Consider the following 135219-nt stretch of genomic DNA (forward strand, 5'->3'; position numbering starts at 1 on the left):
GTGTTGTTCTATTTGTATTTGATTTACACACTTTTACAAGTGAATCTTGGTAATCAACCTACAAGACTTTGATCAAAGCCCTTGGCAGGCACTGGCAGCACAAATATTGCCACTGGAAAGCCAGCAAAGAAATAATTAAGCAATTTCAACAGGAAACAAGGCCCCACTCTCTTTTTTTTTGGTAAATAAGAATAACAAAACACTGTAACAGGGCAAAAGCCTCAGCCACCTAAATTTTAGGCTGGTTGTGGAAAATGTTGATCAAAACCCTAAACCCAGGCAGAGGGGACGTGGGACAGCTGGATACCTCTGCCAGGGCTGGGCCGGGCAGGGGGGGAGGTGGGGCCCAGCTCAGGGTGATGACCCCCTGAGGGGCTTTGGAGCCTTTGGGGGATGGAGGAAGCAGCACTGCATTGCACCAGGTGATTGATCCGATTAGGGTGATGGAGATTCTCTCTGGAAGAAGATTGTTGCCTGAGGACTTTAACCCCACTGAGCATTCACTGCTCAGCTACTTGGATAAAATCTGCATTCTTCATTCCAAGAGCAGGAAGACAGAGGCCCTTTCGCCCTGCACAACCCCTTCCATGTCTTGCAGGTGGCTTTGCACACCCAGATGCGATTAAATCCCATCATTTCAAAAAACAGCATTTCCTTTAAAGCATTCCCTTTTGGGACAGCAAATAAAATGTTTCTCACCAGGATGGTTTTCTACCCACTTGGAGCAGCCCACGTGCCCTGCAAACCAGATCCCAGCGAGCATCCTCCAGAACATCTCCCCACCTTTAGCACGGAGGCCCCTGGCCAGGAAGCTCTTCAGGGATCTCTCCCTCCCTCCTTAGGACTGTTTGTTTCTGCAGCCAGAGATTAGGATCAAAAGGTTTGTTCCATGGAGGGAAAACGATTCTTCCCACTCATCAGAGTCAGAGGGAACAGCACAATCAGAAACACTTCAGATGCTTGACCCACGCTCAAGCCTCCAAGCAAAAGTTGCAAGGAGCGGTTGATGTTTTCCAGGCCCAATTAGCATAATGTTGTAATTCCCGAGCTCTCCGGCTGCCTGCATCCCTTCGCCCTGGCCGCCCAGCGAGCGCAGCCGGCACCGGCTCCCTCCTTCTGATCCATCACCATATGCCCGTCTTTTACAGTTCTTTGGTGCGTGATGCTCAGAGAGTGGATAATTAGCTAAATGAATTAATTGACATTCATACTTGTAATTAGCAACCGGTTACAAGCAGCTACTCTCCTTGGGACAGCTAAAATTTCTCAGGGATCGGTGTTAAAACACTGGAAAATCGTCGGGGGTAACTCCCGAGGGCCGCTGGCGGCCGGGCTCTGCCGGGGCTGTAAGAGCCGCCGCTCGGTGAACGAGCCCGGGCGAAAGCAGAGCGGGCTGGGTTGGATCCGTGTCGGATCCGCCGCTGCCGCTCGGGAGGAGGAGAATTTCGCAGTTTTGGAGGAGATCCGGGCCAGATGGGCGGCTCCCGGCAGCTCCCGGCTAACCCTTTCTACCCCCACTTACCCGAGAGTTCGCAGCGAAGCCCCGGCAGAGGAGGCTGCTCATGCAAAGCAGTGGGAATTGGATGTCGTGAGTGTTAATTAAACCATTAATTACTGCTGAGCGAGGGGGAAAAAAAAGTGACCTATTGGTTTTATGGCTTCTTGGAGTAGTTGGGAGGATGAATGGCTCTGAGGCTCGGCAGTGAGCAAAAAGGGGCTGCGGCATGAGGTAGGTCTTTGTTGAAATGTAGGTTTTCTCAGATTTTAAGGGGATGCTGGCTGTGAGCACCCTGTGAGGCCAGGAGTGGGATCCACACTAGGGACAGGGTTAGTGGAGACTGACACCCCAGCTGTCACAACACCAGGGGCTTGGACAGGCTTTCAGGGTGACCCCAGCTGCCTTAGCAGGGATCCCACTCCCAGCCCTGGGGTGCAGTCATCACCCACAAGCCCCAACAATCTGCACCCACAGCCCCTGAGAGGAGACGTGCAGGGACCCCACACCCCCAGAATGTAGCAGGGGTGGGTGAGCTGAAGGTCTCTTCTTCCTGGAAAAGGCCCCCCAGAACCTGGGTGCCGATGGGAAGAAGGGAGGGCAGCCCATACAAATGGCTCCTTATGGAAAAGAGGAGAAAAAGTGATACTAATGCACTTCATAAATCACAGTCTCCTGTCTTGCTGCATCAGGAGCTCTGCACCATCAGGGAGGAGAGCCTGGGCTGGGGGTACAAAGGATGCCAGGGAGGATGAGCCCTCCAACACTCAGGGATTGGGATGCCCTGCTCTGCACCACCCTCTCATCCTGCCAGGCTCTGCTGCCCACGGCGGCTGCAGCAGCTCTGGCTGGCACAGAGGCAATGGCACAGGGTGATAGGACAGGGTGATAAACTGGCACCCCACGAGCCTGGGTCTCCCTCTGAGAAGGGCTCTCCCACGGCTCCTGGCACAGGATCAGGGCTGCATCACTCTGCCAGGAATCCTGTTCCTGGCTCCTTCAAGCTATCAAAGCTTTAGATTTCCCTGGCAGCGCCTGGAGTTTAAAGGCTGGGGAAAGGGACAAAAAAAAAAGAAAAAAAAAGAAGAAGCCAGTCTCAGAAGAGAGACAGTGGGAAAGGCCGGGCCAAGGAGCTGTCATGCCACCCCTTCAGCTACTACACACCCCAGTACGTTCTCAGACACACTGCACAAGATAGCAGGGAGGCTAATTTTTCTTTAGCTGCAGGCAAAAAAAAAAAAAAAATCAATTCCAAGGTAACCTATTTTTCAACTCCTGTATTGGTATTTACTTAATTTCCAGGCCGGCTTGCCCAGCCTGCCAGGGAGAGGATGAGGGAGGCCGTGTGCCATGGGGCTGAGCCAGGCTCTGGCTCGCTGTGGGGTTTAGTTTGTGTTTAATTGAGACACCAGAGCTCAGGGCAATGAGGGTGTGTTTGAATGACAGCACGGGACATGGGGCACCAGGCAGAGCCCAGCCCTGATGGGATGGGCAGCACCAGGGGTTCACTGGTACTTGCAGGGCATCAGGAAAAGCCCGGCGGGAAGCACGACTTTCTGGAGAAGGTTTGGGAGGTGCTGGTGGTGCATGTGGAAAGGGAAAATGGACTGCAAGGGGGTCCATGGGGACAGGAATAGCTCCAGGTGACCACAAGAGCAGGCAGAGTCCTGGGGAATCTGTGGGGACAGGAGCACTCAGGGTGTCCATGAGGACAGGGCCATCCCAGGACAGTCCACAAACGCTTGGACATCTGGAGGGGTTACACAGACACAGCACACCCATGGGCACATGGGGACAGGACACTGGGGGTGCACAGGGACAGGGACAGTCACATGGGGAGGGGTGGGCACAGGACATCCATGGACACAGGGACACAGGATCCCGGAGGTACACAGGGACAGGGACCCCCAGGGGACACACGGACACAGCACCACGGGAGACACAGACACCCCCAGGGGATACACAGTCACAGGACACAGAGGGATACACGGACACAGGGGGGACACACGGACACGGGGGGGACACAGGGACACGGGGGAACACTCAGTTACAGGGGGATACACGGACACAGGGGGACACAGGGGGACACAGGGGAACACACGGACACAGGGGAACACACAGACACAGGGGAACACACGGACACAGGGGAACACAGGGACACGGGGGAACACAGGGACACGGGGGAACACTCGGTCACAGGGGGATACGTGGACACAGGACACAGGGGTACACTCGGACACAGAGGGACACACGGACACGGGGGACACACGGACACAGAGGGACACACGGACACAGGGGAACACACGGACACAGGGGAACACACGGACACAGAGGGACACACGGACACAGAGGGACACACGGACACAGGGGGACACACGCACACAGGACCCCCGCGGGTCCGCGCGGTACCGGCGCGCCGCGCGCCGCCAGGGGGCGCTGTTGCTCCGAGCGGCGGCGCGCACCGCGCGCTCCCCCCGCTCCCCCCCCGCCGCAGCCGCGGCCGCCCCGGCCCAGAGCCGCGACCCGCCCCGCCCGTCCCCGCCCGTCCCCGCGGCCGAGGGCGGGCACGGCGGGGGGACGGCGCCCTCCGGCACCCCCGGGCCCTCACGGTGAGGGGAGGGCGGGGGGGCCGCGGGGAGGAGGGGGCGGGGCGCAGCGCGGCTCCGCCAATCAGCGCGCGGCGGTTTCAAGAAGCCCCTTCCGCGCCCCGCCCCGCCCGCGCGGCGCCGCGCGGCCCCCGGGGGGGACACGGACCGAGGGGGGAGGGACGGGGACCGGGAGAGGACCGGGGCACGGCCCCGCTGTCCCCCCCGCTGTCCCCCCTCCTGTCCCTCCTCCTGTCCCCCCTGCTGTCCCCCCTCCCGCTGGCGTGGGGGAGGGGGCAGCGGGAAGGCAGCGCACCCACGCGTGCCCGTGCCCGCGGGGGCTCGGGTGCTGCCGGCTCAGGGCTGCTCCTCCGCGTCCCGAGCTGCCCGGCCAGGGTGGCACTCGCCCCCTGGTTGTGGTGGGGACGCCCCCCCAGGCCTTTATAAATAATGCAGGGTTATTAATTATGCAATTTAATTAATTATGCGCATGCAGCATCTACCGGCGGCTCGCTGCTGAGTTCATAAAAAGCCTTTTGCTGGTTGGGGTGCTGCTCGCAGGCCTTGGAGCCCGCAGCCGCTCGGGGCACCGGCGATGTTTTGGCACTGGTGATGCTCGGCCAGCGCCGGCCTCCCTCCAACCGCCGGCACAGCTGCGCGGGTAAACAGGAAACCCCGGCACCGCAGCTCCAGCCAGAGCCAGAAACCCCAACCCCACGGCAGGCAAAGGACTCCTTCCCAAAAATACCGGCGGCTCCGCGGGGATGGGCGGCAGCCCCCCGGTACCGCCGCCCGCCCACCCGCCTGCCTGCGCCCGGTTCATTTGAATGCGAGCCATGCAGAGCGCTCGCCACCGCCACTGAGGTGTGGAAATCTCGCCCAGACGAGGAGGGGGCTCTTCCTGCTCACAGGTTTAGAGGGGAGAAAAGAGACAGGGAATTTTAGAGACCAAATCCAGCCTCTCTCCATGGCTGCTCGGCATTCCAGGGAGGCTGTGGAATGAAGGGGTTCGTTTTGGAGGGGTGCAGGGAGTGTGTTGGAGGGGAGCCGCTCTCCGGTCCTCCCCATTAGCATCCCCAACAGTCACCATGCCCTGGAGTTTTGGTTTTCCCATGGGAAAAGGGAATATCAGGCTGGCAGCAGCATGAAAACGAAACAGCCTATAGGCTGGTCAAAATTAAAATTCAAAATCCAAACGGCCAGCAGCGGTGCTTGGTGCGAGGACAGTCCTGCAACAGGCTGGGGTGCAGCATGCCAGGCTGCAGGAATGGCTGTGTCCAGCTGGGATGGCAGTGGTGCCCATCTGCAAGAGCACACTGCCCACGCACCCACTGTGGATAAGGGCCATGTCACTTTGGAGGCTCACAGAGCCATTAGAGCTACTGAATAGACACCAGCACCTTTGTAAGTGCAGGGCACGATTAAGGATGGAAAATTTAAAAATGTGTTTATTTTTAAAGGTGATGTTCCAGCAGAATATTCCCAGTGAATTGACAAGCACAGGTTTTCTCCCCAGCAATGGGCACCCTCAAGAGCCCCGGGTAGAAGCTGCCAGGCAGTGATGGACCAGCAGTTCAAGGAAGGGGCCAGGAGAAGGGAAGCTGCTCTGAGAGGTCAGGAAAGGCCAGCTAACCACCAAAACTTGGGAGCATTATGATATCCTGATGAGCCCTGGCGGCAGGGGCTTGAGGGCTCCTTTCTGCTGCCAGGAAGTCAGGGATGGGTGCAGGGATGTCGCCAGCCCAGGCCAGAGGCAATAAAACGCCTGGAGTGATGCAGCAAAACAGGATGGAATCGCGTGTCGAAATAAATCATCCATGGAGGCAAGGCAGGGAGGAGGAGGTGGAGGAGGTTTGCTGCTCTCAAACCTCTCTGTATGTAACAAAGCCTCAGAAACCCCAGGTGGGCAGCAGCAGCCGGGGCAGGATCCAGCCGGCCGTGGCCCCAGCTGTCCCAGAGTGGAGCTGGTCCTGGGCAGGCTCCCCGCTGCTCCAGCTCTCCCAGGAGCTGCTTTTCCCATCCCTTCCCAGCTCCTGCGGCTTCACCTTGTGGCAGGCAATGCACAGAGCTGCCAGGAGTGATAAAATGGCTGTCCCCCAAATTTATAGAGTTTATCTGTGAATAACTCTTGGAGGTGAAGCGGCCCTTGAGCCGCGGAGGATGAAGGTTTTACTTCGGGAAAAACTCTCCCAGGGGCAATATAGAGCAGGCAGGAGCCCAGAGCCAGTTCCAGGGACCATCAGAGATGTGTCCTGTGTCCCCCAGGCCCCCCAGCTTGTAGGGCTGGAGCATCACTGGGGTGAGCTCGCCACTCACCCACGCCGGGGGAAGCCGAAGGCTCGTTTCCCATCTGCAGCGTGTTTATTAGGAGCTAAGTCATGAAGAGGCTTTGGCACATCTCCGTGGCTCCCGTGGAGCGTGTTTAGCACAGCAGAGATCGCTGCTTCTTCCAACAGCACGTGCATGCCTGGGATTTCCATGCCGGCCAGGCATTGTGCCCCATGCTCTCTTCCCATGCCAATCTTTTCTCCTCCCCCCCAGAAAAGGTTGTATCAATGAGCTGTGGAGCAGTATCCTGATTCCTGGGGAAGCACAGCTGAGGCTGAGCCGGCTGGAGCCTCCCCCTCATACCCCCTCCCCACTCTGCTGCAGTAACATCCATCCTAAGTTTCTGAGCCTCTTCTAATTTTGGAGGCCGTTAGCAAAGCAGTCGCTGTTGCAGCCAAACGAGGCTGCCAATGTTTCCTTTAAAAGCTGCTTTCACTCTGAAGGACTCTTCTAGATGGTTTGCTTTTAATAGCAGGCTGCAGGGTGCAACGCCCAGCTCGTGGCCAGGGCTCTCTTTGGAGCAGGAAGGGACTGGATGGCACTGGGAGCAGAACTGGGGACGTGCAGGGAGCCACACACATCCATCGTGGGCCATGGCACGCGTGCATCCCTTTCCTGCTTCAGACCAGCAAAGATCCTCACCCCCTCACAGAGCTGATCCCACTGCAGCCCATTTCCTCCTTTCCCTCGCCAGCTTGTGGGGAAACCTTTCTAGCAGAGGGGGACAGGCACAGCTCCTAACCATGGTGGTGTCTCAGAGGAGAAGGAAAGGCCAGAGGAGCCATGGAGAAGCAGGAGGCAGTGAGGTCAGCACACTGGTAGGTGTGAGTGCTTTGAAAAACCCAATTGCTGCTTCAGTATAACCAGATTCAGGAAAATGAAGCTGAAGTGTGAAAAATGAAAGTGAAAAGATAGGAACCAACCCACGGCTATTTATTCTAAAAATACTGACCTAAATACTTAAGCGCACATATAAAAGTAGTTGTCTTTGCTGATTTCCTTTATGAGAGTCTCCTGGTTTGGTTATTACTTCACTCAGAAACCAGAAGATGAGGATTTTTGGAGACATGGAGACTCTGCTCTAGCCTGCCACTCCAGAAGCCTTTTGCCCAAAGCTGTATGCCCAAATGTCATCCGAAAGCCCAGCTTTGAAATTCATTCATCAAGCTAACGAGGCCCTGTGGTGAGCAGTCCTTGGATCAGAGTAGGAAAGGCTTTGGCTGGGTCTTGTGCAATGGCTCTCGTGTTTCTCCATGAGTGGAATGATGGCAGTGGCCATGGGCATGCTGTGGGCATGACAAAGCCCCCATCTCAAAGAAGAGATTTGGGAGCAGAGGGAGGCACTGGGGCAGTGGCCTTGGCACAAAGCATCCCTCAGCTTGTGGCATTGGCAGAGCTGGGCTGTTGTACACATCTGGGCTGGGGTTCACATCTGGGCTGTTGTTGCAGGCAGTCACCAGCCTCTGCCCACTCCCCACTCATCTGGCAGCAGCCAGGCTGGGATTTAGGGAGGCTGTGGGCACCCTAAGTGCTGAGCCTGGCTTAGTGCACAACTCCCTGGGACCAGTGACACCACATGGCTGGCACAGCGGGACCATCGCAGAGGAGCACCTGCCCTGCAGGCAGCCCTCTACCTAGGCATTTTGGGGTTTCCAAAAATACATCCCTGGAGGTGTCTGGGCCAAACAGGGGGGTGGATGGCAAGGGAAGCCCATGTGCAGGGGCTCAGGCAGTGCACGGGGACCCCTGCACGGTCACAGCCCCTGATGCGGCACCGTGACCTGCTCTGCACGACCTTCCCAGGGAAGATTATGGAAGTGCATTACGTGTGGAGGCAAAACGGATGGAGGAGCGGGCAGGAGTGCTGGGTCAGCAAGTCGTGCAGGCTGGATGAGCCCTGAGTGCTCAGAGGCAGAAGGAGGAGACCGTGCTGAAATCAGTAAAGGTAAAAGCTGGGCGGGGGGGAAGTGGCTGCCTGCCCAAAGGTCCCAGAGGGCAGAGCCAGTTTCCATATGACAAAGTGGAGGTGCAAGCCAGGAGAACATGGGCTGCATAAAATGGGTTGGTTTGGGGTTTTTTTTTCAGTTAGAAAAAGGGGTGCTCAGTGCTGTGTGGGAGCAGGAAAGGGCTGCTTTTGGAGTGTGGTCTCTGGCCTGGGGGGTGAGTCTGTTCCATACAGCATTCTGCAGACCAGGGAATGGATGAGCACCAGCCAGGTCTCCTGACTGCCTGCTGGGATGCGAGGTGGCCATGCATGGCTGGATGTGTGAGCAGAGCCAGAGCAAGCCCTCCAAGCAGCACGAGCTGGGTTTGAAACCTTGGAGGAGTTGCAGAGGTGAGTGTCCCTAAGGACACTGGCTCCAATGGGAGGCTGCTGACTGGAAAGGACTGCTTTCCTATAGCCCTGAGGTCTCCCTTCCTCCCACAAAACTCCCAGGAGCAATGGAGGAAACCCGCGTGGGCAGCAGAGCCCAGTTGGACCACAGCTCACCCTGCAGCAGCTTTTTACCTAAAATAAGGTTGCTAAAATAAGTCCCCAAACTGTCACCGCACTCGCAGCAGATTTACAGCTCCCTGCACGCACCTGGCACTGGTCCACCCTGCTGTGGGAGCACCCACGGGGCCAGTGGCAGCAGGGGCAAGGTCTGCTCCAAACCCAAGGTCACCCTCTGTCAGAGGTGCTCTGGCTGCGTTGCAGGGTGCTGGAGGGGGTGGCTGGCCCAGGGCACTGCTGGCGGCGCGTATCAGGCGGAGACAGATGGAAGAGGTGACAGATAAGGGACTCAGCCTGGAGAAGAAACAAGAGAGATAGGACCCAAAGGCTCTGCCCCGGCAGAGAGAGGAGGCTCAAAACCAGACCCAGCAGAGCTGGATTTAGATCCCGTAACGCCGGCTGGGCGCCTGTTCCCTGCCTGAACCCCTCCTTGCTGAGGGCAGGGGGTGAGAAAACCACTGATGTTGAGCTGCAGATACTTAGGTGGTACAGAGGCTTCTGCCTGGCTCCCAAGGCAGCTGAAAACTGCTGCTGCTGTGGAGAGGCTGTGACCCTTCACTTGAGAATGGCTGGTAAGGGGCACAGCTTGCAGGCTGTTCTGTGGGATGACTGAGAAAACTCCAAGACAGGTACCAGCCCATTGTCTGTAGGGTCTGCAGGCACACACAGCTCAGCTGGGATGTCCTGGGAGGGTCCCTGCTATGCCATTGCCATAGGAGACCAACAGGCAGCACTGATATGTAACCCCTTGAGGCATCCTCACTTCATGCCAGTGCCCTGTCTGGCCCCACAGAGCAGCCACCAGAGCTCAGCCACAGGGGAGGGGCAGGGTCAGACACAGCACCACATGGGAATGTCAGCAGCACTGCTGGGAGCCAGGCTGGGGTTGTCACCGTGCAGGACCACAGCTCCTGCATGCTGGTTTGCTTGGGGAGAGGATATTTCACTGCAAACCGTCCCTTGCAGGGAGATGCAGGCTAGTGGCAAAGGAGGTGGGAACAAGGAGAACCAGATTCACCCAGAGCAGCTGGCACTGGCAGGAGGTGAGCAGAGGTGACTCTTTGTCAGGGTGACAGGGTAACTAGGGTCTGACATTTTGGGTTTTGCCTCTGCCCCATTCCTCAGAAGTCAAATCACGAGCGTGAGTTTGGGGCTTGCAAGTTGTCTGTGCTCCTCAGACAGGGAAATCCTGCTCCTCAGCTTTCCCTCTGTTGCTTTCTCCCTTTGTGCCTCCTGCCTCTGTTTGTCTCCTCTGCAACGACAGGAACCCACAGAGTTACAATCCCAAGAACACCAGCTGTGGGACTGCAGCATGGTTCCCCAGCTTTCCCTGGGGAAAGCCTGGGAGCCGTGTCCCACACGGGTGCTCCTGCACTTTGCAGTGCCTGTCTGCAGCCGAGGTTAGCGCAGGAACTGCGGGTGAGGAATTGGAGCTGCCACGCAGGGAGCTGCTGGGGAATAGCTGCCACGCTTTACATTCACAGCCCATCTATTTTGCAATAACTTCACCATGATGTTCCCACATAGACAAGCCTAAGCTAGCATAGATAATGAAATGGGTTAAAGGAGACAGGCGGAGGGAGAGGAGAGGAGCCAGCAACTGGTAGTAAATCAGAGAGAGAACAGGGTTACTTTAAATTCAAAGTCTTGGTGGCAGGGCAAGTTTGGTTTGTGCCAAGAGGCACGGGGTTCAGAGGATGAGACGCTGTTGGGAACACAATAATGTCTCCTTGGTGGGGCCACCAACTTGTGTCCCCCATCAAACCCCACCCTGCTCCTGTCATTCCCCTGTGCCTGCCCCATGGGCATCACTGGGATTAAGCACAGCCAAGGGCACCCACCCTGGGTGGTAAAGGGTGGTCAGAGGATCCTGAAGGAGGATCCTGGCAGGCAGTGGGCTCTGCTCTTCATGGGGAAGGTCCTGCAGGCCCGCATCAGCTCTTGGTCAGGGCCTGGGGAGACCCAACTGCTGAGACTCCCCCACCTTTGGCACGGGCTTCGAGGCAGTCCAAACAAGCTAATTAAATCCTGCTCTTCCTAATCAGAGCCATTGAGCACCAGTCAGAAGAAATTAATCCCGTGTTTTATTAGATGCTGTTTGAAGTCGTGTTTGGCACCTCATCCTCGGTTCTCATCTCCTTCTGGGGAAGGAAGAAGGACATCTGCGGGGAAGAGCGAGGGTGCAGCAGATGGCAGCGGGGATGATTCAGGGGCTCGAGGAAGGAGCTGCGACTCCAGCGGCATCCCTGGGGGGGTGGTGGGGTGGGGGGGACGAGACTCCTCTCCCTGCATCCCACAGCCTACCCCCTCCCCACAGCTGAGAGTCTTCGAGGCAGGCAGGCATCCCAAAAATACATGTTCCTCCGCATTGCATGCTAATGGCTCTGCAGGAGAGGTCCCACCGCAATTAAAGCACAAGGAGCATTAATATGCAACATGGAGAGGCCACTCTTCCCACAGCTACTCCCTCCCAAACCTGTCCTTCCTGCTGCACATCCCTGCCCACTGGGAGCCTGCCCACGGGGATCCCACAGCAGTCCCAGCAGAGCTGCTGGCAGTGTGCAGTAAATTTGAGCCTTCCCTTTGCTGTGCCCAGGGGATGCTGCCTTTTCCCCCTGGCACCTTCTCCTGCCTTCAGGCTCAGCAGAGCAGGATCTGTTGGGCACCCACCAGGTGGGTGCCATGCAACGCAGCCCTGGCATGGGAGACACCTGACAGCTGGGAGAAATCCACAGGCAGGTGTTTAAAACAACCAGCTGGGCAATGGTTTGGGGTTTTTAATGACTTCTGGTGCTTTAATTGCTGCAACCCAAGAAAAACTCCTGACAAAGAGAAAGTCTGGCCAAGTAAGGTAGCCCACAGGTTGCCCTCCACGCCTTGGGAGCACTTGGTAGCCTTGGTACATCCTCCTGCCACTTGGCTAGATGAAGCTGCTGGCTTTGGGTGTGGGGATTTATTTTTTCCTAAATTTCCTGTCACAACTTGCGTTAAAACTTTGCAGAGCCACTTAATTGCGTTCTGCGGTGGTGATGATATGAAATTAGTCTCCTTTCTGATCTTTAGCTACGTTGGTCCAAAGCACCAGCTTATAATTTGCTCTAATCATCAGGTCTTGGAAGATGCGGAGGCAGGGCTGGTGCCCGGTGAATTCACACAGGCTGGGAGTTTCCACCCTGGCTGTGCCAGCGTTTGGCAGCTGGCAGCTCAGGCTCTGCCACCCTGGGATGGCAATAGCGAGAATTTCTTTTGGTGCCACTTTGGGAAGTTTTTCACCAACTGCTCTTGGCCATTTCCTCTAGAAAAAGCCAGGAACTGCTGCTGTCCAGGGGAGAGCAGGGAAAGCCGAGGTGGTTTCCTGTCTCCCTTCTCCAGCTGCTCCCTCCTCTGAGCATCTCGGAAACATCCCCCACTCCTGTCGGGAGACCTGGAACCAGACTGCTGAAGGCACCTGGAGAGGAGGGGATCCTGTCTCCCATCTCCCTTCTCCAGGCTTGCTTCATGTCCCAAACTACTCCAGCGGCTGGGGAGAGGAAGTGCCTGGGTTTTAACTACTCACCTATCCCAGAAAACCAAAGAGTTAGAAAAAACGAGCTCCCGATGAACAGGAGCAGGGCAGGGCGATATTCTGGGCACAGAGAGGCCCTTTTCCTGCCGAGGGCACAGCGCCCATCATTCCAGTGGCATTAGTGCTTTCCACCTCCACACAGGAGGTACAGGATATCGAGGTATTATTTTTAACCAGGGATATTTAGTGAACTTCTCACGTGCTGCTCGAGGGTCAGATTTATCCCATAGCCTCAGTCCCAGGGGACACTCCCAGTTATTTTTGAACCCATCAGAGCAGCAGAGGAGCAGAGGGATGCAAAGGCTGGGGAGACATAAAGTCTGGGGTTTGTCTGGCCTGTCCCTCCGGTCTGTGGAGCAGAGTCCCCCACACCTGCCGTCATTGCTGCCGTCACCCCGGCCCCCACCATAAACCCCAAATCTCAGGCGAATCCCCAGGTTTTCCTTTTCTGCTGAGATGATCTCGGACGCCTGCAAGTTGTGATCCTTTTCGACCTACCGCATCGCAAAACTTTTTTTTTTTTCTCCCCCCTCCCACCCCCCAGCTCCATTTAAAGCTCCGTTTAAGCGGTGAAGCGAGTTTGGCCCTGCTCGGGCAGGTCCCGGTGGCCGTGAACGTTCCCACGGGCGCCGCCGTCGCCGCGGGAGTCCCTCCCCGCCCGGCGGCTCCCCCGCCGCCGCCCCGGGCGCACGGCCCCGCTCACGGCCGGCATCCCCCGTGGTTCGGGGGTCACCTCCCGGTGTCAGCAGCGGGGAGCTCATCACACAGCCCCAGCCGAGCGCGCAGCCGCCGGCCCGGCGGGTTTTTGTTCAGCCAGGCACTTCGGAGGCAGAGGTGAGGCCAGGGCAGGGGGAACGAGCTCTTTGAAGCCCTGATTTTTGTGCTGCTCCGACATCTGTCCCCACGGGCAATGCCACCCGAGGCCGGCACTGATAGTTAGTTTGGTGGGCTCCTGTAAAAACAGATGTTGGTGGGGCAAGGGATGCAAAGCTCTGACTTTCAAATTAGAGGTGCCCAGGGACACAAGCGTGGCCTCGCCCAAGCCTCCGGAGAGCGGCAGAAGCGCTCCCCACAGCCCACCGTGCGCGACCCCCACCCAGCCCGTAGGGGGTGGCTTTCCCCGCGTTTTTTAGGGCAGCGAAGCGAACAAGACCCGTGACTGAAGGTGGCAGCCAGCACAGGCTGGCCCCGGGTTCCACTCCGGGCTCCGCGCAGCCGGGCGCGCTTGGCCCCGAGGTGACCACCGGCAGCGCGGGGCTGGGGTGCGCGGCGCCGGGCGGGACCCCGGAGGAGAAGGCGAAGTGCCGGGCCCCCGGCCACCTCCCTTCTTCCTTCTCTCTGTCCCTGCCTCCCGCCGGGTCCGTCCCGCCCGGCCCCGGCGGGTCCCGCCCGGCGCCGCGGAGCGGCAGCGCCCGCCCGGCCGCACCGCCGCTCCCCCCGCCCGGGCGGTTTCAAGTCCCCCCTTCCGAGGTCTCCGCGGCGCCGGCCAATCAGCGCGCGCTGCGCGCCGCGGCCCGCCGCCTTAAAGGGCCCGCGCGCCGCGCGGCGCCGGGGAAGCGGCGCCGCCCGCGGGCCGAGCCGGGCGCGCTCTAGGACCGCGCGCCGCCGCCGCCCGCCCTGCCTGCCCGCCGCGGGAGGCCGCCCGCCGCCTCCGGAGCGGGGCGTGGCGCGGGGAGGCCCCGCCCCCGCCGGGCGGTGATTGGCGGGAGCGGGCGCCCGTCGGCGGCGGGGGCGGCGCCCGGCGCGGCCACGTTCGGGTGCGCGGCCAGCGGCGCGTTGGGCGCAGCGAGCGGCGGCGGGCGCGGGGCGATGGGGGCGCGGCGGCGGCCGGCGCTCTGACAGCCCCCGGCGCTCCCTCGGCGGCGGGCGCAGCGGCTCCGGCGGCAGCGGCGGGTCTGGGCGGCCGCCCCCCTCCTCCTCGGCGCGGACCATGTTCGCCAAAGGGAAGGGCTCGGCGGTGCCCTCGGACGGGCAGGCGCGGGAGAAGTAAGAGCGGCGGCGGCGGCGGCGGGGGGAGCGGGGCGGCGGTGGCGGCGGGCGGCTTTGTGCGGGGCGGGAGCGGGGCGCCTCCTCCTCCTCCGACCCGCCGCTCGGCTGTTGCAGGCTGGCGCTGTACGTCTACGAGTACCTGCTGCACGTCGGCGCCCAGAAGTCTGCGCAGACCTTCCTGTCCGAGGTGAGCCCCGCCGCCCCCCGCGCCCTTTGTGCGCCGCCGCACGCCCGCCCTCCATCTTGCGCGGGGCGGCGGCGGCGCCGGGGGGTCGCCGCGCGTGGGGGCCCACGCCCACCCGCGACCACCCCCCACCCACACCGCCCCCCCTCCCAACCCACCCCCCTCCGCCTTCCTCTTGCCCGCAGATCCGGTGGGAGAAGAACATCACGCTGGGCGAGCCCCCCGGCTTCCTGCACTCCTGGTGGTGGTAAGTGCGGGGGTGTCCCGTCGCGGGTGGGAGCGGCCCCCGGGGCTGGGGGGGTGCGCGCCGGCGGCGCGGGGCCCCGCGGGGTGCAGCCCCGGTAGCGGCGTGAGTCAGCAGCGGCGGCGAGCCCCGAACCGCCCCGGCTCCCGCTCCCCGCGGGGCGTCGAGGCGCGGCGGAGCCACCCCCGGCCCCGCGGGAGCGGCGGGCAGGGCTCCCGCTGGAGAGCTGCCGGGTCAGCCGCAGGCACCGGGCTGTGCCGGTGCCACTGGGGCGCCCAGGGGAGCAGGGCTGGGCGGCTGCGCTGCTGGGAGAAGTCCCTGAAGTCTCACGGGGTTATCCCTTCAAGGTGTTGCCTCTTGAAGGCTACTTTTGCTTCCTTAAGCACCCGGCATCCCCGCTCCTCGGTGAGGTGCGGGCGGTGCGAAGCTGGGATGCACAGCTGGATCCAGCTGAGGTCCCATCCCAGCCTGGGCCCCTTGGGTGGGAAGCCGCTCACCTGCGCCGACCTGGGTGCCCCATCCCTGAGGAGTAACTGCTCTTGTCCCGTCTCTCCCTGCCGTGCAGCGTGTTTTGGGACCTGTACTGCGCTGCTCCCGAAAGGCGAGACACTTGTGAACATTCGAGTGAAGCCAAAGCCTTTCATGACTACGTGAGTAACAAGTTTCTAATCCTCGCGGTAATTACGGCGTTGGGGAGCTCCGGCGCACCAAGAGCCAACCTAACGTAACCGACTGGCAAAAAGCGTGGGGTTTTTTTAACCAGCAATGTTCTGATTTGACTGAACAGTATTTCGTAGTGTTGCAATTATGTAAATGAGCTCAGATGCTTATCTTGAGCACTTCAAGGCATTCGGGCTAGTGGTAGAATTAAGAAGTTTTGCATAGTAATGGACAACAAAGCGTTTATAGAGGGTCGATGGCGAGATACTTCATGCTGAGGGCACTGTGATTGTGAGATGTTTCATGCTGAGGACACCTCGAAGGGTGGGTGGGGATTGGGTTTTGGTGGGGAGGAGAAGGGGGAATTCCCCAAACCGCTGTTGAATGCCCCAGTTAATATCTCCCTGCCTTTGGCAAGGCTGGGGGCTTCCTTGCTTTCCTGAGTCCTCCCTTGATCCCAGCAAGGGAGAGGTGTTGTTGCCTTGTTGAAGCTGGTGTTGCACACCCCTGTTGGTTGGTCGTTGTGCGTCTTGGCTCTCCGTGGCTTGGGTTGCTCTCTGCAGAGGTGGCAGCACGACCCAGGGACGGATGATGCTTTCTGGGGTGGCGTGCTTGAGTCTGAGGTGCCTCCCAGAGAACCCCCCTTGGCAAGGGTGCGTGTTGTGTCTGCCCCGGCGGGCGATGGGTGCGCTGCCCACTCGGTGCCCGCATCCGCAGCGCTGGGAGGAATTTGCATCAAAGGATTAGTCACCTGGCTGCGGGCTTGGACCCCAGTCAAGTGCCTTTAAACCTTGTAGCAGGAGCTGGTTTTGTCTGCTCCGGGGAGACTATGGTATGGAAACCATTTTTCCTCCCTTCCTAAGTTTCTCGTTGCCCTGACATGCCTGGCTTGGGATGTGTGAGGGTTTGCTGGTGAGCAGTGCCGGGCGAGCGTCTCGGGGCCCTCCGTGGCGCTCTCACATGCTGGCACTGGACACAGCAGTCGCCCTGGGGCATGGGCAGTGCCACAGAGACTTGGCTGGCTGCTGAGCTGCCTCTTGTCCCTTCCCACCCCGCTGGGTCATGGGAGAAGTGTGTCTGGGTATTTGCTAGGTGGAGTTTGTCTGTCCATCCCTGTGGCCGCTGTCTGCATTGCTTGTTTTCACTGGGTCGGATTAAGATGGTGAACTTCTGAACCGAGGGTCAGAGCTGACAGCCAGCAGCACATCTACCAGTTGTTGGCTTCTGCTCGCTTCCTGGATGTTTTGGGGCAAATTGTGGGGGTTTGGGGAGCACAGATGGGACAGCAGGCTCATCAGCAGCAAAGGCGAGGGTAGATCTTTGGACAGCAGAGCCACAGGTGAAGATGACATTAGCAAGCAAGACATGGTAATGCTCCATCCACAGCAGCCTCCTCATCTTGTCTGAGGATTTAGTGTATTTAGAGAAATTAATCTTTTTTTAGCTTGGTAATAATTCTAACAATAGGCCTGAGTGCATTAGATGATTCGCATAAACTTCTTTAATACACGTTGCTTTAAGCTTACAGTAAATAGACACAATCCCGATTGTTTTTAATTCTCGGGGTAATGCAGTTTTGTAACAGTCCCAAGTGCTTTACCTTTTGGGTAACTCCTAAGAAGATTTCACTCCCCTGTGCCTTGGCTTGGTGGCACTGGGTTGGTTTCCCTAGGCACATTTTGGCCCCAGGACAGGGCTCGTGCTTCTCCCTGGCGTGGTTGGTGACGGATGCTGACGGTCCAGTCCCCCTGTGAGGAGTGGTGTTTTCCTGGCACAGCGTGTACTTTACAGGGCGAGGGACCTGCCTGGCCAAAACTTAAATATTGACCAAAGAACCGAATGATAACTGTGGGAGTGTGAATAGAGCCTTGTTTCTCTCCAGCTTCCGAGGCAGGCTGCTGGTACCGGGGAGCGCGGTGGGCAGTGTCCAACACCAAACCCAGCGACCCATGAGCAGTGTGTGGCAGCTAAAATGGGATATGAGCCCCAAATGGGGCTGGATCAGTGAGTCATGAATTGCTTCATGTGGTAGTTGTGGTTAAAAATATCCCAACCTAAGTCTTGCCCCAGGTTGCTGGAGCACTGTATTTACACTTGGCCAGCAACGGGCAAACTTTGTGTCTCCTGCTCGGTGTTTGCCCAAAAATGTGGTGTGTGTTAACCCAGATATTGTGCAACTGTAAGGACAGAAAGAGGGGATGCTTTGGGGGCCTGGCATGTCACCTTCCCAGAGCCAGCACCAGAGGGGCTCTTGCCTGGGAGACAAGTCTTTGGGAACAGGGAGTGGTTCTCCTCATTAGTGGGGTGTCATTTACACTTCATTTTCTAGCATAACTGTATGGACTGTATGTTCATAACTAACATGAAAACTATTAGGAGCAGCAGGACAAACTGCCAATTTCCCCCTCCAGTTTTGAGTATTTAAATCTTCAGCGAGAAATTAAGTAAGAAGAAATCCCATTGCTCATTTTTTTGATGGGACCCTTGAAAACTGTGGGGTCATGTGAGCACTTGGAAACACTGCTTTTTACCTTTCCCATAAGGTTTTTCTCCCAAGCTGGGACAAAAGCCTGCTGGGACTTTGTAGAAAGCTGCTTGTTGGGAAAAGAGTTGATGGGAGTGGGGGATTCACCTGGCACAGGCAGGAGGAATGCTGCTCTGCTCTACCCTTCCACCTCTGCGTGTCTGGTAACACAACTATTGAGTTGTATTGGTTGGAGGGCTGTCAGTCATCCTCTTCCAGCACTATCCAAAGAGTTTATCCAAGGTAATAACAAGCACTTGCCAACTCCTAAAACTCAACCATTAACGGGTTTGGGCTCCTCCAAGCCCCGTGGCGACCATGCCGGCGTTCCGGCACGCTCCTGGAGCCGGCCGGCTTGCAAGGGGATCGCTCTCATGACAGGGGATTTCAGCCGCCGCCTTATCTGGGAATTGGCTGATGGCTGGTCGCAGTTGAGCATTTCAACGCCGTGAAAGCCAATACAATTTGAGTTAGCAGTGATGACTGCCAGTTTAAATACCGCAGTGAATTTCTGTCAAAGAGCTAATACATAGAAAGGGGAATTGCAGAAAACTTGATCACCAGAACCACTTCAGTCGATTTTGGCCTCGAGCTACAGAAAATGAACTTAAATCTAGTTGACTGTTGCTACATACTTTTTTTTGTGGTATTGCTCAGCCTGCACAGCCAGCTCGTGTCAACAGGCAGGAGAGAAAACTTGGAGTAGCCTTTAGCTGATGAAGAGTTTGACTTCATCATTCTCTTCCTCTGTTCCCCCGGTTTCCTCCTGAGAAGGACCTGCACTTGGGAGCATTTGAAATGCTGTTTTCTTTGCAGCACAAGATCTGCGGAGCTGTGGCTTCAACTTGCCATTAACGCAAAGCATTGATTTATTTGTTTTTGTTTTTAACTTTGGAAAGCTGCTGCAGTTCTTTCTAACTTGGGTCTGCAAGGATGCTCTGCAGCAGCAGGGCTGGTTGCTGCTGGAAGTGTGGTGTTTGGTCTGGGAAAAGATGGTGTGTCTGGGGCTCCTCTCCTCCTGTCTTGGTTTGGGGCAACCAGGGTTCCTCCTTTTTTTTCCCATCTGAAGCAATTCCCCTTAGATTGAGATCTCAGGGGTTTCTGAAGCTCGGATGGATGGATGGATGGATGGATGGATGGATGGATGCAGAATTCAGGCTTGCTGGACTTGGTGTGCTTGGTGGGAACAAGGTGAACCCCAAGAGGCTGGAAGGACTTCAGCCTGCTGGCTGTACAGACTGGGGGTGTCCCAGGGATGGTTCTTTTGTGCTGGATCTGCCAATCACACCCCATCCAGGTGTGGGACAGGCACCCCATCCCAGCATCACTGCCTGGGTATTGTTGGGCTGCAGGGGAGCATTTCCTTGTCACATCTGCTCCCTAGGGTCGGTGTGGCCAGGATGTGGTGCACTGGCAGGTGACGTGGCCTTGTGGGACCCCTGGGAAGGGATGCTCTTCATGCATGAAGGGTTTGGTGTGACTGTCTCCTCTCCCATGCCAGGCTCTCTTCTTGTTCCAGGACCAGTGAAGGTTGTAAGACCTTGTTCAAGGCATCCATGGCTGTGAGGGTGGGATCAGCAGGCGTGAGAGTGTTGATCCAAGAGTACCTCTGTGGTGGTGGTGATGGTCCATGAGAGCTTCTCCTGTTGTGTGCAGCCAGTGTATTAAAATCATGTGTAGGAGAAGAGGTGTTTTGGGGCAGGTTTAGTGCAACGCAGGGTCGGGGATTGGAAACAGCTTTGTGTGGCCCCTGTGAGCCCCCACAGGCATTGCCTGAGCCCTGGGCACGTGGCTCAGCAGTGGCACACACAGCTCTGTCCTGTTTCCATGCTCCATCTGGGCTCCATCCAGCCCCGCTCTGCAGGGACAGGGTTCCCTGGTAGGTAACCAGAGAGAGGAGTTTCCTTCAGGAGTGGCAGGCTGCCAAGAGCAGCTGCAAAACTCCACATCACTTCAAAAAAAAAGCAGCAAAAATAAATAAATCCAGATATTCCCTCTCCTGGCAGCGCTGGGCTCAGCCTTCCCTCCCAGTTGAGGGTACTGGCGAGCCTGGGTGTGCTTTAAAGCCTGCTCTTGCTGGAGTACCATGCAAAGACGGATTAGTTTAATATTATATTTTAAACAACGCTGGCTGTCATGACAGAGCAACCTCTGCTGCCACACTTCCTGCTGCCCAGCAGCAGGACCAGGCCATTGCAGAGCAGCACCTTTCCACGGGTGATGCTCATGGAGAAGGCTCCATTGTGAAACCGGAGGTCAGAGCCCAGAGCTTATGTCTTAGTCTTTGACTGGGGAGCCTAAATATTTATCCTGTTCTGTCCCTAATGAAAACAAATTGTCAACAGTTGTTCAGTAACTGACTAAATTAAAATCTGTAATTAGTCAATTAGATTAAAGAGTTGGCACAACCTGATTGTATCATGCTGGTTAGGTTATTAAGAGAAAGGGTGTGATTTTTAATTACTGAATGCTAATTTTGACGGTTTCAAATAGAAACAGACGTTCCCCCCCTCCACCCCACCCCGAGTGCCTCTGCAAAAGTAAGGCAGGGGATGGGTTTTATATCAACAAATGGTGTGAACGTGCAAAGTTTCTCTGGCTCCAGTCCGGGAGGGGGTTCTCCAAAAAAGCCGGGAGCGGGAGGAGAGGACGATTTGTTCATTGCTGCCTGAGGATGGGAGGGCAGGTGGGGGTTTGTGCCACGGGTAGGTACCCCCGGCACTGCTGGGTGCTGGCCACTGCCCATGGAGGTCCTGCCCTGCTGCCCCATTGCCCATCCCGGCGTGTGCAGGTCAGCGAGCCCTCTCCTTGTGCAGCAGCGAGCCAGATTGGAGTGTTTTTCCTTTTCCCTGCGTTTTTTGTTGCTTTTTTTTTTTTTTATAGTATCTTTTTAATCCCCCTCCCCCCGGTGCTTGAGAGGGGCCAGCTTCCAGTGGCAGGCAAAGCCCGCAGCGGGGAGGAGGAGGAGGAGGAGGAGGAGGAAGGCCTTGCGTGGCGAGCGCGGCAGCCCAGCGCCATCCCATTGTTTGCCCCGGCGGCCACGTGGGCGAGCGCGGTGAGGCCGGCGAGGGGACCCGCTGCTGCTGCTGCTGGGGGGAGCGCCCGCCCCCGGCAGATGCTGGGCTCCGGGCGAGCACAAAGCTCACAGCCCTGCCCTCCCCAGCCCTCGGGGGTCCCTTCTCAGGAACAAAGAGGGCGAGGGGCCACCGTGCTGTGCCAAGCCGTGCCGGGGAAGCCGCGGCCGGCACGGGCGCTCCTGTCCGGCGGCGGGCGGTGGGGAGGTGTTAGGTCAGGACGCCGTCTGTTGGGTACGAGTGGGACTTTCCTGTTCTCCTGATCATTTCCTTCCTTACCTTGGAAACTTGGATTTTCTCCTACCTTTTGTTCCCTATTTTTCTCTTGTAAAGCTGTCCGTGGTTCTATTGGAAACAGCTGCCGGAGCTGGTCCTGGGGAGTGGGCGGGGGGCTCCGGCTGCTTCTCCCCTCTTGCTGCTCACGCCCCCGCGGCAGAGCTGGCACTGCCGAAATGGCACCGGCTGTGCCGAGCCCTGGCTGCCAGAGGTGCTCCCGGGGGAGCTGCTGCAGCCACATTTGTTCCTGGTGTTCCCTAGGAGCAGAGGGAGAGCAGTGCAGCACCCAGAGCAGTTTGTGTGCAGCCTGGCTGGGGCTGGGATCTGCCCTGCCCTGCCCACAGGACACAGGATGGGCTGTGTCCCCATGAGCATCACACGCCTGCCTTGCCAGCATCCCTCCTGTGGGTCAGGGAGGCTCACTGACTTCTGCTGAGGTTTCTACTCAGCCCACGAGCACGTTCCTCCTTATTTCCCATCATCTTCCCTCTCTGAGTCCTCACCCTGCACATCCCTGGGGAACACCCAGGTCTCAGTGGAGCAGAAACAGTGCTTTCCTCCAGGCTGGCAGGGAGCAAAAATGTCTCTGCAAGTAAACAAATACCTCAGCTCTTCCTCAGTTTGGGGTTTAGGGTGTTTTTTTCTTCTCTCAAAACTCCTGGTCGTGGACACAAGTGCCAGGACCTGAATTCAAAGCTACAGCTTGTGCAGTCAAGGCAGGATTTCCAAAATATGGGATAGCTTCTGGGTGCTGGTTCCTGTGTGTGATGGGACCCCGCTGCCCACCCACCCACTGCCACCTCCTGTTATCCCCAGAGCAGTGACACCGGTCTCCTGTGCCAGTCAGGGCAAGGAGGGCACTTTGGGTGGCTTGGGTAAGATTTGGGTTTGGATGGGGGCACAGCTCTGTGTGGTAAGACCAGCTTTTCTTTTGTGTTAGGTTTGTGCATTTAATGAACATATATTTTTTTTATAAGAGAAGAAATGCTCACTCTCATGCCTGAGCTTGATATGGCATGCATGGTGACTGTTAGTATCAAAATTAAGCAGAAAAATGTATACATATGCAATTATATCTGTGGAATATACACAATTAAGATGTACATATGGATAAAGATAGAGGGGCATGTGCTTGTGTATTTTGGAGTGGTGGGACAGAGCAGTGCTTTGTGCCCAGCCATTCAACACCCTCCCACTTGCCTTGCTCTGCCTCCTCCATGGCCTTTGCCACCATCACCAGTGGTTTTTAGCAAGGTGATTTCCACCTCTGTGTTCCCTGGCCTGGGTGGGAGGCTGTGCGGTCAGTCTGTCTGTCTGTCTGTCTGTCCGTGTGCAAGGCTGCGCCTGCTGCCTTAAGATAAAGTCCAAAGGAAGACCTCTGGCTGTGTCTTGAGCTAACATTTTCTTTTTAATTTTTTTTCCCTTAATGTTTCTGCATCAACCCTTGAACATTTGATCTGGTGCCTCTCCTCCTGGGGTGCGGCAGCTTTCTGTAGTGAAAATGAGCTCTCACCACCCCTCCTGCCTGCCTCAAACAGGGGCTGGAGTGAGGGGGGTTTCCTTCCCATTTTCCGTGGAATTGGGCTGGGTTTTTTTTACAATCTCTCTCAAGGCTGAGCTCGCACCTATAATTGGAATTTTTTGGCTACAAACTGAAGCGGGGGGATGCCCTGCAGCAGCTCTGACTTGCTGGTGAGCACGACCTGCCCAACACAGCTGGGGTGCTGGCATCCCATGGCATTCCCAGCAGGTACAACAGCCAGTCCCTCCTACCTGAGGTGGATTTCCTTGTGTGCCCCACTCCTCTCCCAGCTCCCACCCACACAGCTGTCACTGTACCTGGGTCACCTGGTGCCCACCATACCAAGTGGCCAGCTGGCATCTCCTTCCTTCCAGAACAGCCTTGCTGCTGGGGTGTCCCAAGCCTTGGCTTCACTTGTTTACCCATTTCTAGTAACTGTAAGCTGGGAAATGCCCCTCTGTCACCCTGTGGGTTGCTGGCATTGCCCAGCCGTGTCCCCAGCCAGGTGGCTGCTTCCTGCCTCGAGCAGTGTTTTTAGCTCAGCCTTGAGGCCGGCTGTTTATGGTTGTGTTTTTTGCCTTCTTGGTTGTTTTTTTTTTTTAAAGTGAAAAAAAGGCAGGGCACTCTGAGGAAGGGGGCAGGGCGCTTCCCTGAAGCACCCTGGTTTGGGGTGGGCAGATAAGGGTGCTGCGTCACGCTTGGCTCCTCTGCCCTGCCCAAGCCCAGCAGAGCATCCTCCTTGCCCTCCTGCTCTCCAGCCCTCCCTGGGCACTCATCCTGTTTTTTTGGGGGAAGCCCCATTGGGATAAGGCAGCCTCTAGTGCAGAAGCTGTTTGAACCCCCACATCTCCCTGCCCACGAGCAGTGCTCACAGCAAGCAGGAGGGAGAGGTGCTTTCCCCCCACCCTTGGCTCCTTTCTGCCACAGAGCTGTGCAGCTGATGGGGTGTAAATCACACCCAGCCTCCCTATGCCCATCTGCCAGCAGAATGTTAGAGGGGGGTCACGGCTGGTGGCAGCTTGGGGTGACCCCATCACAGCTTCAGCCCTGCTTCTGTGGCTCTGGTGGTGCCTGCTCCTCCCTGAGGAACAGAACCTGGGTCTGTCTGTTGGTGCTGGAAATACTTTGGGTGTTGGGATGTTTCTGTGGAAGGTGTGAACCAGGAGTGGGTCTGGTTTTGTGAGACCCTGTTGGGGTCTTGTTTGGGGCAGGGACAGCCACGCTTTGAAATGCTTGGTCTCATTAAAGGGACTTTAGGCAGAGATGGGCTTTGTGGGATGTGATTGGGGGTGGAGGTGGGAGCTCACAAGGAAGCAAATGTTGCTTCACATTGCATATGGGTCCCTTTAGCCCAGCTCAAGCGTAGTTTTCCATGGAAACCCCCAAACAGATGCTTTTGTTTTATGCTGGGTATTACAGCACCAATAACACCCAGGTGCTTCACACCTTTGCCAGTCTCCTCTGGAGAGAAGGTCCAGGCTGAGGCTTCCAGGGCTCATTTCATCATTAAAAGCAGATTTACTTGCTTGTCCCGGAGCCCTTCAGGGTGTTGTGGCACGTCCTGACAGCTTGTCCGTCCTTACCTGCAGTCATCAAGGAGTTTTCAACATGACTTATATAAAGCCTTTGTACTTGGATTGCTCCACCATGCTGCACAATGGCTTCTTTGTCATCCTGCCAGCTAATTAATTTTAACTTTTACCGTTGCTCCAGCGCGGTGCATCGTCCGCCTGGTCCATTTGAAGCTTCCCCCCCCCAGCCTTAAGTGTTTTCCAAGCAGTTGGACTTGTTGCTGCTGAGCACTGGAGAAACGAGCTGGCCCCGCTGGTGCTCATCTTCTGGAGAAGGAGCTGCCCTCACAGTGCTGCAGGAGCCGAGGCTGGTGGAGGAAAAGCCATTAGGAGGCTCAGGTTTTCTCCAGTGGCTTGTTTCTCCTGGCTGGCAGCTGAAGATCCCCACAGAGAACACCCTCTGATGAAAATAACAGGCTCTGGCTCCCTGGCTGGTGATTGGCACCACCAGGATCTCGCAGCCAGAGGTGAAACCTTGGCTGCATCTTCAGGACAAAACCCTTCATGCCTGGGGATGTGTAAGCATAAAGGGATGTGACGATGGTGATTTCTGGAGGGTTGTGCTCTGGAAACTGAGTGCTTTTCACTTGTGTCCTGTGAGCATGGAGCTTACCCCTGCTACCTCCAGAATGTTCACAGAGGAGCTGAGCATCTCCTTAGAGCTGCCTGCAGGAGAGGACCAGGAGAGGAGTGACCCCAACTGGGTGTCCCAGCCCTTGAGGTGGGATGAGGCAGGGTATTGTCTTTTCTGGGCAGGAGGGATGGAGATGGCCACATGCATAAACATCAGCTGAACGTGCAGCTGTGGGGTTTGTGTGAGCTGTGCTGTGGCAGGGGGAGTTCCCCTCTGCTCGGGATGGGGACGGTGGCAGGTCAGGGAATATGGAATTGCTGCCTTTGTGTTTAATCTGGTTATAAGGATGGCTATTAGAGATAATGAATTTTGCCTGTCCCCACTGTTGTAATACAAGAACCCAACTGTCTTTCAACACCGCGAAGGTCACTCCTCTTTATTTCTGGTTGTAAATATTGCTGGTTACAGATGTTTGGGGTTGATGGACATGGCTAATTAAGTTCCTCCTGTCAGCTGGTTGGCAGGGTGCAGGGGTGCTGGCATGGAGGTGAGGTCAGAGGACAGGATCACAGCCGGGCAGCAACACCAGCAGCTGCTTAGCCTGGTGTAAACCCATGTCACTGCAGCCCCTCAGAGCAAAGCTGGGTTTGCCCTGAGCCTTGTCCCTCTCTTTATTACAAATTTGGAGCAAGCTGGTGGGAAGACTGTGCCTTTTGGGAGCAAGTTTCCATTTTGCTGCTCTCCTTTGAGGGGAATTCAGCAGGAATTGTCACACCTTCTGTCCCCAACCTGACCTGAGGGTGGGAAGAGGGGTGCAAAAACCCTTCCAATTTTTGCCATCGAGTATCTTCTCCACCAGCACCAGCAGAGGCTTTTTCTGTCTCAAAGAGACTTCAACATGGAAATGAGGGTGTGCTGGCCAGCAGAGCCAATACCCCACATCAAATTAGCACCAGGAGGGGCTGGGGGTCCCTTTCTGGGGGGGGTGAGGCCGGTGGCTTCCCGGTGCTGTCCCTGGCAGGCAGGAGCCGTCCGCGTGCGCTGCTGTGCGCCTGGAACGCAGCACGTGCTGCTGTGCTCCCCAGCTCCCCCCGCGCGCCTGATTTATGCCGCTCCACATTTTCTCCTCCTTTCCATGCCTCTTTCTCCTCTCCCTCCTTTTTTTTTTTTTTTTTCTCCTCCTCCCTTGTGCTGCCTGTGCGTTGCCTTGCTTCTTTTTTTTTCTCTTTCTTCCCCCCTTATTGCTCACAGGCCTCCCTGTTAACCCAGCGAGCTGCAAGATTTAGGGCTCCCTGCCTGGTGTGCATTCTGAGTGGGGCTTTATTTTCCCAGAGGAGGGAACCGTGATCCCTGTCGCCCCACTGGGACGCGATCCTTGCACGTAGAAGGGGCTGTTTTTATTATCCTATTTTATGGCTGCAGAGCACAAGTGGTGTATCCCTGTTCTGGATGCTCCTGGCCATGGCTTGCAGCAGAACTGGTGGGGTGGCCACGGGTGCCAATCACCTCCATCCCGCCGTCGCTGCGCCGGCCATCTGTCCCCTCCTGTGCGGCGCCGGGCTGCCGGCTGCTCGCCGAGGCATCAGGGCTTGCCCAGCGTCTGCGAGGCCACCAGAGGAGAAAAAAAAAAATACAAAGGAAAAAAAAGTTCCATTTTTGCTTTGTTTGCCCTCATTTCATCTGCATAACCTGACTTTTTGTTGCCTTTTGGGGGTGGGAGGGGGCTTTTCTTTTCTTTTTTTTTTTTTTTTTTTCTCCACACTCCCCTGCTGCTGTGCCAGGCGCATCAAAAGTTTGCTGGGTCTTGCGTGCGTGTGCGGATGCCGAATAATTTTATTAGCTGCCTGGAAGGGAGCCAGCACGGCGTGCACCGCGCGGGAGGTGGCTGCTGGGGCGCCTTCCCTTTGCTTCCCCTTCCCAGCTGCCCCCACTTTGCCTCTGCTGGTCTCCTGTGGGTTACATCATCAGCGTTACCCCTTCATTTTATTTTTATATGTATTTCTTAGGGAGATTTTTTTTTTCTTTTTTTTTTTTTTTTGCTCCTTAAAGGGTTAAAACCGATGGGGAAGTTCAGCTAGCACTTGCAAGATATGGTTGCCTTAGCAACAGGCCTCCTAATCTGGTAGGTGACCTGAGAGACTGTGGAAGATGCAGGGGTTGGTTTGGCATTTCATTATTTCATGAGGCTGCGGCTCTCCAGCTGGTTCCCTTCCCAGCACCGCCACCGCCGCTGCTCCCCCCGCTGCCGCCCCCGGCATTCCTTGGCAAAGCCCCGGAGGGTCCAGCAGCACAGCCCCCTCCCTGGGTGCTGCTGGGTCCTGGGAGCTCGTGCTCAGAGAGGGGGAGAGGGCTTCCTGCTGCCCAGGTGATAATTATTCAACTTGAGGATTGTAAAGATGGTTTCCAAGCTTGCCTTTCCTCCTTTGAAAGGATTTGCCGTGGTGGCCTCAGAGGAAATAATCCATGTGGCCTCAGAGCTAAAGGTGGTGTGCGCATTGGCACTTCCAGACCCTGTGTTTTGGGGTCTGTGGGACTTTAGTAACAAACAGATGGGGCATGAACAGGGAAGCACAGTGGTTGGAAAAGGTGATGGAGTTGAGATGCAGCATCCAACTGCTTTGGTGGGCTTTGGGAGGAGCGTGGCAGCATTATTCCAGCTGCTTTAGGCTCCTCTGGGCTCACTGGGCACAACCACCACATACCCACGGATGGATAGACCAAGACTTGAGCATTTCAGTGCCACAGCCATGGCTGCCTTCTAGTTTTTCTCTTGGAAACATCCTCAAGTTGACGTTTCCCAGCGCTGTCCCTTCTCCCTTGCTGTAGCGACCACATCATGCAAAGCACTGGTGATCACCCACTCATCCTTGCCAGTGGTGGAGCCATCTAAATTGAGAAACTGCATCACAAAACTTCCCGGCCTGATTTGGCCTCGCTAAATCTCTGTGCACTGTTGGATGGGGGGCTCAAACTTCTGCCTGTGCAGTCCCGCATGGGATTCAAATGGATGTTGGTCACACCCGACAGTGCCTGTCAGCACAGAACTGTTGAATCCTCATCCAAACCACCATTGAGCTCTTTGCCAGGATGGCCAAGCCACTCTGTGTGCCCAAACCCTGGATGTTTACCCCCTTTCTGAATGCTGAGTGGTTGTGGAGTGTGGCTCTGCCCTTGGCACCCAGCTGGGATGGCTGGGCAAGGAGACCCTGAGGGAAGGAAGATGTCCAAAGGTCTGGAGCCAAGCTCCCTCTGGGTACGCATGGAATAAAAGGTCCAGAATAGTGCCAGGGGCATCCCATTCCCGCAGATCCCAGCGTGCAGACCTCTTTTGTTTTTTCCCCCTCCCACTACTCCACAGCATCGGTGGCAGCTGCCTGCGGACGCCGGGGAGAGCCGCCTTTGTTTACCCGCCTCTCCGGCAGAGCGAGGGCGGGGATGCTCTTGGATCGAGGTGCTGATCTGTCATCTCCAGGTTTTATGCATCCCCAGACAAGAAATCAGCGGTGCAAGGCACAGACTTTTTGTTACTTATCGCCGAGCTCTGTGCAGAGCGCGGCTGCTGAAAGCAATCTGGTGTCTGCGATGCCCAGATTTATGGTTTCCCAGCCTCATTCGAGGTGTTGGCTTCCACTGGGAAGTAGAAAACCTGGTTTGAGCCATCGGAGTGGGATGAGAGGACCATGGCATGCAGTGACACTGGATCCCAGGTCTGATCCCCAAGCTGGCAAATGGTCCCAGAGCCTGTCATCACCCTGGGTGGGACAGCATCTCCCTTGCTCCATCTTATCTGGTGGAGACAGGAGGACCAATGTCCCAGGGAGCTGAAACAGCTCAGCTTTCCCTCTGGGTCTTCTCCACTCAGGGCTGGGATGGCAGAGGCAAAGGCTGTAGGGAGGCAAAGGGAGGAAATCCAGGCGAGCCAGCAGAATCCCTAGAAAGCCCTTTTTTTGATCACTTCATCCCTTTTTTTTTCCCCCCTATCTGTGCTTTGTGAGGCTTTCCAGGATTTGTCCCTCTCGGCGGGGATTTGGGGCGGTCAGCAGGGTCCCCAGGCACAGACAGACGGACAGGCTGCCAATCAGCCAGCACGCCCCGTCCTTCCGTGGAGCGCTCTGCGCTGCTGCCAGGGGCTCCTGGGGCTTGAGCACAGGATTATACATGGGGGTTTTGGTTTTTTTTCTTTTTTTAAAAGAAAATCAAAATTCCCAGGGAAAATATATTTAAAAAAATAAAAAAAAGCCGTCTCCCCCTCCCGCCTCCGCCCTGCTGAGAAGCAGCTCTGCGATGGCGGCTGGAAAGCGAAGCCGTAAGTGTTGCGCGTGCCATCTGCTCCGCTTGGATCGCGGCAGCGCCTGGAGCCTCGCGGGAAACGGGGGGGCAGCGCCTCGCAGGGGTAAAGAGAGGGTCCCCCTGCCCCGAATTCCTCCCATTTGGGGGCCTCTGGGTCGGATTGAAGCCCACGCTGGCGTGGTTGAGCCCCAGCTCAAGCTGTGCCGTGGATGCAGGTCTCCAGGGGGGTTACACCTCTCCCTCTGTGGGTCATCCGAGGGTGAGGATGGTCCTGGGGTGGGATGAGTGGTGTGGAAGGGAATGGGCAGGGTTTGGTGGGGTTGGGCATCTGCAGCTTTGCTGGCTGCATGAGTTGGAAGCACCTGGCACAGGGAGTTCTATAGTGTAGAGTGCATCTCACAGGGTGTTTGCTGTCTTGAGAGCAGCTCAGCAGGACACATCTGGTCCTCCCAAGGGGGATACCAAGGGAAAACTCCTTCTCCAGTAAGGAAAAAGTATATGCTGTCTCTAAAAAGAAAGAAATGTGTCTATTTGTGAGTTTGCTATGGGAGCATCTCTGGGTTCCCACACGAGTTTCTCTGCTGGCTCTTCAGCTGGAGCCACCAGAGCAGTTGGGTTTCTCTCTACTTTACCACTTTTTACAAAACCTCTGGTTTTTTGAGACTTCCCGGTGGGTCAAGCCAACAGGCAGAGATGGGATGTAGAGAGAACCCAGGCTTTCTCCCTCAAAAGGCACCCATGGGTGCTTGGGGCTCATGCTGGGCTGTGGATGGTTGGCTTGTCTAGGGGGTAGCCAAGAGATGAATATTCCCAGGATTTGTGATACCCAACCTGATCAGTTTTGACTGCAAGGATGGCAACTGTGTAGCCTTGAACTACCCTTAGCTTGGCTCCACCACCAACAGTTTTGGTCTGTGGATGTTTGTTGCACATGCCATATATATGGGGTGTGTGTATATATATATATATATATATGATTTGCTGGTTGGGATTAAACCACATTAAGTGCCATATATCTTGCTCACACCTCTGCCCCAGTGGGATGAGGAGGAGAATGGGGGGCAGGAAATGTAAAACCCACAGATTGCAATGAGTAGTTTATTAATTGAAATAAAATATAATAATAGGAATGAAAAGGACATGATAGAAAGAGAGAACTAAAACATCAAAGAGATAACTGATGCACTGTATAATTCCTCACCACCCACTGACTAATGTCCAGCGTGTCTCCGAGCAGCAATCGTACTTCTTGGCTAAACTCCCCCAGTTTACATACTGGATGTGACATCCTGTGGTGTGGAATATCCCTTTGGTCAGTTAGTGTCAGCTCTCCTGGCCATTCTCCCTCCTGGTTTCTTGTGCACCTACTCACTGGCAGAACATGGGAAGCTGAAAAGTCCTTGACTTGGAGTAAGCACTACTTAGCAACAGCAAAAACACCGGTGTGTTATCAACGTTGTTCTCATGCTGAATCCGTAACACAGCACTGTACCAGCTACTAGGAAAAAAATTAACTCTATCCCAGCCAAAACCAGGAGGATGTAATATTTTCCTTTATATTAGAGAAGGTTTGCTTGCAGAGCTTGGCAACTTGGGGAGGATGGTTGGTGCTTTTCCCCTCCTCTTTTCCCATGCAAATGCAGTTGTTCCTCTTCTCCTGGTGATAGAAAAGGCAGCAGTGGCGTGAGTGGGTTGAGCTTGTAGAGGAGGAATAACACTCTCCAAACAAAACCAGAGGGCTTGTGAGGAGAGAAGCTGAGGGAGGGCAGAAATGTCTGAGGAGGGGGCTGCAGAAGGCTTTTGGTCTTGCTGGGCTTTGGGACAGGGTGGAAGGATTCCAACTCAGTGTTTTCCAACACTTGTTCCCAGCTGGTGACCATGGTCAGACCTTCACAGGGGTTTCTGGGGTTCAGCACTGGCTGTAGTAAAACCTTGTTAGAGCCCAGCCCTTTACTGGGGAGCCTCTTGGGAGCTCCAGTTCAACCCCGTGGTGGAGATTGGAGTGTAAGACACATCCTCCTCCCCAGACCCTGGCATCCAGGAAGCGCTGCCATGCCCGTGGTGTGTCGGCTCTCCAGAGATCTCTTTAGCCATCCCACCTCACCAGCTGCCTCTTGCAGGGGCTGGGCTGACCCTGCCTGTGTGCCAGGTGTCCCCAAAGTCACTCCTCAGCTGGACAGGGGAGAGAAAATACCATGAGAGGCCCATGGGTCGGGTAAGGACGGGGAAACATCACTCACCAGCTACTGTCACAAAACTGACTCAACTTGAGTAAAAATTAATTTAATTTATTGCCAATCAAATCAGAAAATGATAATGAGCAATACAAAATAAATCTTAAAACACCTTGACCGTACTCCTCCCTTCTTTCTGAGCCCAACTTTACTCATGGTTTTCTCTCCCTCTTTCCCGCCAGCAGCTCCAGGGGACAGGGAATGGGGGCTGTGGTCAGTTCATCACAATTGCCTCTGCTGCTCCATCCTGCTCAGGGGAAAGATTCCTCCCACTCTTCCCCTGCTCCAGCATGAGGTTTTTCCCGTGGGAGACAGTCTTCCATAAAGTTCTCCAACATGGGACCTTCCCTGAGGCTGTAGTTATTCCCAGCCTGCTCCAGCGTGGGTCCCTTCCATGGGGTCACAGCCTCCTTGGGCATCCCGCTGCTCCAGCGTGGGTCCCTTCCATGGGGTCACAGCCTCCTTGGGCATCCCCCTGCTCCAGCGTGGGTCCCTTCCATGGGGTCACAGCCTCCTTGGGCATCCCCCTGCTCCAGCGTGGGTCCCTTCCATGGGGTCACAGCCTCCTTGGGCATCCCCCTGCTCCAGCGTGGGTCCCTTCCATGGGGTCACAGCCTCCTTGGGCATCCCCCTGCTCCAGTGGGGTTCACCACGTGCTGCAGGTGGATCTCAGCTCCACTGTGGAGCTCATGGGCTGCAGGGGCACAGCTGCCTCACCATGGTCTGCACTGCAGGCTGCAGGGGAATCTCTGCTCCAGTGCCTGGAGCACCTCCTCCCCCTTCTTCCCCACTGACCTTGGGGTCTGCAGGGCTGCTGCTTTCATGTTCTCATCCTCTCTTCTCTGGCTGCAGTTGCTCCTGCACAATAAGTTTTCTCCCTTCTTAAATACATTATTCTAGAGCCCAGTACATTGCAAGTAGCTCAGAGTGCAGCACTTCGGTGGCTACTCCTGAGCCCAGCATTCAGAAATTCATTAATTGGGCTGGAACAATTATTTTTGGCTTTTGCAGAGGGAAAGGCTATAAATAATCACCCTGTGAGCTTGTGCAGTGACTTTGCAGCCTCTCTGTGGGGGGGGGGTTGTGTTGGGGTTTTTTTTTTGCTTTGCCACTGTCCGACTGGCTTTTTCTTGGCGGCCGAGAGTGGGAGACTTATCTACAGAAAATGCCATTTGAGTTGATTAAAGAAACTCCTGCCATTGGCCAGAACTGCCAAACTTTCTGCAGAAACAGTTGCAGCTTTCTGAGAAACCGCCCCAGGGACTTGCTGGGTGCAGCAGCCTGGCCCCGGGGCTGCAGTGCTGGGCATGGGGAGGAGGATGAGGAGGATGAGGAGAAGGCTTCCCCCAGCTCAGGGAAGGGAAACAAAGCACAAGACAAAGGATGCTGGGGGTGTCTTAGGAGTCATACCAAGGAGGGCTTGCCAGGCAGAGGGGCAGTGGTGGTGGGCATGCTTCTGTGCTTGCACTGCCCTCACATTGAGAGGTTTAGGTCCTTGGGGAGCTGGGTTTCAACCAGAGACTGATCCAGAGTTGAAAGCCTCTGCATCCCAGCTCCTACCCCTCAAGCTCACCCATCCAATACCTTTGGGAGCTGAAACCACAACAGCCTTAGCAGAAGCAAACAGCACCTAGTACACCTTCTTTTGTAAGCCCTCTGTCGCATCTAAAATAAATTTGCATGTAAATTGACAGGCTGATTTTAATGTCTCCTGGCTGTAGAGCACTGAAGGCCCAGGCTTCCCTTGGAGGTGGGCATGTGGCATCCTCCCCACACTTGCTGGGTGCTGGCATGGTGGCACAGGGCCATGCCAGGGCAGAGGTGACTGCTTGTGGGGAAGCAGACATTTAGTGTTTCCTTTTAAAAAAAAAAAAGACTAACAGATTTTTGAAAGGGTTGAGACCTACTGACAGGCTGGTGGCTGAGAATGGCCAACACAGGAGAGCAAGCTGGGTTTTCCCATAGGGATGCTGCTCTGTGCCAGGCTGCTGGACTCCCAGGGCCCACGCAATGCCCTGGGTTTGCAGGAGCACATCCCACATCTCTTTCCCTTGCCTGTCAGCAATTAAAACATATTCCCATCGTTGGTACAGGTTGCCAGAGACAACAGCCATGAGTCACTGATGTCTTGGAGACTGTCACTTTGGCCAGAGCACCCTTTGGTGCCTGAGTTTTGGGGAGCAGTGCTGGAGCTGGAGCCAGTGTGAGGATCTGTTAGGAGCGTTTCGGGAAAGGCTGCCTAGAGCAGAGCATCTCCCGAGCAGTCTCGCCGTGGCAGCTTTCCTTCGTCATCCATTATTTATTTGATCCTCTGCAAAACAAATTCGCTCCTCGGCACTGATTCTGATGACGGTGCTCATTTTACAAAAGAGGTAAAAGGAGCTGGTTTTGTTCCCAGTCTGAAAGACTTGAACAAAAAGGTGTTTCCTGCTGCCTTCTCTCCTGTATCAGTGAGATAAATCTGCAGAGTTTTAGAGAGGCGATGAAAATTTTGGAATTTCAAGTAGCGAAACGTCGAGCAGTGCTTTCCCTGTTGATCCCCATCTTTCCTGGACCTCCGAGGGTGTTTGCTGAGGCAGGGCTGGGGGAACCAAGATGCTCAACTCACCTGGTAGCCCACAGCTGAAGGTTTCTTGAGGGCATGGCAGTGTGTCCAGGGACAAGGGGCTTCACGGGTGCATCTCCTCCCTGTGTGTGCTGTTGGAGGGCAGCTCTGCCCTATGGGTGCACAGAAGAATGTTTGCTTGGGGCTTGGAGCCAGTGGTGTGGTTCAGAGGGTGTTTGGGGCTGTCCTCAGTCACACCAGTGGCCAAGCCAGCTCCACATTGCTTGCACCAAACAAGGTGGAGCAGTGGGCTGAGCGCCGGGCCGGGAAGTTTGGAGGGAGGAGACGGCGCGTCGGAGCCGCGTTCGTCAGGATGGAAATAACTGTCAGCCCCATTCAATCTGTCGCCTTGTTCCCGGGGGACAATTGCAAAACAGGATTACTGGTACTTAAAAATTCATAGAAAACGTTTCTTATCACAACGTCATAATTGTTATGACTCAGAAGAGTAGAATTGCCATTTTCCTGCGCCTTTTTTCCCCCCTTCACTTTTGTTGCGTACCGAGTCCCTTGCTGCAGCTGCCGGATCGTTAGGAAGGAGGGGGGAAAAAAAAGGAAGAAAAAAACCAAACCAGGGCGATGCTTTATTTTATGCTAACTGCTGCATTTGACTTGAAAATGATGTCCCACTGGGTCTCGTGGTCAGCGTATTACGGCGTGATGGATGGCTGTCAGAGCGCGGTGGCTGGCAGATTGCGATGGGTGGAGGAGAACAGATGCCCGGTGACTTCAGGGGCTTTAGCAGAGCCCAGGACTGAGGAGTGGAAAACAAAAGCAGATGGGAGAGCTCTGCTCGGGCTAACTATTCTTCTCCGGCCACGTGTCGGGGAGGGAAGCTCGTGGGGCGGCCGTGTCCCTTCTGTGCTGTTCCTCTGTGCCGAGCTGGGCTGCCTGGTGAAGGCCAGGGTGAACCCCACTTGACCTGAGGCCTGAGCCTACATGCAGACCATGGCTGCAGATCTCGAAAGGGCAGCCTTTTCCCCCTGTGAAAGAACAGCTTGCACTCCGTTTGATGGTTGTTGTTAACCCCTGGCCCTGCTGATGGATCCGAGGCAGGGCCTGGGCAGGCTCCAGGGGTTGCCCCTCTCAGGGGGTGTCTCCAGTGTGTTTTGTGCTCTGCATGGCGTTTGTCTTTGGAGTTGGGCAGCACCCAGGGAGTTTGAGTGGTGCCGATGGAAGGAGGTGAAAGGAGAAGAGTGAGCCTTCCTTGCCAGAGCCTGTTCTCAATGAAACCCTTTGCAAATGCTGCTCTGCAACACCTCATCTGCTCCCTGTTCTGTAAACTTTGCTATGCTTTCTACCCCTTCAGAGGGTTTAGAAAAGAACCTGCTTTGCCCCATTTTGCTTCTCACATCTGTATTTCCTCATCTTTTACCCCTTCACTTTCTTCCTGCCCCTCCTGGCCATCCAAACTTGGGCAAGTGGCTGCTGCCTTCCCAGCTGGCATTTACTGGGGATTGCAGGGTTAATGGTGAAATTAAATTTCACTGTTGTTTTTAAATTAATTGAATCATCAGCGTGGGTAACGGGAAACAGTGGTATCATAATGTATTTGATATGGGTCTTTAAGTCAGCATTTGCTGTGAGATCTGAGCACTAGATCTTGGTAGAAGCGATGGCTAACTGATATATTGCAGTTATGTCCACAGTACACAGGCTCCTGCTATGTCTTAGGACGCTCAGGTCATGAAGTTGAGTTGGTTTATGATATGGCTGTTTTCCGTGTGTGCTTCCCACAGTGCTCCTCCATCATACTGGGAAAAACCCTGCAGCTGGCAGGAGCCAGCAGTGCTCCCAGTTTGTGCCTCTGGGCAGGCACCTCACGTCTATAAAGCTGCCCTTTTGAGTGACAAAAGAGCATTGGGGGTTTGCTCCTAGGAGTCTCTGAAGTTTTTTCTGCTGAAGGAAGCAGACACAGGGGAAAACATGCTTTTTCCTCAGAGAAAGCAGTGGAAGGACTTTAACTGATTTGCAGCATCATCTGGCCTTTTCTTGGTGGCCCTGGGGTGGCTTCAGAACCTGCCTTGGAGAGCAGAAGCTGTCCAGGCTGAGGGCCAGCATCCTCATGAGATGTCCCCACTGTGCTGGGGACAAAACTCCTAGCAGGCCATTGTATGGGCTCCTCTTTTCTTGTCCTTTTCCTGGTCCATCACAGTGTGGTGCCTGGGTGGATGGTGGCACACCCCTTCACCAGGGCTAACAGAGGGCTGGTGTTAATTAAAAAGTGGAAAAAAGCAAAGTTTTAGTGTATGTGTTGCAGAGCTGCTTGCAGGTTTCCACCCAGGAGGGGTTCCTGCATCCTATCCCAGCAGCCTGGGACTGCTGGAACAGGCAGGATGAGAGGAAATGACCTCAAGTTGCACCAGAGGAGGTTTAGATTGGCTATTAGGAAAAAACTTTTCGCTGAAAAGCTTGTCAGGCCTTGGAACAGGCTGCCCAGGGCAGTGATGGAGTCACCATCCCTGGATGGGTTTAAAAGCTGTGTAGATGTGGCCCTTGGGGACGTGGTTTAGTGGTGGGCTTGGCAGTTCTGGGGAAGGGTTGGACTCGATGTTCTTAGAGGTCTTTTCTGACATAAATGATTCTATGATTCCCTCTCGTCAGCAACTTCCTCCGGAGATCACAATTGTATAGATGACCCCAGAGTGCACCTACGGCCACGTCAGCAGCACTGCCTTTCACAGCCAAAATCTCAAGGCTGCTTAACCAACTGAAACCTCTCAGAAGCTGCCTTGATATGAATATTGATCTCCACATTTAACTCTGCTTTGCCCAGTTGATATTGCCCAGGCTGGCGGCGTGGAGGACGAGCAGGCTGCAGGATGCACAGCTGGGTTTTGGAGCAGGGTTTGGTGGGACACACCAAAAACCTCAGTGCTGAAGAGCCTGTTCTAGTGCACTAGTTCAGATTTTGTGTAAAGACTTGCTTATTATTTCTGCTAGTTATGTCTCTAATGAGGTGAGACATGCCATATGTTGTCCATAGGGAGGGAGTGCCGCAGGTGGGGCGGGGGCTAGCCTGGTGGGCAGAGCCTGAAACTGCCTCAAACTCAGAGCTGGTGAGCCAAGATTCCAGCTGATCCATCTGTGCCATGGGCATTGGTGCCATGTCACGTCTCAGAGCCATCTACAAACTTCTTGCTCTTCATCCTCTGTCATGTTCTCCAGCTCCCATCAGTTTTATCCTTCTGTTCCTTCTTCCCTTCTCTTACCCGCAACAGGTTGTTTGCTTCAAAATCAAGTGGTTTTGGGGCTGGGCCCAACCACACAGCTCCTTTGCCTGCTCACGGGAGTAGCAGCCCTGATCTGGGCAGCCCAGGCTGCTCTCTGAGCAGAAGTTTGAAACTAAACCATAGCAGGGTAAAGAAATATTAATTGCTGAGCCCTGAACTTAATTTGAACAGGGCTCTGCTGTTTAAACAATTTTTGGAGCCATAAACCAGAAGCCCTTAATTATGGCTAATTATTTTCTGCACTGAATCTATATGGGAGCTCCTCAACATGAGGGCTCCTCTGAAATGCACCAGTTGCATCATCCAGCCTGCATGTCCCTAATAAAATCAGAGACACAAGTGTTGCCTCCAGCCTGGCTGCCTGACCAGGCAGGAGCAGTTTCCTTAAACCCGAGGGTTGGGGCAGGGTGCAGGGGCTTGGAGGCTCCCAGGGCAGGCAGCTGGGGACCCGAGGGCAGGCAAGAGCAAGACAGGAGCTGTTTAGGACATGGACTTTAAACTCTCTGGCATTTGGGGTTTGTTTAGAAACCAGCTAGGTAAATATTTGTGAAGCGGTTGGGATCCGGCTGCGGGGTCAGGCACTGTGCGCAGCCCTGTGGGCTGGGCTGGATCCCGTCCTTCCCACGGCAGGAGGAATGTCCATCCTCAGCCCTGCCGAGGAGATGGTGGAGAAACACTTGGCATCATCCCTTGGGCCGTGTTTCTTTAGGGTTTGGGATAAGAATGGGTGCTTAGAGGTCTCTCTCCTGGGGTGTACCGGTGTGATGCTTCAGTGGGACATATTTAGAGCTGGTCTCCTGGAGAGCCTGCCCTGTGCATCCCAGAGATGTCCCCTCTGTGCCATCCAGGCTGCTCTTGGGGGTTGGTGGTGCCTTTTCCTGATGAACCTGGAGCTCCTGCCCTGTGCACCCCTGCAGGAGGGAGGCTGCTGGGGGGGATCTTGCTGGGGACCCACAGGTACATGCTGGGGCAGGTAGGACCTGTGGCTTGCTAGGGAGGATGGCACAACACGGATGGCAGGGCAGGGATGGCAAGGCAAGGATGGCAGGGCAGGGATGGCAGGGCAGGGATGGCATGACAAGGATGGCACGACAAGGATGGCACAACAAGGATGGCAGGGCAAGGATGGCAAGGCAAGGATGGCAGGGCAGGAATGGCATGACAAGGATGGCAGGGCAGGGATGGCAGGGCAGGGATGGCACATCAAGGATGGCAGGGCAGGAAGACAGCGTGACAGGGATGGCACAGCAGGAACGGCAGGGTGGGAGGATGGCATGACAAGGATGGCAGGGCAAGGATGGCAGGGTGGGAGGATGTCACAGCAAGGATGGCAGGGCAGGAGGATGGCAGGGCACGGTGCGGCGCCGGGGGAGCGGTCCAGGCTGCCTGTACACAGCAGCTGTCAGCGCTGCTGCCTTCACCCGCCCAGCCCCAGCCTCTTCCTCATGGCACAGATGGTTTTAACACTTTCCTGGGCCTTTTTTTCTATAATTAACTCTTGTTTGCAAGTGGGAAGACACTTCTTTCCTTTTGGCAGAGCCATCAAACTCTCCTCGGCGGTGTGCTTTTTTAAAGCCATCGTGTATCTATCCCCCAACTGCAGTCTGTTGTTTTTACCAGGCTCTTTTAAGGCACTGGGCTGCCCCCCTTTTTCTCCCCCCCTCGCTCTTGCCCGGAGGTAAAATCCGCAGGGATTGCAGGCGGAGGAGGCCCCAGCCAGCTCCGGCAGGGGAGTTAACGAATCCGGCCAAGGCGATACAAAAGCCGGTGCCCGGGGAGGGGGGAAGATGGAGGGGCCCCTTCCCTGCACCAGGAGCTTTGAACCCCCCTGCTCCCAGCTTTGTGCAGCTTAGCAGGGTGCTGCCTGCACAAAGGCCCCTCGTCCCTCGTGTCATTTCCATGCTGCAGCTGGGAAGAGATTTCCCAGGAGAGGCTGCTGCCCACTGAAAGCCTGGTGGGTGCTGGGGGCTGCTGGGGTAGGTGCTCTGTCCCACCGGGATAAGGGGAGGGAGAAACCCCGAAGAGCCCTGGAGCTTCACCAGTACTTGGGAATCTGCAGGGAAGGGGGATTCTCTCCAGCTTTTACAAAGACCTAGAAAAACTAAGTGGAATGCTGTGTGCCATCCTCTGCCTTTTGGGGAGCTCGGGGTCTGCCTCCCTGTGGAGTTTAGGGGGGTTTTGCTCTATGAGAATTGAGGGGCTGCAGCTCCCAAAGCTGGAAGGTTTTGGGATGCTCAGCTTTGGAGACTGAGGATGGTCAGCATCACAAGCTGGTGCTCGTAGGAATGTCACCGTGGACAGGAGGGTGCTGTGTTGACCTGCCAGCCGTGCCTGGCTTTGTGTCAGAGTGTTGCAAGAGCACCTCTGCCTGTGGGGAGTGAAGGAGCTGTTCTTACCTATGCATATCAAATGGTGGATGTGAAAAAAAAAAAAAAAAACCAGAAAAAGCCTGTCAGGACATTTCCACCAGCAATTCGTGGCCGTGACCACCATGCCTGTGCTCCCTCCACTCCTCATCCTGGTCCATCCCTTGAACTCCACTCATGGGCTCTGGAGCCAGGTGTTTCCCAGCACTGCCAGTCTAAACAAGACCTTGCAGTGATGCTCAGTGCTCTCACAGCGCTCCCTCCCCCTCTCTGCTGTCTGAAAGCCTGGGGCTCTTTTTTTTTTATTTTTTTTTTTTTTCTCCTTGCTCTCCAGACTTGAAGTTTTCCTGCCTCACGTACCAGTTTATTGCTGGGTCAGGGGGCAGGGGTTTGCACGCTGGTTTTACAGGGTCCCTCCAGAGCCAGCTTCAAAAAGCTCCCAGTTCATAAATGGGGGGTTTGTATTAACCACTGTGTTTTGACAGGGAGAGGTGCTCTTAGTAGAGAAATAGTTAATGTTTTGTAAGCTTTAAAGGTGATGTGGCTTGGAGTTGCATCTTACAAAACCACTGTGTGCAGACAACAGTGATTTTTTAAAAACACATATTTTTATCAGAAATCCTCCCCCTTATCCCAGTGTGCACCTTGTCAGTTGTGCAACCCCAGGGGGACTTTTCCGTGGGGAAGTCCTGTGGCTCAGCTGTGCCTGGATCACCAGTGCCAGCGACACCAAAGCAATGCAGAGAGCTGGTGTGAAGGTAAATAAAACATGGGCCGCTTCAGAGCCGTGTTTCCGATCCCCAGGTTAAGGCAGCAGAGCAGGAGGGGAAGGTGGTGTGGTGAATTCCCTCTTATCCCATGGATGTGCACCTCTTCTCCTCCAGAACATGCTGAAATGGTTAAAATGCCTCTTCCATTCACCCTCCCCCTCCCAAGAAATCCCAGCCTACCAGGGGAGATCTGCACCCCCTCCAAGCTAGCTTAGCCCCTGGCTTTTTTTGGCAGTGGAGAAAGCCACCAGTTCTTGGGAACAACACTGAATTACACAGTGGCTTACGTCAGATTTACTCCTCCTGTCCTTTGCTCTAGCTGCTCTATTAATTTTGAAATGCCTTGAGCAATTATCAAACCTGGGAAACACTATTTTTGGGGGAGCAGCACCCACAAATAACTGCAATAAACCCTACTGTTGTAAAAGGGGAGGGAACACCAGACATAGAGCTGTGCTTGCCTGGATGTCGAGTGCTTTAATGTGAATTTTCATCAGAAACCATGTGTGTAGAGTGGCTGGGGGATCTCTCAGGGGTCTGGAGGGGGGATCACACCCTTTCCCCACCCATACACCACTTTTGAGGTCCAAAGTATTATTCCCAGGGGCACAGAGGGTGCGAAGGGGCAGCCCAGGAGCAGGTTTGGGATGTGAGGGCTCCATATGGCTGGAAGGGATTAGCCTGGAGGATTAGATGAGTGGAGAGGAGGGGAAAGTTGCTGCAATCCCCCCTCCCCAAAAACCCTCATCTCTGACCCCTGGCAGATGCACAAAGATGATTTCTGGGGACGATTAGCACTGCTGTGGGTTTGTCTGTGCCCCTGCAGTCACAGCTCGGTCTCGGTGCTGCCAGGGTAAAGCGATGCCCACGGCCTGGGCTGGGATCCTGTGCTGGGATCCTGTGCTGGCAGGTGGTGAGGAAAGCTGGGATTTTCCTCCTGCCACCGCCTCACAGCCACATCTTGCACCTTCCCTTGTGCTTGTTTCCAACCTGAGCTGCCTGCTCAAGCTTCCAGTCTTGCCTGGAAAGAGTATCAGTGGTGCCCAGTCCCTGCTGCGTGGACAGACCTGCTCCCCAGGGATGGATGAGCCTGGGGCACAGCACTGGGGAAGTCGTGTGTGTTGTGACCTTGTTGGTGGCCATCCACTGCTCAGGGAGGGTCCCCATGGCTGCTGTGGGATGTGGGGTGCAGGGAGTTCTGCAGCTCCAAACTGGGCAGAACTGGGCAGTGAAACCCTGCAGGGATCCAGGATGCATCACAGCCCCGTTGCTCCCCAGCAGAACACTGCAGGGATGCCAGGGTGCAAGATGTTCTGTGGCTCTTTTCCTAAGGCAGGATGTCAGTGAAAAGGTCTGCATGGAGGGCAGAATATTTTCACCATTTTTCAAACATCGCCCTGGAAATCACGGGAATCTTGCCAAGGCATGATGGCTTTTCTCCATCATCACTCAGTCACAGAACCCATCTTGGGTTTTGCTTGGGATTGGGGTTTGCCAGCAGCTTTCCTCGTGGTGCTCCAGTGTTGCTGTCCCAGCCATGGCTCATCGAGAGCTGGGTTGGCTCTTGGTGTACAACTGCAGCCTCCTGAGGGATTTCTAAGCCCTGGGGTGAATCAAGGGTGCAGAAATATGGGGGGTTAGTCATGGCAGTGCTCCCAGGAGGGTGGGTCCTATAGGATGGGTGTTACTTGGGTGGTGGCAAGGACAAAAGCCCATAGCTATCACTGTTACTGAGCACAGCAGTCCCCAAATCTGCTCTGAGTCCCTCCATCCCACTTCATTTAGGGCTCTGAAGGGCTGCCCCAGGTCTGGCCACAGCAGTGCTGGCTGCTCCCGTGCAAAGTCCACCGCCTTCCTCCCCATCTGCCTTGCCAGGGTTTATAGGATGTGCTGGACTTTGTCCCCATGCAGCAAGTCACAGCCCTTAGCTAAGTTCAGCTGCCACCTCCGCCCCAATTTAATGCATTTCCACTCTTTCAGCAGCATTTTTCACGGAAGATGCTGCACAGAGAAAGTGCCACAAAGCACCATCAGACATCAACAGAGCCACCTTTTTCAAAAAACCTGATTTTCTTTTTTTTTTAGCCTGCTGCTTTGTTAGAGAAGGCGATTTTTTTTTAAAATTTTTTTTTTTTTTAAAGGCTTGCTGTGGTAAAACTTCACAGATCAGCAGGCAAATCCATCAGGGGCTGCTGTGAGCGGGGCTGGGACGCTTGGCCGCCTCCGTGGGTACACAAAACCCGCCCGAGCGCCCGCGAAAGGTTACGGCACCGCTCGGAACGCGCCGCCGTAACCTTTCACAGCCGCTCACACGGGCTTTGTGTTATTACACGAAGATGGTGGCCACGAGCATCTTGTCAGGGACGGGCAGATGGTGTTCACCTGCTCCAGACCAACTTCTTTTGCCCTTTGCCTTTGGTGTCGGGGAATAATACTGGGGCAGCTGCTCGCAGTAAAATAGGCTTAAGCAAATGGGATATTTTGGCATTCAAGTGTGCGACAAGAATGGGAGTATTTGCATTAATTCTCTCCTCTCTTTCCCTGCGGCGGGAGAGGATGGAGAGAACTGGGATGTTTTCCCCTGGGGTGAAGCCGGGGCCTGGTCTTCTCTGGCTGGGTTGGGGGGTGGGAAGTGCAGGATGCTGTGCTGGGGTGCCAGTGCTCCATCCCACAGCATCCAGCCACCCAGACAATGGAAAAAGATATTTTTCCAGGGAGGTCACAGTGTTTCCCGCTGCACTGCAAAGGCAGTTGCTGGGAAAGGAGGTCTCACCCTCTTCCCTGGATTCACATGAAGGTTAGTTACCGGGCATCACTGACTCCCCGTGCAAACTCACAGCTTGTTTTGTGTTATTTGTGATTGCAAAGAACAAATGATGAGATCAACTGGCAGAAACACAAGGTGTGTTTCCAAATTTGGGGAAAAAAAAAAAAAAAAAAGAAAAATAAATTTGTAATCTGTGCCCATCTTTAACGGGAAAATCGCTGCCGGACTCCGGATGCCTTTGGGGTGTTTTGCCAATGGGATTGGCAATATCCTCGTTAGTTGTCAGTAAATCCTTAGGACAAGTTAAAACTAGTTTTCTTCAAATGCACATGGTGCAGCGGCGTGGCATTTTTCTAAAGTCACGGGTTATTATTATTTTTCCTTCCTGAATTGGATTACCAATTTAAATCTAGCTTTTCTTACAACCCCTTCCAAAATGCACTTGGCAGTTTCGGTCTGGAAGAAGGCAGAGGAGCAGAGAGCAGCAGGCACTGGGAAGCAGAAGTCCAGCTGCCAACACCAGCAGCCTCCCCTGCACCTCACCACCACATTATTGCTGGTTTTTTGAGAGGGTGGGCTGTATTTTCCTTAATGCAAGCTTTTCAAAGGCTGGTAACAGAGAGGATTTGCTTTTAGCTGTGATGGAAGGTGAGCTGGTGCACATGGCAGTGAGCATCCAGCCATGCAATCCCACATAGTTACACCCCAGAAACTACAGCATAGAGCAAGGGACATCACTGGGAGTAAAGTCTTGTGGAACTTGAAACCATCACAGCTTTGTAGGGAATTCCAGGAAATTACCTCTCCCAGCAGCTTTGCTCGCTGGGAACATTTCCCTTTTGGTTTTAAGAATTGTGATGGTTTTTAAAATCTGGACTTAATCTGTGAGCTTTTCATAAAGTCTTGTGTTGGGTCCATCAGGAGCATTTAGGTGGAAAGACCGAGTGTCCAGTGCAGAAGGGAATGCAGGTTGTTGGTGCAAGGAGCTGCTGGGTGGCCCTCACAGAGCTGAGCATCCCACACTGATAGATGAGCAGTAGATTAATAGTCTAAGCAATTGCATTATCTAATGAAAATTTTATATAATTATTTTATATAACTTTTTTGGCAGGTAGACCCTGAAATGGATGGTATTGATTGCTGGAAAAGAGCCTGGCCTGTCAGTTGCTGGAATTATTAGGGGAGAATTGATAGTAATTAATACCTGTGTATTTACAGCATTTTCCAGGGTGCTAATTGCATGGGATCCATTTAAGCTGTTTGGCAGTGGGGAGGGTTCATACACTGGTTCTCATACACTGGTTTTAAGGTGTAGCTGGAGGTGGATCTTTTGCTGGGGAATATGCTGGCAGTGGGAAAGCTGGGAGCATCAGCTTCACCTTCACTCCAAGCCAGGGACAGGGCCACTCCTTGGGCAAAGCATCCCTAAATACCAGGGCTGGGGTGAATCTGTCCACCCAGCCACATGGTGCGAAGCCCTTCCTGAGTCAGGAGAAGCACTTCCAGCAAGCCTGACTTCACTTCCCACAAGTTTCCCTCTGTAAACCTCCCTGTACACACGCGTGTGCAAAACGGAGCCTAATTGCATTTAGTCTGTTTTACACCTCCCATGCTTATCCCCCCCTTGGCTCTCCACCCCCTTTCAATTCGGTCGCTGTGAAATTTTTGCAGCCCTGCCAAGTTATTTCCTTGGGATATATTTAGAGAAAGCCAGCTCAGCAGAGCGCGCTGGGTGTTTGTGGAAGGATGTTTGTAAATGTTAGCAGGAACGCTGGCGGGCTGGCGGAGCAGATGTCCGCGAGATGCTACCAAGAGCCTTATTTACAAACTTGTAAATGACTGAAAGGGGTTTCCTTCCCGGGGATAAGGGGGACGCCGACTTAAGAGATTAAAATCCTATTGTTTCGTGGCCAGAGCTGCTGTCTCAGATTATCCTTTACAAGGGAGGGGAAAAAAAAACCAACAAAAAAACCCGTATTAGCTCGAAACACCATTCGACTGTTGTGCTTTTTTTTTTTTTTTTTTAATGGTTTGGGGGTTTTTTAAGGCTCAAGGAAAATACGGGGCTGGGGGTTGTTTCTTTCTCCATAAAGGAGAGGGAAAAAGTTGCCGAGCGTGGCTGTTCCTGACCAGGGTGTGTGCTGGAGCTTTGTGTGCCGGGCAGCTTGCAGGTGATGGATTTAAAATAAGCACAAAAAGCTTGTGCTGTTGTAGAAGTATAATTAAGCTTAACTTGTATGCATAGCGTGGTGTCCTATGGGAGCACAGCAATGGCTTTTGGGTGGTTTGGTGATACTGCTATGAGCCCGTTTAATCTGTTTTGGAGGTTTTTTTTATATCTTGGGAATACACAAAGCTTCAACCCAGTGTTCTTTTACCTTCTCTTACCCTAAAATAAACCAAAACTGGTTTGTTTTGTCTTCTGGAGCATCCAGCCAAGTGGATGCTCCAGATGGACTCTGCCTGGAGAGCATGACATGCCCAAGAAAATGCTGAGCCCACCTGAGAGGCTCTGCAGGCTTTGAAGTGGGTGCCACGGTGGGTGCCCGCTGCTGGCACGTGGGCTGGCAGTCACACTCTCAGAACCTGCAGCAGGCTGGTGTTCTATTTATTTTGGTTCACGTTGATAGAACACAGGTGCTGGCACCGGCCCGTGGAGGGGACTGATGTGGGAGAGGATCTGAGGGCTCGGTCCAGAGGAAGCGGTCGCCGTGTCGTCCTCCGTGGTGTTAATCGGGTTACTGTGAGGTGTGGGAGGGTTCTATTATTAAATTTAAAACCTGGCTATATAAGATGAAGGCAGCTTTAACGAGATGAAAAGGCTTAACTGGAGTCCAATTAAATTCCGTGTTACCTGTTTACGCAGCCTGCTTAAGTCCTGACCCACACACTGGTTTCTTCTTTAGGCTCCAAAGCCTGTGCTCTAGGCAAAAAAAAATAAAATCAAAGGAGACAGATAGATACCAGATCACCAGCATGTCCTGAGCACCCCTGCGTCCTCCTACCAGAGGCAGCTGCCCTTAAGTCTTGTGTTGTTCCCACAGTGGCTGCAAGGTGTGAGATGCAGCCCAAAATCCTCTGGTGCACTCTTCTGGAGAGGAGACAGGGCAAAAACAGCTGGAGCTTAAAAAGGAAATACTCAGCCATCCTTAGTTTGGTTTTAGGTCTGTGCCATGAAAATACTTTTGCTCTCCCCGTCTCACTGCTGGGTTGATGCAGGCTGTGCCTGGCCGAGCAGCCAGTGCTGGTGGTGCTTCCCACAAATGGAGCATCCTCTCTGCAGCTTGTCAGCACCTTGCACCACTCTTGGCATGTTATTTTTATTAAAAGTAAGTGTTTGGTGAAAGCCAGTGTGGGGTGCAAGTTGCTCAAATTGTGCAGTGGGGGCACCAGCTTGCATTTAATGGCAGAGTTACTGCCACCAGTTGGAACCTGTTTTTCATAGATGGTTGAGAGGAACCAGTGCTTGCGTTGGTGAAGCATGGGAGGTTTGGGTGGGTGGTGAGCTGGGGCTTGGCTGGTGCCCTGCCACCGTTGTCTTACCAGGACACTGAGAGCCTTGCAGGATGGGGTGCAGTGCCTTAGCCCACCTTAGGCTGCTCTTCAAGGCCCACACGTGTGGATGAGGAGGAAGAATCCCTTGCAGCAGCCCCATGTGTGGCCAACACATCCAGCAAGCTCCTTGGCTTCTCAAGCCCTCTCTTGTAGGGTGCTGCCTTTTACTAGGTAGGTAGCTGGGAGCAGCAGCAGCGTTCTGGCAGTGAGGGATGGTTTCAACCCACCTGCTCTGGTTTCTAAATTCAGCCCCCAAAGCCCCAGCGGGGCCTCGGCGGTGCCTCACGGCCGCTCCGGGGCCGAGCGCGCGGCGGGGCGGGGGGCAGGAAACGGCTCGCCGCACCCTGCTCGCAGCAAACCCTCACGCCCAGCACAGACCTCAACCCTGCAGCAAAGACAGTAAATAAATAAAAGCACCGGACCGCAGCTCCTCCCAGGGCTGTGGGACGGCGGAGGTGAGCCGTGTTCCCAGCTCAGCCAGCCTGGGAAAGCACCAGAGTGCTGGCGGGGGATGCGCCAGGGGCCGGGGGCTGTGCGGGGCAGCCACGCCAGCGCTCCTTCCCTGCTGCTCTTCAGCACAGTTAATACAGCAGAGTAACCTGGTTTCTCCTGAAGGATTAGGTTAAGAAAACAAGATGGTTTTAATAGCCCTTTTACATCCTGCATGGATTGTAGCTGGAGACCCTAACCAGCTTTGTAGCACAGCCAGACAGCACATCTTTTCCTTTTTTCCCTTTTTTTCCCCTCCATAACCTGATGCCAGCGGTCCTGAGCAAGTGGGCTCCTATTGATAATTCAAGTGCCCAGCTCCTGGCTGTGCTGTTTTGTCCGATTTCCATTGCCTCCTGACCTCCATCCTTCTTTATTTGCAAAGCTATACTCGCAGGCAGCGGTAATAAATCAATTAATGACTCTGATGAATCGTTTAATGGCTGACAAAATAACACTACAGTCAACAGCTTGGATCTCTACAGCAGTACCAGAAGATGCTGGTTGACTCAGGGTAGGGAGACGAAACAGAGACTGTTAGCTCAATTAGTGCAATTAGTGTGCGATTTAAAGGCTTAGACGGCATCTGCTGGCGTACCAGGCCGGTGTGTTAACTGAGAGCTTCGGTTTGGAAGCGAAACACGGTGATCCAGATTGTCATTCCACTGGCTTCCACCAAAAAAAAAGAGGAAAAATATCAACGTATGTGGCAGGAAACTAAAAATACATATGTGTGTTTGTGTATATAGCTGTACATGTGCGCCCCAGGAACACATATATATTGATTTCCCATGTGGGGAAAATTTGCCATCTTATAAAAGGCAAATAAGCTGGCGTGCCAGGATTGCCAGAGCTGTCCTGGCTCATTTCTGGCAGTGGTTTCCATGTGTTTCGGTGGAAGGAAATTTGGGTGTCACATGCCAGTGGGGACCTTCGTGTGGTTGATGTGCTTCTGGTCCAGCTGCAGCTTGGATGTGGTGACACAGCAGTTCCATGCCCACTTTCTGCCAGCTTCCATGGCAACTGCACATTGTCTGTACCTTCACCAGGAAGATTCGATGGGTTTTAGATATTCACCTAAGGAAAGGGCTTTGGAAAGCAAACTGCAACCAGGAGTCCCTAAAAAGAGTTTCTGGGACAAAATGTTGAGAATAAACCACGTGGAAGGAGCTGTGTGGCCAAAAAAGTCCTGGAAATGGGTGCTGGAAAGCCCTTGGGTTTGGGTGCTCACCCTTAGGGTTTGGGTGCTCACCCTTAAGGTTTGGAAAAGTTGTTCCTGCTGTCTTTTTCTGCCTTTTTCCTTTCATTTCTGGCACGCTCAAGTGTTTTACAGAGCTGCTCCAGCCACGGCTGCGCTCCCATCGCTTCGCCTGGGCTAAAGGTGCCTCGGTGTTTACCTTAGCAGCGGTGATGGGGAGGGAAATAAAAAAAGAAATAAAATGTCACTTCGCAGCCTTGTAAATCATTCATCAAGGGCTGACCAATTTGGCTCCCATCCTACAATATGCTCAGGGCACTTGCGGGTTTTTAATTACCAAGTTCTGCCAAGCGCCACATGTGCAAGGAACTTCAAATCCCCGTTTACGCTGCGCAGGCATAGGTGAGGTTTCAGGGTGTTTAACACGGAAAAATACTCTGTGGTTTTGTGGAAAAATGGGTATTTGCTTCAAGATTTTCTTTGGCTCCTCTGCCCTTCTCCCTCTGCTCCCTGTTGCAGAGGGGAGGGGAAGAGCAGCGTCCTTTCCCCCCAGATCCCCAAATCCATGTTCCTCCTCACTCCCCTCTACTTTGGGATCCATTTTGCTTTGGGAGATTCCCCAAGCAAAGGATTATAGTGTGCTGGAAATCTCTTGAAACCATAAAATATCACCTTGGCAGCTTTATTGCAGCGCTTGCCGCCTTGGGAGAGAAGCGTTTTGCGTGATAGAGGGTTTAATAAAGGAAATTCCAAATGGGCTCGCTGCAGTTTGGGGCTCAGTCTTATATATTTTTGCATTAAGAGCCGTCATCTGCTTTGCAGAGAAACTGCAATATGTTCATGGCCTTGGATTAAGATTTGGTTTTACTTTTATAGCTGACCCACTTGGGGGGATGGAGGGAGGGAGAGAAGTGGGTTCACTCCCTCTCCCATCTATTTTTGCTGCCGTCTGATGTATAAAAAGAGCCTGGAATGGGCAGGCTTATTTTTCCTGCCAGGACTTTTTTTTTCTTTTTTTTTATTAACTGTAAAAACACTCAGATCTGGCCTTTGCTGCTGATGGGGGGAAGGCTGTTTGGGATGCCTTGTTCAGGGGCACGGGGGGAGCGTGGCGTGGGCTGTGCCTGCGGCTGCAGGACCCTGTAGCCTCAGGGGGAATTGGTTATTTCATGAAGGGAGGCTCTTAGTGGGGAATCAGCCTCCACTGTTGTCTGTGACACTTGCAGCTCTGAGATGCTGGGGTGGGAAAACCAACCACTCATCCAGCGTGGTCCTGGCCTTCATCCCACATCCTGCACGCCAGCTCCTGCTGGAGAGCATGGTGAGGGGCACAAGGGATGCCCTGGGAAGGCACAAGGCAATGATTAATCTGGTGCTCCCCTGCCTCTGCAAGGCTTTCTGAACAGGAATAGCAAGGTTGCCAACCAAACATGGGGATCCTATCTTGGCAATCCTCAGTCTTTAGTAATAATCCTTAATTTTCCAGGCTGCTCTGACAGCCTGGCTTCCCCCTCTGCTCACATCTTGTGGTTGTTGCTGCATCGGATGTGGTCGGGAGATGGGGCTGGCTCGGCTGCTGTCGGGACATGGGGTTTGTTGGGTAAAACCAAGCCTGAGCAGGCTCACATGTGCCCCATCTGTTCGTGGGATTTCCTCAGTGGAAAATTCTTCCACTATGGTTTTAGGTGGGTCCATCATAAAATTTGGTAGAGGGAGTAGTTCAGTGATCCAAATCCAATTAGCACCACTGAGGTGCCTTTATAACCGCCCTATAACTGGAATGGGGGTCACTTGGTGATGGGCAAACTGGGGTGCACAGGATGGCACAGGTACTGTTCCTAGTCTCACAGGGATGTGTCACCAGCACATCTTCCTTTAGAGGAAGATCTTCTTATCTTTTTCTTCAGAGTAGGTACTTCCCATCACACTGGTGCTTTCCCAGAGAAGTGAATAACTGCAAATAGGGATACTGAGAGGAGCGAGTGGGGTGTCCAGGTACCCCATGTCTGTTCCCATCCCTCCTTTTTGGGGCTGGAGCTCTGCTGGTGGCTCATTCTGGGGAGGCTCAAGGGGGAATGTGACTCCACAGGTTGAATGCAATGAATTTGGAAATGAATAATAGAGCCGTGGCGTGCTGGTCAGGTCAGGAAGCATAATTTTCAAAGGACAGGGCTAAGCCAGCGAGCACGGTGGGGAGGTGGGAGAGAAGCATTTTAAAAGCTTTCAAACAGCTTCTGCCTAAAATTACAAGTTGGATGAAGCTCCTTGGTGGATTAACAAGACCTCAATGCCTGGGTAAACGAATAAACAAGCCCCAGAATCATCTCCAGGTTCTGTGTGGCCATCTCCTCCGTGGGTGAGTCACAGAGGCGAGCATCCTCCGCCGTCCCTGCACGGGGGAAGATGCTCAGGGCTCCGGAGACACGAGGCAGACGAGGTGGCAGGAGAGGTGGCGTTTCTAACATGCTTTTGTCATAACTCTGACCACGCTTGCCCTGGTTTTGTTCCCTGCAGAGCGCAGCTGCTGCCCCGAGTCCCGTGCTTGGAAACATTCCCCCGAATGACGGGATGCCCGGGGGCCCCATCCCACCCGGGTTCTTCCAGGTAGGCTCCCGCCGCTCCCAGCGCTCCCTCCGCACGTGTTCGCTTCCGCTCTGGGTGTCAGCGCTGTCCTGCCTGTGTTGTTTTTTGGTTTTTTTGGTTTTATTTTTCCTTCCCAAGAGGATGCTAGGGAAGCAGCATGCCTGCACAGCTGACCTGTCTAGGAATAACTTGTGTTCTGCTGTCCTTCCACGTTTTGCTTTCTATTTTTTGTGGCCTTAAAGCAAATTCCTTGCTCGGAGAGGTTACTGTGTATTTACAACCAATGTTTTTTTTCCAAAGCTGCTTGGTTTGTGTTTGGGTTGGGATTGTATTTGTTCTCCAGTCCGAACAGACGTGTGTAATTGAAAACATTCTGGATTTTGATTCCTGAAACTTTTTCCCCCTCCTCTGGTTAACCACTTGATTTTTTCCAAATGCAATCACTGAATGCATTAACAAACCCTGGCTGCGGCTGCAGGCGGGAGTGGGCTCCAGCCAAATCCCTGAATGCCGTGGAGGCACCTTGTAAGCAAATACCCAGCAAAGTCCCCTTGCTCCTTCCTTATCCCACAACAAGCTCTGACAGAGGAGGGGGTAATGTGTTTGGAGTGATGCTGACGGAAAGGATATCAACAAGCACAAAGAAAAGGAGTTTTCAAATCTTGAACCTTGAGGGGAATCTCTTTGCCCGGAGTGAGCTGCACTGGTTTGCAGCAACATAAGCTTTCAGTGCTTTAAAATCCTCCTGCTTGAGGATGAAACACTTGTTCATATAAAAAACGGGATAAGAGTTGGAAGGAATATTTGTTTTGGCAAGCTGGGCTTTTTTTAATCTGGGCTTGTGATTTGTATATGGGAGAACTTCTCGGGCAGTAGACAGGCGAGCTCGATAAGGAGCTTGTGATTTATTGTGGCGATATCTGAGCCCGATATCGGCGATTGCGTTTGTGTGGGAAGGGGGAAGGAGGGTCCTGTCTTTTTTAGAGAAAGAGAGATCCCATTTCCTGAACATGCTTCTGACAGAGGAGGAATACCCGATACTGATCAAAACCCTAAAACAGGCGAGTCCTGCAGCAGCGCTCGGCGGCAGGGGGTGAAGCCGACGGCGGAGATGCGATCTCGCAGGTCATAGCTGCTGCCAGCAATCCGAGTGCCAAGCTGCTGCTTCCAACAAATGTGTCTCCAAAACGTCCTGATCTCGCCCCGCGGTGAAGCTGACTGTCCTCTGGGGCTTCTGCTTCGCGCCGAGCTGCGAGGGCTGCAGAGCTGGCACGAATTTAGGGCAAGGCAGAGAGAGTATGGGTTGGCTTTCCCAGAGTGGGAAAGGTGAGGAAGAGGAGTCACATCTCTCCAGACTTACTGTTCATGCTGCTGTCTCGACTCTTGCTGTTGACAGCCTCCAAGCTGTCCCCCCTCTTTCCTTCCTGCCCTCCTGTAGCACTTTTGAGGGTCTGATTCAGGAGCAGACAGCCCATCCCAGCTCCCTGCCTCCCGTGCAGCTGGCCCAGGAGCCGCTGGGGAAGGGGGTGGCTCAGGCAGGAGTGGATCCTGAAACCCCAGACAATGTAATAGCAGCAGTACAGGTTATGCTGCCCATTCCCAGCACTGCCAGAGGGAAGAGAGGATGGGTGCCGGTGCATATGGCTCACATGTGACATCTCAAGAGCCTGCCTTTCCTGAAAGCCCTCCAACATCTGGTTTCTCCTCCCAGCCCTCGGGATGGAAAGCAGAAGAAAAATCCCACCTTTTAACACAGTCAGAACATCGCCTCCATGAAAGCCTGTCTGATTTATTGCGGGTGCTGGAGCTCATTCCAGCTTCAGGAGATGCTGGAGAGCAGCTCTTGCAGAGGTGGGCTGGAGGCTCAGTGTCGAGCCAGTCACAGCACAGGGATAATTTCCTATCTGTAGGAGATTAAAGTGCCTAAATTCAGAGGGCAAAAACAAAAAGGTCACAAAAGATAGAAAGGACTTCTCCCCAAGGCTTGGTATGGCAGCCCTGGGAGTGACTGAGGTGGTACCACCTCAGCCAGTGCCATCCTCATGCCAGGAGAGCACTGGAGAAGCTCAGGGGTTTTCAGCATCTCACCAGGAGCCTGCAAGGGATACCCTAAGGGTATCAGGCATGGGCAGATAGTTTTTGAGAGGATTTAGAGAGCCTGATCATGTCCAGGCATGGTGGGGAGTCACACAGGGAGCTGAGGAATGAGTCACCAGCAAAGTTCAGGTAGCAGAAACTCCACACTGCCACCCTGGGGGTGCATGAACCCCCCTGGCCCTGCATGTGAGGATGTCCACGGCAGGTTGGAAAAGGGAAAAAATGATGTGGACCATTCCTGGGGCTTCGTAGCCCAAACACATGTGAGTGAGCTTGGTGGAGAAGGAGTGCTCAGGAAAGGGAGAAGCAAGGAGGACTCCAGGCTGCAGCGCCCATCCACAGCCACTGCCTTGCAGTGAGATTCCCTTCCCAGTGCCAGGGCTCAGCAGCGACCTTCAGGCCAGGGGCCAAGGGAAGTGCAGCCTGCAGAATCTCCCAAAATTACGGGAAAGGAGAAGCCCATGGCACTCTGGGGTTGCTGGGGCATTTCATGGTGCCAGCCAGCAGCACAGCATTGGCTGTGTTCTGGACAAAAGGTTGGCTGGGTTGACGGCCAGCATGGGTAGATGCTTTTATTTAAATCTCTCTCTTTGTCCCGTTGAGATGAGCAAACAAACCCTCTGCTCATCCTCCTAAAGGTCATCAGAGGCGTTCCTGCTTTTGTTTTGAAAGCTGGATTGATGCCGGGGTGCAGATCCCTCGCAAGAGGGACGGTGGGGGGGTGCCAGGGAAATACAGGAAGGAAAACGAAAAACTGAAAGCACTTAATACCACACCTTTATATACCACTAAATAAAGAGGGGGGGCGAGTCAGCAGCTCCCCCAGCCATGCCTGCCCTCCCCAGCGCAGAGCCCCCGTACCCCGCGCTGATGAAATGGAAAGTTGACCATAAATCAATGTCGGCGCTGCGTTAGCTATGCATCAGCGGCTCGGCGCCGAGATGCACCAAAACAAAGCACTGGCTGCTGCGTGTTCCCACACTGCCCCCTAATGCAGGCAGGCCTCGGGAGCTGGGCAGCACAGGGGGCTCCGGAGCCCGGGGGGCTCCCCCCACTACATCCCCTGCCCTCCCTGCCTTCCCTCCCTGCATCCTGGGGACCCCCCTCTTTGGGTGAGGCTGCCCGTGGGGTGAGGATGAGGAATCCAGGGACAATAGGAAGGGGTCCATGTTGTCCTGCTCCCTCCTTGGATGCCACCATTTTCCCCTGCTGTCCTGATGCCTCAGTGGGATCTCCCACTGCTCGGTGGGTGCCGCCAGCTCTGGTCATCCAGCTCCGGTGAGAGCCATAAAACCAGACTGCTCTTCCCAAAATCCTGGGGTAGAGCTTGGTACCAGCCTGCACTGGGCAGGGTTTGAAGGAAGGTAGCCTGCGAGCTGGAGGAGAGGAAAAGCAAGCATCAGAGAAAGTTTTTTTCTGGAACTTTAGTAGGATGCCCGAGGCTTTTGTACCGAGCGTCTGGAGCATATGGTGGGATTTGCAGTCAACTTTCTCTCGGGTGCTCCAGCCAGATGGAGGTGACTGTTCTTGGCTCCGGCTGACACGGGTTTGTTTCCTGAAGAGCTTGTGTTAAACATATTCCTTAAAACCAGGCTTCTGCAGTTGGGAGCCCCAGCTGCAGGCGAGGCAGAGCTCCTACCCACGACTGCCTTTCGCTGTCTGTGGGGGAACTTGCCTCGCCTCGCCTCGCCTCGCCTTGCTGCCTTGCCTTGCCTTGCCTAACCTCGCCTGGCTTTGCCTTGCCTTGCTTTGCCTTGCCTTGCCTTGTCTAACCTCTCCTGGCCTTGCTTTGCCCTGTCTTGGGAAGGTCCTCACCCAGCACCACATGCTGGAAGTCAACCGGGGTCTTTCTCTTTGAAGGCAACTGGAGCATCTCTCCTAAAGGCTCCTTCAGAGATGCCTCTTTTTTTTTCTTGACAACTTGCAAAACATCTCTCTCCTTCAGCAGAAATAAATCTCCTCTCCATTAAACTCAGGCATGGCTTTAATTAATATCCATCTAATTTATTTTAATATTTTCTAACGTCAAAACTGGCAGGCAGGGGCAGGTTTTTTAAACACAAGATGCCTCCCTATTGCTAACTTGAAGCCATTGGTGTCTCGTGGCAGTGATGCTTTGCCTTCTCGTACCATCCTGCCTTGTTCTGCCACCCCCAGAGGTGCTTGAAAATGTTTTTAAATAGCAAAACTCCCCCATTAGCTGAAAGTATGTAGCCCATAAAACATGATCCATTTGTGGTGAATTACGCTGGAAACATAAATTGACACACACAGAGCTATGATCGCTCGTGCCATTTTCCATCTTTAATATTTTACAAGAAGTTTGAGGAGTCGAGCTCATGAAAGACAGAGTGGAAATAACCTGATCTCCTGGAAACTCCCTGTAGGAAGCAGCTGTGGCAGCAAACTTTGCCTGTCCAGCGGGCCAGGTTGAGCTTTTAAAGTCCCTGGAGTGTAGAGGGGAGAAAAAAATGAAGAAGAGGGGAGGTTGGGCCACCAAAAGCTGTTGGAAGCAGTTTCCTCTAACACCTTTATAGCTGTTGGAGTTGTTTCTTGAGGAGCTACAGGAAGATGAAGAATAACCCCACACAAAGAGTGTCCAGTTTGGAGGGAAAGAAGAAAAACTTGAGAGATGATGGGGTTTCTCTGGCTGGGGAGAGTGCAGGTCTGGAGATCAGAGTGAAGCAACTGTAGAGCAGCTCAGAAGGAGCTGTGCCACAGGGATGTGACTCCAGGGCTGGATGGAGGGATGTGGAGGAAGCAGGACAGCATGTGTTCAGCCTCCTCCCTTAACAAGAGTACTTAATAACTGCTAAACACATGGGGTTTTTTAAGAAAAAGGGGATGTTCTGTTGGTTGGAGCCCACATGTCATCCCTGCAAAACACTCGTCTGGACTGCCACGATCCATCGGGATCATCTGCTGCTCCCTCTGCAGCGAGGCAATCCCGTGCAAAAAGACAACGACCCCAGCAGGCGTTCCCAGCCCGACACGGGTCCCAGCCCTGAAACATCTGCAAACATTTATGGAGATAACACTATCCAGAGGGGCTGCCTTTCTGACAGAGCAGGGCAGCCGTGCCGAGGGGGCCGTGGCGGTCGCAGCTCGGAGCGAACATTTTGGATGCTGCCGCACAGAAAAAGCCAAGAAAAGAAGGAAAAATAAAGAAGCTGCTTTCAGCTCCTCCCTGCCTGCCAAAACGCCTGCATGAGCTGGGCGTCACCTTATCCAGCAGTGTCCTCTGGGAGCGGTACCACACGGGATAATGCAAGGACAAGGATGCTGCTGGAGCATCCCGGAGCAACCTTGGTGTCGGGGCAGGAGCACGCTCCGGGGGATGCACTCAGCAGCACAAACAGCAGATGCACTCTGGGTCCAGCTGCCACAGGGGGTTTTTCTCTGGTGGAAATGCTGCCAGGTCTCATAGATGCTTTTTCTCCAATAATCAAACAGTGTTTGCTCTCCAGCTCGAAACGCAGACCGCAGGCATCACCTCCAGGCCAAGCCAGGGTGCCTTCAGGTGGCTGTGTCCCCCGTGTGCTTGATACTGTTCACCCCATGCCCTCACCTGCTGTGGGTTACGAGGGGAAGGACATCAGTACCTGGACAGCAATGACCCCCTCCTGCAGCACAAGGCAGGCATCATGAGGGACACTGGCTCTTGCACTGATGGGGCTTGAGGTTTGGCCTCTGCCAGCCCTGGTTTTTACCTTCTGCTTGGTTTCATCACTCATTCACCTCTTCTGATCTTCCCTGCCCCAAATCCTGCAGCTCAGATACGTAGGAAGGGCTTTGGGGGTGGCCAGACCTTGCTAGGGGATGGTGGGAGGTGTCTGCTGCCCCTGCTGCACTTTGCATTCACAGACAGAATTAGCAACTCAGAAGCAAAAATAAATCAACTTCCATGCCTGGAGAGGACTTCTGCTAAAGGAGGTGGATGCTGCAGTTGGACCTCAGAGGTTTGTCTTCTCCGCTCTGGTGGGACATGGATGGAGAAGGCAATGGGGAGGGTTGTCCTGAGGTGCTGTGACCTCGTCCAGATGATGTTGGCTAGGAAATAAGGGCAGGGGCTGGTTCCTTTTGGCTCCTGGAGAATAAATGGTGGTGTAAGTGGTGGGATTTCAGCAGCTCGAGCAGAGGGGCTGGCAGGAGGCTGTTGGTTTAAATCTGCTTGGCTCCATCTCGCCGCCGAACCATTCAAAAAAAAAAAAAATTAAAAAAGAAAAAAGAAGAGAAAACCCACCCTCTTACTTTATTTACATTGCACTCAAGTTTCCGCTGTACAAAAGATTTGCAGGTGCAAATATGTCCTGCCTTCATTAACTTCCCCTCCCTTTTTAATTTATGTGATTTCAATTTTCCTTCCCTGTACTGTTAATTAGGGGACCCTCTAATCAGTACCATTATCACAGTGGTATTCATGTTTAGGAAAGCTGCTAAACAAACGCTTGCAAAATTGCTAAATGGCTAATTAATGTCTGTTAATTAAGAAAATTGCTCATGGTAACAAACCATGCCATTGCTGGCAGCAGCTAGAAGGCGAACACTTGTTGAAATTAGTAACGAGGCAGGTAGAGAACATCTGCTCCGGCGCCGGTCCTGGAGCCTGCCGTCGCTTCCCATCACCTACTGACAGAGCTCCTGTGCTTGCTCTACCAATTACACCTCCTTTGACTCAAAAAATACTTTTTTTCTTGGTTTTTTTTCTTCTTTTTTGGTTTTTTTTTTCCCCCTTTTCCTCACGTTAACACGCACCGGTATATTTCTTGCACCAAGCTCGCGGTTTTTCCAAGCAAATTTTCATTTCGTGCTTTTAAGGGAAATCTAAAAAAAAAAAAAAAAAATTAAAGTGGGCGTTCGAGCCCAAAATGTCAGCGACTGCTGCATTGCAGCCTTAAACCTGCACCAACTAATCTCTCCTTTTTTCCCCTAGACATCCTTTCTTTGCTCGCAAGCCATTTTGCTGGCATCCTTAGGGAATCCACCTCGAGGAAGGATGTTGCATCCCTTCAGTGTGGCGGTGCAGCCCCAGTTGTGCTGCCCAGGCGTGAGCTGGGATGTGCTCCTCGTCCTCCACGCCCGCTCCAGCACCTCCAGTGAACCACGGCCAAAACACGAACCCAGAGGTGTTTCCAGCCTTTGGGATGAGAGAGGAAAATAAAAAGATTTTTATTTTTATTTTTTTAGAATTTTTTTTTTCTTTTTTTTTGGTTTGGGGGTGGTTTTTCTATTTCCCCCCAACCTCTCTGGCCCTCTCCTGAATATTTTTTTTCCTCGTTGCACGCCCCTGCAAAGTGTTTCCCTGTGTGTTTATCATTGCAGACTTGGTTGAACCACTGGACCGTTTACTCTCAATGTGGCCACTGTATTTTGACAGATGTTCTGATTTTGAATATATATATTTTTTTGCATATATCATAACTCATTGTTCAGCTGCAAATGAATAGAAACTCAATTTAAAAAAAAAAAGGAAAAATAATTTGATTTGAAACCGGGAGGACTGACTCCCCAACTGAACAGGTCCACCCGTGAATCCTTTTTTTAGCTCTTTCTGCGCTTTCATGTGCTAATCCATAACCTCCTTCTACTGTCTGACCTCACAGGGACCGCCTGGGTCACAGCCCTCGCCACACGCACAGCCTCCACCCCACAATCCTAACAGCATGATGGGACCCCACAGTCAGGTAAAGACACTAGTGCTGGGTAGGGCTGTGGACCGGGACGTGCGCTCAATTTATCTCTTTTTTCCCCCTCTGTAAGCATGCTGGGCAGCGGGTACCCGCTCCCCGGGGAGCATCCCCCCGGGCACCCCAGCTCCAGAGCAAAATGTTGGTTTTTTCCTTTTTTTTTTTTCTTTTTTTTTTGGTTTTTCCTTTCTCTTTTTTTTTTTTTTTTTGTGTTTTTTGGATATGCAGTTGTCAGTGGACTGAGAAGTCAATCGTGGGTATCAGACTGTTTTACCTTCCCAAGGTAGCCTGAGAAATTTAACTTGATGTGGGTTTTTAAGCTTCTGTTAGTAGCAGCAGTTGTAGAAAGAAGTAACGTTAAGCCTTTCTTCCTTTTTTTTTTCAGTACTTAGCACTGGGGTTTTTTGTGTGTGCGTGTCTGTATGTGCTTATTTGCCACTTTTTTTTTTTTAAATATATCTCTATATATTTAAACTTGAACATTATCTAACACTCAGAGTTTTCCATGCACTAATTTTAACAGCCTCACCTAGTATTACCAATGTCAAACACGCTCTCAAACAATAAACCTACAGAGAAAATGTCTAAAAAACGGACTCCAGGCACCTTTCTCTTTTTTTTTTTTTTTCCTTTTGAAACATAACTTTTTTAAAAAAGGATGTCTCCAGAAAAAAAAAAAACCACACAAAAAAGCCAAAAGCAGTGTGTACAGGCTGAGCAGCGTGCGTGGGGAGCGTGCTGCCTCCCCACGGCTCAGCCCTGACCCCCTTTTGTGTCCCCGCAGCCGTTCATGTCGCCGCGCTACGCCGGAGGTCCCCGGCCCCCCATCAGGATGGGCAACCAGGTACTGCGCTCCCGGGGTGCTGCATTTCCTGGGGAAAGCTGTCACTTGGGAAAGGGGAGGAGGGCCACGAGTCCTGCAGGTGCTCCCTGGGTTTGGGTGGCAAGCATCACCTCCTTGGTCACCCTCCTTTTCCCTAGCACTGGAGCATCGGGTGTCACTTAACGATGACAGCTTAATTTTATTTTGAGCTTTGGGCCTGTCCAGGGTGGGGATTGTGCTGCTCTCCAGTCACGGTGTTCCCAGCAGGGCTGTGCCATGCTGTGTGCTCGCTGCCCATGCTGGATTTTCCCCGCAATCGCAGAAAATTAAAGAGATGGAGATAATCCTGCTGCTGGGTTGACCGAGCGTTTAGATCAGCGGCGAGGTCAAGCGGGGCAGGGCGCTGCTGAATTTTTTGGGTTGGGTTTATCCTCTTATCCCAGCTTATATGAGGGCAGTTTGTTTCTGGCTTGCACCCCTGGACGCATGCGTGGCCTTTGGTTAAGGAATTCATCTCCTTGCCATGCAGATCCATAGGGTAATGACCAAGCCAAAGGTTGTTTGTCACTAAAGGGAAATTAAAGGAAACCTGTAATTCCTTTGAGCAGCAAAAGTGTCTGTTCAAAAATTACCTTTGGGGAGCTTGTTTTTTGACTATCAGCATTATTTTTCTGTAGGTCTAATTAGCAGAAAGAGCAGGATAGTCAAGGAAGTAGCAGCTTGTTCTGGGTTTGTGCTTGCTGGATTTGAGATTTGAGTCTTTGGAACTTGCTAACTGATGCTGAGACAGCTGAGATGTAGCTGAGAAAAACCCAGAAGGGGCTAATGGAGGGCCCCCATGCCTGGATGGCTGGAAGAGCCTTCCACCCAGGGCACTGATGGATGATCTAATGAGGTATTAATTCACTGCACCTCCTCATGGGTCAGTTTGAACAGGACCCCATCCTGCAGTGGTTCTTGGCTCATTCCAAGCTCTGCTGGAGGTGAGCACAGTGAGCTGGGCTGGCAGGAGAGGCTGGGGGGACTGGTTTGAAGAGGCTGTTCCCACAGCAGGATCATGCATTCAGGAGTGGGTAAAGTTAATTAGAAGGATTTCATTTTTTCCCCCAAACACCACATATGAAACACATGTTTGTACCTAGGCAGAGCTCAGCGAGGTTATGGTCACATCCTGAGGGACAAGAGGAATAAATAGGCAGGCAGGAAGGTCAGGCAGCAGAAGTGTAAATATTCACCTCTGCAACCCTCCTGGTTTATCTTCCTCCTGCTGCCAGCTTCCAGCCTGCAAAAAACTTGGGATTGGGCTGATTCTGCCTTGGCACAGCCATGTGCACCCAGGGCTTGTTCCCTGCTCCAGCACTGGGATCCTCAGTGTTGGCATCCAAGTAAAAGGCAGTGCCCGTAGCAAAGCTGTTTACAGTTTGCTTCCCTCAGGCAGACAATATCTGCATTTTTCTTCCCCTTTATCTGTTTGGAGTAGCCTTTGAAGCTTAAATAGCAGCACTGCCCGAGTGGAATGTGAGTTTGGGGAGGGGGAACATCCACCTTCCTCTCAGGCTGTGCGGGGATGGGTCCCAGCGCTGCTCTGCTGCACATGGAGCATCTCCCCTCCACTGCCTGCTTTGGCCCTGGTGCTGTGTGTTACCAGGGTGCCTGCTGCTCTTCACCTTTCCCTGCTGGATTTGACAGCGCTGCCCCACTCAGCCCGAGTTTTCCCCTGCTTTCCTAAAATACAACAGCATTTGGCCTGGGGGGAGGGGGAGACGCCTTGTTTGGGGTTTAGAAGGGATTTGCAGAAGGATGAGGGAGGCAAACACCTGGAGGCTGTAGCAGTGGGGTGTGGGATGGCAGCAGGATGCAGAGGGATGCGGGATTTATTTTTTTTAATCTTGCTCCCTTGCCTCCACAGCCCCCGGGCGCTGTTCCCGGTACACAGCCATTGCTGCCCAATTCGATGGATCCCACGCGACAGCAAGGTAAACCCAGCGGGGCAGGGTCGTGCACTGATGTTCCTAATTAGCTGTTAATTCAGGACCCAGAATGGCTTTGGTGCTGTGTAACAGCCCTGCTTTCCTCCCAACAGGGCACCCCAACATGGGCGGCCCCATGCAGAGGATGAATCCTCCGCGAGGGATGGGCCCCATGGGTCCCGGTCCGCAGGTAAGCCCCGTGCCAAAGCACATCCTCCCAACCATGGGAGCAACCTCCCGGAGCTCAGAGGGCTGGGAGCTCCCCCCTCCACACACCCTCGCCCCCCATTAGTGTTAATGCATTTTACATTAGTCTTGCATCTGGAAATCCCTCCTTTTAACAGGAGTGAGGTCTTCAGAGCTCATTAAGGGTATTGCAGCCTCCCTCCTGCCCTTATGTCAGAGGGGATGGCACTTAGCTCCGCGCCGGAGCAGCCTTTGAGTGCATTATACTGCCTGCCTGGGAAACTGTTACGACCCTAACTGCAGGAAAGGGAAAGGAGGCTTGCATTTGAAATTAATAAATAAAAAGAAATGGCAAAGATCCCTTTAGCAAAGGGAATAAGGCTTTCCCCTGCGAGGTTCCCCTCCACCTGCCCCTCCTGCTGCCTGCTTGGGCTCTCCATTTCAGGAAAGGGGAGTAAACTCTTGAAATTAAGCAGATCTGGGTTAATATATGCTGTCGTTCCATTGATTCACTTAGTGGAGTGGCTTGTTGTTGACTCACTCCTGTTTGTTCCTTCTACGAGACTTCAAAACCAGATTACCATATTTTGGTTGGAGGTTTATCCTCTCTGCATCGTCGCCTACGTGGAGTTTGTAGCGCGAGGATCAGAGTCTGTCAGGAGACAAGCGGGCGCGCCCGAGTTTTGTTTTGTTTTTCCCCTGGAGACTGTTGAGATAAGTGAATGTCGTGTAAAGAGGGAGATGTGTCACATCTTCAGCACCAACCTGAGGATGCTGCTCAGGGGTGCCCGGCCGTGTCCGCGGGCACCCGGATCCATCCTAGGGCAGGGGACAAAAAACCTGCGCCAGCACCGTTCCGCAGGCAGGCCCTCCCATAGCGCTGCTGCTGTGCTCGAAATCCTCCTTTCCTGGAGGATTACACCCAAAAAGAGAAGAAGCCAAAGGCATTTGCAAGCGTGGCCTGCGCCAAGGCGAGCGGCGGCGGCTTGCCCGGGGGAGGCAGCTTCCCACTTGCAGAGCTCGCCGCGGATCTTGGAAGCGCTGAGCGCGCGCCGAGCGCCGCGTGGGATGGCGGCGGCTCCGGGAGCCGGCAGGAGTTGTGAAATGTTCAGAGCTTTATTTTTGACTCCGCCGCTCCCTGTGTGTGTACACGAGGGAGAGGTTTCTTAAGAGGCAGCCTTTCCCTGGAGAAGCGCTGGGCTTCCCAATCTGGCACCCGCAGGCTCTGCCTCCCTGCAGCCATCCAGGAATCGGCGCCTGCGCAGGCAGCCGCCAAAAATACCGACCCAGGGCCAGCAGCCCCTCGCACCTTGTGTGCCCAGGGCTTGTTTGCCTTTAAGCTTTGCATGGAGACCTTCCTAAATACTTCTCAAACGATTCCAGAGGGCTGCAGAACATCCAGCCAGGACATCCCAGCATCCTGACAGCAGCTCCCTGTTACCCAGCAGTGATGAATCATTCCTTTCAGCTGATTGCCGCTGCCTTTTTCCCTTCAAGAGTCCCATTTGTAGCTCTGCAGAAGCCAGGACAGGGTTTGCCAGTGCCAATATGAAGAGGGTTTGTAGCTCTCAGGGTTTTGGTGGTGCCTTGCCCAGGTCTCTCAGCACAGCTGCGTTCCCTCCTCACCCTCCTTGAGCATCTTTCAGCTGGCTTCGTTTTCCAGCCTTTCAGCTCCAATTAAAAACGCCGAGCCCTTTTTTTTTTTTTTTTTTTTTTTTTTTAAAAAAAAAAAAAGGGGCTTGATGCTGCTATTCAGTATAAATGGCTGAAATTTCAATCAATTAAGGACTTGCTGGTAATTTGTTTGAGGAAAACCCTTTTCTGCCTCTTCAAAACAAACTTTGGTGATGCCCTCAGCAGTGCACCATGCACTGATGCATCCATAAATCCAGGTAAAAACGGTCAGCACTGAAGTATTGTACTTAAAATGCAGTTCGGAGCGCTCCGAGGGGCTGTGCTGTGGGAAGTGGCCAGACATCCCTCCTCCTGCTGTAGCAGTTTTTTCTTTAAATGGCAGAAATACAGTCCAAAAAAGATGCATTACAGAAGAGAGGGAGGTGGGAGGGGAAGAGCAGCAACGCGACCTAAATCTGGCTGCACGTCGCCTGGAGGGCACACGGAGCAAAGCTCCGACCAAATGGAGCGCGGCATTCGGGGGATTCCTCTTCCTCCACTGCCTTGGGCTTGGCTTTGTACTAGAGCCGGTTTTAGGAGATGAGGGATGCAGATCTGAGGCTCCCTGTCCCAGCTGGAGGCTAAGCCAGGGAGGAATGAGGCAGGAGAGGAGGCCCAGGGGGCTGCCTGCCCTCGCCCACTCCCCACGGCTGCAGATCCGCTCCGGGGATGGAGCAGAGAGCTCAGGAGCCACAGAAAAACAAGCCTGGCTTGGTATTCCCTACTCCAGCAGTTATCCAGGGAGCAAAGAGTGCTCCATCTCGGGGGGAGCTCATGCAGCCTTTCCTCATCCTTGTGCTGCAGCAGGAACCTTCCAAGTGGTGCCTTTTCTCCTCCTCCTCCTGCCCCTGTTTTCTCCTGCACAAAGGGAAAAATCCAGAAGGTTTTGGCTCTGGGGGCTGTGAACAGAATTGTCTCGTGGAGCTGGGAGGGGGATGTTTTCCCTCCACTGAGAGTAGGGAGGGGGAACTTTGGGGCTCAGCCTGGCTCCCATCCATATTCAGCTGCCTGGTTTTTTTTTATAAACACAATTGCCTCTTATGTTCATCGTCATTAATTTTTTTTTTTAAAGCTCATTTTTGCACACAGGCCCACTTGGTTTTTTGTTTGTTTATTGGCTTTTTTCCCCCTCTCTCTTGTCTCCCTGGTGTCCCTTCCCGTTACGGTCGACTGACCCTTGGTTATCGTTGCAGAACTACGGCAGCGGCATGAGACCTCCACCCAACTCCCTAGGCCCTGGCATGCCTGGAATTAACATGTAAGGCAATCCCCACGCCGGGAGGTTTCACCACTGGCTCGGGACTGTCTGCAGAAAAACACAACATTTATTTTTTCCCCTGTTTAATTTTGTCCCCAGGGGGCCGGGCGCTGGTAGACCGTGGCCGAACCCCAGCAGTGCTAACTCAGTGAGTATCTTGGAGCAAGAGCAGGGTTGGCTGGGAAGTGTCCTGCAAAAGGAATCATTCCCCATTAGCTGAGCCCTGCTAATGATTTGGGGTTCCCCAGCCCACGGCTCAACCTGTTTCTCTTGTCCCTACAGATCCCATACTCTTCTTCATCGCCTGGTACATACGTGGTGAGTCCTCCTGCCCCAGCTGTCTGTCCCTTGCTCAGGAGTTCCTGTGGTTTGGGGGGGAATCAGTGCCATGGGAGGTGACTGGGCTGGGTTTGGGGGTTGGGAGTTGGGGGTGGTGTCTGAAACCATGGAAAGGTGGGCAATGCTCATGTTTGCACATCTGACACCGGCTTTGTTCCCGCAGGGTCCGCCCGGCGGCGGTGGCCCTCCAGGGACACCCATCATGCCCAGTCCTGCAGGTACGAGCCCCCTGAGACCTCTCTCTCCCCAGGGCCATCCCTGCCCTATTGGTAATGACCAATTTTAGTGGCTTTTGGCTTTCTGGGAAGTGAGTGGCATGGGCTTTTTGACTTCTGGATTGCATTTGGGGTTGTTTCTACATCCCCCTGTGGATTTGGATGCTGTGGGGCTCAGGAAGGTGAGGAATTACCTCCCCACCCTTCCCAGCCAGGAGCTGAATTATTTTTCACAGTTGAATTTCTGTGATTAAAAACTTTGTGGATCTTCATTAAATACAAATTAGCCAGAAAATGGTGGTAGTTAGAGGGAATTTTGGGTGATAAAATACAAAAGAATGAGTTCAAGTGGCATGAGTTTGTTTTAATTAAGAAATGAATTAATCACCCGACTTACTGGGCTTCACTGTTCCACAGATTCAACAAATTCAAGTGACAACATCTACACAATGATTAATCCAGTACCGCCCGCAGGCAGTCGATCGAATGTAAGTCTGCTTTCTAATAATTTACATATCAGATACCATAACAAATCATAATTAACTTCATCAGTTGAGAGTAAAGCAGTTTAATTGATTTCAGCCATTTGTTACAAAACAGAAATAAAACAAACCATCAAAAAGCGATTAACTCTTGGGCGACTTTGTTAATTTTTTATGCTTATTAAGAGAGCAGCAGTCCTGCTGCTCCGGCCGAGGTGCTGGGTTTCGTGGGATGTGGGCAGCCTGAAATGCTGTGGAATGCTGGTTGGAATGCTGTGCTGCAGCTCTGGGTCTGCCATCCAGCCAGATTTTATAGGTGAACCCACAGGACCATAAGCCCCGCAGCCTCAGGGAGTGATACGGCCCCAGGTTGTGCCAGGGGGTGTTGAGATTGGATATTCAGGAAATTCTTTTCGTGGAAGGGGTTGCCAAGCATTGGAATGTGCTGCTCAGGGCAGTGGTGGAGTCACCATCCCTGGAAGTGTCCAGGCTGTGCGTGGATCTGGCACTTCAGGGTATGGTTTAGTGGTGGTGCTGCATTGACTGTTGGACTTGGTGATCTCAAAGGACTTTTGCAGCCTCAGCAATTCAGGGATTCTAGGATACCTCCCTCCTTGCCCTGCTCCAGAGGGATGGCTGGGGTAGGGACAGCCCTCAGGAGCTGCCGTGGCAGCTGCTTGGGGTTGTTTTGTGGCTGATTTTGGGTTTGTCACCTTTTTCTTCCGCAGTTCCCGATGGGCCCCGGCTCTGACGGCCCCATGGGCGGCATGGGCGGGATGGAGCCCCATCACATGAACGGATCATTAGGTGAGCCATGAGGGTCCTGCATTCCCTGGGGACACTGGCAGAGCATCCCAGGGCCTGCTCCCATCCTGGGGTCAGCCCCCAGTTCACACCAGTGCTCAAAGCAGAGCCTTTGGGTGGAAATCAGCGGAGCTGTGGGGGGCACGGGGCCATGGCTGCAGGCCCAGTAAGGCTCTTCTCCTTTCTCTCCCCTCTCTGCAGGGTCAGGAGACATAGATGGACTTCCAAAAGTAAGTGGGGTTGGTTGCAGGGTGGGTGTGTGACCCTGGGGGATGGGGACACGGGGAATGGCACTGGGCTATGTCCTGCCCCACGGCATTGCCCTCCCCCTGAGGCGTTTTTTGGGGGAGCACTTGCTCACCACCTGCTCTCCCGTCTCCCACAGAATTCTCCAAACAACATAAGTGGCATTAGCAATCCCCCGGGCACTCCAAGAGACGACGGGGAGCTGGGAGGCAACTTTCTCCATTCCTTCCAAAATGACAATGTGAGTGAGCGCCTGCCTGGGGGTGAGGGACGGTCCCCAAGGTGTCCCAGCACTGGGGTGGGCGGGCCTGGCACGGTGGGTGCCTTTTGGACTTGGCTTGTGCCGTGTGTGAGCTGCTCCAGGACAGAAAAGAGGGCAGGAGGAAATAAGAGAGTGGGTGGAAGCTTGGGGTCTGTGCTGGGATGGGAGTGCAGGGGTGGAGAGGAGCTGGTGCAGAGGTGGCTGCGCTGGCCTGGCTGATGGGAAGCTCCGTGGGTGGCTGCAGACATCCCTCCTCTTCCCCCTCTATGAGCAGCATATACACATCTGCATGTTAATTATTTGTTTGAAATTGCATCTCGCCCCATACTGGCCTGCTGATTTTCTTCCCGGAAAAGCAAGTTACAGCGCAGATTGGGCCCTGATAAATTGGAGTCTCCAGCATATCCTCCCTTCCTGGTTTATTAGATCCAATTAGGTTGCTGTGCAGTTGTCATCAGCCTCCTTTTGCATCCCTCTCCTCGATGTCCGGGGCTCTGACCCAGCTGGTTTCTCACCGTGGCTCTGTCTCTCTTGCAGTATTCCCCCAGCATGACGATGAGTGTGTGATTTCCCTCCCCCTCCTCCTCTCCAGGATCAAGAGAGTCAGCTGCCGTTCGGAGGATCTCAACGAATTATGCAAGAAGAAGAAGAAGAAGAAGCTAGGTGTATGGGCAGGGACACGCGTGGCGGGGGCCAAAACCCCAGGTTTAGTTTCATGCAATAAAAAGGCTGAACTTTTTATTCCATAAAACATGAAGGACAAAACTTAAAATATTTCAAGACATGACAAGACCCTTCTTTGTGCAGAAGGGTTTATATATGTACATGACACTTCTTTTTGGAAACAAACGGAAGCCTCTAGCACCCAACTCCGATCTCTTTGCTTTGTTCTTTTAAATAAAGACAGAAACCGAACCTGTTGTATGTTTGTGCCGTGCGACACCAGGAAGCTAGTCTAGATATGAAATCATGTTGTCTCTGTTGTAGTCATTTTTTTAAAATAAACTGGACAGTTTACAATGGTGGTTTTCGTTCAGAAGGCCTGTTTTTCTTTTTGTTTTTCTTTTTTTTTGGTTTTGGGGGTTTTTTTCCCTTGTATTTTTTGGGTTGTTGGTTTTTTTTGTTGTTGTTCGTTTGCAGCACAACGCTTCCTCCTCCAGTTAACAAGATCTGCTTTGGGGAAGAGACTCCACCACCTCGTTATAAACTTGTTAACGCAGGTGACCCCTTCTAGGATCACATCCTCGAATGAATCGTGATCTTGCTCTCTGTGACTGTGGCATGCACTGTGTTAGTCTTTCCCCCCTCTCTGAGTACAAGAAGAAATCTCTTGTCCCTCCCTTCCCCAGAGTCCTTCAGCTGGTTCACTGCAAAAATTGATTTTTTTAATAATTTTTTTTTTTTAAATCCACCGGGAAAAAAAAAGGTTAATCTGACCTAGGACTTTAAAACTGTGATCTCCAGCTAACTTTGGGATTTTCTGGGGGTTTTATTTGCTTTGGGGGTATTTTGCAGGGGGGTTTCTTTTCTTTAGAGATGTGCTCTTGTCAGGATTTCACTTATCTATGATTTGGAACTGGATGGAGATATTTTTTAAGGAATTCTTGTTGTTAAAATGTAACCTTGCTATTCTGTAGGCTCGCTCTGTAATAAGAAAATAAAAATTAATGGCAAGCATCGAAGGCCCTTCCTTCTGGTGGGAGAGGAAGGGACGAGCCAAGGCGGCGGGTTGGGATCTCTGTACATGACACTACCCTGTAGTTTGGTCTTGGTTTTTCTCCAGCTCCCATTTCTGCTCCATGTATATCATATTCTGTAAAATATTCTCTCTCCCTTGGATTTGACCTTTGTGCGGATTATTGAAAGCATTGTATCTTGTTTCAGTGTTTTTTCTTACCTTGTAGTCTGGTTCGAAAATTACCGAGAGGGAAAAAAAAAATAATTATTATACATTGTAGTTTGTGTACGATATTTGTTGATAATGTTTTATTAAAGGGATGTCTTTTTTCCGCACCCCTTCATTGAAATGTTTTTGGGGGACATTTGGCTTGTTTTTATTATTCTGACTGCAAGACATGAGATGACAAATTATTTTTTAGTGTGTAATACGAATAATTTTTTTTTTAATGTTTGCCTTCTTTTTCCTAGGCATTTTCATTCTGCTTTACCTGTAGAAAGTCAGGAGGGAGGGAGGGGCGGGTGGGATGGGGGGTCTGAGGGTCTCAGTCTCATAGTTACAGTCAGGTTAATATTTTCTAAGTAATGCAGATTGATTGCATTGCATACCCAGGGGCTCCCCAAGGGGTCAAATTTTTACCTTTTCCACTTCACATCTTGTTCAGGTTTTGGGGGTTTTTCCTTTTTTTTTTTTTTTTTTTTTTTTTTCTTTATTAATTTTTTTGTTCTGATGTGAGGAAATGAAAGGACCGGTTTTAATGTATTTTAAAATGAATAGCTAAATTATTGTCTTCATTGGTATGGGATGGTTTTTTGAATGAAAACGGTTTCCCCTCCTTCTCCCCCTCCCCCTGCTGTAATAAATATCAACATAAACATTTGATTTCAGTGCTCTGCAGTTTTTTCCTGGTGTTTGCTGCCAGAACCAGGGTGGGAGTTGGGTATTTTTTTCCAACTTTTATTGAAGACCAAACCTCAGATTTGGGGTGTGGGAGCAGAGGTGATGCAGAGCAGAGAAGGTGGCATTTTAGAGGGGCTTGCTGAGTCTGGGAATTCAAAATTCCAAAGGGATTTGGCTGCAGTTCAGGACCTAGGGGAGGGTTAATGATGCTTGCTTGTTTCTTGGAATCTTTTTTTTTTTTTTTTTTTTTTTTAACATTTGGAAAATTTAGCCTAGAAAATTGTCAGTGTTGTCTGCACTGGGCTGAGGATGTGCTGGCCAGACTCTTGCCCTCCCCACACCCAGCCCATCAGACTGCAGGCACTGAGGGGTGTTTTAGGGGCTAAAAAGGGATTTTTTTGGTACACTGCCCCCCAGGCTTTGCTGGTTAGAACCCTGAGGAGTTCCCCAGGCTTTGCTCGTTAAAAGCTGGAGGAGTTGGGATGCCAACGTGGTGATGGAGGCTGGTGTGCCCTGCAGCAGCTCCCTGGGCCAGGAGCTGGGTGCTGCTACTTCCCTTTGCCAGAGCCCTGCACTGCTGGGAGGTAAGAAAGGGAGGGGAATACACGAGTGTTTTTGTCAAATATATAAATACTGAACTTGCAGTGGGGTCTGTGAGCCCCTCCTTGAGCAAGAGCTGCAGTGCTGGGTGGGTGTGTGCACCATTGCAGGAACAAACAGCTCCAGGAGCTACTGGGGATGGAGAAACAGGCAACCCAACCTGGTTCCCCAATGGGCACCACCAGAGGCTGGGGGAAAGACTGGGAATTTTTAGGCCTTGGAACGGGTGGTTGCAAGTTCCAGATGCCTGAAATGCTCCCAGGAGCTGCTATGTGAGACTTGTTCTGTACCTTTGACTAGTTGGGGCAGGATGTGGCTGGCTGTGAGCTCTCTCCCTCCTTGTGGGAATGTTCAGGCGTGGGCTGTGGGGGCTGTGGGCCATCCTGGAGCTCTGCTGCCCCTGGGGAATGCTCCCAGCTGGCACTGGCACCCACACCCACGTCACTGCTGGAATTCCAGCAGCAAGTGCCATGGGGTTGTGGATGCTCCTGGAACAGAAGGGCAAGGGGATGATGCATTGGATGGCTGCTGGGTTTGGGAACCACCATTGTGCCTGCACAGCCCACCAGCAGAGGAGCAGGGTGTGTTTGCACCCTTTGCTGCCAGGGTAATGCCACAGAGGCCGTGCCCCAGTGTGGATTTTGGTCCAGGCAATCATGTCCCCTGGTGCTTTGCAGAAAGTAGAGTGAGCATTGTCCATCCCTTGGTTTTGTGACCCCTGAGGGATTGAGGCTGATGAGGAAATCCTGCCCTCCCAGACCTCTGGGGCCACCCCTGCCCACCCAGGCCCTGCTCTGCTGCCCAGAGCAGCAGGCTCCTGCACTGCTGCCTGTTGTGTTTTTATTGAGGGGCAAAGTCCTTCCAGTTGGTTCTTAAGGGTTACAGGCTGGTACTATTAAATATCACTATGAAACTGCCAAGTTCAAAACGTCTCCTGAGCCCAGCCTCAGGGATAATTGTCTCCCCCATTAGTTTTCATTAAATTAAATGCAGGAGGAGGATCAGAACAACCAGGGGCTCCAGGCTGAGCACGGTGTGTACTTGTTGGCATGATGTGTGCAGCCCGTGGAGCTGCAGTGGATTTTGCAGTGGGAGCGGTTCAGGGGAAGGGGGTGTGGAGTGGTGGAGAGCTCTCCTGTGGGCAGGCAGGCTCCTCTGGGTCCTGCAGAGCTCTCCTGCGGGCAGCCAGGCGCCTCTGCCTCCTCATCTCGGGCTCCTGCCACCCCATTCTTGCATGTTCTGCCTCCCTGGCTGCTGTTCATGAAAAGTTAATGCCTGGCCCTGTCCGTGCTGAGGTAACGCCGTTCATCTGCTGACGAGCCTTTATAACTTATTGATGCCAACCCAGATGTGCCCTGTGCCCCATTGTTGGGCTCCCCATCCCACCTCCCTCAGCTGGGCCGGTTCCAGCAGGCCACTCTGCAGGAACGGGGAGAGCTGAGCCGTGCACAGAGTGCTTGGGAAGTGCAGCACACCAGGGACAGGTGGTGGGGGCTGCCTGCTTCAAGGATGGGCCAACCTGAGTATCCGTGCCAGGCTGGGAGCTCCACTCACCCCACCCTGAGCTCCTCTCCAGGCTCCCAGAGGAGCATTCCCTGCACAAGGATCAGCTGCTCCTTCCCCTGACACACGAGTACAGCTTCTCCCCGGCATCAGGTGAGAGTGGCTGTGCCTCAGCAAAGCAGGGACATGGCCTCATATGATCGTGTATGATCCCCTCACCTCCAGTGGCTTCCTGATGTCTCACACAACCGCTGAAGCCTCATTTTCCTGCTGACCATCCCATGTCTCCCTGGGATGATTTTCAAAATTCCCTTTGCTCTGCCTTTGCCCATCCCTCCCTGTGCTTGTGCTTTGTCTCAGCTCAGCTTGGACACAGCAGGGTTCCAGCTTCCCTCAGTCTCTCTCCCCTTCAACTGCCTGCCCTGACAGAGATGTCTTTGTTGAGAGGTGAAAGCAGCTGAAGGGACTCTGCCTCTTCCAGACAGACCATCCCCACAAATTCCCACATCTACTAAAAGCACATGAGGTGTTTCACCTCTACACAACCCCTCCCCACCACAGCTGCTCTTCCAGCAGCTTCCTCAGGGAAATTCTCTCCTCAGGAATGCTAAGGGGCAGCTGGCTGCCCTACAGGGCTTCCTCCCTAGGACGGGTAATGACCCGGAGCTGGAACAGCCAGAGATGTCAAGCAGGGTCCGTGTGACACAGCAGGGAGGCAACAGCCCGAGAAAGAAACACCCACTGCGTGTGACAGGCTCCAGAGAGCACAGCTCTGTTAAAATGTATTCCCAGACACCTGGGTGCAAGTCTCAGACCTGAGCAGATTCACTCTGATGAGCTGAATTAGGCACCCCTCGAGCAGGCAGGATTAAGATGATGCACAGCAATGCAACACTTCTGAGGTTATTTCTCTTTCAAGCACTTCTCTGAACGATGGAGGGATTTGTTAATTTAGCCTGCAGCCACTGCACCCCAATTTACGGGGTGCAATTGTTGATCTCAAATGTGACTGGTGAATGTTCCCAGAATCTGCAGAGCGGAGCTGCCTGATGGACTGGGGCTGGAACACACAACTGGGGCGTTCATCCAGATGGCCAGGGATCACTGAGCACAGACCAGCCCCTGACACAGACACTGAAGTGAGATGAATTTCTTGGAAATGTGCTCTTCCACACCTTAAAATAGCGCAGGCTGTCCTCTCCCTTCCCATGTGCTGGAGGGTACCAGAACTGCAAAACATTCTACATTTGGCTGCAGCTAATTTAGCTTTCATTTTACAAAACCCACACTAATCCCCCCATGTTAAAAAGAATATGCTTCCTGCTCAGTTAACTCTGTGTGGCAGGAAGAAATTCTTCCTTTGTATTTTTAGCAGCAAATACCAGCTACAGGCACCAAAGTTTCCCGCTCCATTCTACACCACTTTCCCCAAATGCACAGGTCTCTTCATCCAGGATTGGGGGATAAAAGGACTGTGGTTCTACAGATCCAACAAAGCAATCCCTCCGATTAAGTGCTTTGGGAACTAAGCACAGGGCAGCACGACACATACCACAGCAGCCAGGAGTAAAACAAAGTCAAAGGCAGGCAGAATGAAAAAGGCTCGTGGCTCAGGCTTTCCCCTTGAAGCTTTGTAAGTCTCTTCTGCATTCAGAGGGACTCAAAGCAGCCTCGGGAATAGGTTTGAGTCTGGCTCTGTGCAGAAGCACACTGAGAGCAGAGCCTGCGCACAGGAATAATGACTGGCTTATGTTCTTCCCAGGCAATGGAGGAAGAGTGCAGGAGGATGCATCTGATGACTTCTCTAACCCAAATCCAGAGGTGAGCCCCTAAAATGAAAGAGTTTCTTCATGCACTATTTAGTTTAAAAAAATTACTTTCAGTAACAATATAATTTATTTTTTAAAGTAAATTAATCCACCTTTCTTTAATTATATGACGGTTCTGGCAAAGAGAAGCAGCAGGTACAGTTGGTGAAGTATTTCCATTTGAGCTGAATTTCACACAGTTCCATGCAGATACAGTGCCAGAAACTTCTTGAATGTGTCTGGCTGAAAGCCAGAAATTCCAGCGGGCTTCTGCAGAGAAAAAGACACGGATGCTCAGTTTGCAGTGAAGTGATTAATGTAGACAAACAACGGCTTTAAACATGCTTGAATAAGACTTTCAGGCATGGCAGCTTCCAAATTGTGCTCTCCCTCCCCAGAAGGGTTTGGGTGGGGGTGCTTCCACTGGTGTCAGTCTCAGAGGGCAGAAGCCCTTTGCTGTGAGTGAGATGCCCCTCCCAGTATAACCAGTACTGGCTACCCTGTGCTCTATTTACTCCCCAGAGAGGCTGATTGTGAGCTCTCCCCTCCTCAGAGCTGGTTTTAAACAAGCACATTACGAGATGGTGGATTACAGCTGGGGGTATCTGTAAAAGGAGTTCATGTTAGCTTGGCATGTTGCACATCAGCGCTACAAATACTCAGGAACTGGTCCCCTCAGGAACACCTGCTTGGGTAAAAATGAGGCCAGTGTCCCCTTCAGGTCCCTCCAGCTGGTGTGAAACCTGCTGCAGCTCTGTGCCAGCTCCCAGACCCCCAGCTGTGGTGAAAGGGCAGCACTTCCACGAGCATTTCCCAAGTTCTCCTTACCACAACAACTTTCTTCTTGACTTCTGGGACACACTGGGCTCTCTCATACAGGTTCTGATCAGAGTCGATCCAGACTAGATTTTTTACACCATCATTAGAGACAAGGTCTGTTGTATTTAACTGGAACACCATGAATTGGAAGAGCTGTCCATCTGTGCCAATGCTTTGCACCACTACTGGCTGCTCCAAAACCTTGGGATCATCCTAGGGAAAGAAGGGGCATGTGGGCAAGAATGTTTCAGAAGCTAGTTACAACAGAAATTGCATGAGTACTTGCTGATTCTGCATCTTTGGGTTGGTTTAAAGCCAAGATTTTAATAAATATATTGTTACCTTGCCCAGAAAATTACTCTAGTCAAACAAGTTTTGAATGTAGATTTTGTATTTTAATTAAAATTCCTCCTTCAGCCAGCAATGAAGCGTCAATTTACATACTGAGCTGTGGGATGGGTTAGAGTTTTACAGCTGAACTTACTCCCTGGTTCCTGCCCATGCCACCCCACTGCATCACAAACACGCTCACTGCTGAGCAGAGGATTTCTGGATTTCTGAAGGTTGGGGTTTCATCTCTGGACAGGGAAGCTTAGATGTGAAAAATACTGTAAGGGGAAATACTGTAAGAGGAAATACTGTAAGGGGTTTTCAGGCCTCCCTGCTCTGGCTGCAGCAGCAGGCTCCCATACGTACCCCGTGCAGCGCCTTGGCCTTGGCGAGAGCGTTGCCAAAAGCAAACATCAGCATTTTAGCACGGAGCTGCTCTGGTCTGAACCTGTCCGTGCGAACGTTGGCAGACTCCAGGAAGAACAGGGTGTGAGGATGGGAGTAGGGATAACCATCTCTGAAACCTAAAGGGCACATAATCATGTCAGGAACCGCTCAAGAAGACACTAGGCAGCCAAGGTTTTCTCCCATTATCTTCAGGAATTGTTCAAGTCGTTTGCTGGGGTTTAAGTTCTTGTCCTCAGTCCTGCTTAGGCAACAATACACTCACCACAGGTTCTGGAGCACTTGCACTGCAAACCTGTGCCCCTTCCTCTGTCCCCTCATTCCCACATGCTCCCTACTCTCAGCTGCCCCCAGAAGGACAAGGACTCCCAAGCCAACCCAAACACAGATAATTATCATCAACACCAACCTGTATCATTGAGCTCTTTGTACACATTCACCTCCTGCAGATCAATTGTAGGCGCAATGGGATAGAAGGTCTCCAGGACATGATCTTTGGTGGCCAGGATCTGCTCCTTGGAGGCTACTGGTGGTATTGGGGTCATAGAGTTCATGAGTATTCCACTCAGGCCACGGACCTGGAGGAGGATGGATTCTGGGGAGGGAAATGAGGCTACAGTCAAACACTGGTGAAATAACACCAAGGGAAGATGTACATTTCCTTCTGCTGGCCTGTTCTGGAAGGTTCACTCTCTCCCCTTCACCTCCAAACTAATCTTAAATAGGAACTCAGCTATAGGTTCTTCTTCTAAAATGCCAATGTTAATTGCTAGGGTTAAGTTCTTAACTAAACATCCTTAGAAAAACAACAGCACTGATTTAGGACACAAGAAAATAAACAATCAGGCCTAAGACAGTGGTTCCCTTCTCCCACCATCTTGACAGTGTTGATTAACACCTAATAATCTCCTCAGGGAGAGCATCCTGCCATCATCCAAGGTTACCCATGCCAACAGCACTATTTAAACCAGAAAGAATTACCTGGTTCCAGAAATTGTTTAATTTTCTCCAAGTCCTCAGCCTTAAAGCCAGGAGCTTTACTACCCTTCTTATCTTACAGATCTAAATGTTTCCACCACAGCAGCAACTGACCTCTTTCCCACGTTGCTGCTATCCTGCAGTTTCTAGCCAACATCCTTTTACTCAGAGAAGGATACTTCCCAGACATTAACCTGCATATATGTATCAGGTTTTCAAATAGCACCGGGCTGTAAAACAAGAAAAGAAACAGTTACATAAAAATGAGATCATACTAGCAGGCAGATGCTTCTGGGGCACAAATGCTGTAAAATTACTGTGTGTAAAACATATAATGGCATAACACTCCCAAACAGTTAACAGAGATTGCAGACTGGTATCACACACCAGGCCTGTTTCAAGTTGGCAGAGGCAATGCTTACAATTATTTTAAAAATTGATACTCTGCATCAGTTAGATGCAGATCTTGAGTTGGAACAGAGACATTGGCCTGAAAGAAGCTTTGATCTAGCGCAGTATTTATGTCAGTGCTACTGTCAATATTCAGAATTGTGTTTTATTTGTTGCTTGGGTTGTTGGGGGTTTTTTTTGTTTGACAATCTGATGCAAAGGGCCTTGAACAGCAGACTCTCTTTCCACAGAAGAGCTGCGTATGAATTTTCTCTGTAGCGTTTCAGCTGAGGACTCACCAATACTGTTCCCTCCTGGGAGCCACCTCTGCCGTGTTCCAGAGCCGCGCATGGGACACCACGCGTTTGGCCCTCTCCTCGAGCTCCTGGAGCCCAAGGGCCGGGTTATCCACGATGCCCTGCACGGCTGGGGGCAAACCTTCCACGAGCTTCGTCTTGGTGAGCCACTGCGCCTGCCGCACTCCTGGAAACACAACCCAACGCGACCTGTCACCGGCGATCCCCACAGCCCCCTCCAACCCAAACCATTGTGTATGTGACCGAGGCTGCCTGGCAGCTCATGGGGCTGGGCAGGCTCTTCCCAGCCCGTGTTTTATGCTCTGTGCGAGGAGAACCCTTGGCAGGCGGAGAAGGGCGAGTGCTTGGCAAGGGGGCAGCGCGGGGTGTCTGGTACCTTCCAGCATGCGGACACCCTGATGGCAGATGTAGCACCCGCGCTCCTTGTACAGCGGCATTTCCTCGTAGCGCGTCCCCGGCGAGTGCCAGGGGTCGCGCCAGCCGCGGTCCCAGGGCGGGAAGCGCGGCCGGGCCAGGCCGGGCACGTAGTGCAGCCGCTCCGCGTACGTGACGGTGTCCAGCTCCACCTGCTCCCGCACCGGCCGCGGCTCCACCATCTCCGCCAGCACCTCCGGCGGCGGCCCGCGCACGGTCCAGGGCGTGCGCGGGAGCGGCGAGCGGTGGCGGGGCCGCCCCGCGCGGGTGACCATACCGCGGGTGAGGCCCCGCGCCGCCGCCCCCGCCCGCCTCAGCGCCATCGGCCCCGCCGCCATCGCCGCCATCCTCCTCCTCCTCCCGCCGCCGCCTCAGCGCCCGCCCGCCGCCATCTTGCGAGGGCTCTTCCCACACCGTCACCCCCGGTGAGTGACGGCAGCGGCGGCCAATGGCGGGCAGGCGCGCCCCGCGGTAAGGGAGGGTCGGCAAATTGCCTGGCGGGTGAGGGCAGGCGCTGGGTTGGTGCGCTGGGTTGGTGCGCGGGGAGGCGGGCGGGGAGAGGCGTCTCCTCGCCTGTGGGGCGGTGGGGGGGACACTTGAGAGACCGTCCCTGGGTGGGACCCGGCGGGGCCGTCAGTCGAGTCCCCGGGCCGCGGCCGCTCTGACCCGGGCCGGTCTGTCCGGGCGCGCACAGTAAGTGCTGGAAACTCTGGAAATCTGCGCAGACCTGCGCCCGGGCGTCTCGGACTCACCCGCGGCCACGCCGGCTTACCCCCCGTTCACAGCCCGTGTGTGCTCCGGGCCCCAGAGCAGGCGCGGTGGGAAGCCGGGCCAGTCGCCTTTGATTGTCTCTTCCGTTCCCCGCCCCCCTCCTTCAAATAAGTGTGTTTCTGTCACAGGGGTGAAGGTTACTTAATTAATTGACCTTGACAATTAAACTGCTGGAAGCGCTAAATGTTCGCTTCCTCCACTTCGTCACCCGTGGCTTCATAATTTCCTGCGGGCCGCTTTGTGTCCAGGGGATGCGGACACCGGTGCCTTGTGAACAGCCTCACCTCAGCCCGTGTGTAAAAACAGCGGGGGCCCCGAGGTGGTTTTGACCTGAGGAGTGTTCGGGAGCAAGGGATAAAACCCTGTGCTTCTCGGCCTGCCCTACCTCTGCGTTTAAAGCCGTATATTCAAAGCCTGTAACAAAAGTGGTTGTTTGCCTGAGACTTTGCCCTCTTTGCCGCAAGTCTCTTGGCTCTGAACTTTCTGCTTTCTCTGCCTTCAGCTCGCTGCCCTCCCCCGTTCCAAAGCTGCCCAAAGCCGCATCTGGTGGCTGGGTTTGTTACCCATTGTCCTGGTGGTTGGGTTTGTCACCCTTTCTCCTGGACCGAGCAGCAGATTTTTAAGCTGTTTCTGCTGCGGGTGACCAAGCTGCTCTTTTGTAGGAAATCAGCACGGCGGAACGAGCAGGATTAAAGGGTGTAGCTTTGGCTGGGCAGCCTGTCTGGGGAGGAGGGCCCGGGGCTGGGCTGAGGCTCTGCTCTGGGCTGGTGGCTGCGAGGTCTGGCATTTGTGCAGAGGCACTGAGCACTCGAGCTAAAATGGGCTGTTGCAGACACAGATCAGCTCCAGGTTTTCAGTTTGATACACTTGCAAGATGCTCGAGAGAGGTTTTCTCAGTCCTTCCCCGAAAACACCCAGCTGATGAGCACCCACTGCTTTTCATCCTGCTGGGTTTGATGCAGGGCTTGTGTTTTGCAGGCAATGAGTGACAACGAGCAGGACTGGCTGGCTCTGAAGCCCCAGGAACCTTCTCCATCCCAGTGCTGCGGCAGCGGCTGCAAGCCCTGCATCTACGATGTTTACGAGAAGGAGCTTGCACAGTGGGAGAGAGCCAAAGCAATGCAAGACAAAAGCCTTCTCATGGGAAAGAAGGAGCAGGTCGATTTATCTTCATCGCATCCTGGAGCCTGTGCTTTGATCACACTTGTTCGGGTGTGGGGTTGTGGTGATGGGTGAGGGATGCAGGGATAAATTCAAGTCGTGCCTGAAGAGCGGGCTGTAAATGCAATTCCCCAAACTCAGCCTTCACCCTCCCCCTTGGCCACTCTCTCCCTGCTGTAATGTGATTTTCCAAGTGTAGAGTTCTCCCTGGTGTCGCATTACAGCCGTGGCTCTGCAGCTTCTCCTCTCCGAGTTTCCTCGGAGAAGCTTTGTTTTCCTCACCTTTCTCATCTTTGCCTGATTTTTAGACTCGTATTTTGATGCTGAGAAAAAGCTGTGTTGTGTGTGGTGGAGCAGTTTGTCTTCAGAGTGTAATTTTTAAGCCTGTCAGTGCCCTTTTACATAAGATTAACTATTCTGGGTCAAGCAAAAAAAATCAGCTGAAACAACTGACTATATTTTCTGTTCACTGTGGCCATCAGCAGGTTGCAAAGTTGCCCCCAAAGCAGCGCTTGCCTCTTTGAGCAGAATTATTTCTGTTTGTTCCCAGACATGAGAAAATGATCGCAGTGAGTCATAACAGGATGACCTTGCTGTAAGGTGTACAAAAATGTAATTTAAAAAGGTGGTGGTGGGGAGAAATGCAAGATCCCAAAGTGCATGCTGCAGAACATGATAATGAATCAGCAGAGAGCTGGAATTTGTGCCGGGCCTCAGTGTTCCATACACGTCCTGAGTATCTCTGGCAAGAAATTAGCACACAACGTTTGCTTCCAGAGAAAAATGAAATAATAAAAGACACCATCTAACCAAGTAATTACTTATTGTTGTTCTTGCAGAGCAATAATTCAGAGCTGAATCCAGATACATTCACTGCATTCAGTGTGAGCTCGGTGGAGCAGCTGACAGAGGACACCTACCAGTACAAATTTGAATTACCAGGAAATAGCAGCCTGCGATTGAGTTTAGGACAACATATCGTGTTAAGGTATTGTTCTCTGTGCTAGTTAAACACTCTGCATTATGTAACCTAACACATAGGGTTTTGTCCATAGACAAAGGCTTCATAGCAGGCAAATCATGATTTCTGTACCTCCACAATGACACAGATCAAAGAGCTCGTGAGCTCGCTGCCTCTACTAATTCTATGGCAAAAGCTGTAGTTTTCTTCAGCATTGTCCCTGCGTTGGTGGCTCAGAAAGAACTACGAGTGATTAAGAAAATGCATTTGCAGAAAGAAAGATTTAAAAGAATAGATGTTACAACAGATTATTTACTCCAGCACGTTGGAATGAAGACGATGAGCTGCACTTGCCCCAGAGCTCAGTGTTTTAGGCCCTGTATCTTGGGGTAACTCAGCACCCCAGTGCCCAGGCACTGCCTGACTGATTTCTAGCAAAACAACCCTCCTATGTAGTTTGCTGCTTGCCAGAAAGGGGCCACTTGGGGAAAGTTTCTGTCTCTCAGCCATCTGTGGTGATCATTGCCAGAGAAAGTCCTCTTAGGATGCCACTGATGTGCATCTGTTGACGTCTCTGGTACGTTCAGGGCTGGTGTGTGTAGCTGGCTCTGCTGACAGCACACGCTCCTCCCTCCAGCCCTGCTCATCACACAGCACAGAAAAAGGTTTGGTCACTTCAATCAGCTCCCGTGGTCAGTGGCAAAGAGCAGGGTGGATAATTCCATGAAAAGGGAACACTTACAGGAAAATACAGCCTGTATTGACAAGGCCCGGGGTCAAGGCTGTGCCTTGGCTTTTGTTATTTGATTACCAGATGCTGACTGGATGCAGAAAGTGACCCCAGCTCAAAACGAACAGCAAACTTAAGTGTTTTCTCTCCCCTTTGCCACTCATGCATGTTCTTACAAAATCCCTTTCAGGGGTGTGTCCAGGAGCTGGATGTGGTACAGCTGAGGCCACCACAGGGAAAACAAAAGGTGCTGATAGCCATTATGTTCCCCCTGGACTTCTGCCTTTGGAAGGGAAATGTTTTGCATCTGTGCACAGAGGACCTGTCTCCCAGGGAGCTGCAGGAGCCCCCCAAGTCACAGGGGTTTCCTGTTTCTCTTCTCAGAGGAGTGGTGAATGGTTTGGAGGTCCAGAGAGCCTACACTCCAATTAGCCCCAGGAATGCAGAAGGTTACTTTGAAGTTCTAATTAAAGTAAGTAAGCCTGCACAATGTGGGTTAGAGTATAAGGTGTTTTCTTTAGGAACCAAGGGTGTTGTCAGTGCTTCAAGTAAGACTCTCCCAAATCCCTCATGGACGGTTTCTCTGTTGTTTTGAAGCATTTGTGCTTTGCTGGTAAGAATTGCAGTTTTTCCCACAAAACTGAAAGCAGAATAAGTTGACACACAAATAAGTGATTTGCAGCAGTAGCCCTGGGATCACTTGGGAGAGCCCTTCAGATGGAAAGATGTGTCCATTCCATTTCTCTCCTTTCATTTTGCTTTTTCAAGCTGTCTTTGAAATCGCACCCATTTGTCAGCCCAGCTGAACCACTGATTTTGGGAAATGTTTGCCCTTATCCTCCCCTCTGTATTTTACTTGAAGAGCACCCCTCTGTAAGTGGGCAGCTGCTCTGGTGTGCAGACAGGGCTCTGGAGCTGCAATGTGAGAGGGACTTTGTTGCCACAGGGCAGAGGGGTGCCCCATAGGCACAGGCTGCACCTCTTGAGGTGGACATGGTGGCAGAACCCATTTTGGACAAGTGTCCTTACCTTTATGGAGTCAACCACAAAATGCCAGCTGAGTTCAAAAGGATTTTATAGGAGATGTGGCTAGAAATTTGTCTCGTGTAAGTCTTCAGGGTGCTGATAAATGATTATTTTGTGTGGCAAATACTGACTTGAACATTTTTCCAATACTGCATCTGTATGTCACCAGGGACTCCTCAGGGCAGACACAGACTTGAGTACAGGTGTGAAATTCAGAGTGCTGGGTATCCCAGGTGGCTTGCAGAGAAGGGCCTCTTGTCCCCTGCCTGTCTTCCAGGATTTCAGGTTTCTGGGGTTTATTATGCATTGTATGTTCGAACACAAACCCAGCTCTTTAGAAAAGTGAACAGCTCCTCTAGGACACCTGTGGGAGGGTCATTTCCCCATTCTTGTGGCAATTGGTGTGTGGTAGGGGAGAGAAATGTTGCATTTGAGTTGCATTAATAGGATACATTCACAGGATGGCTGTGAAATTTCATGTATAGCGGCTCATTACTCACAGGTTTTGCATTTCAATAATAATAGTAATGATTGTAATGATACCTTTCCTTTATATAGAACCTTTCATCCCAAAAGGAGCTATAGTTATTCTCTGGCAGTGACAAAAGAGGTTGGTAACACCCAGTGTAAAGCAGCCATTTTTATAACTCACTCTGTAGGTTGTGTATATTTTACACTATTGAGGCAATTTTGGAAAGTAGTATATTATTATTACTATGCAATCCAAGCACTGTTCAAACCCTTCTTTCTCCTGTTATTACAGCATTGCATTTGTGATACTACAGTTAAGAGTGAGGGAGTTGCCATTTACAGAGCATAACCCTCTTTTTGAGTGATTTTATAATGTTAGGGTTTCTCTCCATGTAAGATGGGGTATGGAAGTTTTCCCCTAGGAGATAGGGGTTTTTTTCTTTTTATTTAGAAAAAACTCATTTTAAACCCACTCAATCACTTTTCACTTCAATTTTTTGGAAATAATTTTGATGAAAGAAGAATTGTTTTAGTTTCCATTACCCCAGTCCTTTGGGAATAGGCAGTAAGTGGACTTTTCTGGTTTTGCCTTGGGTTTCTGGATGTATTTGAAGAAGAGGGGTATAAAATTTGCTTCTTTGAAGCAAGTGCACACTCTTTGCATGAGACTTAGCACCTGCCCAAAGCCCTCTGAACATAAAAGAATTCTGACAATAACTCAGAGCCTGGATGTGCGTGTGATTCACCTTTTGAATGTAACAACTAGTGCTAGTACTTCTTAATATTTCAGGTTTAAGTGAGAGGCTGGGAGGGGAGGAGCATCTGTGTTCTTTCTTAGCTAACACTGCTTGCAAGCACACGCACAGGATCTCTCACTCGCGTTTTCTGAGCTGCTTTGTGGTTCACCAATTTTGTTTGCCTGCAGTGCAGCTTGGTGGCCAGCCAAGGCACTGGGGTGTGGAGCCGGGCTTCTCTCCAATGCCTGTGCAGGAAATACCCCCAAATCCACTTCTTTTGTGTGGGCTGGAGCTGCCAAAGGCTTGTATCACATCCCATCTTCTGACCCCTGCTTGTGTTGCTCTTCCCCAGGCTTATCCATGTGAGACCCATTGTGTGCTGCAGCTTTGGGCTTTTCAGCTCTTGCTGCTTGGGCCAGTCCTGGTCCTCTGGCCTCATCCCGGGCCATGGCTGCTCTTTTGCTCACATTTTTCTCTTAAAACATTCAGTGGTCACACATTTAGGGCAGGGATGGCAACATGACTGCTTGGACAAGCCTTTCATTTTCCAGCCTCTCGTCCTTTCTCTGTTTCCAGCAAGCACTGAGCCCTTCTCCTCAGTCATGACTGAGATCAGCATTCCTGCAGGCAACAGCCTGGATAATGTTGTTTGTGCCTGGTAGAAAATGAGGCAGGTTTTTTGCTCGTGTTTTTCTTCCATGGGGCCAACATAATATATTACTTTGGAACTGTGGAGGCATCCCTCAGCATCCAGATGATATTTCCTGGAAACAAAGAGTTTTACAAATGAGAAACCTGACTTTGGGTCACTAATTGTATCAGTGCAGCATCTGAGAGACTGAAACAAAGCAAGAGCTGTGTGGTGTTTATATAACTAACAGTACCCAGAGGGCATTTCCAGACCCCATACCCTGAGATTTGAGAGAGAACATTTGAAGGCCTGCACTGTGCTTTGCATTCAAGACGCTCTTCTCTGTGTGCTTTATAAGCAAAAACTCTGATAAGCTTTTTCCAGTTTTGGAAATTCAGGCTGCGTGAGAGGGGGTTTGTGTTTACGTTATAGTCAAGCTGGAGTGGTTCCAATATGATTTATTTTAAATGTCTTTGTTTTGAGTATAACTCTGAGTTATTTTTCAAACAGAAAGATCTTTCTTTCTTTTTTAAATACGCAAAATGTTTTTTTGTCCCCTTTTCGTAGATAACTTTATAATCGACTTTAAGCTGGGAAACTTTCCAATGGAGTATAATTATTCTTTTCTTTTGTGCAATGTTTTTTTATTAGTGCTATGAAGCTGGGCTAATGTCACAATACATAAAAACATGGAAAAAAGGAGACGTGGTCTTTTGGCGTGGGCCGTTTGGAGGGTTCCCGTATCAGCCTAATAAGGTTAGTTCCTAAAAGCCGTAGGATGCCTGAGCTTTGTTCAATACTCTGAAAGGAAGACATCAATTTGATTACTGTTTTCATGATTATTTTAGAGCCTTCCTGGGTTGCTGTGCAGTGTGACAGCATTAGCAGTCAGTTGGAGCACCTTCTCGAACCGCAGAATATTTAAGAGGGAAGAGGAGGTGGATGTGAGACAGGAAAATACTAGCAAGTCTCTGTGTTCATCACTTGCTTTAGGAGTTCCTGATGTGCCTAACAAAGGGAACTTTCTTTGCCCCAGCAATGGGTGTGGATGGGTTTTTGCCTGATTTGACCCACATCTCTGTGTTGTGACTGAGTAGGGGAGGTGTTAATCTTCTCCTCTCTCGGGTATTCCCTGAGCTGCTGAGGTGTCAGGTCGCTCCCCAGATGCTGATCCCACCTGCCAATACCAGGCTGGCTGCAGGGAAAGGCAGATCTGGTTTCAGGGGGAGGCTTCTCACACACACTAATTCAGTTACTTAATTCTGACCTTTCAAATGAGGAGCAAATTTGAAACACTAGTCATTAAGATCCCAAAACCTTTTGGGGTTTTTGGTGGATTTGGTTTTGAGTTTGGGTTCTTTTTCCCCCAACGCAAATAAGGAAAATCTGAGTGGCCAAGCTCTATACCGAGCAATTGTGTCCTGCTTCCTGACACACTCGTTTCTCCCACAGAACAAAGTAAAATCTTCAGGATTTTACTTTGCAGCAACCAAGAGAAACCCAGGGAGCATTTCCAGTGGAAGAAAACACACAGTGGGTCAGCAAAACATACTACAGAATTGAAACTGAAAGATGAATTAATTGAAATCAAGGCTAAAGTTAGGATAAATTATTATATTTGGGTAAAATCCAGTTTTGTTAGATTTGATAGGTAAACCCTTCAAGTGCAATCTGTAATCCTTTGCAAAAGAACATTTTGGGTTCTGAATTTACCAGTTCATGACCTTCTGGTATGTTGTTTCTCAAGAGACCTTTTACCAGGGTGGCAGCAAGAGGAACTGACCATGAGCACACCCATTTCCAGCCACCACAGCTCATTCCAAATTCTCTGTTTTGTTGTTAGCACGGAGAACTCCTCATGCTGGCCTCTGGCACTGGCCTTGCACCAATGATCCCCATCCTCCAGTCCATAACAGATGATGAAGAGGATGAAACCTTTGTAACTCTTGTTGGCTGCTTCTCTACCTTTGACAAAATTTATTTAAAACCTCTTCTGCAGGATTTGGCTCGCTACTGGAATATTAGAATATATTATGTCCTCAGCCAGGTAAATAAATGGATATGAAGTGTGTGTGTGTGTGTGCTGGATGAGCCTCTGCCTCCTCCACTTTTCCATAAGCATGATCTTAATTCTTTCCCAGTCATCCAGCCTAATTTGTGATCCAGTAGCTGCTGTTCTTAAATCTGCTACATGTACTCACCCTGCTGCTAGTCTGGAGAATTTTGGGGAAGTGGCCATCCTGTTACTCTCTGCCTTCCTGTTCTGTTGGGATGGACCTGCTATTCCATAGTCACTGTTGGTTATTCCCCCCATTTCAGACAGTTGTTGCCACACCTAAACAGCAAATAAGCTGGTTTTTTCTTCCTAATACCAGTGCCTTAATCTGTCCTTCTATTCTTTGCTCATGACTAGAGCTCTCCTCTGGTGTGCCAGCACCAGCTTCCCAGCAATTATTTTTCCTTGCTGACCCATTTTTAAACTTCTAAAAGTTGTTTCCCCCTCTGTAAAATTACTTTTCTTCCACGTTCATGGGATGAGGGCATACATCTCAATGGTTTTACATTTGAGCAGTCTTTTTCATTTCCATTTGGTCCCAAAGTTGCCTGTGTTCTGCATGGATTTGGTGGTTAAAAATTATTTCCGTCAGAAATGAGGATTCATTGCTGGGAGGATATAGAAAGAATTATTTATGCTAAGGGAATGAATCCCATTGCATTTTTAGTTTCTCAGATGAATCATTTCTTGTATCTCTCACAGTGGAACTGTCTCATACATTCTGTTCCATGTATGGCCTCGGCAAGATGAGAGTTGGTAGAGGGAAAAGTGCTGGTGACTTGGGCACCCCCTCAGCTGCTCTGTAAGAGCATAACCATAATTGTCTCTGGTGACATGGCTTAAATACCCTTTTCAGGGGGTTTAAACTCTTTGACTGCTGTCTCAAGAGCATGAGGAGGTCTTGAAATTCAATCAGCGAAGGGCACGAAACCCACCTGACCCCTGTCAACACTGTCTGCCCCTCCTCTCTCCCTTTTTCCTCCTCTCCCAGCAGGTTTGTGGTAGTCCAAGGCTGGCTCGTGCATCCTCCCTCTTGGGGTTATGTATCTGTCTGTATTTCATTGTGCTGCCTGTCACCACCACATCTGAGCACCTTCTGCTCCTGATTAATTGCAGCAGGGGAGTCCCTGCTGGATCCAGCACCACAGGATCTGACACTTCTCATGGGATCAGAGCTGCATTTGGAGCAGAGCTGGCTTCTTTCAGTTTTGGTCAAGGGAGATGGGACTGAAAGAGATTTGGGAATGGGAGAGGCAATAGAGAGGAATAGACTTGGGACTTGGGAATAGGAAAGGTGCTCTGGGAGATGGTTCTCGATGGAGAAGGTTCTGCAGCATTTATTAGTGATAGTTACACTCTGGTTTTGTTCAGTCCCCCCTGAGCGAGTGGCCAGGTCCTGTGGCAGGGCAAAATTTCATCTGGGCTTGGGAAGAGGAATGCAGCTCTCAGGAAGGGTCAGTGTCACCCACATGGTGTCACAAAGGTGAAAATCATCCTGTGCACCACTCTGAGGGGAGGAGGGATACTCAGCTCTGAGCAATGATGTCCTTTTTAATGTCACACACAGCAAACCTTTTACCTTTCCAGGAAACTTCACTGGAAAAACTTCCTTGGAGCTATCAGGAAAACACCTACACTGGCCGTCTCAATGAGGACTTGATGAAGACAATAGTAAATTCCTGTCGAAGAAAGCCATTTGTATTAATTTGTGGCTCTTCTGCTTTCAATGAAGATATGAGTAGATACTTGAAAGCTGCAGGAATTGAAGAAGATTCCTGTTTTGTCTTTTAGCAGGACATTCCTGACCTGAGGAACCTTAGGCTGAGCCTTGGATGTCCTTGTTTCTTTGCAGACATTGCACAAAATGAGCCTGCTCAGAAGTCTGAGCTCCTTGGGGCAACTCTATGTTGATCCTCACTCTGGGGTGAGGAACAGGGGCCATTCCAGAGTGGCTGGCACCTGGTGTGCCACCTCAGGGACCAGCATGGCAACTTTAATGGACGTCTTCAAGTGCAATTTTAAGAGAGAGATCTCCTAAGGGGGTACTAGAAAGCATCCATGCACACAGCTCTGCTGTAGTATGACAATTGGTGACTTGCTTTGCAATCTGTGTTATTCTGCAGTGGTGTTGTGCCCTGTTAGGTGTCCAGAGGAGAGACAGAATCCTCAGGGATCCTTTCCAGGCCATGGGGACAGCAGAGTCGGGATCATTTTAGTTCTGTCATGTGCAGGCTAATGTCAGGCAAGTCCCTTCAACCTCACTGTGCCTCAGTTGCCCCACTGTACACTAATGCAGAGAAGGTGGCACTGATCTCTGAAAACAGCCATTCCAAAACATTTCAATTTCCAGTATGGAAAAAGTATCCATAAGGATGGAATGATACATTCTGTCTAGTGAGAACTTAGGCAGGCTAAGCTCCTGCCCTGTGCTTAGCCCTGGAATTGCTACCTGGGGAGACAAAGAGCATGTCCTAAAACTGGGAGAGTGTGGCTGGGTTGTTCCTGCTCTCTGTCAGGGAGGATGCTTGTTTGCTTTCCATGTCCCCTAAGTGTTGTGTCATAGCCCTGGCTCATTAAATGGAACCTCTTTACAAATTAACAGCTGTTTGGTGTTGTCACAGGACTCTCTCAGGTGCCTGAGGAGGTTCCCTAAGCATGCAGGAGCACCACCTGAGGAGGGAAAGCTGCATGGGGTCTGCAGGGACAGGGAGCAGAGGTAGGGAGCTGCCTCAGGGATGGCAGCCTGGCACCTAGCCTGGGCACCTGGTCCCCTTCCTCTTTTCTCAGTCCAAAATGCTGCTGCTTTTCCTCTGAGGTATCTGCTGTCCACTCTTTCACCTTCTTAGACTGCTGTGTTTCCTATCTGCACCTGGAAATACAAATTTCCTGCACACCTTGTGTTTTTCTGTTCATTCCCAGTTGGTCCTGTGTTGGGGTTTTCCAGGCTGTGTCAGATGATTATTGCATTATCATTCATGCTTCTTTTGTACCTGTGTCTAACACTGCACCTTACACAAAGGAAATGTAGTTTGTTACACAGAAAACACAGTGTGCACTGAAGTGGTGGCTTGATTCACACATTTGGGAGGGAGTGTAAGTTCCCTTTGCACTGCTGAGATTTGTCTGCAGTTACCAAATGCCTGGAATTAATCAAGTGTAGCTGCAGCTTTTATGTTAACTTCCTTGGAGAAAGGGCTGACAAGAAAGCCATCTTCCTAACCCCAGCTGGGTTCTGGCTTTAAAGGCATGGAGATCCAGGGAATTTGTCCATGGTCAGTCCAAGGAAAGCTCTCATCTCCAATTCACACTGTACTTTAGCCTCCCTAAGTCACAGTGTAGTGAAGGTGCTTCTTTGCATACAGGCTGATAAAATAATGAGATGCTTTCTCCAGTTGCTCTCCCTGCTTTGGCCTTAGCTAGGAATATGGTTAAAATATTTTTTGTCAGCTATTAAGTATTTAAAAACCTTACTTCTAATCCTCTAGCTTTAAATATTATGTCTTTTTGAGATTTTGCTAAAACCACACCCCACCTTTTTGCACAGGCCCAAGGTAAAAAACTTCACGCTCGCCTTGGAAAAGCGCCGGCTTTCAGCGTGAAAGCTGGGACTGTTCCTTTAAACACAACCCCAATATGTCTGGGTATTTCAGCACATATGGGCCACGATGGTTAAACCCTTCCCAGCTGGTCCGGCCGTTCTGCCGCGCAGCTCCGTCTTTGTTCGTGGCTCAAAGGGAGGGTGGTGAGAGACGGAGCAAGCTGTGAGTGCTGCGGGTTGCCATCCTGCAAGGGCGGGCTGCGGCCGAGCGGGAGGAGCGGGCCGTGTCCCGCCCGAGGGGACAGGGGCTTTGCGAGACATTCTCCACGGGGGAGATGATGTCCTTGGAAGCAGGAACTCGAAGGAGCCTTTAAACCGCCCGCAGGCACTTTGTTCTCTATTTTCTGCCCTTCTCTCCCTTCCCCCTCCCGCCTTTTGTTGTTTCTCAGGCTGGCTCTAACACGAGTCCCCTCATCCCAACCATCCCCCATGGGGACAGCCCCTTTCAGAGGATGGCGTGGATTCTTGCAAACGCAGGGATGTGGAGTGGAAGGGCTCTGCTGCAGAATATTCCTTGCCAGGGGAAGACGGGAGGTTTCCTTCCCTGTGGAGGCACAGAACCACCCCGTGGTGGCAGTTTCGTGTGGAATCGGTGTCGGTGCTGTTGGTGCCTGGAGCATGTGTGGAGCTGGAGGTGTGTGAGTGTGGGTGGGGGCAATGCCCAGCCAGGGCAGGGGCGCACATCCTGCCTCTCCTGCCAGGCAGGGGGGTGCTGGTGGGATGCTCCTGATCTCTGGCTGCCCCCAGGAAGCCCCTGCCACCTGTGCAGCACTGTGCAAGGGAGAGGGACTTTGCTTCACTTCCTTTCTCCTTTCTCCTGTGCAGCCTAAATGCCTTCTTAATTTCATCTCATTATTTCCTGCCTAAATAATTCCCGTTTCTCCTGGGGACCGTTTTCAAACCTTTGATCTTCTCTGAAGTCTCACAGTCCTGATCACATCCTTTCTGTTTAAATGAATCAAATGCCTTTTCAACTCATGATTTATAAATTTCCCCACAGAGGAACAGAGGCACACCTTGAAATCACCCACCATGTCTGTGGCTGGAGCAAGAGTACCCTGGGCTGATCCAGAGCACCTTCCAGCCAGTGCCTGGCTCCTCTGCTTCCCTGCTGCGTGTCTCTCTCCCCCTGCCTCCCTCTGCCCTCCCACCCCACTCTTCAGCTGACAGCCGGGCTGCCTGGGCTCAGGCCCAGCCTGGGATGGCCATCCCCGGGTCAGGAGAAGGGTGAATGTGCCGGTGCTTGATGGATGCCGTCCCCTGGGAGCGGGGCACAGCTGCTGTGCCGCACAGCCCTGGCCCCCTCTCCTGGGGATTGCCAATGCAGAGCACAGCCAAGGGGAGGGAGGGGAGCAGCTGTGCAGGTATCGGTGTCCCAGGCACTGCCTTGGTGCTGAGGCTGTGGTGGACAGGCTGCAAGACAGTGGGTGTTGCCCAGGATGGATGTGATGAGGATAAACGTGTTGCTCCATGGTGCAGTGAGGTAGAAGTGGGGAGCACTTTGTTCCTGAGCCATGGGGATGGTGGCTGGGAGAGCTGAGCATTCCTCCTGGATGAACCGGGGTTGTGGCAATGGAAAATACCCAGGAGATGCCCCTGTGCTGTGGCCAGACCTCACCTGCATCTTTGCTGTGTGGGCCCACACGTGTTGACAAGGACAGACCTCCTCTCCAAGCCATTAGGGAAGCAGCTAATTAAGCTCTGTAATGTCCCTGGGAGGTCATCAGGAGATGCACCAGCATTGCAGCATCTCCCAGAGCCTGCATTGGGGCAGGATCTTCACACAGTGCCCAGGGACACGGGGAGCTGCCCTGCTCCTCCTCATTCCATTGTGCTCCAAGTCCTGGTGCTGATGGGGTGATGCAGTGTTCAATGGCTTGGGACAGAACCCAATGTTCCCTGCCTAAGCCGGGCTTAGGAGAGAGGGCTCCTGGCTGGGATGTCCCAATGCTCCCAGCAGCCCTCGGCATGGCTCCAGCAAGGCTGGGCAGTGGGGAGGGAGCCTGTACAAATATTATTGTTGTTGTTATTCCCCATAAATATATGCAGGCACTTAACGACCTTGGCATGGAGCATTTCCTGGGGATTCATGACCAGTTGGCGTTAATGGTCTTTAGCTGCACCTCAGGCCATCAGCTCCTCCCAGCCCATCATTAATCCACAGGAAATGTCTCCAGCATCGATCCTCATTGCTTAATTAATAAATGCAACTTGTCTCCTGCCTGTGATTTAGAGATACTCACTGCTTCTCTCCCTGCTGCTTTGAAGGTGACTTTTTTAGTACAGGTCCTTCACGCTGGGAGGCCCTCGTGGGATTTTGTTTCCTGGCATTCATGTGGGTGTGGGCTATGGCAGCAGGAAAGTCTTTTCTCTCCTGGGCGGGAGGGAAGGAACTGAGCCACTGTTGGGTTTGGGGTTTCTCCAGCTAATGTGGCACAGCACAAGGAGCACATCTTTCCCACCAAACCCAAAGGCTTGCTCACCTTCAGCTGAGTGCATCCAAGAGCCTGGGCGAGAAGTAGCGTGAGCCAGCATGGAAGAACGTGGCAATTCTCCAAGGCCTTAGCAGGTTCTATAATAATCGATGTTTTTTGCCCATGAGTCACAATTCATCTCTAATCTTCCTCGGGGGAGGTGGGATTTGCTATCTTTAGTGCTCACGACTGCCGCTTTCCCGGGCTGAGCATCCCGCTGAGCCCGGACTCCTGCTGCAGGGATGCTGACCTGGCAGGCAGCTCCGCATTTCCATCCTGCTCCCCGTTCCTCCAGCCTTCACCACCAGCTGGCTTTGTGCACTGGGTGCCGCAGTATAAATCATGTTAATTCCTGAGATGCTTTTCCGCGGTAAGTCTGAAATTCCCATTTTGGTTCGCTGGCTTGCCTGGCGAACTAAATTATTTTCATAGCCCCTTAAGGGCATATTGTCAGCCCAGACTTATTGCCGTTATACACCATTTCTGAAACATTAATATCTCTTCTAAATATAGTGTATTGACAAGGTATCTGGTATAGTGTAAATCCTTGGGACATTTGATCCAGATCATTAAAACTGAGTGAAGGAAGGGAGGAATAGATCAAGTTACCTTGCTGCTCTTAATTCAAACAAGCGATGAATTATTCATTCCGCTATTAATTCTACAGTCCTCCTGCTTTTTATTTATTTCTCTCTTTATTTATTTTTTTCCTCCCAGACAGACAGCTCCAAAAGGATGCTCGGTGAGGGGAGATTTGCCTGCTGGAGGATGGGGTGCACAGGGCTGGGCTGTCTGGCAGCGCTGGCCGTGCTCTGCAGGGCTCTCGGGGATGCTCCCAGCAGAGGTAAGAGCCTGCTCCCAGCTCCTGGTGGGCTGGATGGGCATCCATGGTTGCTGAGGAGGGGAGGGCCATTTGCAGGTGCCACAGTGGCTCTGGGGTGCGAGTGGGTTGCAGCTCTCCTGCAGGGAGAGGGGCTGGCTCAGGCCAGGGGCAAGGAGCTGGGATCTGGAGTCACTGTTGTGGTGGCAGCAAGTGTGGGACACTGCTCCATGCTTGGGTTTCTGCTTCATGCTTGCCTTACTGAGGACTGCAGGTAGGGGTTGTCCTGTTGGGGTGTACAGGTGCTTTGGTGAAGGTTTTGTTAGTTTCTGGAGTTGCACTTGCCTATATAAATTTATATGCACGTACACATTTATATGTGAATGTATGGATGTACGTGTATGTGGCAGGTGTGCAATAAACCTCTCACCCAGATAAAAAGTCCCCAGGATGCAGGGCAGGGTTAGCAGATGACGCACTAATTCAGGGGATAGGGTGGCCCAAGCAATTCCCCATCCCAAAATGGCAGGGCCTTTCTCACAGAAGGGCTGAGCCAGAAATCAGAACCTATCCCTGGCCCTGGGCAGGTGCTCCTGAGGCCACACCACTGCCCTGTGGTGCCTGCTCATCCCCCACGTACACCCACCTGGGCTTCCCAGAGCACCCCAAGTCTCCCAGCCCTTAATCCATCCATCTTCACTGTGGTTACTCACCTCTTCCACAGGCTCCCCTCCTGGGTATTTATTTCAACAGCGTTATTCCTTTAGTACCAGCCCCATATTACTTCACTGCCTATCCCCAGTAATCCCAAGGTGATTTTAGATCTGGCCAGACACACACTCGTGGTGCTGCATCCCACACATCCCAGGACCCCCCCTTGCTGGGAGGTCACTGTGCCAGTGAGCACGATGAAAAGCAATGTGCACAGGCTGACTATTGATTTGCAATATACTTGGCCCAGATTGATGGCAGTGAGCGCCCAGCCTTGTTTGGGAACCCACACATGTCTCCTGGGGGCTGTGCAGGGTCTGCATCCCTCCCAGACATGATGTATGTTCCCCCTGTATCAGCCTCTTCACCCCAGCCCTAATCAGACCCAGGGGCAGGTGACAGCCGGCCCCCTCTCAGCCTTATTTTATAATAACCATGTCTCAGTATAAAGATTTCATTAGGAAATCGATCCCTACATGCATAACTCATTGTTCAGCATATCGAGCCCTTCACCCCTGTTTCTCCCAGCTCAAATTCTCTGATACCACCATTATATGGAGAGAGTGTGGTCAGTGGGAGGAGGCACAAAGCTGAAGGGCTGAGCAGCTGGGGCACCCGTGAGCCTGGTACCACTGAGTCTTTAAAACTCGCTCCCAACTTCCTTTTTCCCACCATAAAAAGGTGGGGATTCTGTGCTGTTGCTGGCAGGACAAGCTCAAGGGCACAGATGAGCTCTGCTGCAGCCCCCACAGGGAGCAGGGGGAAAAGGGGCTACACGAAGGGATGAAAAGTGATGGGGGCACACATCCTCCAGGGAGAGTGGGTGGACAAGCCCAGTGGAGTTCTGCAGGATGCTGGTGTTTTGGTACTGTGGTGGTGGGATGGAGCTGGTGTTGTGCATCCTGTCTCCATTCTTTTAGGCTTCCCCTGGAAAGGGGACATCACACCCACTTCTGTGTCCTCCAGGCATCAAATGTGGGGGAGTACTTTCAGCACCCTCTGGCAATTTCTCCAGCCCCAACTTCCCGGGGCTGTATCCCTACGAGACAGAGTGCACGTGGCTCATCGTGGTGGCCGAGGGCTCCTCCGTCCTGCTCTCCTTCAGCCACTTCGAGCTGGAGTACCACGACACCTGCGCCTACGACTACCTCCAGGTCTACAACGGGGCTGCCCGAGACCAGGGCAACCTCCTGGGCACCTTCTGTGGCCACAGCCCCCCGCCACCCTTCTCCTCCGCCTGGCACGTCATGGCCGTGGTGTTCCGCTCCGACCGCCACGTGGCCAAGCACGGCTTCGCCGCTGCCTACAAGAAAGGTAGCAGGGAGGCGTGGTGGTCTCTGAGCCTCCATCCGTGTGTCCTCTTCCACTGCCCTCATCATCCTTGCCTCCTTGCAGACGCCTGCGGAGGGCAGCTGACGGGGCTCTCTGGGGAGATCACCAGCCCCCGCTACCCCGAGAGTTACCCCAACGATGCCGAGTGCCGCTGGAGCATCGGGGGGGCCGGCGGGGGTGGCCCCCTCACCCTGGTGTTTGCTGACTTCCAGATGGAGGGGGGCCAAGGCTGTGGCTTCGACTATGTGGCCCTTTTTGATGGCCCCACCGTCAGTGCCCCCCGCCTGGGACGTTACTGCGGCAGCGCCCGCCCGCCCCGCACCGTCTCCTCCACCCCACACCTCCTCATCATCTTCAAGTCGGACTTCAACATCGGTGGCAGGGGCTTCAAGGCCCATTTCTATTCGGGTGCGGGGATCTCAGGGTGGTGGGGCAGTGGGAAGGATGTAGGGACAGGCACTGGGGATTGGGTGGTGATTCTCTCCCTCCCACAGCAGCAAGAGGAGATGATCGTGGGGGGGATCCCTTTGGGGAGAGCCCACGACAGGATGGTGTGAAGTGTAAATCACCACACAATGCAAATGGCATCACGGTGGCTATTCCAAGCCCTGGGCTGTCCTCTTGAGCAGGAGTCACCCTTGCTCATGCTATTCCCTGGGGATATGGGTTGCTCCTGTAAGATTTTGCCTTGGGAGTTTCCATCCCCTAAGACTGCTGATTCCATTGGCCAAACACAAGGCTGAGAGCAGTGAAGTGAAGGGCAGAGCATCCTTTAGCAGTAAAACAAGTGATTACTCATCCACAGCCAGTAGGCTTCAGGTTTGCTTTTGATTTTTCCTTTCCCTTTTTTTCCCTGAGCAGGCGAGTGCCAGGAGGTGTTCAGCACCATCAAAGGGAATTTCTCCAGCCCTCAGTACCCCAACTTCTACCCCAACAACCTCAAGTGCCAGTGGAACATCCATCTGCCCCCAGGCTACCGGGTCAAGGTCTTCTTCCTGGACATGGAGCTGGAGGGCCGGAGCAGCCTGACGGGTGCCTGTGACTACGATCACTTGTCTGCCTTTGATGGTGGCACTGAGAGTGGCTCCCTGCTGGGGCGGTGGTGTGGGCGGGACAGCCTGGCACCCGTCACCTCCCACAGCAACCGGCTGCTGCTGGTGCTCCACACCGACCGCAACACGGCCAAGAGGGGCTTCTCTGTCTCCTACGTGGGAGGTAAGGTCCCACTCGGGTGCTCCTCGCTTCCAGTGGGATGTGCTATGTAGTTCCCAGAAGGATCAGCAGTGAAGTTGCTGTCTGCAGGAGCAGAGCCCGTGGCTTCTTCGGGATGGGGTAGAGGAAGACATGGCGAGTGAGCTGCACGTTGTGTTTAGTGTTCAGGAGATGCTTTCCAGCTTCAAATTCCTGTGTGTCTGCCACTGCCATGCTCCTGTTCCACCTCGGGGTGTGAGGGAGAGAAAACCTGGGGGGTTTTAATGGGCCAGAGCAGGTGACCAGCTCAAGCATCACAACCTAGTTCCCTGCTCCCCTGGATGCTCTGGCCTTGCCAGCACATGGCTGAGCAGGCAGACATAAACCGTGTCCCCTCCTCCACTGGCAGCAGCACGGGAGGGCAGGACCCCCAGAGCACAGCATTCCCAAATCCATCTGGCCAGCCCTGCCTGGCACACCCCTGCTGCTGGCATGCCGTGTCCAGCATGTCCACAGCTGGTGGGAGGAGTAGTGTGTAACCTTCCTGCTCTATTTGCCAGCCTTTACACCTCAAATGCCAGCAAATTTATGGCATTTGTTGTATTTCAGTATAATTACATCCAAGCTGACCCATGGGTCAGGGATGATTCAGCCAGGGACAGCATTTCCAGAGGGCTGGAGCCAGAGCAGGGCTGCTGGACTGGCAGCACAAGCTCTGGGGAGGCTGGCCCTGGATGTTATCCCTCAGCTGCAAAATTGTTCTTCACTTCCAGCATACCAGAAAGGATTTGGAGGTATCTTGGAGTTAGAGATGGGATAGAGTTTTGTCCTGAGCCTCTGCAGCCTCTGTGGGGAGAGAGGTAGTGCTGAACATTTAGTAGGGCTGTGATGTGCACAGCAGATCTGTCCCTGTCCTTGTCCCACTGATTTCTCACTGGTTTACAGCTGTGTGCAGGGAGAGACTCCTGCTGTCACTGCTCCAGAGGGAGACATCTGTCTGTCACTGCACACAGACCGATGGGGTGCTGCTGAAAAGTGGGGGATGTCCCATCACAGAGAGGGCTGTGACATCTCCCCACTGCCCAAGGCTCCTGCATGCCCTGGTGCACACTGCCAGATGCATGCTAGGGGAGCACAAAGGCTCGGATGTGAAACTGAGCCTCCCTCCACAGAGCTGAGCCTGCCGGCTGTGTTTGTCCAGTGATTCCAGCATCTGCTTGTGATTAACATCCTGCATGTCACATCCAGCTGCCAGCACTGCCAGAGAGCTGCTGCTGCTCCCACCAGCACACCAGCCTCTCCCTGCACCAGCTCTGTCAGGAGCCCAGAGGCAAAGGGGCACCTCAGTCTCTACATCCACACCCACAGCTCTTCAGCCATGCAGATATTTCCCTTTCAGGCCCACCAAGAGGCATGGCTTGGGTGGGGCCTGTGTGATTTATGGCCATTGAAATGAAAGCCTTCACGCCAGGAGAGAGGATCCACTTTCTCCTTCTCTTGATCTAATGCACTTTAGTTATTTGGTAAATCTTCTAATGGTTTTATAATGCACTAAGTGAAGCAAAGTGACACTATTTTTTCGTATTGATTTTATTGCATCTTCCCAGTTTCACAAGGCCAAGATTCAGAGGGAGCTGGAATAATTCAATAATTCATATTGCCCAAGTGGTTAGTTCAAGCTGAGCAAGAATTCACTTTAAAGAGGGGGGTATTTTTCCTCCCTGCTTCTTTCCCTATGTAGATACTTTCTACATCCAGAGAGGCAAAACACGGTGCCAGGAGACAGGGCTAAAATACTGATATGGGTTGCTTTCTGCATTCTGGAGGCAGTTTGTTTCCTGAAACCTCCTTACGAGTCCTGCACCCTGTTTTCTGTCCCAATAGTTGTGCCCATGAACGTCAGCTGCACCCGGACAGACTTCCACATCCAGATCCCCATGCAGTCCCTGGCCCAGCTGGACAGGAATAGGATTTATTTGGGGACACCCTCCTGTACAGCCCAGGTGGTTGGCAGGAATTTTAAAATACACACCAGGTTTGACACCTGTGGCACTGAATCCCAGGTAAGTGATCAGCAAACCCTCCTTTAAAGCAAGCTGTGCAAATGGTTAGGTTTGTACTGGCTGCAGGGAGATACTCCCAGTCCCTCTCACATTTTCCCACTAGATACTGGCCTGATTCGTGGCCAGCCCCTCCAAACCCCTGTGAAAAGGAGCTGCACAAAGCCCTGAAGAGCCATGTCCCTTGTCTTGCAGAGACGCAACAACACGTCTGTCATCGTCAGCACCCTCTACATTGATTTTTCAGTGGGAGACCAGGAGGACATCCACCAGTACGAGGTGCAGTGTGAGCCAAAGAGGAAGGAGGCCTCAGTGACCCTCATTGCTGGTCCTGATCCATCCAGGCTCAGCCAGGCAGAAAACCTGGTGGATGCCCAGCAGTGGGAGGGGGAAGCGATGGATGCCCGTGAAATGAGGAGCCAGGACACCAGCGACATCGTCTTCATCAGCATCTGCATCCTGGCTGGGCTCCTCATGGTCATCGCAGTGGTGGGGCTGGTGCTTCTGTAGGATGCTCTTTCCAGACTCCAGGGATTGCAGTCCCAGTCCTGCCCAGGGCAGAAAGGCACCCCAAAATCCACCCTCACCCCAGGCTGAGCCCTAACACAGCTGCCCAAACAGAGACACAGCTCCCAGGCTGTGAAACTGAGCCTGAACCCAACCTCCACCTTTTCTTAGTGCCTGAAAAATCTGGGCAATAGGCAGCCGTTTCCCTTCCCAAATTGTTTTCCTCTGTCTCAATCTGTCCATTTGGCTCAGGAATGCAATTCTTGTGCTCCCTAACTCTTCCCACACCTGCTTCAATTTGTTTTCCCTGAAGTGCTGCTGCTTTCAGGAAAGTAACGTTGTTTGCCGATGGCTGCAAATCTTCCTGTCAATTATTTCTAGCTGAATTCTTGGAGGTACAAACCATCCCCAAATGGAGCTATATTCCCAACAAATGTTCTCTCTGCTCCCGGCCCATGCTTGGGGGGGACTGTGGAGCTGTGTTCCAGGGATCTCCACCTGGCACACACAGATGTAGCTCATGTAGGAGCTCCCAGGTGATGTTTCTGGGTGTCTGTGGGTGATGTGAGGAGATGCATTTGCTGTGCCCTGGAGCTCCTTGTTTGATCTTCTCATGTTGTCTCACCTTCTCGCAGGACTCACCTGGGCGCCTCAGCCGCCAGCAGCTGGAGGGGAGAACAATCCTCTTCTCCTCTGTGTTTTCCTCCTTTCCAGCATATCCAGGTGTCCATGGCTGTGAACTCTCTACCAGCATTACTCCTGAAGTTTGAAAATATGGGCAAATCCTGCAATGGCCTGGGGAGATGTTGGAGTGTGGAGGTTTTGGTAACCCTGTAAAGACAACTTGGCAGGAGGGGCTGGCTCCCCTGGGACGTCAGTGACACCAGATCTCCACTCGTGGTCCCTGCAGAGGGTGAGCTCAGCACCTGAGAGCATGAAAAGAAGAGTCCTGTGATCATCTGCCTCTCCAGAAAACTGGGGATCCTCACCAAGAGCCCTGATGGATGGCTGAATGACCTCTGCCTGCCTCTTGTGCCACCCCAGCACAAAGGACATTCCGCTGCAGCATCAAAGAGGGGGAGGCTGTCACAGAGCAGCCTGTGTCCATCCCCGTGGGTCAGAGCCAGTGTGTGTCAAAGCCACATGAAATCTTGCTGTGAAAAGAGGCCACCCCTCCTCCTCCAGCCTTTGTGAAACACACTGCAGTGCAGGGAGAGATCCTAAAGTATCCCAGGGTGGTCATTCAGGGGCACAGCAAGCCCCTCGTGCTTTGAATCCAGCATTTAGCAGGGACTGGTAGGAGAGTCCCATTGGTGAAAGGCTGCCCTGACTGATGTCCTGCTTCCCTCTGGGACTGTTCATCAGGGCATCAGAGGAAGCATCAGCAAAGGATGATGATCGAGCAGCTTTTCCTCCTGGACTGCACCAGCCCTGAGAGTGTCTGGGGAGGGGAGAAGGCGCAGAGCTGCGCATGCCCCTAACGAGGAGCCTTCGTTATCAGAGCCCGGATTGATTTGGCGTTTGTTGGTGCAACACATCGGCAAATGGGAGATTTCCGAGGGAAATATTTGCTAGCACCGTTTAGCTCCGTTAAGGGAATGTTTTGAGAGCCTGTTGTGTGCAGAGATGGTAAACAAGGCCAGCCTCCCCTGCTGCCTGCAAAGCCTCGCTACTGCTTAATTGCTGGGTGTAGAACTGTCAGCTTGAGACCATAGTTACAAGATTTGACAACTGAAAGAAACTTAAAGATATAATTAACCTTCTTGGTGGCCCAGATTTTGCTGAAACAGGTGAGCACTGCGGCTGCTCATGCCTGGCAGGGAGCCCACAGCACCCAGCAGCATCCAGCAGTTGCCTGCAGGACAGGCACTCCTCGCCTGGCTGGAGCCTCCAGAACCCTGTGATTTGCAGGGAAAATGGCTTTTCTGGGTAGCTGTCGGTGTTGCACTCAAATAAGGAGTTGGACGTGGTCATCCCAGGGAGGGTTTGCAGCTCTGACTGCAGTTCACAATCACCCAACCTGCCTGGGTGAGGTGCTTCCCTGCACACATCCCTGCGGATGCAGGATTGGGGCTGTGGGAGCAGGTCTGCTCCTGAGTCAAGGGGATCCCCAGCAGCCCCAGGCCTGCAGGGTGTTATCCAGGAGCATGGACAGTGTGATTAACACAACTTGAATGGCTCCAAAGACTCTTTACCTGCTTGTTTCTGATGGCATTCACAGCTGCAGCCGCCACCAGGAATGAGCCACTTGAGCCAGTAATTTCACTCGGCATGAAAGCCTCTGGTGCTCAGCAAACACCAGCCCTCCTCAGCCTCCCATCCTCTTCCACCATGCCTCAGCCTCTGCACTAGATTTTGGCATCCAGTCTCTCCCTGCCCTGCGGGAATTTGCCCACTGGCATCCCCTGTTAAACCAGGTATTCCCTGACACCCTGCCCTGGCTGGAGATGGAGCCCAGCAGGGGAGTGGGCTTGCCCAGGTAATTTCCTCAAACAAACCCTTCTTCTCATGTAAAAGCTGCTCAGATGAGTGGCAAACAGACATTAGGAACTCATCACCAACGCTCCTTCCCTCCACCATGCTGTGGTTCTCACACACCAGGTCTCAGTTCCCCTCCTGAGTGTTTGCCCGGTGCTTCCCGAGCAAGCGGGAGAGCAGCAGGCACGGGCAGTGCTCCCGGGGCTCATCTGATTATTTATTTAGAGCATGATGGCTGGATTGAGCCGGGCTGGATGCAGCCTCCCCATTTCCTGGCTTTGCTTATGGACGTGGAGCCGTGTCTCTCCGGAGCAGACAAAGGCTTGGCTGCTGTGTGGGAGGGAGAGCCTCTGTTATCCCTCTGCAAGCAGCTGCGTGCAAATCCAGTGAAAAACTGTTGGAAAATTGTAGATCATAGAAAACAGGACTGCAAGAGCCCCCAGGGGATCTATTGGTTTATTCCTCTCCTTCCCTGGGGAGATTGCTCCTACCAGAGAGAAGCTGTGCTAAAATATCTGAAAAATCTCAGCCATGCTCTCTGTGTTTTCTCTATTTACCAGGAAGGTTTTCCTGGTGTGTCACACTGTGAGGGTGTGCTGCTGGGGGATGTGCTTTAGTGCTGCTGCACTGGACAAGAGAATGATTGTGGAAGTGCCCCAAAATGGGCACTGCTGCTGGCACAGAGACCCTGGGCATTGGGCAGGACTGGGCATCCCACGGGGGAGCCCAGCAAGCACAGGGTCATGATCCAACCTTCTCAGGCAATTTATTCTATGATTTTTCACTCTAAGTTTTCTGTGGTGACATCCACAGTCCTCCATGGGTGGACCTTCCCCCATTGCTCTGCTCAGAGGACAATGTGTGTCTTTTCAATTTTTAATTTTTATACTCTAATCCCAGCCTTGGAATGGAGTGCTTGTGATGCCCAGGGAGCCAGTACTGGAGCTGAGCCCATGACTGAAGATGCTGGTGGTGTGCATCCTCTACATCCTGTCCTCACACATTTTTGGGTAATTTAACAGGGCCTGGCCCTTGGGCACGCACAAGGAGCAGGGGCAGGTTTGCTGCTCCTCAGGGTGGTTTTCTTGGGGGTTGGTGTGGAAGGCCAGGAGGCCACCAGCCCCTTTTGCCATCGATGGGTGGATGGGTCAGTGGGTGTGGGTTTGTGCTGAGAAGGACAGAGCTCACAGGTACCTGCTGGAGCCCCTGGCCACAGGGACACAGAGCCTGCCACGAGGGTGTCCCTGCCTTGGGGACCCAGGTACCTGCAGGAGACCCTGGCCATAGTGGCACAGATGAGGAGGCAGTAGTCAGGCAGCACAGCCATCTGGGAAAACATAATGGATCAAGCATATGGACAATTAAAAATGCAATGACAGCATTTACCAGGAGCTGTTTTCCAAGCTTATTTTAAGCCCAGTTTCCTGATCATCACAGCCCTGGGGACAGTGAGGGCCCTGCTCGTGGGGATTTTGGTGTGTAGAGGCTGAGTGCTCCATGATGGGTGGGACAGGCCACAGCTGGATTTTGAGCTTACCGTCGTGTCTTTGTGGCAGCTTTGAGGGGTGCAGATTTAATCCTGCCTTTCCCCTCTGGCTGGCTCTGCAGGTTGCAGCCCTCCTCCTCCTCTTCCCTCTGTCTGGGACAGGAGTGCAGTGTTTGCAATATGAACATTCCAGCTCAGGCAAAATACTGGCCACAGCAGAAATGACTTTGGCTTTTGTATTTTTCTTACCATTGGGGCTGGCTGTTCTAGAGGAGCAGTGTTTGTCCATTATAGGAGCACCCTTTATAGCGAGATAACTGCTTGCTAGATAATAATATATAATTAGCAAGGATCATTCCATAATCTAGTTTAATTGACAGAGAGCATGGATATTGTTCAGGGGATTGCCAGCACAAGAATTGGAGCATCATTAATTGCAGTGTAACCCTGGCACGGGGTTCCCTTTTTTTGCTTACTGTGGCATTGTCAGAGTTCCTTTGTGCCTCAGTTTCCCCTCCTGTGAGGTGCCAGTTCACCCACCTGGATGTTGCCATGCCCTGCATGGGGGAGCAAGGCTTTGCTGGTTGTGATCAACTGGGCTGGGAATTCCCTCATGTGTTTCCCTCCCTCTCCCTCTTCTTTTCTGTTTTCCTCTGTTCCTCCACTGCTCCAGCCCCCTATTCTGCTCCATGACATACCCTGGGAGGAACGTTCCTGGAGCATCCTTTGGGCTCCAGGGATTTCTGTGGCTGCTCCTTGTCTTAATGTCTCTTAATCCAGGGCCAGTTTAGCCAACCCTTCATATTACAGGGCTGCCAGGGAAGCAAATGAGATCTGAAAGTTTGGGTTCTTTGTGAAGAAACCTTTGAAGAGCCTCTTGAAAGATGAAAACCGGTGAGCTGCTGAGCTCTGTCTTTTCCAAAGGACAGGGAGGGTCTTGTCTACTCCCATCTTCTTTCACCCAAGTAATTTGCAGCAGGACAAAGTTCTCCTGAGCTGTGCCTGCTGATGGGGAACAGAGCAAGCTGTCACCTACTGCCCTCCCAAATTTGCTCTTCAAAGGCAGGGTCAGAAGTCAGCTCTGGCAGGAATGAATTCCCTCTTGCATCCCTCCTGGTGCTGCCCTGAGCCCACCCTGTATTTCCCAAGCATGGGGAGGGGGATCAGGAGGTGACACCTCCAGAAGGTGCTTCCCTCCTCTCTTTGCTGGGTGCAGCAGGTCTCTAGAGGTCTGCCAGCTTTGTGCATGCACTCCTTTGCTGACAGGAATCTGTGGGATAGGCTTAATCTGGAAGAAAAGAGGGAAAATTAAGAACTTTCCTCTAGACTGGGTGCTTCCCTCATTTAACATTTCCCCTGTAAAAAAGGGAACCAGTGATTTCAGTCTCCATGCCAGAGAAACTGAGCACAAGGGAGCCACTGCTCAGCCCTTTCATCCTCCCTTTAATCTGGAAGGGTTTCCCCAGCATGAAGACTGGGCTGCATCACCCACGGCAGGGAAGGAAGAGCCCAGGAGCTGCAAACTGATTCAGCAGGTAACCCAAGGCATAAATAAACACAGTGGGCAGGTGAGGCTGCTCCATGGAGGGAATATGGGTTTTATAGACTAATTAAAAGCTTCATTAGTGCCAGATATCAAGTATCCTGTTGTCACATTCAGCATCACCCTTTGGGAGAACAAAGCCCCTTTTAGCCTGTTGCTTTCCCATCTCTGTTTTTGTTTTCTTTCCCCACCTTCCTTTCTGGTTTTGTCCTTAAAATGTTCCCTAGTTCCCTGAATTCCTCCTGCTGTGGGTCCTGAGTCCAGCTCTCCAGACTCTTTTCCAATTCCTCCAGTCAGTTTTCTGCAAAGCTGACTCTCTGAATCCTCAACCCAAATGTTACTGCCAGCTTTAACATCAAGATAAAAGAACTGGACCCAGAGCTTTACACTTGGGTTCCTTTGAAACAAGTTGGGCAAAAACATCAACCATTAAATAGAGGAAATTTATAGGGCAGTTTTCTGCTCATGTGCAGCAACTCTGCATCCCTGAAGTTACTTTCTAAATGAAAAATATTTGGCACAGCCAGGCTCTATCTCTGTGGGAAACTTCTCTGGCCTGGCTATCATTAGACCAGAAGTTCCTAATTTTCAGGAATTTTGCTTCTCACCTTACCCAAATGGAGAAAACACAGCCTGGCACCAGTGACAGGAAGCTGAAGATAAATACTGCAGGTCTTAGCATAGCAGCTCTGATGCAAAAGCTGTGTCATTCATTGATCCTGAACCCCTCCTGATGGTCCAGGATACACAAATTCAATTACAGCTGTGCAGTTTGAAGCTATTTAAAAGGAAATGGAGCTGATTGCTTGTAAGAAATTGAGGGTTTCCCCATTTTTTTGCTACAGCCTGGTCAACAAGTGCTACATCTTACTGAATATTAGCCACACCATCAACACCCATGCAGTTTCTGCCTCCAACAAATGAAACCACTGTTCAGCTGTTTGAGGACACCTTCAAGGTGTACAGGCAAAACTGGTCTTGCACTGGCCCAAGCAAACAAAACAGGGTTTCAGATATTCTTAAGAGAACCTGCAATTATCCAATGAAATTTATGGAGTTCAACAACTCAGGTAAGTCTTGGGTGTTTCTGCTAAGGGTCTACAGATGAAAAAGGTATCTAGCAGGTCCAAGTAATGATAGCCATTTTTTAGGTGAAGACACAAACACCATGCCTGGAACAACCTTAGCAGTAGCTTACAGAGAACAAGACAACGTGGTACAAAAGAATTCAGAGCAAATATAGAGGAAAGAATACAAATTTTCAGTAACTGGAAAGAATTTAAATAATAGTTTGTTGCTTAGATTTGTTCATTCTGAACCATGTTCCTTTTAGAGAAAAAAAGAGAAGCCTTTAAAAGGAGTATTTGGTTTTATTAAGAAAATTCATTACAAGTTTTTTTTCACATTACAGTAAAAACAAGCACCATGTTTACATCATGAGTGAGGTTTGGAAGGCTGAATGAGCTGCTCCTTGAACAGCAGAGACACAGACAGCACCTTTACCCTGGGGCTTTAGAAAAGGCCCCAAATCACAGGATGACTGAGATGATGGAAGTTACTGAATTCCATTTTGCAGCCACCTCTGGAATGCAGCAAAGGGAAATCACCTTGGCAGAGCAGCTTTTGCCACAGGCAGGGCCCAGCTGCAACAGAGGTGGCTGATTTAGGCCTAACTAGAGTTTGCAATTATCCCCCAGGAATCCCCTCCCATGGACCAAGTACCCGTAATTCCCACTATTTCCAGCCAGCACAGCAGAGCTGCTCCTTTAAAAGGGTTATTCAGCTGATTACACCTGAAGATCCACATCAGGGATGGAGCTAAACTGAGGGCAGAAGAGAGACACAGGTCAGTCAGCAAGGCTGGAAAACACACAGAAGAGCAGAGGAAACTTTCCTTGCAACAATCACACGTGGATTTCTACCAAATCAGATTTACAGCACCCATTCCATCATTAGTTCTTCCCTCCAGGAGCCCTGTTCATGGAGAGGTGCCAGGGAGTCACCCAGCCAGCTCTCCCCTCACCGCAGGAAGGGCTCCCGGTCCCACGGGGATGCAGGCACGGGGAGTTCTCCCTGGGGATCAAGCACAGCACTTCACTTTTTGTGGCTCTGTACAAAGGCAGGGACAGCGAGTGTGCCATCCTTGACTCGTGCTCGGGTCTCGGGCTTGTGCTTTAATGAGAAGACAAGGGCTCGCACGGCCCTGCGATACGGAGCGCTAATGAGGCGGGAACAGAGATGAAAAGCTTCACGCTCAATATTTTCAGCCAGTGGGTGATCAATCTGAAAACAGCAAAGTATAAAATTAGATCTTTACACTTAATAAGGAGGCCAGCTGATTGAAATTGGAGTTTGGTGCCTTTCGGTGTTTCTTCATTAATCAGCTTAGATTCAAGGAAATCTGCTTCCCATCACAAGTGTAACAGGAAGAGCAATTTAATTCCACCCTAGCAATTAAGGGACAAGGCAGCGTGGTCAGTGGCAGGGAACATATCCCCACCTCCAGCTGGGTGCCAGTGCTTTGCCATCACAACAGGAAACTAATCTGTGACAAGCTTTGGGTATCAAGCTCAACTGCAATTATGAGCTATGCTGTGGTGTCTCCATAAAGCTCACTTCTGATCTGGCTGATAGAAGGTACCTTGGATACTATTTCAAACTTGATTCCAACAGCAGCTCCAAGACATGCCAAACACTTGGCAACTCTCTTCCTGGTGCTATAAAGGGAAATGTGGGCTTTCTGTGTGTAGAAGGAGGTGTAATTAAGAACGCAGAAAGGGATTTGCTAAATGTTAATTATGTCGTTACTGCTTCAACATGTGCCAAAACCTGTAATTCAGCACTTCAGGAAAAAATCCCCCACCCTTCAAGAAATGGTTTTAATTTCACTTTTGCCTTTGGTGTTGGGAATCTCCCATGCTTTGCCTGCAGGAGATTCCAGTGAGCTAAGGGATATTCCTGCAAATCCTTCACCACACAGGTTTTGCTACCCATCACTAAAAAGTCCCTTGAATCCACTCAGTCCCACCTTCCCTTCTCCCTTTTGTGAGCCTCAGGTGTCAGTGCAGCAGCTGTGGCTCCCCTGCCTTTATGAGCAGTTCAGCTGCTGGAACCTCTGCTTGCACATGTGGTGGCTGCAGGTGTTTTCAGGTGAGTCCTGTTCAGAAGCAATTCTGTTTTACCCAGTTCTACTCGTTTTAAGGTGGTACCAAAGTCTTTATGTCCCACAGATTTACACTTTACTGCCACTATAATCACCATGCATGGCTGTGCTTGCTAAGAACTAAGCTTGACCCAGCCAAGGTGAGCTCCCACCTTTCTGAGGCATTCCTACAGCAAACCATCCTTCTGTGCTGCCTCAAAAGCTGGAGAGGTTGTTCTCACAGCTGGCAAACACACAACTTTGAAACTTCTGAATGTTTATCACTTGACTTGTCATTTAAAGGATAATTAATGAATAAATTAAAAATGATAATTATTATGGCATTTCACAGACCAGGCAAACTAGTTATTAAGCCTTACAGCAAAGCCTTGTTCATTTAGTTAAACATACCTGAGGGATCTGGTATTTATCACCACTTTATATACTGTCAACCTTGCCTCTCTGTTTTTGCTATAGGTTTAAATTTACAAATATTTAAATAGGAGACACCCAAAAAGTCCCACTGATCTTTTCATAGCTGTTTAGTAGGAAAAAACGTCATGTTCTATTAATTTCCTCCTTGCACAGTCCACCTGCAGCGGCCACACAAGTAATCTGTGTGGCAGGTTATGGAAATGACAGCAAATACACCTCACAATTAGCAGGTTCACTTGGTTAACAACCAAAAAATATTATCTACCTTGCAAATGAAGTTATTTATAAATAGGGATGTGCTGTGAATCCCTAAAAATAGGAACAGATCACCTGCTCTGTCCCACTCTGCAGGCAGGACCAGCTTGGCAGTAGCTCTGGCTGGAAAAGCTTTAACTTGTTCCTACAAGAAAGAATTTTCGGAGCCACAGACAAGCGGCTCTGAGCTGTACCTCTAATTCCAGGGCTTCAGAGAGCAGCTTCCGAGCTTTCCTCCTGAAAGCCTCAGTCCTGGGGTCGCTCCTGACCTCGATGGGGGCCCTGCTGGAGTGGTCCCTGACGGAGGCTCGCCACTCCCTGAGAATGTCCTTGGCCAGGCCGGACACGGCGGGCTCGGGGTGCTTGCGCATCTTGTTCACTGTGTGACCTGGAAAACAGGAACAGCTCCTTTGGGACGGGCAGCTGGGGAAAAACACAACTGCCACCAGTCAAATCCTGTCGGTGCTAAAGCAGCCACACACTGTTCTTAACTCAGGCAGAATCGGCAAAACAACCAAAGCATTGGCACGAACAGAAATACAAAATTTCTGGGGGAAAATTTCTCCAGGACTTAAGCATGGAGCTTGAGAAATCAGCAAGGAATTGTGCAAATCGCCTTCCCAAGCCACCAAGGTGTGGAGCAACACTTATTTAACACAAGGTTTTTACACCAACCCAGCTTCTGGTGAAGGCTTTTCAGCTTGGCCTACAGAACGTGCTGGTTTTTAATGGGCAACCCTTTAAGGAAGCAGATGTTGTTGGTGATGGCTGTAGCATTTTAACATGGGAACACCACGGTGACTTCAAGCAGAATCGTTCCCATCGAGAGGGCCTGGCAGTGCAGAAGAGGCTTTCCCCTGCGAGGAGACAAAAGGGACCTTCCTGCTTCCAGAGGGGGGTTTTTCCCTGGCCAGGAGCGCTGTCGGCCAGGAGATGTCACTGTTAGGCTTCAGTGGCTCTTCAGGCAGGCATCGGGAAAAATCCCGGGAAAAGCCTGAATAAGCTGAGCATGGCAAATGAAATGACAGCTCAGAAGGACGGGGAAAGGGGCGGGCTGCAGCTCCTTTTCCAGGGCTCTGTGAACAGAGATCCGGCTGTTCTGATGGCAAACAAAGGCCGGGGTGCTGTCCCTGCTCAGGAGAGGCAGGGACCGTGAGGTCACACGTTATCCCTCCCCCGAGTCCTGCGGAGAAGAGCAGGCATCGGGCTGTGCCATGTGCTCGGGGCTGCCCATCTGCTGGGGATTCCTCCGTGAGAGGATGCAGGGAGCAGCTCCGGGCCAGTCTGAGGAGATTTTCTCACACCTTCAAAGGATTCAGATCAGATAAATGAGCACTGACGGGCAGCAGGAGAAGGAATAAAACACAGAGTTATCAAGGAGAGCTCTGCAAACTCTGACCACAAAAGGGGTGATGCAGTATTTTCTGGGGGGAATCAGAGGACAGCTGACTTTTTCGGTACAAGCTGTGAAAACTGCAGGCTTGATATCAACAATATTTCATTGGCAGTAATTCTCTCATTTCTTAAAAAGCTTCCAGACTAATCTCTAGTGTACTGACAAGCCAAGCAGACACACGACAGCCTAATATTCACAGTTTAGATAGACCAGATGTACCTATTTTAGTGGAAAGTAACACTTCCTTGGAAGGTATCTTCTTCTTCAGCTCCTCCAAAGCTTCCATCAGGTTCTCTTTTGGTTGCCCAGGGAGCTCGAGTATAGACTTCCATCTTTTTATGTCTTCCACAACCACAACTCTCTGGGAAAGAGAAAAGCCCATTAGGAAAGTGGAATATTGTTATGATAAATAAGGACACCACCTTCATCTCAGCTAATGGGGCTGTTATCAGTGCATGAATTATTGATCGTGGTGCAGAGTATATGATGGGTGCTTGGTTGGAATTAAAAAACTCCTGCAAATCAAGACTGAAGTAACCAGCAAACAAAGTGAGAGCCTTCACCCTGGTCTGCCAAACTCCGGGGATGTAGCAAACATCTCCTAGAAGAGTTCTGAATTTAAGGAATTTATACATTGTATAAATGTTTCTAAATAGGAAAAGGGATTAAGAGGGAAGCGACTGATTATGCTTAGAACCCAGCTCAGTCAATCAGATTGACTTCAGAAGTAAAACAATGCCAGCAAGGTGAGAAACAAAGCATCAGGAACACGAATGCAGACCTGAATACACTGCACAGCTGCAGTGTTTTTCACTGTTTTTGCCACAGACCTTGACAGAACAGACTGCAAACGGTGCAAGTCTCATATTTTGGATGTGAGGCATCTTATCCAGCAGTGGCCAGACAACTGCAGTGCTTTATGCACCATTCTTTTGATTTTTGCCACACTCGATGAACTTTTGGTGCAGCAAATGTTTTGCTGTTGTGTTTCTACAAGCAGGTGACCAAGAGGGGCTCAGCTCTCGTGCAGGTCTCACGCAATGAAACGAACTGAAGCGTTTTCCTTGCTGGAAGGGATGAGACCAGCTGGAAACACTGAGGCTGGCGATGTCACTGGGCTGTCCTCGAGTCGTGTGCCCAGCCTGACCCTGCATAGAGCCCCTTCCAAGGCAGCAGAGCCCTCTGTACCTGTGTAACCATGTCCTTGTTCTGATCCCACCTCAGCGCTGCCAAGATTTCGGTGCAGAACCGGTGTTCGCACACCGCTGCTCCCCCGCCGCCCCGCCCGTGCCGGTGCCGGTGCCAGGCCGGGCCGTGCCCCCGCTCCCCCCCGCCGGTGACCTGCCTTGAGGGACTCGAGGGTGACCTGCCGGCAGACGCGGGGCGCGGGCGCGGCCCGGCGGGGGCTCTGCGGTTCGCGGGCGCGGCGCACCACGAACCGATCCATGTTCGCCCTGCCGCCCTCCCTCACGGAAGCCGCCAGCGCGGCCCCGCCATTTCCGCCCGGTAGTTCCCTCCGGGGGCGAGGCCCTATGGGATGGCCAGGGGTACCCCGGGGTGTGGACTACATTTCCCAGCAGGCCTCGCCACTTCCGCCCGGTAGTTCCCGCCGGGGGCGCGGCTCTATGGAGTGGGCGGGGATGCCCCGCGGCGCGGACTACACCTCCCAGCAGACTCCGCGAGGGGCACATCTCGCGAGAGGCTCCCGGCTGCCGGTGCCGGGGCGGAGGGACGAAGATGGCGGTGCGGCGGGGAGGCCTCGCCGTCCTCCTCCTGCTCCTGCCGCTGTTCCTGGTGATCCAGGCGGGAGCCGCCTCGGAGCCGCTCCCCGCCGCCTCCTCCGAGGCCTTCGACTCCGTGCTGGGCAACACGGCGTCGTGTCACCGCGCCTGCCAGCTGACCTACCCCCTGCACACCTACCCCAAGGTACGGGCGGGCCGCTCCCGCACCTGCGCCGCTTCCCTCCGCCTCCCCCGGGGCTGGCGCGGCCTCTCCGTTGTCCCCCTCCCCCTGCAGCTCCGTCTCGGGGCTAAAGACAGAGACTTCGTTATGTAAATAGACGGGTAGGCTGCTGCTTGCCCGTGAGGTGCTGCTGTCAAAGTACAGCTTTGTCACTGCTGGGAGTTTTGTGGGTTTGGGGCGTTTTGCTGGGTTTTTTTCCCCTTTCCGTTCCTAAAAAGGCAGCTGTGATTTGTCTTGGGCTGCTCCGTGTTTTGGGCACTGGAACAGTGCTGTGTTCGTGGCAGGGCAGAGATCCTGAGTCAGGGCGCCAGTGCGGCACTTGGGTGTTGAAGGCTGAAGCGTAAATGATGACAAACAAGCAGGGGATTTTTTTATCTCATGATAGAATACTGAAATTATGTCTGATTGGAATTTAATTTCGCTCCCCAGAGTTTGCCGTTGGTTCGTGCTTTTGAAGTACAGGCTTGAATTTGGAAAATCCAAGCTCAAAAAATCTCATATTTCCGTTTTCTTTGCTGGCAATAAACTTCATTATCAGCTGCCACTGTGTAGCAGGTGGAACTCTTACCCAATGTTTGGGATTTTACAGGAAGGCAGCAGGCAAGTGGAGCAGTGCAGGGTCAGGTACCAGGGCTTTGTCTGCTTCCCGTGCAATCAGGTGGATTTTGTAGCTGGAAAGAAGTAACAGGGAGTTGTGTGGAATATTAATAAATTTACACTTGTATTACAGCTTGCTTTGGAGTATTGCTCTTGTTTCTCTTACAGGACCATTGAAGTTCAAGGAGGGCTGATATTTATGTGATTTTTATTGCACTTTTGAATGCTGTTACTTTACTTCTGGAATAAGAATTTTGTCATGTGTTATTGGAGCTGTTCACTAATACAGTCACATCTTTTACATTTAGTGTTTGTCACAAAACTGCTGGTGGAATTGAAAGAAATTTGGTTTAGTTGTGATTGGAAAATAAGACAAACTTTATTGAGACTGTTGTGGAAATGCATCTGTAGCACTGATTTATCTGGATGTCAAATTAAAAAAACATTTTCTTTGACAGCACCACCCACCTTGTCAGTGTCAGACTTGAATTTTAATTTTTATTGGGTTTTCTACTCTTGTGCCTTTAAAGCACATTAACTTGTGGTCTCAGTGAAATGGTCAGGTCATTTACAACAGGTTGCACAAGAGGTGTGGTGTGTTTGGTTGTTGTTAGATTAATTCAGAGCCTGTTTGGCACCTGTGCCCTTTGAGTGGCTGCTGCCTTTGAAGTTCTGGTTCATGGGTCAGTGGCAGGGTGGGGTCAGTGGCCACGCCTGTGACAGAGGCTTTAGTTCACATCCATCCCCCCTGGAGCTGTGGACAGAAGAAATACTAGGTGTAGGATTTCTGTATTTGCCCAATTTTATTAGTTGGCAGTGGGGAAGCACTTTTTCCCTTCACTTCAATATAATAAATAAACATTTGTGTTTGTGGAGCTGGCAGTAGGCAGATAACCAGGATGCTGGGTAGGATATCAGAAAATAATCCCTTTTTTTGATAGTTCTGTTGTGGCTCTGATTACAGTCATTAGTCTGTTTAGATACATTGTATTCCATTGTCAAAATTAGAGGATTTCTGTCCTTTCCTGCGGAGTTTACCATTTAAGTTCTGAGAATGGGGATTTCCTACTCTTTGTAGGATTAAACATCAATAAATCTTTTACAGCACTGTCTTAATTTCAAACACAACACTTTGTAAAACATTCATTTCACTCATGAGCTATGGGTCTGGGATTACAAAACAGCATTTGCTGTTCAGGTTTGCAGAAGGAAAAGCTCTGAAATAAATCCGTGGGTTGCTGGCACTGCTTGGCTTGGGTTTAATTTAGTTCATTCCATGTCATGTTGAGCTGGGTTGTACTATGGTGGAAGGAAGGAGGATAAAAACACCCAAACACCCAACCAAACAACAACAAAAAGTTTATTTTCTGGCAATTTGTTGTGGACTGGAGGGATGCGAGCGTTTCCTTGTGCCTCCCCAGGAAGAGGAGCTGTTCGCCTGCCAGCGCGGCTGCCGCCTCTTCTCCATCTGTCAGTTCGTGGACGACGGCGCCGACCTGAACCGGACCAAGCAGGAATGCGACTCTGGTGAGCCCTCGGCGCCCCCTCAGGGGCAGGCAGAGTGGAGCTGCAGGGTCTGAAAGGGTGGTGTTGGATTGGTGGCATTCTCTCAGTTGCTCCGGGTTTGTTTAACAGCTTCTTAAAGCCTTATACAGGATAGATAAAGAAAAAAAATCTTAAAGTTGTTCCCTGTGAGTTTCTCCTCATTGTTGCTGTTTTCCTGAATTTCTTCAGTATTGTCAGTCTCTGTAAATAAATTAGAAATACTGTATTTTACTGTAAACAGTTTGTCATAGAAAACACCAAATGCCCGGGGGGAAATCCAGGCAAATGAACACTTGTCTTTTAATAATTCTCTGTGACAATCAGTCCCATCTGCCATTCCTGACATATTTGTGTATAGAAGTGAATTGTTCAGTGGAGCAAGAGCACAGATCTTAATGTGCCTTGTAACTTGTGGTCTCGCCTACATCCTAAGCTTTTGCTGCAGCTAAACCCTTGGGAATGAAATTCATGTTTTGCTTGGCCTTTAAGTACTAGTTACTAATTGTCTCAGGCTGTGTAGAGCAAAGATTTAACAGTGAAGATGAAATATAGAATCATTTAAGTTGGAGAAGACCTTTAAGATCATCAAGTCCAACCATTCCCCCAGTACTGCCAAGCCCACCACTAAACCATGTCCCCAAGTGCCACACTTTGTCCCTCCAGGGATGGTGTGTGATACAGGCCAATTAATAATAGATTTGGAATTGTGTAGAACTTTCTTCCAATAATATTGAGGAAGCTGATTCACAGTTTTATTCTGAAAGACAATGTAGGAACTCTCTATCTTTACTACCAATACAATTAAGCACCAAGCCAGCACTCAGGGGAGGCTTTGTCCTCTCAGTAGCTCCTGAAAGCAAGAGAGCTTGTGGCCAGCTCAGGTAGGGAAGCAGAAAGGCTGGCATGCACAGATGCTAATGTGTTCCAAAAGTGCAGTAAATACTCCAGAAATGGGCTAATGCTCCAGTCTGTCACAGTGTGTGTAGCTGTGGCACAGCCTGTCAGTGTAGTTGTCAAACCACACACGAAAGAGTGCCATGAAGCAGGGTAATGTAGCAATAGAGCACATGTAGAGTAATGGAACAGTTGCTTATTTCTGGTTTAACTCTCCTTTCTGGGGCTGTTGTCTTTGCTGGCTTATGTTCTGTAGTCTGCTGGTGGGTGCCCTGATGAGTTCTGTGCTTGGCAGATCCGTCTTGGCTGCTCTGCTCAGTTCTGTCTCTGGTGCTTGTGCAAACACCGGCTCGGTGGCAGTTGTAGCGTGGAATGGCTGCTCAGGTGCCACGAGCTGAACACTCAAATGTTTCACTGCTCCTGCCGTGCTTCCTGCCAGCTTCTTAGTCCTTATGAAGGTCCATTTGTTCCTCTGTGTTGCTTTTTGGTTTGATTCCTTAGTTCAGGTGCTTCTGCAACACTGTCCACCTAAGCTTTAGAGTTGTGCAGGAGAGCTGTGCCTGTGTATCATCTGCCCAATCTGTCCATGGGCAGAATAAACTAAATTATTCTCTCCAAATAATTTAGATTTCTTGATCTTTATGATCTCTAGTGAACAATTAATAGAAGCTCTCTCTAAAACAAAGAGCTAGCTTCATTTTTCATAAGGAATTATTCCATAATACTTTCAGTGCAGTTTGTGTATTAGCAGAAAATGCTCCTTTGATTTTCCTGCGATACCGTGGCTTCTGCTGTTACCTCAAAGGGATTTAATGGACTGATGGTTCCTCTGTTCTCTTCAGGAGTCCAGCTCTGTTCTCTGATGTTTTCTGTGATATGTAGAGGAAAGCTATAGTGGTGGGAGGATCAATGAGGACTTGCATCCCTGAGCTCAGCCAGGGTAACATTGGTGATCACTGGCTCTGACTGCAGCCAGATTTCAGCTCCCTGCTCTGTTGAAGCTCTGATTCTGTCATTAGACCTCAGAGCAAATGCTACCCTGGGATTGCTGTATCTTCCCCTGCAAATGGGAATGTCAACTGCTGCTTTGTTTCTGATCCAACTTATACTGAGAATGTTTTCTTAACTAAAATGCAGAATTTATCATCTCATTTGGGGAACTTCTCCCTTGCAGCCTGTACTGAAGCATACTCCCAATCTGATGAACAATATGCTTGCCATCTTGGATGCCAGAACCAGTTGCCATTTGCTGAGTTAAGGCAAGAGCAAGTAAGTAGGTGACATGTTTTTCAAATACCACCTACTTGTTTCTGTTCAGTGTGTCTTTTTACAATTTTTTCAAATGAAATACAAGTCTTCCTAAGGACTGAAATCTAGACATGAGGTGAGCAAGTACATAACTTCTGTCCTTTTCATGTAAAAACAAATGGAAAAATGTTAATGTTGTGCTTGCAGTTAATGTCCCTGATGCCAAGAATTCATCTCCTCTTTCCTCTGACACTGGTGAGATCATTCTGGAGTGACATGATGGACTCAGCTCAGAGCTTCATAACATCCTCATGGACTTTCTACCTTCAAGCAGATGATGGCAAAATTGTCATATTCCAGGTGCTTCTTTTTTTTACTGAGATTAAGGTGTCTTGGCTGCTGATTCTAACTCTGCTCCTTCCAGCTAGAGAAAAGACTGTAGAACACCATCAAAACTGTTTAGTTTCTCCTTGTATTTCACTGCCTTTAGGGCCATTCTAGCATTTAAACTTAAAAGAATGGAGCATGTCTTAAGGCTAATTTCTGTATTAGTTCTGAAAATATAAATTATCAAAATCAGTGAAAGCTTTCTAGTGGGATCTCCTAACTCCTTATTTTGTTTTAGTCAAAGCCAGAAGTGCAGTATGTTCCACAACTTGATCAGGAAACTGGAGATACAAAAGGATCCTTGTCGCTGAGTAAAACAGCCTGTAAGTTCTTCTTTGTGCTTTGGAAGAGTAAATGCAAGTGTTCCCTGTCATGGAAATTTCAAAAATGACATTACAGGTGGCATATGAAAGCAAGTTTTTAGAAAGCTGCAATATAATTATTTACTGTGCAGAGCGCACTTGGCAAAGTGTGGTAGAAACCAAGCTCTGCTGGAAATGGCAGCCTGCGAGCTGGGGCTGTTTTCAAAGCTTCCCTCTGAAAGCTGTGTGTACAGACAGTGTGTGGGGTTTGTGTTTTCCCTTCCCCTGCCCTCCTGACCCCTGTTTTGCTGTTGTGCCTCAGCAGATGGACGTCCAGGGAGCTCACAGACATTCCGGGGGCTCTTCGAGGAGCGCGCCAGCGACAGCTTCTTCAAGTGTCTGTCCATGTACGTGTGTCCTGGGATGTGGGTGCCCGCTGGGGAGGGTAGAGGCCTTTCCTCTGCGTGTGCAGCACTGTTGGGAGGTCTCAAGGTCTCAGGATGCACAGTAACTGCATCTCAGTTTTGTATCTGAGCATTAGCGCTGCTTTGCTGTGCTGGCCCCGTGTTTTCTGCAGGCTGTCCTGCCAACTTTGATTTTTCCTTTCCATTTCAAGTGAACAACGTATTGATAATTTTCTGCACTGTTTTTGGAGTGTGTTCTGGGAACTGTTTAATCAATACTGTGTTTTGCCTGTTCATTAGCTCTGGATGTGTTTTAGGGCAAAGCACTTTGTTTTGGGATTGTGTTATGTAGCACACTGGTGGAAATACTCAGTGTGTATTTATTAAAGCTTTTTTACTTTCTCCTTAAAAGTTCACACATGAAGGATCAATGAGTTGCCCCACAGATTCATAACAGAAAAATCTGGTTTTAAATTTAAACAGGAAGATTCTTGGGGCCCCATAACAGAATCCAGTGAGTCATTTGTGATACCAAACAGGCATTAGAGTACCCAGGAGTCTGCAGTGGGCTGTGTAGCTGGAAGAGCCAGAGACTAAGGAATTGGCAGGGAAGGCAGTCAGAAATGAGCCAAACTTTTTAGAGTTCCACTGTCTTGTATTCAGTCTATGAAATCTCTCAACATTCTTCTCATTTCAGAAATTCCAGCTGGATTTTGACCACTACGCTGGTCCTGTCCGTGCTGGTGCTGCTGTGGATTTGTTGTGCGACTGTAGCTACAGCTGTGGAGCAGTATGTTCCATCTGAGGTACTGCATTTCACAGCTACACTACTTGGAATTCATTCATTATATTGCTTTTGTGTTACAGCTGTCTGGAGACTAAGAAATATTTGGGGGGGAGGTTCAGTTGAGGAAGGTTTTTTTATTTTGCGGCTGTGGATGGCAAACCAATTTTGTTTATTTAAATGATGGTTTTATAGCTGAGCATTCATGCTCATTCCTGTGGCTCACAGGAGCCCTGAGCCTTATTCAGACATGATGTCTTTTGGTTTGTAGTGCTGTACTCGCAACAACCTTTAGATTGCTCTGAGCAATTGGAGGCTGATTCTCACTCCTCTGGGAACAGAGCTGTTCCGAGGGTTGGATGGTGTAGGGGGACCCCGTTTGGGTTTAATGCAGGAGGATCAATAGTGAGGAGAGAGTGACAGTGCAGTTACTGGTGAGTGCAGAGCCTCACCGAGGGCAGCAGGCCCTCTCCCAGTGCCCAGAGGGTCCTGACTCAGTGTTTGCACACCCAACGAGCTGTAAAACAAGCCCTGTATCCGCCCTTGTGCTGGCAGATCTCATACATTTCTCCTGGATGCAGGTCCAATTCTAGCTGTGAATTTCAGATATTACAGAAAGCCTTGTGTTGCAGGACTGTGGCCTTCAGAACCTGGAATGCAGCTGCATAATGAAATTAAATTTATTCACAATATAGAGAGTCTTTGTCTGAAAGTACCTTGTTTAAATGTTTCAGAAGCTGAGCATCTATGGAGATTTGGAATACATGAATGAGCAGAAACTCAGCAGGTACCCACCCTCTGCACTTGTTGTGGTTAGATGCAAGACTGAGGAACATGAAGAAGCAGGACCTCTTCCTACAAAAGTCAATCTGGATCAATCTGCAATTTAAATCTGTTGGATCCCATAGACTAATTCTAACAGAGCTAGAAACTCCTGATTGATTGTGGTGGTTCTTCAGATGAGAAGCTTAGCAGCCAGTCTTTAAATGCAAATAAAGTTGCAGAATCAACAAATGTCATGGGATTTTGTTTTCAGCTAGTAGAGAAGATTCAGACATTCAGACACGAATTTGTTTGTTTCCAGGCATAATCACTTTTCATGGTGTTTGCTATTGTGTCTTTTTGCTTACAGAAGTTGTAAGCATGCTTTCCATACTTCTGCCAGGACACTTTGAAACTTACTTGTATGTTCTAGGATGTAATGTGTACAGTCAGAGTTAGCATTGTAAAGGTATAAGACATTTTAAGTAGGCAGGAGATGCCTTTCTAGTGTTGCACTTTCTGTTGTAGTTAAGAGAAAATATTATAAAATTATCTGCTGAGGTTTTTTTTTTTGTTTTTGTATTTGTTAATGTCCATGCACAAACAACCCTATGTTCAAAAATAGAAATATATTTTTTCTACAGTGTGGCAATATTCAAGGTGGGAAGCGTTTGTGAGGTACTGTAAGCTAGAACTCAGCTTGTGAAAGATGGAAACTTGTTAAAATTTACAGACATATCCCTTCACATGCAGAACATTACATGGTCAGTTATTTTGTCAAACTTTAGCCTTTAAGTCTTAAATTGCTTGTAAAGTTAGCACCTGTGTTTTCTGAAAACTTCTACTTTCTGTTCTTGATTACCTATTCTGGTCTTGTAACTTCATTTACAGAAACAAGTTGATTCCTGAGAACTGAGAGCAGACAAATAAAATTGACTGTATAGAAAATGTTGACTCTATAGCTTTTTGCTATGGTTAATTATTGACCACAACAGGCTCAGTGTGAAAGCCTCTCTGCAGCCTTCCTCTCATGGGCAACGTGACCTGATTTTGCTGTGATTCACTAACACAGCAACAACAACTAACAATGTCCCTCATGTCTAACCTATTTTTTGTGGATCTTATTATATGCTGGTTCCCACAGCGTTGGCAAGGTGGGGTGTTGGGGATTTATTTTAGGGTGTCTAAGTGCTGGCTAGAATGCACAGTCTTCAATTCACTGTCATTTTTTTGTTGATTGGACAGAATTCCCTCAAAGGTTTAAACCAATGCAATGAAGAACTGTGAAGATTCTGGGTGATATAAGGATGTATTCCCTTACTTAAACCTGGCTCAGTGGTCGTTCCCAGCTTGTCTGTGAGCAGGTCCTTGTGTGACTGTGGCTGATGGAGCCTTCCAGGGCCCATCAGGCAGGGCTGTGCAGGGCCCAGCCCAGCAGCAGCGTGGCTGTCAGGAGCTCTCAGGTCACTGGGGGTGTTTGTTTTAAGCAGGAACTGCAGTCTGAAGTGCTAAATCATCTCTACCTCTTCGTGCTGAACTCTGCAGTGGGACAGCCCAGAAATTGGGGTGCCAGCAGCACTGCCCTCTGTGTGGGTGTCATTGCAGAGGCCTTGCTGTGAGAAGGGACAGGGTGACATTTGGGGACACTGCTCGTGTGGCAGGGCCAGGAGCTGCCTCTGTCAGTGCTGCTGCAGCAGCAACTCGGCCCCGCTGTGCTGGGGATGCCAGAGCTCAGATGTGATGTGTGCAGCCCTGTTCAGCCCTGCCAGTGCTGGCTTTACCTCAGGGATTAGCACCCATCTTCTTAGCACTGTGGTGTTCAGGATTTCCAGAAGAGGCTTCAGCATTCCCCATTTTGCTAACTGAATACTTTATGGAAATGTTTGCAAGTCTGTTAAAATGTTTTCCTTTACCATCACACGTGGTTGCAGAGGGAGCAGTTCTGTGCACACGTGGCTCTTTGCCTGTTCCAGCATGGACAGTACAACCTCTGTTAGGCTGATGAGTTGATTTCACAAAACTTTTGCTTCAGAACTCCATTGCTCCCAGCCCTGGGCTGGGGTTAACCAAACAACTTGTGCTTTCATTGTGTGTTCTGTCTTTTGTTCTCTGTTTAGTGACATTTAGTGATCTGTGATCTGTGCAGTGCAGCCAGTGATTCAGCAATGTGCTTGCTCTTGGGTCACGGAGGGCTCTGTGCCTGTGGCACTCTGGCACTTGGCAATGCTCTATCCAGAGTGAGCCAGAGCCTGAGGAATTTGGTGAGTTTTGTACTTGTAAACTTGTCGAAAGATCTTCCCTCAGTAAAAATCAGATACTAGCAAGTAATTGAACTGTTTCTCAAGATTTCTAATCTAAACGGACTCTTGGAGCTATCTTGGCATTTGGCTTTGCAAAATGTAATTTCCTATTCATTTTTTGTTAAGTGTTTGACTTACTGACATCTCCATTTTCAGAGGCTGCAGTTTAGGTTTTATCTCTGCTTAGAACCACCGTTTAAATGAAGGGCCTTAAATTATTGAAATGGCAGGAGGAAAGCATTTTATATTCTCTTTAGGCATGTGTTCAACAGAACCTGTGTCAGGTTTAGAATGGAATCATCTGGGCACAAATGAGGTGACCCTCTTAAGTGTGTGCAATTCACTGCTGGCAGAAATAGCCAAGGTACATTTGGAGGAAATGGGAGGGGGTTTAGGTGCTAGAATTAACAGTAACCTTCTGTCATACTGGATACCCTGATATTTGTTGCCTCTTCAGCTTTTCTGATCTTTGTCAATTTTTTATTTCATTTTTTTTTAAACTTCAGAAGAGCTTGCTTATGTTTCTTACGTGGCTGTCATGAACTCGTTTTTCTGAACTCTAAGCAGTCTTTGATGTGGGGCAACTGCTCTAAAATCCAACTGCCTGGTTGGCTACAGCTGAGCTGGAGAATCCTGGAGCAGGAAACAGATGATGGTACATATCAGGTTGTAGAATCATAGAATTTTTTAGCTTGGAAAACACCTCCAAGAATAAGTCCAACCATTTCCCCAGTACTGCCAAGGCCACCAGTAACCTGTGTCCCCAAGTGCCACATCCTCGTGGCTTTAGGGGCAGTTACCCCACCGCTGCCCTGGGCAGCCTGATCCAATGACTGACAGCTCTTCCAGTGAAGAATTTATTTTTCTGCTATCCAATCTAAACCTCCTCTGGTGCAACTCGAGGCTGTTTCCTCTTGTCCTGTTGCTTGTTAACTGGGAGGAGAGCCTGACCCCCACCCTCTTCTCCCCTAACCCTGACCCCCACCCTCTTCTCCCCTAACCCTGACCCCCACCCTCTTCTCCCCTAACCCTGACCCCCACCTGGCTCCACCCTCTTTTCAGGGAGTTACAGAGAGTGAGAAGGTCCCCCCGAGCCTCCTTTTCCCTGGGCTGAGCCCCCCTGCTCCCTCAGCTGTTTCTCTTTACATTTGTGTTCCAGAGCCTTCCCCAGCTCTGTTCTCCTCTGGGCATCTCTTACAGAGCTTTGTCTCCAAGGGTGGGTTGACTCCACATTTTAAACTTTTCACTGTAGATTGTTTTGCAGGGTATGCACAGCTGGCCTGCCTGACCTGGCTCTTGCACAGGGCTCTTAGCAAGCTCCCGATCACCTAATAAGCTTTGTGAAGGCTCAAAATAGCCCTGTGTCAAGTCTGATTAGAAACTGAAACTTCCTCTTTAAAGAGCAAGAGGTCCAGAATTTAAGGTCTGCTTAGTTTGACACTTTTCCACATTGCAGCAGCTGCCCAGACTTGCAGACTGTTTGCTACTTGCCACTGGATGTTTTCACCCAAAATCCTTCTTGAAACAGGAGTTTCCTAGCACCACCTTTAGTAGTGATGTGTTCCCGTGAGAAGCTTCTGTTTTGGACAGGTTGGTGCTGCTGTACTGAAGGAGGAGCTCCTAAGAGATGGGTTTAATTCTGGCTGCTCTGTGAGGGCAGGGCTGGAGATGCCCTGGGCATGAAGAGTGTATTAACCCAGTTTAATTGGGGGTGGGTTCATGTTGGGGATGGAGAGGGAAGCTGGAGCTGTTCCTCCATGTCAGGCACTGTGTGGTGCTTTGAATCGATTCAAGGCAATGTCTCAGAGCCAGCTTAGAGACAATCTGGCTGCCAGCCTCTTCTCCACAGCCCTGGTGAGTCTTGGTCAGTGGGGTGGCAACAATTTGGAAGCACTTGAGTCCTGTGGATCCTCTTGCAAGAACAACACAGGCTCCTCAAAAACTTAATGCTGATGCTTCTTCACCCCACTACCCCCACAGAAAAGCTGCCTGCTCATGAAATGTTAGCCTTGAAGCTGCAAAGCTCTCCTCTGTGGGAGCTCTGCCCAGACCTGCCAGTTTAGAAGGCTCGAATGTCTTTGTAAGTTGGTGTTTGCTGCAGGCTGAGCTGCTAAGCCTTCCTGCAGGGCCTGGAAATTCAAGCATGCAAGTGAAAAAGGACCCTGGGGGATTTCCTGAGCCTGTGCTCATTGCCCAGGCAAGAAAGCTGTTCCAGATGGTTGTATCCTGCACAGCTCTCCTGAGATCTCATCATCTGGCAGGAGCCTGGGCTGGGGCTGCCACAGGGGCAGTGTGACAGCTCTGTCATGGGAAGGAGGTGTGGAGAAAGGAGACTTCCATGAAGATGAGCAGACTCTCTTCCCTCAAGCTTTCATTGTGAAGGGCTTTTCTGTGACCAGCACGAGAGGAAATGCAAGATGAGCACTCACCTCTAGCTCACCTTCCAACCTGTCAGCAGGGCTCTCAGCTTCCTGAACCTCTGTTTACTCTGAGTTGTTTAATGCCCCGATTGCCAAACCATGCTTGAGACAAGAGAATGAGAGTTTGTTGCTGGGGGCTGGAGCAGAGGCTCAGCGCTGCCACTCCCCTCGTGTGTGTGCAGCTCTCCCTGCTCTCTGTTGGGTTTGTATCCCGGTAACATCGCTGTGCTCAGGTGCAGAGAGCTCCCTGTGGTCCCTGGAGCTCTGGGAAGCATGAACAAAACTCATCCCCAGGTACAGTCCTTCAGAAAAATCCTACATGCAGCTGCTCCCTGAAGTACATGTGTTCTTGACAGTGCTGTTTGCTGACCTCTTTATCTCTGCTTTCTCTGAGATTCTGAGTTGTTTCTACTTACCTTGATGCAAAAGAGTTGATGTAAAGCTCTGGGCTTGGTTAGTGTTTGTTTCAGAAATGGGTAATTAAGGTTTAAAAGGTGATGTGATTGATTGTTTTGGGAATTAAAGCTGGGCAATTTTTGCTCATGCAATTTTTGTATGTAACAATAATGGAGTACATGATGTACTCCTGGGTAAGAGGCTGTGAGAACTAGAAAGGCAAAGTTTGTGTGGCTGTGGGACTCTGTAAATCCCTTTTATCCCTTTCCTTCTAGAGAAACGGTGGTGTAGCTACTTTTGGTTCAATGGAGTCCTCTGGAAAAAGAGGTAATGAATAAAATGCAGAGTTCTATTATTAAAGTATAAATCAATTGAAGCTATCAATGTAATATAAAATACAACCACTATTTATGGCCTGTTTGGACTGATTTTCCCTCTTTTCTGTGTAGTGAAAAGTCCAGACTATAAAATTAATAAACTTCAGCTGTTCTGTGTTGGCCTGGAGCCGGCAGTCATATGGACCATGGTATGACAGTGATCCTTGTCTGTCACAGAAAGACTCACAATGAGCTTGCTGTGGCCTTTCCATAGCTCTTAATAGAGCTTCAATAAAGCAAACTTCAGCAATTTTTTGCCCATACTCTGAAGGACGAGGTGAGATAAAACAGAACCATACAGCAAGCCTGTAGATCAGCTTGCAGCATTTCACCACAACCATTATTTCATGCTCAAGTCTGTCTGTAATTGTTGTGCTTTGTAGTCAGAGGTGTTTTGTAGACACAGATAAGCTATAATTCACCATTTCTCATCTGAGCTTGGCTCAATCTTCTGTGTTTGGCTCCTCTTCAGCATGACAGAGGGGGAGGCTGCTGGAATCAGGATCTTTTTGCTGTTGAGCAAAGGTTGTGCCTTCCCTTGAGTTTGAACACTAAAACAACTAACTAAGCACAAAACACAGCTAAGACAAATTCTAACTTAAAAGTTCTTTAAGTTCCTGAAAGCCCTTTAAAATTCTAAGTAAAGATTTTTAAGTTCAGATATACCGAAATCAATTATACAGGCAGGATTGTCTTGAGTGACTGGTTACCTGTTTCTGAGATGACCACATTAATTTTTTTTTGCTATTTTGTCTGGGAGGGTGAAGGAATGGAGGAAAATACCTGGTTTAGAGGCAGAGGTGCAGGTTGCTGAGGTGAGGCCAGGAGCCTGGCATCACTTCTTCCTTGGTGTGCTGCCATTGTGTGGCAGGGACTGTGGGTTTTGCCTTTAGCTTGATTTATGTGCCTGACTTTCTGGAAGCTGGAGTCCCTGGAAGGTTGCTGGAGATGTTGTTAGGGAGGGAAAGGGCAGCCCTTCAGCTCCTTCTCACCATTTTGTGCTCACAATCCAGCCTCATTCCACGGGAGTGTGAGTCATGGTTGGGGCAGAAAACCTGAGGTGCTGTAAGATAAAATCTTACCTCCTGGGGAGTTTGGTTGTGGGAGGGCACCTTCCCCAGCCTTTCCCCAGCCTGTGTCCTGTGTTTCAGTGTCACTGCTGTCCCACAGGGCTGGGCAGGGGCTTGGCCTTCATCCTTCTGCACCCAGCCCACAGGATGAGCTCTGGTGGAGACATGGCATTTGTGCTGTTCAACCCCAGTGCTCTGGAGCAGCAGCACAAGCTCTTCCACACTGCAAGCAGCAAAATTCCCCATGGGGAGGTGTTTCATATTGGAGTTTGACTCTTTAAACTCACCTGTGAACCCCTAAGCCCCAGCAGCCCCCACCAGTCTCGTGTGCAGAGACCCCAAAACATCAGCGTCGTGTCCCTGCCCTGTTCCCCTCTGAAGCAGCCCAGACCCTTCCTCAGCCCCTCACCTCTCCCTCTTGCCTCCCCAGGCTGCTGCCATGGCTGTGGTGCCCGCGGGGGCTGCACATGGAGACTCCTCTGCCTCTCTGCCCTGGCCCTGCTCGTCCTGGCGGCCGCGCTGGCCTCGGGGCTGGCGCTGGCGCTGCTGCCACGGGCTCCAGGTTGTACCCCAAGGGTGGTGACTGTCCTGGGGAGGGAGGCAGGGATGGAGCTGTGTGAGCACAGCCCTCGTGTCCAGCTCTGTGTGTTTGGTGGTGCTCTCAGCAAAGACCAGGAGCAGGGAAAGGGAGCAGCATTGTGGTGGGGGCTTTGCTCAGCCCCTGTGGCCACCAGCCGTTCCCTGGCTCTGCTGTCCTGCTCCATAGGGCTGGGATAACTCTGGGTGGCACTGTCACACTACCAGTGTGGTTTTCAGACTCTGCCATGAACATACCAGAAATTAATCCTGGCCCCTGGTTATTTCCAGAACAAAAAATTAATTTCAGAAACCCCCCTTTACTCCCCTTGATCTATCCCTCATATCACAAAAATGCTGGAAAATAAAGGTTTTCTTGCTTTCCCCTCAGTGAACCGCTTCTGCACAGCCCCTAATAACAAGACAGGCTTCCTGTGTGATGACAGAGTGACCTGTGTCCCAGCCAGCTGGGTCTGTGACAGGGTCAGCAACTGCAGGAACGGAGAGGATGAGCAGGAGCAGCTCTGTGGTGAGTGTTTTGTTGTAAGCATCCCCCCTGCACTGGTCTTCCAGCTGTGAGACAGCAGCTGGGTTCCTCTGACCCTGCTCTGTGCTCCTGGCTGCCTACATGAGCAGATGAGCCTGGTAGGGCAGTGCTGAGAGATGGCACTGCCCAAAACCTAGCAGGAATGCCAGGAATTAAAGACTCCAAGCTCATCTGATCTTCCTAGGGTTCTTCTTTTTAAAAACCATGATGTAGTTTTTCTCCATCAGTAAACTGTGTGCCTACACGGGTAATTTATTGTTCAGTCACCCTGGGGGAAAAAACTAAATAAAGCAGAAACCTGGGGCAGACTTCCTGTGTCCCATGACAGAACTTTCCCATTTTTTCATGCTCAATTGATACTGCAGGGGAGGTGTCCTGGCAGCAGCCTTTGGTGCATGCCATCCCTGTTTTACCCGGTGTGCCTGTGCCTGGGGGAGCTCAGCGTGTCCTGTGTGTGTGTCCTTGCAGGTGACTTGCCCCACAGCCTCCCAGGGCACCTGGTTTTCCACTGCAGCAACCCCAGGTCCTGGGTTTACGCTGACCAGAAGTGTGACGGGATGAACGACTGCGGGGACTGCTCTGATGAGACGTGGAGCTGTAAGTGTGTCTGCTGGCTCCTGCCCTCTCTGCTGATGGATTGCAGCAGGCTGGGCAGGTGTGGAGCTCCTGGATGCTGCTGGAGGCTGGCATCCCCCCCTAAAACACAAAATAGCCGGGGTAGGGAGTGAGGATGAACCAGGCAGGCTCAGTCCCCCTCGCTGCTGAGGCTTCTGTGTCAAAGCCCGGTGGCAGCTGAGAAGGGAAGGGCTCTGTGCCTTGCTCCCAGTCCCAAAAATTGCTCTTCCTCTGTGGCTTGCTGATGGGGAGCACTTTAATTGGGATGTGTGGCTGTAGTTCATAGTAACCATTCAAACTGGCCTTTGGGAGCTGCTCAGCAGATGGGTGGATCTCCAAGCTGGGTGGGAGCTAAAATGAGCAGCAGATTTGTTCTTAAATCACCCTCATGGTTTTGGGAAAAAAAAAAAAAAAAGGGGGGGGTGAAATTAGTTATTAGTTGCTCCCCCCAGGGTGGCCTCTGTGCCGTGAAGGTCATTGCAATGTCACAGTCTGGTTGTCTCCCACTAGGAGCACCAAGCCAGTGTCTGCTTTGGTGGGCTCACGCTCACAGGGTTGTCACCAGCAGCTTTTCTGCTGGGGGATGAAAGGATTTTGCCCATGGAAGGAGGGAGGGGGTCAGTGCAGCAGAAGCATTTCAGTTCTGTGTTTTCTGTCCTTCCCAGTGGCTGCCTGTCCCCCGTGTGGGCAGGACTGGTGGAGCTGCAGCCCTGTGCACTTCGAGTTCTGCTCCTGCATCCCCAGGAGGCTGTGCCAGGATGGCATCCAGCACTGCCTGGGCTGGTCTGACGAGTTGGCCTGCACAGCCTGAATCCTGGCACCCATCCCTGCTGGGGACAGCAGGGTGCCTCCCACACGTCACCCCGGAGCCTTGGGCTCCTGCCCTGCCACCTCTTAGGAAGCTCCAGCCCAGCAAATCCTCCCCAGCAGCGCAGGGGCCGAGGGCAGCCCTTGGCTGGGCTCTGCTGCCATGTGGAGGTGACAATTCCTTCGTGGGCAGCAGCCACTCGATGCCCTGCTGGAGATGCTTCACCAGGCACTGCTGGCACAGCCCTGGGCCAGGGCTTTCTCCTGCAGGGCCGTGCTGGGGCTCTGCAGGCAGCCACAGGGACACTGAGAACTGCCCCGAGCAGCAGGAGCTCAGTGAGGGGAGCCTCCAACACATCCTCATAGTCCTCATCTTCACTGGCAGGAGGAGAAGCTGCTGTTTGTGTCCAAAACACACCTGCAGATGGTTTCAGCGGGGGCTTTGAGGGCTGTGTTGATGCTCTTGGGACATTTCCCTGGGAATGCCGTGCTGGGAGTGACACTGTGGGCTGCTCAGGCCACCTCCTGCTCTCTTCTCAAACCATGAAGGCCAACACAGAGAGTGTAATGGCATGGAAAACTGGAGAAGTTTCAGGGTTTTGGGGGATAAATCATGTCCCTGTGACAGAGTAGCTGTCACTGACAGCCAGGGCAGGGAACCAGCGTGTAAATAACCTGCTCTTTACTCAGGGCTGTGCAGGTTTGCAGCAGCAGGTTGAAAGCAGCCATGGAGCTGGGATAGGTCTCACTGAAGCTGGCAAAGAAAGGAAGAAAAAGTTTCAGCCTTGGAGCAGAGAGCAGCAGAAAATCCAGTGCTGCTCCCAGGGCGGTGTGGGATGACACGGGATGTGTTTGCTGCTTGTTCTGTTCCTCTGCCAGCAAGGCAGGGTCAGGCAGCCGAGCCTTCAAAGCAGTCCTCAGGATATGGGTATGCACGTGACACTGACATTTAAGGAAAATGAGGTTTTCTCTGCTCCTTTGAAAATCTCACCTGTGCCTAAAACATCGAGGAAAACCCCACATTTACAGTGAGTACTCTTACTTTTCTAGGCCCAAAATAAAAGTGAGGTGATCTTTTTCCCATTGCCACCCCAGGTAATATTTAAAAATAAACCCCTGTTCACTCATTTCTTCTCTGTCCTGTGATCTGCAGCTCTGCCTGTCACTGTAACTCAGATCAGTGGTGAATGTTCGTTCTAATTTGTCACTGGGATACAGCTGGAAATCTGAGAGATCTTTTTATAAATAGCTTTACAGTACTGTGACTCACACTTCACCTGGAATGAGATGGCAAAACTCTGCATGGGGGAATGTCAAAGCTGCTTTTACTCACCTGTCCCTCTCCAGGCCTGGCCAGGGTGCACAACTTATTTTCTCTGTGCCAGTGCAGTAAGGATTGAACTAATCAGCTATTAAAAGAAAATACAGGAACCCTCATGCCCAGTACAGGGCTCAGGTAATGGGATTGGTAAAAATAAGATTGGTAAAAAAATGTGCATCTCTCCACGGTCAGATCAGCATATCTCCAGTGGTCGAAGGGTTGGCCAGAAATTCCCTGATGGCAATTGCAGCAGAAGCAGCTTGAGGGGGAAGATGGCACATCTTCCTCCCCACTGAGCTGCTGTTTTGAGTCACAATTTGTGTCATTGTTTGTCTCAGCAGAGAGCTGATGTAGTTGTCAGGAGGAAGTATTAATAGCCTTGAGTTCCTGGGAAAAGAAAGTAGGATTTGAATGCAAGTGTGCCTGTTTTGCTTGTGTCTAGTCCTTTTTTTGAGGAAAATTCAGCAGTAAGGAAAAGACAAAGGGGTTTTGTTCTTTATGCATTTTTGAGCTCATTTTGAAGTTCATTTTCTTGGCCTCTTCGTGGTTTCCAAGGATGTGCTGCATTTCTTGGTGATGAATTATGGTAAACACCAGTGTAAAAGGAAGATACCCTCTGAAGGAGCATTAGTAGGGGAAACCTGGAGAAAATCCTCGGCCTCATGAGGCCTAAGAGGACAATGAAGAGCACTGTGCACCTCAGCCAGGTTTTATGGAAACACTCAGGGCAGGAATCCAAAGTTAAACAGTTACCTGCAGCATTGCAGCTGCCAGACCAACACAGAACAGGTCTGAGTGGCCAGGTGATTTACAGCTGATCTGCATAATTAACACTTGAATTATAAATGCCCCTCAGTTTTCAGATGGAGAAGCAGTTAGCGTATTGCAGGCACACTGAAAATGGGTTTTAAACCACAGAATGATCTCAACGCAGTGAATTTGCTTGTAAGGGAGAATATATTACAACTGCAGAGCATAATCTCTAGAGTAACCTCATTCCAGCCCTCGTTTCCTGGGCTGAAATGAGAAAGAAAGAGGACTTGTGTTCCACTTTGGCAAGGTGTTCCTGCCTCTGCCTCCCTTCCCCGAGGTCTGTGCCTGTCCTTTGTGCTCCCTCCCTCTGCCACAGCCCCATCAGCTCAGCCTGGTGCTTTCAGATGGGGTTTCTGTTCTAGCAGCACTGTGAACATCCCACAGCACCTGACCAGCCCAGTGCAGCTTCATTTCAGATGAGCTGCAGTGCTTCGTGTCCTGCCCCTCCAGAGGCAGGAGAGGAGAAGGGACAGGAGCAGCTGGTTTGGTGAAAAATACCTCCATCAGAAGAGTTTAGGATGACAAGAACTTTATTTGAAAAAACTATTATGTATTGAAAATATACAGTAGCATTACCAACCTTCCTGTCTCTATCCCTCCCCCAGCACAGGTTACCCCACAGGCACATCACAGCAACCAGATTTAACAGGACTTGCCTCCTTTGTCACTCCCTCTCAATGTGTCCAAATCCTGTCATCAGCAAGACAACAACAAACAAAAAACCCACTTCTTTCTGACTCAGTAGGTATTTAACAAATCCCAGTCCTCCACAGTGAGGCACAGATGCTTCTGTTTGGAAGTCCTTTCTCTCTCTTGTTCAGCCAAAGCTCTTTTTTTATTGTTCTTTAATTCGTGGCTGCCTGCAACCTCCTTTTTCAAAGGTAAATGGCAATTTTGAACCTTTTCCTTATAAAACTGCAAGTTTCCAGATGCTTTAGTTTCTGGCTCCACCAGTGTACATTTGACTACTTCCTCTATTCTGTGTGTCTTGCCATCTACAAGCAAAAAAAAATTAAGTTTAGATTTGGAAAAACCAGAATTACGCTGTAAAATGCATAACTTTGTGGTACAAATTGTTTTGGCCAAGCCAACTTGGAAATGTGCAGAAGAAAAAATACCATTTATCTTTTGGAATTTCAAGGAAAAAACTCAGTTGTTTTATGTGCTGTACTTGAATTATCCAGCAGTCTAAAAAATGAAAAAAACTCAAGTACACTGTAATGCAGTTACACAAAGGGCTGAAATTGCATACTGCTATTTGTACTACAACCCCCCAAAGTATGGAAATGTTCCTTGTAGAAAAGGAAACATCAACTCTGTGGTGTCCAAGCAGTTACATACAGAAGTGAACAGTTGCTACTCTGGATCTCAAGGTGTCCTGGGGCTTCATGGCCTCCATAACTGCCTGCTCCCACTGCAGAACTGTCTGAAAGAACAGATGAAGAGTTAAAATGCATCTTGTAAAATTTACAGAAATACCACTGCAAACAACTCCATCCCTTGTTCTTTCCTATTCAGCGATTTTGTATTCTTTAAGGCAAATTTTTAGAGAGTAGAATAGGTTTAACTCCCCCCTTACCTGTTCTGCCCATCCCTCTGTTTTGCAGTTACTGTGATCAAATTCTTTCAGAGGCACTTTTGAGTGAACTAGGCCTATCTGCATTTGGAGCCGTTTTATGACAGCATCAACATCCTGGGAAAAAGGGAAATAAAGCAGTCAGAGGGCAAGAACTTTTATCACACTTGTCCAGTGAACTTCTTCTGATGATTTTTACCTTGAGACCTGTCCCAGAAATGTCCAAACAATTCAATTTCTTGAAAGAAAGTAGGTATCCAATTCCCACATCTGTGATTTTGGGGTTACCTGCAAGGCCAAGTACAGTTAATTAAGTTGCATGATGTGGGAGAAGTTGATTAAAATACAAAATAAAGGAAGTATTTATCCCAAAAACTAATACTGGAACAAGACTGACTTTCCTCCTCTAATTATCAAAATAAAAATATTTACAATACCAATTCTCAAACTACTAAAAAGACTTGGGTAAGTAGCAAACGCCTGAGAGTTCAGCTCTGCCTTCTGGCAGGTTGCTGGTGAAATCTGGGGTTGAGCACTTGGCAATCAACAAATTAATTGTATTCCTTCAGTGCCAAGGAGGATAAATTCTTTACCAGAAGGGACACAGGTCCTTTCTGCTATGAAACCACAGAGCACTTACAGGACAAGTCCAGCACCAGCAGGTTCTCCAGGCCCTTTTTGAGCACACGGACGGGCGCTGTCATCCTGCGCAGGCCCACGTCTGACAGGGCCGTGTCCTTCAGGAGGAGCCTTTGCACACTGGCAGGAGAGACACAAATGAACTTTATGGTCATTATTTCTGACACTTCTGCAAAATGTCCCAAAGCTCTGTGTCAGAAGGGTCATCCTGTGCCAAGCCCTACAGGCTCACTGTTAAAGCAGTGAGAAAGGAGCGTGGGTTAGCAGGACTAATAAATATCTTTATATTTCCCTGCTAGCTCAACAGAAGCACTACTTGAGCAGCTCTTCCCACAGCTCCAGTGACAAACTGATCCTAGAGCCAAACATTTGCCAACAGAGACAATCAGCTTCTTTATTCCCTGAAGTTCTTCACACCAAGGCTGCCAAACTGAAATGCACTCAAAACTAAGAAATGCTTGGCAAAATGAGAAGGGGCAGATTCGGTAAGTGATACAGAAATGATTTTAAGAAAATAATGAGATATTACAACATAGATTAACAAAACTCAGGAAAAAACATCACACTAAAGTGCTCTCTTCAGAGCAGTGCAAGACAAAAACCTGATGCAAAATGCACCAACATCTTATAGCAACATAATATCTTAATTAGCAGTCACCCTACCTGTTCTTTCCAAAATCTTCTACTTGTCATTCTTTGGTACCAAAAACAAAATTACAAAATGTACTGGTTTGAGATGTTAACTACCAAATATTCAAATTCCTGCTTGCAGAATTCTTCATCTAGAACCCTAGTTGGGTTAAAAATTCGGCTGATAAAGTTCCCCCTTAAAAATAGGAAATGTGAAATTGTTTGAAATTTAAAGATGCATTTTTTACCCAGACAATGAAAATTATAAAAAGTGACTATAAAACATGAGACAGTAAATTAGCTTGCATATTTTTACTACTTTTTATGATTCAGCATGTGTTTTGTGTACAATAAATTCTGTATTTTGTTTGCCTGCAGAACAGGTTTTATGAACAACCAAAATCTTCAACCTTACACTCTGCAGCCTGTGAAACTTCCCTTTAAAGTCTCAGCCTGATTCTTTGAACTGCTTAGTGGTAGGAAAGAAAATGTCATTTTTAGCTGCAGAAATTGGTACCTAGACAGGGCCTCTTTGGTGAGGTGTTCCAGCAGCTCATGTTCATCTCCAAGTTTACAGCAGGAGAGATCCAAACACGTCAGCTCCCGGAAAGACTTAATTTCTTCAAGCTTTTCAGAGATAACCAGGTATCTGCAAAGCCAAAAAAAACCCTCAGTGCTCAGGCATGAGGGGAGGTGTCTACATCCCCAAGTGTCATAAGCACAGTGCACTCGTTTCTGCTAAGTGAATATGTGAAAATTGACAGAAATTACCCAGCTGAACTAAGCACCTCTTTATGTGCAGCTGGTACACAACATGTCTGAATTCCCAGTCTTCTCCTTAAATCATGGCTTTGATTTGATGCAAAATATTGGACCAACATGACTGCAACTTGCAAATATTGCTATTAGGAGCTTCTTTATGGATTATTGCTGTGTTATTTCAGAATAATGCAAAATATCCCAGTTTATCGTAAGTCAGCTTCACAAACTGCTCTTCCTCAGGGAGTTTCTTCCTAGGAAGGGTATAGACAAACCCACATTCATCCAGGTTTAAAATCCACCTCAAATATGGATTTTAGACTTGTCAGTGGCAAAATTTTACTTTTGATATATGTCAATAAAATACTTGACTAGGGGTAAAAGTCCAGGACTGCCCAGAGCCGTGGCTCCACCCAGGCAGCAGTTACAGTGGGGTTTTTTTTAGCTGTGCTGGTTCCCTGCTCTGATTCACTCAGCAGCCACGCAAACATCTGTGCTGGAGCTATTCAGTAGGAGGTTTAGAGATGGGAACAAACCACTGAAGAATGGCAGGCATGAGTATGCAGTAATGAGCACGTAGCCCTCAATACCTCCCCTGCAGTCACCTCTTGCTGTCCCTGTGGCAAGACAAGCTCCAAATTCACTGATATCTCCTGGATTTACCCCATATTCCCCATGGCAAAACACACCCTGAGGTCAGCATCTTCACTGCATAAACTGGGGGTGATTATTAATTTGATCCCTCCAGGAACACCTCTCTGTCCATGCAAATAAGGGACCTTAACACCCTCCCAGTGTAATTTTGCCATCAAACCACCCCTCACACCCTTTTCCTGTGCAATTTAGCTCTGCAAAAAGCACAACATACAGACAGAACACAAGCCAGTTCTTGACAGAGATTATTAGCTCACGGGGGTTCTGGAGAGAAGAGTGGGCTCTTGTAGAAATAAAATTCATCAGAAAATGCCTTTAATGCCTTATTTCCTGGATTTCAAAGACTTGATACTCAACTCAGCTTTCTGTAATGGCAAAAGATGCCAGAAGTAGCTTAATTTCTAAATAAGGCCCATAAAACTATCTGTGCTAGAGATAAAAAGGGAGTAGGTTTAAAGGATAAAACAAAGCATAATTGACTTCTACTCAAACATTCCTACTGTGCTCAGAACACCCTTGGCACTTCAGATGAATACGCCAGTACTTTGATTTTAAACTGGATAAACCATTCCTTTTTCAAGTGTAGAGATGGAAGAGACAGGTTCTATTACTGGGAAAAACTTCAGTAGGAGCAAGGCTTAAAAACATAATCCAGTTTTAAACTTGGCAAGACTCTTTCAGAGAAAGATGTGGGCATTGAGAAGATGGAGAAACTAGTCCTGGACTGTAATCAGGACTTTGTTAAAGTGCATTCAATTTGGGGTGGCAACAATAATAAATTAAGGTAAAACCTGCCTGATTTCAACTTACCCACAAGTCTGTATCTTCTTCTGAGCCCCCAGAATGAGACACAACAAGAAGCTTATAGTTAGTAAACCCAAACAATTTGCAAGGGCGTATTTTATCTGTACAGTCAGCTAAGTGTGTGGAAAAGCTTTTACACAGCAATTACAGAAACATCGCATGAAATGCCTGAGAAGGCAGTAAGCACATGGATTTCCACAGAAGTGCTGATTATTATTGTTAAAAAATAGCTGCAGGTTTAATCCTCCACATAAGATCCCCTGTTGGTTAAAACAGATGTAGTCTGTTACCTCTATTATGATTTGTATCTTAAAATGAAACCTGCAGCTGCACTTGTAGGAAAGGGATGGGATAAAAGGCAGAAAGCACAAGAATCAGATAAGGCTCAGGGCGATTTGTTAAAATTAGGTGGTGTTATAAGCTCAAGATGTATTTTTATTTAATTTAATTTAGGGGAAGCTTGAAGTGTGCTAGCAGAAGACAAGATTTGTTAGGGGACACTTACCTGTTCCGCAAGCACAGTGAGCACAGCACCAAACTGCCATAGGCTTCAGTAAACTTCTGCAGAGCTCTCAGTCCTGTCACGGGCTCTGTGAACTTTTGTCTTGCTTCTGCTGCTGAAAAGAGCTTTTCAGCAATCTGCTCTGGGAAACCAATCAACGAGTCAATGTGATCAACATTGTCAGAAATGTAACCCA

General features: G+C 51.2%; 8 protein-coding genes across 14 annotated transcripts in view; 5 read left to right on the forward strand and 3 right to left on the reverse strand.

Moving 5' to 3' along the window:
- Positions 1–14265: 14265 nt before the first annotated feature.
- SSBP3 (single stranded DNA binding protein 3) lies at positions 14266–68243 on the forward strand. Of its 2 annotated transcripts, XM_063407031.1 has the most exons (18): positions 14266–14453; positions 14571–14643; positions 14826–14887; positions 15450–15534; positions 51107–51196; positions 58876–58956; positions 59744–59803; positions 61692–61758; positions 61866–61942; positions 64806–64870; positions 64970–65018; positions 65153–65188; positions 65373–65427; positions 65842–65912; positions 66635–66713; positions 66912–66940; positions 67096–67197; positions 67756–68243. In XM_063407031.1, the coding sequence occupies exons 1-18, from the start codon at positions 14398–14400 to the stop codon at positions 67783–67785; spliced, it is 1167 nt and encodes a 388-aa protein (XP_063263101.1). In that variant the 5' UTR covers positions 14266–14397; the 3' UTR covers positions 67786–68243. The 2 variants fall into 2 exon arrangements, with proteins under 2 accessions (XP_063263101.1, XP_063263102.1); XM_063407032.1 differs by lacking the exon at positions 58876–58956.
- Positions 68244–73757: 5514 nt separating this feature from the next.
- On the reverse strand, positions 73758–77783 carry MRPL37 (mitochondrial ribosomal protein L37). The gene is made up of 7 exons (XM_063407030.1): positions 77323–77783; positions 76929–77112; positions 76354–76469; positions 75671–75856; positions 75223–75380; positions 74536–74739; positions 73758–73977 (listed from the first exon to the last, which is right to left on the reverse strand). Exons 1-7 carry the CDS (start codon positions 77705–77707, stop codon positions 73900–73902), a joined length of 1311 nt encoding a protein of 436 aa, XP_063263100.1. The 5' UTR covers positions 77708–77783; the 3' UTR covers positions 73758–73899.
- On the forward strand, positions 77699–87704 carry LOC134555449 (NADH-cytochrome b5 reductase-like). 4 transcript variants are annotated; one of them, XM_063407035.1, is made up of 7 exons: positions 77699–77831; positions 79110–79289; positions 80132–80280; positions 81368–81455; positions 84500–84604; positions 85692–85895; positions 87492–87704. In XM_063407035.1, exons 2-7 carry the CDS (start codon positions 79113–79115, stop codon positions 87693–87695), a joined length of 927 nt encoding a protein of 308 aa, XP_063263105.1. In that variant the 5' UTR covers positions 77699–77831; positions 79110–79112; the 3' UTR covers positions 87696–87704. The 4 variants fall into 4 exon arrangements, with proteins under 4 accessions (XP_063263105.1, XP_063263106.1, XP_063263103.1 ...); XM_063407036.1 differs by lacking the exon at positions 77699–77831 and adding an exon at positions 77881–78053; XM_063407033.1 differs by lacking the exon at positions 77699–77831 and adding an exon at positions 78063–78980.
- A 4985-nt stretch (positions 87705–92689) lies between these two features.
- CDCP2 (CUB domain containing protein 2) lies at positions 92690–102858 on the forward strand. The gene is made up of 6 exons (XM_063407029.1): positions 92690–92820; positions 94474–94821; positions 94903–95247; positions 95701–96054; positions 97915–98093; positions 98286–102858. Exons 1-6 carry the CDS (start codon positions 92712–92714, stop codon positions 98598–98600), a joined length of 1650 nt encoding a protein of 549 aa, XP_063263099.1. The 5' UTR covers positions 92690–92711; the 3' UTR covers positions 98601–102858.
- Positions 102859–105454: 2596 nt separating this feature from the next.
- Positions 105455–110889, reverse strand: TCEANC2 (transcription elongation factor A N-terminal and central domain containing 2). Of its 2 annotated transcripts, none has more exons than XM_063407047.1 (4): positions 110674–110889; positions 109552–109689; positions 108131–108324; positions 105455–106387 (listed from the first exon to the last, which is right to left on the reverse strand). In XM_063407047.1, exons 1-4 carry the CDS (start codon positions 110777–110779, stop codon positions 106199–106201), a joined length of 627 nt encoding a protein of 208 aa, XP_063263117.1. In that variant the 5' UTR covers positions 110780–110889; the 3' UTR covers positions 105455–106198. The 2 variants fall into 2 exon arrangements, with proteins under 2 accessions (XP_063263117.1, XP_063263116.1); XM_063407046.1 differs by having other exon boundaries at positions 109552–109693; positions 110678–110870.
- A 134-nt stretch (positions 110890–111023) lies between these two features.
- TMEM59 (transmembrane protein 59) lies at positions 111024–119165 on the forward strand. Of its 2 annotated transcripts, none has more exons than XM_063407040.1 (8): positions 111024–111258; positions 113313–113418; positions 115505–115599; positions 115786–115938; positions 116204–116288; positions 116590–116674; positions 117369–117477; positions 118190–119165. In XM_063407040.1, exons 1-8 carry the CDS (start codon positions 111070–111072, stop codon positions 118343–118345), a joined length of 978 nt encoding a protein of 325 aa, XP_063263110.1. In that variant the 5' UTR covers positions 111024–111069; the 3' UTR covers positions 118346–119165. The 2 variants fall into 2 exon arrangements, with proteins under 2 accessions (XP_063263110.1, XP_063263111.1); XM_063407041.1 differs by having other exon boundaries at positions 116593–116674.
- Positions 119166–123065: 3900 nt separating this feature from the next.
- LDLRAD1 (low density lipoprotein receptor class A domain containing 1) lies at positions 123066–128452 on the forward strand. The gene is made up of 6 exons (XM_063407048.1): positions 123066–123231; positions 123609–123660; positions 125211–125342; positions 125748–125885; positions 126372–126500; positions 127184–128452. The coding sequence occupies exons 1-6, from the start codon at positions 123211–123213 to the stop codon at positions 127327–127329; spliced, it is 618 nt and encodes a 205-aa protein (XP_063263118.1). The 5' UTR covers positions 123066–123210; the 3' UTR covers positions 127330–128452.
- A 1519-nt stretch (positions 128453–129971) lies between these two features.
- Positions 129972–135219, reverse strand: part of LRRC42 (leucine rich repeat containing 42) — a 6557-nt gene continuing 1309 nt past the window's right edge. Inside the window, exons 2-8 of the mRNA XM_063407039.1 lie at positions 135027–135219; positions 132822–132953; positions 131676–131794; positions 131235–131323; positions 131039–131152; positions 130801–130885; positions 129972–130454 (exon numbers count right to left, since the gene is read on the reverse strand). The exon at positions 135027–135219 is cut by the window's right edge and continues 295 nt beyond it. Coding sequence (XP_063263109.1) covers positions 130198–130454; positions 130801–130885; positions 131039–131152; positions 131235–131323; positions 131676–131794; positions 132822–132953; positions 135027–135219 — 989 coding nt within the window. The 3' untranslated portion in view covers positions 129972–130197. The remainder of the gene's footprint in view (positions 130455–130800; positions 130886–131038; positions 131153–131234; positions 131324–131675; positions 131795–132821; positions 132954–135026) is intronic.

Source organism: Prinia subflava, chromosome 10, assembly GCF_021018805.1.
Source record: "Prinia subflava isolate CZ2003 ecotype Zambia chromosome 10, Cam_Psub_1.2, whole genome shotgun sequence".
Classification (NCBI taxonomy): domain Eukaryota; kingdom Metazoa; phylum Chordata; class Aves; order Passeriformes; family Cisticolidae; genus Prinia; species Prinia subflava.

What these genes read in the sequence shown, in the direction of transcription:
- SSBP3 (XM_063407031.1), top strand. Translation starts at nt 14,398, where the DNA reads ATGTTCGCCAAAGGGAAGGGCTCGGCGGTGCCCTCGGACGGGCAGGCG. An exon ending in CCAAAGCCTTTCATGACTAC is followed by an intron (nt 15,535 to 51,106) that starts GTGAGTAACAAG and finishes TGTTCCCTGCAG; the next exon opens with AGCGCAGCTGCTGCCCCGAG. An exon ending in GGATCCCACGCGACAGCAAG is followed by an intron (nt 61,759 to 61,865) that starts GTAAACCCAGCG and finishes TCCTCCCAACAG; the next exon opens with GGCACCCCAACATGGGCGGC.
- MRPL37 (XM_063407030.1), bottom strand. Translation starts at nt 77,707, where the DNA reads ATGGCGGCGATGGCGGCGGGGCCGATGGCGCTGAGGCGGGCGGGGGCG. An exon ending in CAAAGAGCTCAATGATACAG is followed by an intron (nt 75,381 to 75,670) that starts GTTGGTGTTGAT and finishes TGTGCCCTTTAG; the next exon opens with GTTTCAGAGATGGTTATCCC. An exon ending in AGGCCAAGGCGCTGCACGGG is followed by an intron (nt 74,740 to 75,222) that starts GTACGTATGGGA and finishes TTCTTTCCCTAG; the next exon opens with GATGATCCCAAGGTTTTGGA.
- LOC134555449 (XM_063407035.1), top strand. Translation starts at nt 79,113, where the DNA reads ATGAGTGACAACGAGCAGGACTGGCTGGCTCTGAAGCCCCAGGAACCT. An exon ending in TCATGGGAAAGAAGGAGCAG is followed by an intron (nt 79,290 to 80,131) that starts GTCGATTTATCT and finishes TTGTTCTTGCAG; the next exon opens with AGCAATAATTCAGAGCTGAA. An exon ending in TATATTATGTCCTCAGCCAG is followed by an intron (nt 85,896 to 87,491) that starts GTAAATAAATGG and finishes TTACCTTTCCAG; the next exon opens with GAAACTTCACTGGAAAAACT.
- CDCP2 (XM_063407029.1), top strand. Translation starts at nt 92,712, where the DNA reads ATGCTCGGTGAGGGGAGATTTGCCTGCTGGAGGATGGGGTGCACAGGG. An exon ending in CGCCGCTGCCTACAAGAAAG is followed by an intron (nt 94,822 to 94,902) that starts GTAGCAGGGAGG and finishes GCCTCCTTGCAG; the next exon opens with ACGCCTGCGGAGGGCAGCTG. An exon ending in CAAGGCCCATTTCTATTCGG is followed by an intron (nt 95,248 to 95,700) that starts GTGCGGGGATCT and finishes TTCCCTGAGCAG; the next exon opens with GCGAGTGCCAGGAGGTGTTC.
- TCEANC2 (XM_063407047.1), bottom strand. Translation starts at nt 110,779, where the DNA reads ATGGATCGGTTCGTGGTGCGCCGCGCCCGCGAACCGCAGAGCCCCCGC. An exon ending in CCTCGAGTCCCTCAAGGCAG is followed by an intron (nt 109,690 to 110,673) that starts GTCACCGGCGGG and finishes TTTCCCAGAGAG; the next exon opens with TTGTGGTTGTGGAAGACATA. An exon ending in CTGAAGCCCTGGAATTAGAG is followed by an intron (nt 106,388 to 108,130) that starts GTACAGCTCAGA and finishes TGCTGTTTTCAG; the next exon opens with ATTGATCACCCACTGGCTGA.
- TMEM59 (XM_063407040.1), top strand. Translation starts at nt 111,070, where the DNA reads ATGGCGGTGCGGCGGGGAGGCCTCGCCGTCCTCCTCCTGCTCCTGCCG. An exon ending in CTGAGTTAAGGCAAGAGCAA is followed by an intron (nt 115,600 to 115,785) that starts GTAAGTAGGTGA and finishes TTGTGCTTGCAG; the next exon opens with TTAATGTCCCTGATGCCAAG. An exon ending in TTCTTCAAGTGTCTGTCCAT is followed by an intron (nt 116,675 to 117,368) that starts GTACGTGTGTCC and finishes TTCTCATTTCAG; the next exon opens with AAATTCCAGCTGGATTTTGA.
- LDLRAD1 (XM_063407048.1), top strand. Translation starts at nt 123,211, where the DNA reads ATGAACAAAACTCATCCCCAG. An exon ending in TGAACAAAACTCATCCCCAG is followed by an intron (nt 123,232 to 123,608) that starts GTACAGTCCTTC and finishes CTTTCCTTCTAG; the next exon opens with AGAAACGGTGGTGTAGCTAC. An exon ending in CTCTGATGAGACGTGGAGCT is followed by an intron (nt 126,501 to 127,183) that starts GTAAGTGTGTCT and finishes TGTCCTTCCCAG; the next exon opens with TGGCTGCCTGTCCCCCGTGT.